The sequence below is a fragment of the Mesoplodon bidens genome, assembly GCF_964165515.1.
Source record: "Mesoplodon bidens genome assembly, chromosome: 2".
Taxonomy (NCBI): Eukaryota; Metazoa; Chordata; class Mammalia; order Artiodactyla; family Ziphiidae; genus Mesoplodon; species Mesoplodon bidens.
The window spans coordinates 179,964,006-180,085,217 of NC_138177.1; the positions used below are offsets into that span (position 1 = coordinate 179,964,006).

Consider the following 121,212-nt stretch of genomic DNA (forward strand, 5'->3'; position numbering starts at 1 on the left):
GGGGGAGGTGGAGGCTGGGGAACAGAGCCTGGACACTTCTCCTGCACGTTGGCTGGACTGTTTCTGTGGCGGGTCCAGCCTTGGCCTGGTCAGTGTTCTCACGAGGGTTTTGGGTGGGAGGAAACCCTGGAAGATTCCTTTCTGAAATCTGCTCTCGGCAGCTCTGCATGAACAAAGTGGAGTTCTTCTGTTCTTTCTCTCTGACCCCCCTCTACTTCCCCTCTTTCGGTAACAGAATGTGTCTTTCCTCAGGAGAACCTGTTTCATTGGTTTAGGTAGGCCGACTCCGTGGTGTGTTTGTGTTCAACAGCCGGCTCTGGGGGGTGGCGTGGGGAAGCCCTGATTTCTAGCATTTGCCAATTTCCATGGTGTAAATACAGGCACACCTCGTTTTATTGATCTTTGCTTTATTGCGCTCCACAGATACTGTGTTTTTTACAAATTGAAGTTTTGTGGCAACCTGGCGTTGTCAGAAGATGGTTAACATTTTGGGGGAATAAAATATTTTGAAATTAAGCTTTGTACTTTTTTTTTTTTACAACTTTATTAGAGTATAATTGCTTCACAATGGTGTATTAGTTTCTGCTTTATAATAAAGTGAATCAGCTATACATATACATATGTTCCCATATCTCTTCCCTCTTGCGTCTCCCTCCCTCCCACCCTCCCTATCCCAACCCTCCAGTTGGTCACAAACCACGGAGCTGATCTCCCTGTGCTATGTGGCTGCTTCCCACTAGCTATCTGCCTTACGTTTGGTAGTGTATATATGTCCATGCCTCTCTCTGTACATTGTTTTTAAAGACATAATTCTATTGCACACGTAATAGACTACATAATTATGTAGTCTATAATAGACTACATAATTATATAAATATTATGTGTAAACATAATTTTTATATGCACTGGGGAACCGAAAAATCATGTGACACGCTTAAGTGTGATATTTGCTTTATTGCAGTGGTCTGGAACTGAACCCGCAATATCTCTGAGGTCTGCCTGTGCTCCCACCATGGCCAGTTTCAAGCTACAAACGTGTCATCACTGAACCTGCACGGCACATCAGTGGTGCTGATTCTGCCCCATCCGGGGATGGGCACATGACCCAGAGGTGCTGTATCAGAGTTCTTAGGGCTATCAGAGAAGACCACTTCTTTCCCTTGGCACTGATAAAGAGATAGTATGTTATTCTGGGGCTTTCAGCAGCCATCTTGTCAGCCACGGGGAGAGGATTTCTTAGAGACAAAGCAAGTGAGCAAAGGGACACTCATGACGTCACTTGAACTCCTGAATCCAGTCATACCTGAAGGTGATTTATTCCTGAATGTTCCAGTTACACAAATCAGCATTCCCCTTTCTTGGCCTAGGTAGTGTGAGTTGAGCTCCTGCCATCTGCCAGTAAAAATGCCGTGAATAATACAAATGGGCCACCCATAGCCAATTACATAGATTTGGTTTTTATCTTGATTGTGGTGGTAGTTTCACAGGCATATTCACCTGCTAAAACTCATTGAATTGTACACTTTAAGTGGGTACAGCTTATTGTAAGTAAATTATATCTCAATTAAGATGTTAAAAATTTTTTAAAAATTGGGGTGCGTGTATGTGGTGGGTGGGAGTGGTTTTCTCATACCTAATTCTGCCGGGCAAAGGCTCACATAGGAAAAGAAGGTGAAACTAGAAGGACGGTTCTATCTCTCACAGCAACCGGTTCCCGCTTCCACCTGTACTGTGATGTCTATCCGCCCACCCGTTTACCACCTGGGACCTCTTGGAGAAGCAAAGGATGAAGGAAGGACGGAAGGAAACAGGCCTCTTGGAAGCAGGAGAAGCAGAGCGGAAGTCGGGTGTTATCTCCCCCGCGAGCCCTGGAAACCAGCAGGGTTACCGCGATGCTTCATCCAGTGACGACAGCCTTATAGAACAGCAATGCTGGCAAAAGCAAATGGGCAGCTAGCAGAGCTTGGCCTGCTGTTCCTTTGAGGGCGAGTAGAAACAAACCCGGTATGGACTCATTTTCCCTTTCTATCTCTGGGGTGTGGGAGAGGCTGGGCTCCAGGTTGCAAAGATGGGGAAAGCCTGGGTCAGGCCTCGTGCTCAAATTCCACCGTTTGGTCCTGGCTTGGGGCTCTGAGGCTGCTGTCCCCACCTGGGTGTCTGGGACAATGCCTCATTTCCTATACTCCGAGCTGAGAAATAATATCAATGACAGCAGCTACTTCTACTTCTTTCCGAGGAGACATCGGAGTGCCCACCCTGTGCCTGGCTTTAGAAGCACGAGCTGATTTCACTTTCCAAATCCTAGAGGTACGTTCTCTGACAGTCGCCATTTTACAGATGAGGAAGCTGATGCTCGGAGAGGTTAAGTAACTTGCTGGGGTCACACAGCTAAGAAGAGGCGTTGCTGGGCCTCAGACTCATGTCTGTCTGGTCCCAAACCTGGCTTCCATGCTGTACAGAGTGCAAAGCAGAGTGAACCACATTTGTGTTTCTCACCTGGTGGCACCGAATTCATGATAAGCAGCCCCACACGAGGTGAACCATCCTGGGCAGATGAATTTCAAATGCCTGCCACCAATGTGAGTGTGCCCTGGGCACCATGGCCAGGGTAGAGTTTTCCCAGCTGAGGTACGGATCCCCACCTGCAGCCCACAGGAAGGTCCTGGAGAGATTGCTGGGGGCAGAGCCGGGCCTCCCAGCTGCCATGGGCCAGAGCAGCCTGGGATGGGCTCACGGCTCTGCAGGAGGGGCTGGGTGCTTGCGCTGTCCCTGGCTGTGGGCATCTCTCCAAGTGTAGCAGGAGCGCTATTCCAGGACAGGCACAGGAGGCCTCAGCCCAGTCTGCGCCAACATGCGCCTCTCGGATGACCGCCTGGCCCCAGAGAGAGGGAAGGCAGATCCAACGAGAGTTCCCCAGCCATCTGGGGCTCCCGGCAGGATGGACGCAGGTGTGGCCCTTGAGCCCGGTTCACACTGGTCACGTCCGGTTCTGGTCTCCTGACGCTCCCATTGGAATCACCTCGTTCCCCACCGCAGCCCTCGTCTGCGGAGAGACTGCTCCAAGGAGAGGACTCTCTTGGGCTGAAATTTGGGCCGGGTTCCAGGGAGCTGGCTTGGTCTGATTAGGTGGTGAGGATGGTCAGCCGTCAGAGGGGACGGGGAGGAGGTCATGGGAAGAGGCTGCAGGTGTGGAGGAAGCCGGGGGGAGAGGGAGGCGGGGATGGGTGTGAAGTGGCGAAGCGGTTCGGGGTGGGGTGTGGACAGAGAGGACAGGGAAAGATGGAGCAGAAAGGGGCTCTGAGGCCAGAAAAGGGGGAGGGGGCAGCGTGCACCCCAGGGCTGGAGGGAAGAAAAGCACCACGGTGATCAGAGCAAAGAGGGAGGGCCGAGGGGAGTTATAAAATAGTTATAAAATGCTTATTGATCAAGGCCCTTGGGCGGGAGGGGCCGAGGGGTCCCCAGATCGAGGGCGGAGCTGCCCCAGTTTGGGGATGAGTGCTGTCTGGGTGTGTCCGGCTGGTAGGAAGCTGGGGCAGGGCCCGGGCTGCTGGGTTTGGGCTTCAGCGTGGGACACAGAGAGCAGCGGCAGGGCGCTCAGCCCCGGGGCCCTGGCGCCGGCCTGGTACCTAACGTGTGAGGTCTTCTAATGGTGGTGATATTTAACTCTGCCACTTACAGTCCAAGCCGTGTGACTCGCATAGCTCTCACCATGCCCAGCCCTTAGCACACGTTACGTCCTTTAGCTGCCCAAGCCTCCTGCAGGCAGGGAAACAGGCTCCGAGCCCAGTCTCTTCCCAAGTGGTGGGACCGGGGTTGGGACCTGGGTCCTTCCTCTGGGCGTGTCCCCCTGTGTCCATGGAGGGGGCAGGAGCCGAGGCGGGGGCTGCAGCTGCTGGGGGCAGTGGACACCAGCCAGCTGGTCCCGCTGACCAGGACCCTTCTCTCGTGGAGCAGCAGGGCCAGGTGTTCTGAGCCACGGGGAGGGTGGAGAGGCTGTGTGAAGGTGGAAGTGAGTGTGTGTGTGTCAGTGTGAGCCTGCTCTCTGTTCCGGGGCTGGGCCAGCCAGGAGACAGGACCTCCCACGGAGCCTGGCTGGGACAGGAAGTCGCTCACCCTCAGCATATGCAGCAGCCCTCCTGGGCCAGGACAGGATGCTGTGGTCTCCACAGAACAACGGGAACCAGGGAGGGACCTGAGGGAGGCAGTGGCTGCGAGGGTGGGGTGGGAGATAGGCCTGGAGTGGGGTGGGGGAGACCAGGGGCTGGGATGCTTGCAAGGTGAAGAAACTTCGGAAATGCTCCAAGACACTGAAGAGGGGGGGCGGGGCTTTGTCTCACGTCCCCGGGGATGTACTGGGGGATAAGTTCCATACGTGCCCACCTGGAACTGACTTGCCCCTATGTCAGCCTGGCCTCTCACTGCTTTCTTACCTCTTGGGTTCCTCTGCATGGGCCCTAACTAACTGCCAAGCCGGGGCCCGCGGGCCCCAGCCCTGGGAGTGTGCTTTCCTTGACTGTCAGCAGGAACCCTACCCACCTTGGAAGATGTGGCTGGTGCATCAAGTGTGAGAAGCCTTCCCACTCGTGGCCCAAGGGGTTTCTCCCTCGTGGCCCAAGCTGCTCATTCTTAAGATCTGAGCTCCCCAACTCTGCTGGGGAGTCTTTCAGTCCTCTTCACCCCCCACAGCATCCTGTCAAATGTGGCAGGGCTGGACTCACAGCCGACACCACTGCTAATGATAAAAACCACATGTGTTGGGCGGATGGGGTCGGGGAGGGGGCATGGGGGAGGCAGGAGAGATCCCACCCCTGCCCTGTCCCCAGAGGAGCCTCATTCCTATTTTTCTTTCAACACCCTTTGTTAGGATTAAAGGCTGGGGAGTTGGGAGGGAGACTAACTGGGTTCAAGTTCACCCTGTTGCTTCATGTGTGGCCACCTTTCACACTGTAATCCCACATCTGGAAATGTGAGAATCTGAAGACAATAACCTCCAAAAAATGAAAGACTTTTCCAGATGAAGATGTTCACAGCAGTGTTATTTATAACCGCGAAGAACTGGAAACTACCTGTATATGCTAACATGGGAGAATGGCTACAGGAGTAATGGTATTATCTACTGCATAAATATTAGATAGACGTTTTAAAAGATGCTTTGATGATTTTGTGGTCACATGAAAAAGGTTTGTAATAATGTAAGGTGATCACGGCTATGTGAAACAAACAACAGCCTTACATCAGACATGTCTGCATAGGAGAAATAGTGAAAGAAAACACAGTGAGGTGTTAACGGTTGACTGTGCCGTGGGTGATTTCTGATTTCTCCTTTCCACTTTTCTATAACAAGCATGAATACTTATATCAAGATTAATTTTATTAAAAAATCTTTTTTCTTATCTTGAGAGTCTTTTTTAAAATTTATACAACAGCACCAAAAAGAAGAAAACAAGCATGTTAACATTTTACGTATTTCCTTCCAGTCCTTTCTCCATGCATATTTCCACGTCTATAAATAGACACTCGGTTGACTAGAAAAGAAAAATCCCAAGGAATTTTGGAGGCTTTCTCTCTGGGCTTGGAGGTCCCAGTTCCTTGGAAGTTTCCTGTGGCTATGGGAAGAGTTAGGACATTGGCTCAGGCTCCAGGGACGAGAGCTGTTCCCTGCATGGAGTCTCGGGCTAGGGTGAGGCCACCACCGCCAACCTGAGAGCTGCCCCCCGGGAACCAGCTTGCTGACGGGCTGCCCCCAGGCCCACCTTCTCCATTCTGGCCCCTAGGTCCTGGTCCTGGTCCCTCCACTGCCTTTCTAAGGATCTCTAAGCAACCGATTTGCTAATTAATCCTGACCTTTGCAAAGTCTGAAGTTTCTAGCCAGTGGGAGACTTTCCCTTTCAAATGGTTTTGGCAGTTGTTGGCCACAGGCTGGGGGTTTCCATCTCAGTTCCATGGGTTGGCCAATCAGGCAGGTTTGGCCCTGGGGGTTCCGTGGGTCCCGGGCCTGCTGGGCCTTGCCCGGCCTCGCCCTGCTCAGTTGGGGACGTTTGCTCCAGGGCTCTGCCAAGGCCACCTCCCTGGTCCCCTGGTAATCTGCTAGCAGGATTCAGGTGACTGTTGACTGATTCACCCCCTTGATCTCAGGGATAGTTGCTGCCTGCACTCTTCCTTGGAGATGCCGTGCACTCTGGGGAGGGGGGCAGGAGGGAGGCAGGGGATGCAGAAGCCCTGCTCCGTGCAGCCTGCCCTCGGCATAGGACTCGGACTCCCTACCCTCGCCCCATCCCATCCTGTGGCCACGTCTGCCCCATGAATAAGATCCCGTGATTCAGAACTTCTCTCTTCCCCCCAACATCCCTCCCCGTACCCCTCCTCCTCCTTCTGCTCCCCATCCCCACTCCCAGCCTCTCACTTGCTCTATGATAACCACAGCTGGGTTTCTGTCTTGGTCAGAGGTGAACATGAATCAAGAGTTACTGGGTTCTGCCCTGAGCTGACTTTCTTTTTCAGCAGACGGTTTCCACTTAGAAGGCAAAACAGGTCAGGCCAGCCAAGCCCTGCTTGCTGGGTCAGGGTGAGGACAGGGTGGGGAGGCTGGGCTCGGGACCAGGGACCAGGGACCAGAGCAGGCATGGGAGGGAGGGACGCAGCACCCAAGCACTGCCTTCTGCACTGCCCTCCAGAGCCTGGCACACAGAGGAACTTCAGAGTACTTTTGTAGAATAGATGCTCTTCCCCAAGGCCCAAGGGGATGTGGCACAGGGCATGGCCATGTTTTTATTTTTCAGTGATGGAGATTATTTTGGTTCCATTCTCTAACAGCCTACATCCATCAGAAAACATCTGCTAATCACCTACTGGATGCAGAATATATGGTTTGTTTTCAAAGGAAACCTCTGTCATCCCACTGCTCACCTCTAGCCCAGACTTGGAGCGACGCTGTCTCTTACGTCTTAGGCCCTTCAGGGGATGGAGTGATGCTCTGTAGACCTGGCCTCCTGTCCAGGCCTGGTGTGTTGGAATTTAAGTAAAACTCCTTAGCGACTTCCCTTTAATCTATTAGACGTTTATTTTAGGTTGAGATTGTATTTCTAACATCCTTGTGGGTGGTACGAGGGGGCCTCAGACACCAAGGTGCCCCAGAATCAGTAGCAGAACCCACAAGGTGGCCGCTCACCCAGGACAAGGTGGTGACCCAGAAGGCAGAGGAAGGAGGCCTGAACCACCCTACGTGCTGTGATCAGACTCTTCTGGTTTCAGGGACAGAAAGGTCCCCAGAGACAGGGGGGTCCACTGGAAGGATGACTGCACAGCTAAAGGTGGGAGGAGCCTCAACAAGCCCACCCCAACCAGGGGGCACTGCTGTTTCTGCACGACCAGCACCCCTCCCATCCCCTGATAGCAGCAGCCCACTATCACGCTGTTCCCAGCATTTCCAAGACCCGCCCTCCTCTCCTCAGGGGTGGGCCCATGACTCAGAGCCTGCCAATCAGGGTACCCATTCACACCTCTGACTGCAGTGATTGGCTTAGGCATAAGCACGTGCCCCAAGCTGGCCAATGAGAGCCCTCCCAGGGATTTTCTGCTGGGCAGGAGCTCTCCTTCCTGCTCGTGAGGGCAGGTGAATTGGAAAAACGGCAAGTTTTAGGTTTCAGGTGCCCCCCTGCCCCCCCAATCTGCTCCTAGAGAGACTTTATCTTAGAGAAGGATGGAGACCTGATGACATCATTTGACCTCATAGATCTTGATGTACCTGAAGCTGAAGCTGGCCCATCGTGAAGTTTTCAGATCAGAGCTCATAGGTTTTTCCCCCTTTAAGCTAGAATGAATTGGGTTTCTGGTACTATTAAGTAAGAGAGAAGACCACAGGGATTACTGTTGCTGCTCCACTCTGCTGGATATGGCTTGGGTCCTCAGGAGGAACCGATGCAAGTTGATTTTTTTAACAACTGGACCTGGTACACAAAGTCTTGACCCAGATTCTTTCTGTGTCCTCATGGCACCCCCAGCCCATAACACACACACTGCACAAGCTTCCCTTTGGCTGACCTCAGTGTGGTAGGCAGAATAAGGGTCCTCCAAAGATGTCCACATCCCAGTCCCCAGAACCCATGACTATGTGCCCTCACATGGCAAAAGGAATTCGGCAGATGTGACTATAGTTAAGGACCTCGGGATGGGGAGAGTATCCTGAATTATTCCGGTGGCCCCTGTAATCTCAAGGATCCTTATCAGAGGGAAGCAGGACAGTCAGAGAAGGAGAGGTGACAACAGGAAGAGAGGCTGGAGCGAATTGAGGAAGAGGCCATGAGCCAAGAAATGCAGGTGGCCTCTAGAAGCTGGGAAAGGCCAGGCAACGGATTCTCCCCTAGAGCCTCCACAAGGAACATAACCCTGACACTTTGCTTTTAGCCTTGGGTATGGTCTACTGGGTAAGCCATAACAAAATATCATAGTCTAGGTGGCTTAAACAGCAGAAATCTGTTCTCTCACAGTTCTGGTGCCTGGAAGTCCAAGATCAAGGAGCCGGAAAATTTGATTTTTGGTGAGGGCTCTTTTCCCGGCTTGGAGATGACTGACTTCTCACTGTGCCCTCACCTGACCTTTTCTCTGTGCATACAGAGAAAAATTGAGAGAGCTCTCTGGTATCTCTTCCTTTTCTTATAAGGACACCAGTCCTGGGAATTCCCTGGCGGTCCAGTGGTTAGGACTCTGCCCTTTCACTGCCAAGGGCCAGGGTTCAATCCCTTCTCGGGGAACTAAGATGCTGCAAGCCGTGCAGCGTGGCCAAGAAAAAGGACATCAGTCCTATGGGATTAGGCCCCCACCCTTATGACCTCATTTAACCTTAATTATCTCCTTAAAGACCCTCTCTCCAAATACAGTCACATTGGGGGTTAGGGCTTCAATATATGAATTTGGGAGGAGGAACACAATTTAGTCTATAACATTCAGCAAGACTGATTTTAGACTTCAGACCTCCAGAACTACAAGAGAGTAAACTTATGTTGTTTTAAGTGCCTACGTTGGTGGTAATTTGTTACAGCAGCAGTAGGAAACTAATACACTCAGCCAGCAATGCTCTGTCTGTCTGTCTCTCTCTCTCACCTTCATGTCTTCCCATATGCTGTGCCTTCTGCCTGGCACTCTTAGCTGGCTGGCTTCTTCCAATGCTTCCTGATTCCGCTCAGGGGTCCGCAAAGTGTTCCTTGGCTCCGTATAATTATCTGTTTATGTATCCGTCCCCCAGCCAGGCTGAAAACTCCCATCTCTCATTCCTCCATTCAGCAGGTATATATTGAACACCTACTATGGGTTCTGCAAAACCCAACATTCTTGTCCCCGTGGAGCTTTTGTTCCAGCAGGGGACAGTGGGCAGGGTCACTTCCCCTCTCAGCTGTGTATCCCCAGCATCTGGCAGTGCCAGGCACCCAGTGGACTCCATAGCTCTTAGATTAATCAGAGACACAGTGGGTGAGTCTGAAAGAAGTCCACTGTTCCAGGCCTCTCTCTCCCACAAATCCCTATGGCTGCCATTCTGGAAAAAGCCCAGACTTCAAGACTCCAGGATGGCAGATATGTCGGAGGGTGTTTTGCTGGCCCCTCCCAATGCCGGGGTCCTCCCACTCTTGCCAAGCCTTCCTGCTGCTCAGCCAGCAACCAAGGCCAACTCTGGGGCCCAGGGCACATGTAGCCCATTCACCAGTCTGCGCCCTCAAAGTGTCCACTCTGAGCTGGGTTCTCCTTGCTCCTCCTTTCCCAAGCCCGACGGTTCTCAACATGGGGATGGTTCTTCCCTCCTCTCCTGGCAATGTCTGGAGACACTTTTGGCTGTAGTCATAACTCTGGGTGTGGAGGGGTACTAGGGCATCTGGTGGGTAGAGGCCAGGGATACCTCTCAACATCCTCTGATGCACAGGACAGCTCCCTTCAATACAACAAAGAAATGACCAGCCCCAAATGTCAGTAGTCCTGAGCTTGAGGAACCCTGAGGCCTGACTCCGTGCTTTTGAACTGTTCAATATTTTTGGCTGAAGAGCTTCAGCATTTGGGTTATGAGACTTGACCCCTCTTTTTATTTTATTTTATTTATTTTATTTTTTTGTGGTACGCGGGCCTGTCACTGCTGTGGCCTCTCCCGTTGTGGAGCACAGGCTCCAGACACGCAGGCCCAGTGGCCGTGGCTCACGGGCCCAACCGCTCCACGGCATGTGGGATCCTCCCAGACCGGGACACGAACCCATGTCCCCTGCATCGGCAGGCGGACTCTCAACCACTGCGCCACCAGGGAAGCCCCTGACCCCTCTTTTTAGAAATAGATGGGCAAAGCTCTCCTGTACTGTGTTATGGAAAGGAAAAATCTGCCACCATGTTATCTTCTTTTGAAAGTCTCCTGTTGTTAACTTTGTTCTAGTGGATTCTACGTGCTGGGGCTGTGACGTCTGCAGGCTACACCAGACTGAGAGGAGTGTGTTCATGGATTCCTGACACAATAGCAACTCCCCAGACACACCTGTTGTTCAGTCCCTGCTCACGTCAGCCCCACTGAGCCATGGCATCAGACGGTCCTGGACACAAGCCCTTGTCCTGTGGCCTCTGAGCCCCAGCTTCCTGATTTGTGAAGCAGGGAGACTAAATCCTACCCTTTCAGAGTTGTAGGGGGATGAAGTGTGCATTCACTGGATTGCTGGAGCCAGCTTGGACTGGCTCATAAGGGTGGAATCGTCGGTTTTCAGGAATTGCATGAGCCAGAGGTTAAATATGGCCATCATGAACGATTCAGTTTTACAAACTTACAATTCAATAAATTATGTTAAAAACAAAGCAAATACTCAAAACTCATCACTTCCTCATTATTTTACTACATTTTACTATTGTCTGTGCTCTGACGGTTATTTACATCTGTTGCATCTGCATGGTGGAAACATTGTACAACAGCGGCTGCTATGTGTCTCTTCTCAACTCCATGGTCAGTGACACTGCCTTGGTGGCTTGGAATCAGCCTTGGTGGAAGCTTTACACCAGGGAAGCGGGTAAACTCTATTAGTCAGGGCTTGCTTTGTTGTTTTGTTGATTTTCTAGGTTTAAGGAAGTGATGGGAAAAATGGTAATAATGCAGGTTAAACTTGAAAGTGAGTTGTGTCTCGGGTCACTGTATCGTGAAGAGCACAAACAATTAAGGACGCATTCTTCCTGTGTTCAAACACTGTGATGCAATTCAGCAAAAAAGTGAAGTTCCGATGTATATCTTCACTGTTTCACTCTTCCTCATGCATTAATATAAGTGGAAATATTAATCAACCTCCATGTCAGAACAGCACTCTCTGTTCAATGACGTGAATGATTTCTTTTGCTGAGGTGGATGGTAATCAAGCACTTATTTGTAGTAAAATTTATACTAAACTTATGTACATATATTTATGGGCACACCTCCCCCCAGAGAGCCGGTTGTTAAGCATTTATCAGCACAGCACAGAACGTGAGCGTGGATGTCAAAATTCTTAACGCAGAGACAGCGTTCCATCCGCAGTGTCAGTTCAGCTGATGGCCCTGCAGCCGGAGCCCCGTGGGAAGGTGACCTGCATCTGAGCTGAGGTGGGGACTGGTTCTTGTAGCCATGGCCTGCAGGGTCCACTCTCCCTGCCCATCAAGACGCCTTGGCTGGGCATCCTTGTGGCTTCCTGGCACACACACAGGCTGTGTCCTGGGCGCCGGTGAGGTGTCTGAGAACCCAAGGTGAGGGCCTCCTGGTTTGGACGGGTCCAGTGCCCACCCATCCTGGGAAATGGCCCAGAGACCCCAGGTGAACCTGGGCTGAGCTCGTGGGAAGGGCAGGATGTGGGCCTAGGTGACCTTTGGGGATGGGGGGTGACCTCGAGGGGCACACTCAGGGTGAGTGCGGCCTAGCAGGCAAAATATTGGGCACCAGGCCCTTTGCACTGAGTCATTCATTTATTCAAACACCATTCAAAAAACATCCTGTCTGTGCCGGCTCTGGGCTGAGTGCTGTCATCCAGCTCATTTATCTTTCTTTCTCTTGGGGAGACAGTGTTCCAGGCAGAAGGAACAGGCCCCGGCAGCCCTAGAGCATGGCTGGAATTGGTGGAGGATGGGGGAGTGGCGTCACGCGCAGGGCTAGATGGGGAGGAAGGGTCACAGTGACCGCTGTAAACACTAAGCTCTTAGCCAGGCTTACATGTCACTCTTGTGCTAGTAAAGCTCACAAGCGAATGTTGGTTGAACTAAGCCATCGGGAGAAGGGAAGCTGACACCTGAACTCCTAGGCGGCAGGAAGGAAAGGTTCTCAAATGTCTGAGAAGCTGCGTGAGCCTCATTCTGGGAGGGTAAGCCGGGCAGGAGGTTCAAAGCCTGCAAGGACCCCCGCCTGAGCAAGCACAAGCTAAAAGCACATCCCTGGTGGCAGGACCAGTCCACCCGGGAGGATGATTGGTGCAGTGGGTCCTCGACTAAGATCACGCACCTCCTGCCTGGCAGGACTGGCCCCGGGGGACTGGTGAAGGCCTGAAGGTGGGAGGAGGGATAAATTGGGAATATGGGATTAACAGATGCACTAACAGATGCACACTACCATATATAAAATAGGTAAACGCCAAGGCTTAGCTGTATAGCACAGGGAACTATATTCAATACCTTGTAATAAACTATAATGGAAAAGAATTGAAAAAAGAATATAGATATATACACATATATGTATAACTGAATCACTTTGCTGTACACCTGAAACTAACATAACATTGTAAATCAACTAGACTTCAATGATAAATAAACAAATGAATAGCAGGCCCAAAGGTGAATCTTCCCAGGAGATTTCATCCAAACCCCCTTCCCTTGCCCCCTCCTGCTGGGAACTGCCACGTTGCTCTGCAGTCCTGTCCCTAAGAGCGCCAGATTTAGCAAGTGAAAAGAAGACTTCCAGGTAAATTAGAATTTCAGATAAACGACAAATAACTTTTTAGTCTAAGTACATCCCTCGCAATGTTTGGCGACTCTGTGCCACCCGCACCTACCTGAACAGGCCCCTGGGTCGTCTTCTCCAGCCATCCCTCTGGGTGGGGTTCCAGACTCAAAGAGGAGCCCAGGAGCGGGGGGGACGCAGAAGTGATGTGTCAGGCTGGACTGCTGGGGGCAGACCTGCACCTGAACCGGGCTCTGGTCTCAAACTTCTTAACTCCCACCTGCCAAAGGGTGGGCTGGCAGCTAGCTTCTCTGAGCCCATGTTGTCCCATCTGTCAAATCAGAATACTAATACTACACAATAGGTGGTCATGAAGGTTACAGGGGATGGAGGGCGCTGAGCACAGTGCCCGGCATATACTGAGTTCTCAATAAATAGTATCCATGACCATATACTGACCCCTTATTATCTATATTACGTTAATCATTTACCACAATAAAAAATGATTATTGCGGGCTTCCCTGGTGGTGCGGTGGTTGAGAGTCCGCTTGCCGATGCAGGGGACACGGGTTCGTGCCCCGGTCTGGGAAGATCCCACATGCCGTGGAGCGGCTGGGCCCGTGAGCCATGGCCGCTGAGCCTGTGCATCCGGACCCTGTGCTACGCAATGGGAGAGGCCACAGCAGTGAGAGGCCCGCGTACCGCAAAAAATAAAATAAAATAAAATAAAATAAAAGATTATTACTATAGATTGGCCTCTTGTTTTGCCTACTGTTCTATTGCCAGCATCTAGAATGATGCCTGGAACACGGTAGGTGCTCAGTAATTACGTGCTGAGTGACTATATAGTGGGGGAAAGGTCTTTGCCTCCAGGGAGCTGGGAAGGGCCCAGGCACCCAGCCTGATCCCTGAGGCTGGCCCAGCCCGCCCCCACCTGACCAAGCCACCCGGCATTGCCCTGGTGATAAATAAACAAGACACGTGGGAATGCAGAAAATCCAGGCTGAAATGCGTGGCTTCGTTTCCACTGAGTTCTGGGAAATCAGACCCGTGACAGGAGGTGGGTGGCCTCTGGGTGCATCTCAGAATCCTGGCTCCCGTCGAGGGCCTTGTGGGGATGAGGGATGGCACGGTCTCAGCCCAACCCACCCCTCCCGGCAGATGAAGAGGAACCTGGGAAAACAGATGTGGGATGGGCAGCCACACAGACGTCCCCCTGTCCGTCCTCACCAGGCCCCACTCTGCAGTGTCCAGCCTGCCTGGCTGGGGTTGCCAAAGGACACAGCATCCCACGGCCCACGCCTGAGGTCAGAGTTCTGGTTTCCCGGGTATTTGGCCCGAGGCACTTTCAAATTCCTGGGACGCTAACAGAGATGCCCTACAAGCCCCACACTTGGCGGGTCTGAACCGAGCTCTGACCTTCTCCCACTCCGAATCTGCTTCTCCCCGGGGTCTCCGCCTCGGACAGTGGCCCCTCCATCGTCCTGGATCTCAAGCCGGAAACCAGGTCTCTCGATATTTTCACACCCTCCCTCCCCACATACAAGCCAAGCCCTGTCGATTCTACGTCCCAGATATAGCCCCTGCTTCTCTCCACACCCACCACCAGCGCCCCGTCCTTCCATCCTGCTGCATCCTGCCTGCCACGTCCTAAGATTCCCAGCCTCCAAGCTGTGCTCCGTGCAGCCACCCCTGAGTGCTGGCCTCTGCCAGGCTGCCCTCTGTCCTGGACACCTTCTCTCTGCTTTTCTCAGCTAATTCCTGCTCAGCCTGCAGGTGCCTGCCTCCTCAAAAAACACCGAAATATTCAAGCCGATCACAGGCACCGTTACCCTCACTCCTGAATATTTAAGCAAGTGTCTTCTAAGATCAAGATCAGTCTCCTGCATGACCCAAATTCCATTTTCATGCCCGGGAATTTAACTTTGATGCAGGAATATTATCTAATATACGATCCATGATTTAATTCTCCGATAGCCCCTAAAATTAGCGACTGGCCTTAGTTTGTTCAATCCGGGATCCAAGCAAGAATTACACGTGGTGTCTGGTCGCAGGTCCTTTTCATCTTGCTGATCCCTCTGGCAGCACCCGCCAGAGGTCACCCACCAAAGCCCTAATCCTCCCTATGGAGCGGCTTCTTTAATCCTCTGCTTTGCACGCACTCTGAGGGCAAGGCAGAGCCTGTCTTGGGTTTGGTTGTGTTCCCCGGAGTTCCTGGCATATAGAAAGCAAAGCAGGGAATCAGTATCTCTTGAAGTTGAATCTGGAGACGACAGTTAATTCTGTGTGCTCACAACTATCCTTTCCTTTCATGATAAAATCTGTACCCTGTAAAGGGAGGGCAGTTGAGGAAATACTGAGAATTCAAACTCTCAGTCTAAACCATGGGAACTGTGAACCTTGAAAACAGCAAGGGCAGCTTGTCTCTGCCCGGTGGGTGGTGTCCATCTGAGACATGATATTGTCCTTTTGGAGCACAGAGGGAGGCATGGGACACCCAGGCAAGGGTGTGGGGGGAAGGGCAGGGTCAAAGTTGAGCGTCTTTCTGGGTCTTTCTGAGTCTGGGCCTCGCAGTGTCACCCATCCCTCTGCACCCAGGTTCATGAAGTCCCAGAAGGTCTGGACAGTTCCGGGTACGTGAAAATGCAAAGCTGGGACCCGGCACACGTTTCCTGGATTATCAGCTCGCTGGGCCATTCATTCTCCAAGGCCCTCTCACTAGCAAGAAGAAGAGTGACATGCTGGCTGGAATAACAATGGCCTGGACTTGATCTTTGGAGGGGCAGGAAGGCCCTAACGGCCCTGCGAGATGGAGAGGTCATTCAGAGTCACCCATATTTATTGACACAGCCATGACTGTTCCTGGGACAGCTGTGAATCAGAGGAACTGCCGGGAATAGCACTCAAAGTCCAGACTCACACTGTCTGACCAGCTGCCTGCCGGCGTCTCCCCTACCCCCACCCCCAGCAGCGGGGCAGGAACCTCGCTTGGGGCCCATCCTGCCCAGGCTCGGGCACTCTGGGTGTGGGAACCTGGGCGGGGGGCACAGCAGGGGTACCTGCTTCTAGCCGACTGCATCGTGCTGAAGACAAACCTCATTCTTTCTTTTGTTCAACACATTTATATTGAGCTCCTACTATGTGCCAGGCAAAGTTCTAAGCACTGGATTTAGCTCTTCAGCGTACCTTTCTCGGACACCTACTGTGTGCTGGGCATTGTCTGGATACTGGCTTCCAGCTCTTTGTCCTTCATTTTCTTGAACACCTACTGTAATGTGTGTGCCAGGCATGGTAGTAGAATGCTTGCTCAGGGCAACCCAAGGCAATAAAGTAAATCCCAGAAGCAGGCCCTGCCCCCATCCCTTTGAGTCCTGGCACTGGTGCCCTGAGCAAGTGAGAGCAGTTTTCCCTCAGCCCAACAGGGATCTCTGCTCCCCAAGGTCAGCCCTCAAGGGGGCAGCAAGAGTGGGAGTACCAGCTCCAGCCCAGGGTGTCCAGGCCTGGGCAGCAGGCTGGCCTCGGCTCTCGCCAGCTCCCGGGGTGCCGCCCCCCTGACCCCAGCCTGCATCAGAGTGCCCCCCGTTGCTGGGAGACACCGGTACAAACCAGTGCTGGCCGTTCTGCAAACCTGGCGCCGCCCCCGGCCCCCAGGGCTCCTGCAAGGAGCCCAATCCCCTAATTAGAACTGGCGGGCTCGGCCCAGGCCCTAGCTGACTTCAGTGGCCGTAAAACTTGCAAACTCTTTCCTGTGGGCTCCCCCGGGATGCGGCCGGCAGGAGCCTGGGAGGCGAGTCACTTCCCCTGGCCGCCGGCCGGGCAGGTGCAGCTGCAGCCTCCTGGACGGCAGAGGCTCCAGGGCGGGGGCCTGCGCACTGGCTCACGCCTCCTAGAGCCTGAACTCTGGGCGCTGGGAAGGGAGGGATGGCTGAACAAATGAACCCCGGGCCCCCTCAGCCCTGCAGAGCCCTGTCTCTAGCATCCTCACCCCTTCCTGCTGACCCAGTCTGCCCGTCGTGCAGGGTCCAGCTCTGGGTCACTTCTCAGGTGGTTCGCTGGAGGCTTCTCTGGGCTTCTGTGCACCTGTGCAGACATACTGTGATGCCGTACTTTACCTGTCTCCAGGGAATTCCTCTAAGCTAGGGACTGGTTTTGTGTATTTCCACATCTCAAAACCAACCACAGGGCTTGGCACAGAGCAGAATTCAGGGACATTTGTTGGCTGCTTGAATTGGAGGCTTAGCTGCTGGTCCCCAAACCCCTCTTGGGTCCTGGCAGGAAGGAGCCCACCCCCGTCCTCCGGGGGCCAGAGATCTCAAAGCCAAACTCCTCCTCCCTGCGAAGCCCCAGAGGCTCACGTGGTCTGGGCCATCGGTGCCTCCAGCCAGGTGGGCCGGTCTGATTCCAGCTCATAAGCCAACTGCTAGCCAAGCCTGGGCCAAGGTTCTCACTTGGAGAAGATCCTCATGGTTGGGCTGGCTGAGGACCCAACTCGGAACCTCTGACTAATCCCAGCTGCCCGACCTCTAGTCCTGGGTGCAAGGCAGCAGCTGGCACTAAACATCTCCCCCAGGTTCTCCTCAGCCCTGCCTGTGCGACAGGTGGCTGGGACGGGCTGGCCTCGACACCTTGAGGTCTTGTGGTTCCCCTTGGCACCCCAAAGCCCACGTCAGTTTGCAGAGAGCCATGGCCCCCATGGTCCCAGCCCCGAGAACTGCATGCAGCGGTTTCCAGCAGGCCCAGCCTGGCTGCATGTTTTCTGGAAAGATGGCTGCCCTTTTCACCCCAAAGCTCTGGGGGTGTTTGTCCACACCAGAGGCAGTGGGATCCCCTAGTGGGAGGCCAGAGGGAAGGGCTGTCAGCCGAGACAGGGACTTCAAAGGGCTCGTCCGGGCTCCCGGCTTGGGCCCCCAGCTGCAGGATGGGCTGAGCTGCCAGTCCGGCAGCTGGCAAAACAGGGCTCTGCTTGCTCGAAGTGCCAAATTGCAAACAAGGATGGTGCCCAGAGGCAGCCTGAGGATCAGAGTGACAGCGGGATCCTCCCAGGGAGTGGGGCTTGAGGGTGGCTCCGCTTACAGGCCCAGGCAGGGGCTCCGCCAGCATCTCCCTGGGGCGGGGCGGGGCAGGGCCGGGGGGAGCCCAGGCTGCTCCTCGGTCACCTCCTCCAAGGGCACACGAGCCAGCTCTTGCTGATTATTTACTTTCTAATTTGTGAGTGACCCTCCTGGGGCAAAGTGGACACTGGAAACTCTGTCATGATATTAAGGAGGAGAGGACACTGGCATTTATTGCCCCCCAACTGCCTGCCTGGCTTGGTGTTGGATGCTTTGGGGGCGGAATGAAGAAGGAGCAGCCCACGGGGGTGGCAGAGAGCGGCGGGATGTGAGTCCAGGCTGTGGGATGCCCTGGGATACTGGGGATGGGGAGGCTTGTCCCCTGTCCTTCTGGGTGGGGCCCGCCAGTGACTCCAGAGAATGAGGTCTTCGGTGGGCCACGTCCCTGGAAAGGAGGGAGGGGTGAATCGGCTGAAGCTACAGCTGGACCCTCCTCCCAGCCTTTTTCCAGCTTCACTCGCTGGCTGACGGCCCCCTCCCCCCTGCCCCCAGCCACCTGCCTCCTGGTCTCAAATGGTCCCGTGTGACTCAAGAGGGTGGAGAAGCAGCCTGGAAGCATCTCAGCATCCTCTCCCATCCCCTCCCTGGCTGTCGGCCAGAATTCCCCACCTTTCCTATGGGACCCGGATGACCTGCCTGGCGCTTGGGTCCTGCAGGACACATGGGATGTGAACCCTGCTTCATTCCACTCAGGAAAAGCCTGGCTTGTCCAAGGGTGTGGCCGGCTGGCCTTGGCCAGAGGCCCTGTGCCAGCTGAGCAGCCGCCGCGGTGCCCGGGCTTGTCCACCCTAAACAAGCGCGCTGCTTGGCCTCACTGATTTCACTGAAGAGTCCTTTTAAATCTCTCCAGCTGCTGGTTGCTGAGGGCTGAACAGGGGATTCTGGACTCTGGAGTCCAGTCCAGGGGATAAGCCTGCTGGGTCTGGGAGAGCTCCAGCCCCCAGCCCCACATTACCTATTCCTTCCCAGGAAAGAAACCTCAAGGCCCAGCCTGAGCCTGGGGACTTAAGCTGTGGAGGCCTCAGTCCCCTGGAGTCCAGCTTGACAGGACCGGGCGTGGGTGGTGCTGGGCTTTTACAGAGTGGCCCCGAGGGTGGCAGAAGGCAGCAGGGCAGCAGCCAAGGCCGGGATGCTCTCTTGGGAGCCCTTTCCTTTCCTTCCCCTTCCTGGGGTTAGCTGAGACCAGGACCCTTCAGCAGGGCCCAGCCCCTTGCCCACAAACACCACTGCTGGGGCCCAATGGCTGAGCAGAGGCCGCCAGGATCCTGCTGAGTGTGCAGTTCCGTCCTGGACCTGCCAGCTCAGGGAAGGGTGACCATTTCGGAACCGATCCCCTTCTCCTCTTGTAAATCAGTCGCTTTTTCTTCTTTTTAAAAATCTCTTTATTGAGTCTGGAATTCTGACCCGAGTCCACGTAGGTGGGTCTGAGAAAGTATAGGGAGCAGCTGGGTTCCCTCCCTCCTTCCAGTGGGCCCTTCCCCTGGCTTTACCTTCCTGTGACTTCCTGGGGAGCGGGGGACAGTGATGCACCAGGCACCGTGTCCTCTTGGCTTTCAGCATCATTGGGCCTCTCTTCCTCCACCCCTGGGCTGTTTTTTGAGAGGGTTCTCTGTCTGCCACTGGACTGAGTGCTGGGCCCCGTTTGCATAGGTCAAAAGTCGGGGCAGGATCTAACAGGCAGGATGGTTCTCTGAGGCAAGACTGAATAATTTGTCACTAGTAGGAGTTAGGGCTTGAACATTAAGATGGATATGAGGCTAATCCTCGCAGGGGATGTGGTAGAATAAGAGCTGCCCAGAGATGTCTGCTTCCGAATCCCCAGAACTGTGACTATGAGACCTTCCTGGCAAAAGAGATTTACAGATGTGATTAAGTTAAGGATCTTGAGATGGGAGATTAACCTGGATTATCCAGGTGGGCCCCCTGTGATCACAAGGGTCCTAACAAGGGAGAGGCAGGAGGGCCAGAAAGAGAGAGAGACAGTTATGGACTGAATGCTTGTGTCTCCCCAAAATCCACATGTTGAAGGCCTAACAACCCCCAACAACTCCAGTGTGGCTATATTTGGAGATGCGGCACCTAAGGAACTAACTGAGATTAAATGAGGTCATAATGGTGGGGCCCTGATCAGGTAGGATTAGTGTCTTTATGAGACACAGGAGAGGTTGTGCTCTCTCCCCCTGCCTCCCCCTCCCCCATGCTTCCTCTCCCCTCTCCCTCCCTCTGTCTCTCCCCCTCTCCCCTTCTCCTTCTCCTTTTGTTTTGAAGTCTTTTTTCTATAAGCTTTTTCTAAAGTTTTATTTATTTAATTAATTTATTTTTGGCTGTGTTGGATCTTTGTTGCTGCGTGTGGGCTTTCTCTAGTTGCAGCGAGAGCGGGGGCTACTCTTCATTGCATTGCACGGGCTTCTCATTGCAGTGACTTCTCTTGTTGCAGAGCACAGGCTTCAGGTGTGCAGGCTTCAGTAGCTGTGGCACGAGAGGTCAGTGGTTGTGGCTCATGGGCTCTAGAGCGCAGGCTCAGCAGTTGTGGTGCACAGGCTTAGCTGCTCCACGGCATGTGGGATCTTCCCGGACCAGGGCTCGAACCCGTGCCCCCTGCGTTGGCAGGCGGATTCTTAACCACTGTGCCACCAGGGAAGCCTCTCCTTCTTCTCCTTCTCCTTCTCCTCTTCCTCCTCCTTTTTCTTCTTTTCTCTTCCCTCCCCACCCACCCCCCCCGCCGTCGTGTGCATACACTAAGGAAAGCCCACATGACGACAAAGTGAGAAGGTGACTGTCTACAAGCCAGGAGTAAAGTTCTCACTAGGAATTAAATTGGCCAGCACCTTGGTCTTGGACTTCAAAGCCTTCAGAACTGTGAGACATAAATTTCTATTGTTTAAGTTATTCAGTCAGTGCTATTTTATATGGCAGCCTGAACAGAGAGAGAGACAGAGAAAGAGAAGGAGAGAGAGAGAGAGGAGATGGAGGAAGAGGCCATGAACCAAGGAATGCAGGTGCCTCTAGAAATTGGAAAAGGCAAATAAACGGGTTCTTCCCTAGAGCCCCAGAAGTCAGCCCTGCTGACACCTTGATTTTAGGACTTCTGGCCTCCAGACTGTAAGATAATAAATACATTTGTGTTGCTTTAGGTCATTTTGTGACAGTTTGTTATAACAGCATGGAAAACTAACACAGGGGCCATCGAGGTCTGCCCTGCTCTGTCCGGCCTTCCTTCCCCTTTCCCTGGTGGCAGCTTCTGGACCTTCTTCTGGGAACCTCCTGTCCCTGCTGTCACTCCCTCCCTGTGCTGGGTGGAACTGACCCCAGCCCCCAGCCCCTGAGTGGAGCAAGTGACCAGAAAATGAAAACATCACAACATCACATCTCCCCAGCCCCAGGGCAGGTGACCTGAATCAAAAAGGCTTTGTCAGGCTTCCCTGGCGGCGCCGTGGTTGAGAGTCCGCCTGCCGATGCAGGGGACACGCGTTCGTGCCCCGGTCCGGGAAGATCCCACACGCCGCGGAGCGGCTGGGCCCGTGAGCCATGGCCGCTGAGCCTGCGTGTCCAGAGCCTGTGCTCCGCAACGGGAGAGGCCACAGTGGTGAGAGGCCTGCGTACCGCAAAAACAACAACAACAACAACAACAACAAAAAAGGCTCTGTCCTGGGACTTTTGCAGAAACCGTGGAGGAGAGTCACTGAGGATGAATGGGAGCTGGGAGGGCTGGCGGCCATCAGCCCCTGCCGGGGGAGGGGCCCCCTTGAGATGGAGCCCACGCAAGAAATCAGGGACCCAGAACTGAGAGGGGGTCCAGGTGCCTCCTGACCTCCTGGTCAAGCCCCGAGCACCCCGATCCTGAACTTGCTGACACATGAACCACTAGACCCCCGACTGGCTTAACCCAGTTTGAGGTGGGATTCTGTCACTTGCAATAACGATGTCACCCCCTGCCATTTGTATCGAGGTCCGTTTTCTCAGGAAAGAAAGGGATGGAGTCACAGCCACAGCGCGGGAAGTCCTCCCCAACCTCATCCTGCCTCATTCCTACGGCGGCCACTGCAGTGCTTGTCGTGGGTAATCAGGAAGTATTGCCCTATTCCTTGGACCATTTGACTCGGGAGCTTCTGCGATAACCTGAGTGCTCCCTGCTTGGATGTGCCCACCCATCACCGCGTTGCCTGGAAGGAAACAGAGAACTATCCCTCCCCAGGTGACCCCCACCTCAGTCCTCCTAGACCCCCTCCTGGCGAGGGAGGCCCTCTTTGCTGATGTTTTAATCCACGATGATCTGGAACCGAGGGCTTGGGCTTGGGACACGGGAAAGAAAGCACGTGGTGTCTCGCTGGCAAATCTCGTGGATGCCCAGGTTATAATAGGCAGAGAGTGATGTGCACAGATACCAACATTACCGTCCTCAGCACAGACACGGGTGGCAGGACTCCCCACGCCCTCGGGCAGGCCAGGGTCCACCGAGGTCCCCGGGGCTTTGGTTTCCACCTCCTTGGGGATAGAAGAACCACAGCTCTCCCTTTGGGATCGGGGTGGGATGTCCCGTAATACTGTTATCTAGTATCTTCCACTTGCCCCTCCAGATCCTGGCCTCAGCATTCCTGCCTCAGAGGCTGCCTGTATGAACCACAGCGGGTCTGTGCCCTCCACCTTCTGGCTGGGGAGCCCCACCGCAGGCTAGAGGGAGGGAGGAGGCTGAGACAAGGTGTTCATTCTCCCGGGCCCCTCCTTTCAAGGCCTGTGTTAGTTTCCTGGAGTGGTCACTATGGGCACCACAGACTGGGTGGCTGAAAACATCAGACATTTATTCTCTCGCAGTTCAGGAGGTCATTATGTTTGAAATCAAGGTGTCCTCCAGGCCACGGTCTCTCAGGGCTCTAGGGGACAATTCATCCTGGCCTCTCCCAGCTTCTGGTGGCTCCAGCTCTTCCTTGGCTGTAGCAGCATCACCCAATCTCTTCCTCCATCTCCACACGGCCTCCCCTCTGTGTGTCCTCTCCTCTTCTCATTAGGACGCCAGGGAGAGATTTAGGATCACCCGAGATCCAGGGTGATCTCATCTCGGGATCCTTAACAGATTACAGCCACAAAGATCCTACTTCCAAATCAGGTCACATTCTGAGGTTTGGGGAGACATGAGTTTTGGGGGGCAAGCCCTCTTAGACTGGCTGTGTCCCCTGCCCGAAGGTCACTGCCCGTTAAGGTGTCCTGCCCTGCACGCCTCTCTCTCATCATTGTCCTCTTGGACCTCGGGTGGTAATGGCTCTCCTGGTGCCAACCCTTGTTCCCACGTTCCCCTTTTCTCCCTTGAGGTTCCCCAGCTTGTGAATAAGCCCTCCCTGAAGGATCCAGAGGAGCCATCTGCTTCTCGCTGGGATGCCGATGACGGGCACTCCTGCCCCTACAATTAGTATCATCCCCACTTGAAAGAAGAAACAGGCTCCATGAGGCTAAATTAGTTGCCCAAAGCCACGTGGCTGAGGTGCGGGGCTGTAGGACTTCTCTGGGCTTCACAGTCACGGACAGTACCCTCCTTCTCTCAGGGTCCCAGAAAAAGCCAGTTCTGCCTCCAAGAGGGGTCCTTCAGGGTGTGGAGATGCAGGGAGAGTGGGGTCTGACCACCTGGACTGCTCCAGGCTCGTGTCGCTGAAGGTGATAGAAGCCCAGCTCTCACAGGCTTCGGCAGGAAGAGAATTGAGTGGCTCATGTGCCTTAGAAGCCCTGGGGGTGGCCTGGCCTGAGGCGCCTCTGGATTCAGGTGTGCAGAGGATGGCCCGGAATAGGTGTGTTTCCCTCCCCTCTCTCAGCTCTGCGTCCCCCTCTGCTGGCTCCATCCTCCAGCAGCTCTGCCCGGGGAGGGCCCAGGTGGCTCTCATCCTCCCAGCTTCAGCCTCTCAGCAGAGAGTTGCTTTCCCACCAGAGCCTGCAGGAGTCCCAGGGAAGACAGTGGTGGATTGGATCACATGCCGGGCAGGCACCTCCCCCGGCCGAGGGGAAGTCAGGGTACCACGGAGACTTCTGGAAAGGTCAGGTGCAGCGTCCTCCAGCTTGGTGAGGTAGGTGGGCGGAGGTTTTATCAGTCACCTGCAGCAGTGGGGGCGGGGCGGGCAGACGTGGGCCTGGGGCTTCTTCCTCCTTCGTGCCGGGGTCCTGCCTGGCCAGAGATCCAGGAAGCAGGAGGTGGGCAGTCTGTCAGGGGCGGGGGTAGGTGCCAGCTCCTGGGTGCTGGGTGCAGGTGGACAGGACTTCAACACCATAAACCCTCCCGAGGGACAGGGCTGCTACTTCACAGTCTGCCCTTGCAGCTCCAGACACTGCGGGTCCCTAGAGCTCCCCAGCTGCGCCGCACAAAGGCTCTGATGTAGTGAGAGAACAGGCCGGACCCCTGTCTGCCACATCCTCGCTGCGTGACCTGGGGCTGGCCCCTCTGCCCTCTGGGCCTCAGTTTCCTTCGCTGTAAAAAGGAGGCCCGCTGCCTTTGTTGGGACAACTAAGTAGGACACTTTGGAGGAGAAAAGTTTGCCGGGGGCCTCAGCAGACATTCACAAGCACCCCGTCCCTGTCCGAGCCTGAGATCCCGACCTCTGAGTTCCATCTCCAGGCCTGGGATGGGCTGGTGTCTGCAGCTGAGGTCTGTGTTTCCGGTCCCCTCCGTGTCCTTCTCTTCACCGTGTGCCCAGCCAGGCCCATAGAGGTTGGGCTGCTGGTCCTCTGCTGTCCCTGCCACCCCGGCGTCTTCAATAAGTGCTTGTTGGGAGGCTGACGTGTGGGAGTGGGGCAGGGACGGCTCTGTTTTCTCCGGGTCGGACATTGAAGAAACACGTCTTATTCCGACCCGGTGCCAGGCGGCGGGGGGCACGGGGAGGCGTAGGGGCCGGGCAGCCTGGAATCAGAGCCGCCTCTGTCTGAACTTAGGCGCCCCCCCCCACCCTCCCGGCTGTGAGTCTCTCTTTGGGCCAGCCTTTCCCCGCCCTGGGCCTCAGTTTCTTCCTCTGTAAAACAAGGACAGGCAGCCAAGCTCCTGGAAGTGCGGCAGCTCGTAAGTGAGGCAGAACGTTCCAGTGCCCTGCAGGGGCCGGGTCCCTGAGCCGCAGGCTTCGCGGCTGGCTCATCAAACAGCCTGGCGTGGTTGGCCTGGACTTTGCTCCCATCACTTGCCTCCCCGCTGTGCACTGTCAGACTGCTCCTTCCTGGCCCTTGACTCGCAGATTTTCAATCACTTTCAATTTTACAAAGCGGAGGCCTCCGCATGCTAATTCTTTGGTCTCCTCCTTTGCTCTCTTCCTTCTGCTTCCCCGGCATCAACAGGTTGGAGGCATGAGAATCATCCAACGGGGGGGACGAGTGGCCCCTTCTTTGTTTCCCTCCCCAGAATTTCCCCGGACCTCCTCCCTTGCAGCCAGGGAAGGAAGATGCCTGGGGGGGCTGGCCCCCCAGTAAGGGGAGGGCCTCTGGCCCTGGTGGTCGGAGTCTGTCTGTATGACTGGAGGCGGGTGTAATCTGGGGCAACAGGAAGCGTCTCACTCACTCTCCCCTTAGAACGTGGTGTTACTACCGAATGCTCGGGCCAGAAATCCCCTTGTTTTGTGTGCGCTGTCTGTTGGTGTGAGGGGAAAGAGAAGGCGAGGAGAGAAAAAGCTCTCAGGAGTGTGCAGTCTCCTTCCCGAAGAGAAAAAGGCCTCTGCCAGGACTGCCCCTTTGTCTGAGGCAATCCTGGCAGAGACCTGTCTGCAGCCAGAGGGGCTAGTGGGAGGGTCCCTCCTCATGGCGGAGCTGCTCGGCATGGTTTGGGGAATTGCCCACTGAACATTCTGGCCTAAAGATGCCCTTTAGTTCCAATAGGCCAGAGAGCCCCCGCAGAAGTCACCACTGCACCCGCCCGGCTATTTCTCTGGGGAGCTGGGGAATGGCCCAGGTGCACGAGTCTCATGGCACTGACCCCTTCCGTTCTACCTGTGGCCCCCATTTTCCTCTGACTTGGATTCCAGAGGTCCTGCCCGGTATGGATGGAGCCTCCCAACAAGCGCTCATCGAAGACGCTGGAGTGGCAGGGACAACAGAGGACCAGCAGCCCAGCCTCTACGGGCCTGGCTAGGCACACAGTAAACAGCTCACAACTCCCTGAGGCCAGGGTCCATCTCAAAGCATCTGCCTTTTGGTTCTGTGTAAATCTTTCTTCTGCTTACCCAATGACCCCCGGGACTCCTCTAGCCCACACCAGAGGCCACACTGACCATGGAGCAGCTAGATTTTCTGTTACAGAGACTCAGTCTGGGGCAAGAGAGAGGAAGTGGCACAGGGCTGCCGTGTACAGATGTTCAGGTTGTGTATTGCACAAGGACACCTGGCCTGTGAGGACAGTTGTCAGTGTAGATATAAACTGACCTATATGAGACCACGTGGGCAAGTGTGAGAATCCAGGCCTGTGCTTGTGGGGAGCCCCACACTGGCCTGGACACCCTCAGAGAGGTGCCTGCACACTCCTGGCACACACACACACACACACACATGTACAGCTGTGCCATCCCCCACTGAGCTTGGGGGGTGCCCCAAATTTCCTCCACCTGCCTGCTGCTCCCAGGGCTCCCCGAGGGCAGACCTGAGTCAGAGTTTGAGGGACAAGCAGAGACCAAATAAGCGAACGAATGAATGAAGGAGGGGGCAAGTGACAGTTGGGGCAAATGATGACAAAAGGAGCGGGCAAGCGGCTGAAAATCCTGACCTTGTGCCTTGACTTCCTGGACTGAGCAGAGCTCTGGACCCTGGTCGGCTTCGGGGTCTGGGCTGGGTGGAGGGAACGTCTCTTCTCTTGGTTTAACCCCAAGTCTGTAGCCTCTCCCAGCCCAGACCTGGGCCCAGGGACCAGTGTGTGGACCATTGACCTTGGAGTCCGAAGTTAAAGCCTCCAATGGCCACCTGGGTGTCCATTGCTCCAGCAGCTGCCACAGGCCACGTGGAGAAGGGAGTACCGGGGTCCCAGTGGGCCCCTCCAGGGGTGCCTGGCCTCCTTCCTCCCCCGACAGGCAGTGTGGACTCCTCGGCCCCCCAGGTGCAGGGCTGGGGCTTGGAGGTGGGGCAGAGGCAGGCAGGGCGACGGGGAGCTGTATCCCAGCCAGCCCGCAGGGAGTCTGCTCTCCCCTCCCCAGGCTCTGGCGAGAGGCTGGAAGACAGAGCTATTTTTATTTATGACAGTGTCAGTGGGCTGGCCTCCGTCTAGACAGCTGGTGTTATCATTCGAGGCCATCCTGGAATGCGCAACCCCATTTATTGAGAACAGAAGACAGTGTGCAGATTAAACAGCTCATAAAAATAAGCTGGGAACAGCACTGGGCCAGGAGGACCAAGGTAACCCAGCTAGGTCAATGGTCCTCATTTGTTTTGGACATGGGGATGCTTTCAGAGAAAACAAGGCGTGATGTGGCCCTGGGGAAGCCAGCAGCTCCGCTGGTGCCCCTCGGCAGAGATCCATGGGGGGCTGGGCGGGGGGAAGCTGCAGAATCTCCCCCTCAGGGGCAGGTGTAGACAAAGGACTGCCACCTGGCCAGGACAGGCCTCTGGAGAAGCTGGGACTCTATCTGCAGAAACCTTTGCCTCCCCAGGGCTGCCAAGCACCCAGCTGCTGTCTTTTGAGGCTCCCACCCTCAGCGCAGAGGCCTTTGCTGGTCATCCCAGTTATCTGGGCTTCAAGAGAGAGCCAGGCTCTGGGTGACTGATCAAGGAGACACGTGTCCGGGGCATACCTCCTATGTTCATTCATTCATTCACTTATCCATTCATTTGTTCATTCATTCAGTCAATTCACTAATATGTACTGAGCATTTCCCACAGGCCAGGCAGCAGTTCAGGTCTTGTCTTCAAGATGCTTCCAGAGGGACATCAGGGGAAACAGACGTGAAAACACAGGTTCGTGTCCTGGAGAAATGTTGGAGTGATCTGACCTTACTGCTCCCTTAGTTAAAGGACTGCCTGGTACCCATGAGGCAGAGGCGGGCACACCAGCCCAGGCTTCCTCACCACCAGCCTCATCTCTCCTCAGTCCTCGCCCCCTGCCTGCCTCTCTGCAACCTTCAGCCCAATGCTGGCGTCCCACCCTCCCCAGGGCCCCCCTTCCCCTCCTCGGAGCCCGTCCAGGGGCTGCTCACTCTCCTCTGGATGGTGTTTCCCCAGGTCCCACCTGGGGCACCCATCCCAGACGTGCCCACCTCGAAGCCCTGGCAGCCCCCACCCCAGGCAAGGGTTCTCACTGCCACCTCTGTGGGCTGTAAAGGCTCACTGTTCCCCTCGCCGTCTGACATCCTGGGAGGTGGGGCCTGGGAGCTGAGCACATGTGCGTGTGAGCCCGACAGGCTGGGGCCTGAACCTCCTAGTCCTGTGTGGACGGTGCAGCCAGCTGCCCTGTGCCTCAGTGTCCTCATCTGTAAAATGGGGATGACTTGGACCCTCCACCTCGGGGAGAGGACTGCGTGGATAAGAGAGCGCTGGCACGTCATGGGGGCATCCCAGTGTTAGCACTGCTATTGCTCTGTGTTGTCACTTGATCCAATTTCTACCTTCGGGGCCTACACAGAGTTGCAAGCTGGGTGTTCGCTGATGGCACGAACCAAGTGACAGGGGGAGGATTGCTGGGAAGTCTCCCTCTCTGTGAGCAGCTCCGGGATCAATTTCTAAGCTCCAAACACAGAAATGTCAGTTCTGGGAAAAGGGAAGGAAGAGAAGGCAGCAAGAGTGGACTTGACCCAGGCCTCCCCAAGGGGCAAGGCAGCTGCTGTCCAGGCTGCTGTGTGGACACAGCGGGGCAGAGCTGGAGGGGCCAACTGGGGCAGGAGAGAGCTCCCGTGGGGTTAAGCACGGCAGCACCAGCTCTGCCCCCAAATCCTGGCACCCCTCTGAGCCTCGGTTTCTGCTTCTGAGGAATGGGGACGCTAGTGGCTCCCCTGCAGGCTTGCCAGGGACGGAGCACCTGGGGCTTGGGATCGCAGGATGCTGCTTGGACACCTGGGTCCCAGCTTCTCCTATGAACAGAAGGCCAGGGCGTGACAGCCCATGACAGATAGACCCTTCAGGCAGACTGGCCCTCCCACCCTGACCCCCGTCCAGTGCCAGCTGAAGGTACAAGTTCCTTCTTTGTCATTGTCTTAAAGGCTGCCCTGGCTTCTCAGTGTCAAGTCCTCATCCTAATATGGTCCCCTGCCTCATCCCCGGGCCTGGGGCCTTTGTGGTCAGAGAAGACTTGGCTGCCTCTCCTTCACTTTCAGAAAGCCCAGGGGTTTCTCCTGCTGGCCCTCTGGGCCTTTAAAAGCTGAGCCCTGCATCCTAGTCTCTTGTTCACTCCATGTGTATTTGCTGAACATCTACTATGTGCCAAGTTCAAGTAGGAAGCCAGACAGACACAATGCCTGCCCTCCCATTCCTGTGGCAGGTCAAGTCCACTCCGTGCCCAGGGACCACACTCAGGGCCTAACACAGCATCCTGCACAGAGTAAGGGCTTGGTGGACACCTGCTGAATGAATGGGAGCATGGCTGCAGGGGTGGCAGAAAGCTCTCGACATCTTGAGAGAGGCGGTAGAGCCTGGGGTGACGAGTCCAGGGTTTGGTGTCAGGGAAGCCTGGTTTTGAATTCTGGCCTCACCACTTCAGCTGTGTGACCTTGGGCAACGGAATGAGCCTCTCTGAGCATCTGAGGTCATGGCAGCTCCTGTCACAGAGGGCTGCTGACGGGATCGCACGTGTTAATGCGTGCAAAGAGAGTCTGCTGGCCCAGGGTGAGTTCTCAGGGTTGCGTTTTTGCTTAGACATAGACATCGTGATCACACCTGAGGGTGGCTGCAGAGGCTCAGAGAAGTGGGTCATTTCCCTAGAATCACCAACCAGTAGCAGAGCTGGGGCTGGAGACCAGGTCTCCACTCTAAGTCCTTTTTCTTTTTTTTTTTTTTGCAGTACGCGGGCCTCTCACTGTTGTGGCCTCTCCCGTTGCGGAGCACGGGCTCCGGACGCGCAGGCTCAGTGGCCATGGCTCACGGGCCCAGCCGCTCCGCGGCATGTGGGATCCTCCCGGACCGGGACACAAACCCGTGCCCCCTGCATCGGCAGGTGGACTCTCAACCACTGTGCCACCAGGGAAGCCCTCTAAGTCCTTTTTTGAACCCACGTCCCTCAGGAGAGGCAGACCCCAGCTCCTCCTGGACTCCCGCTCAGGAACGACTCTAGGGGGAAGGCAGCCTCAATTCACCTGGGGATGCTGGGCCCTGTTCCCCTGAACACACCCCAAGGTACAGCAGCAGCATGGCCGGGGGCTGACCCACTGACAGCCCCGGTGCCTGAGGGAACGGTCACCGTGCTCAGAATAGGTCTGGGAGCACAGGACCCCCTTCCCGGGACATCTGCACCGCGCTGAGTGGGCTCCACGCAGCCACCGGGATGCTCCCAGACAAACCAGACACCAAAGGGCGGGGCTCAAGGAGCCACACAGATAGGCCTGGGCTCTTCTCAGGAGTATAGCCTCTGGTGGGTTTTGAGACTGGAGCACCCGGGGGAATTCAGAGCCAGAGCCTAGACCAGGAGCTGCCGAAAGCTGGAAGAACTTCTGTATGCAAGCAGAATAAAAGACCCTGGATTCCTGAAGTTCTGGGTTTAAGGTTCCTTCAAGGGGCTGCCCGTGGGAGGCAGAGAGGCTGTGAGCTTAGACAGCATTATTATTATTAGCAGTAGTAGTATTGCTGTTTCTACCCAGCCCTTAAATGGCACTCACTATGTGCCAGAAACTGAATCCTGTACCTTACAAAGAGCCACTCAATGAGGCAGGTCCTATCACCATCCCTATTTTACAGAGGAACCTACACAAATGAACTCACTCCCCTTCCCCCCAGAAAACTCCTATTCATCCTTCAAAACCCCGCTAGGGCATCCTTGGCCTGATCTCCTGGTAGAGTCCATTGCTTCTCACTCTGCCTCACTTGGATGCAGAGGCCCATCTCCCAAGTTTTTCTGAGTCTGAATCCCTGGTGTCCCCACGTGTCTGGCACAGACAAGGGGTCAAGACGGGCTTGCCTAATGGGCTAACAAAGGCTGTGGCACCTCTTCTCCTCATTCCCACAGGGCTTCCTGCGGGAAGAGGTTGCTTTTCTCCCTCCTAGGTGGCCAGGATGACTTCAAGGGCCTGTCCTCCAGAGATGAGTCTGGGCAGGCTGCTGCTTCAGCTCATCCCCAGCTCACCCTTCCAGGAAGCTACGGGTGGGGTATACTCAGAGGGGATCTCCAGCTTCCAGGGATGGCTGCAGGGTGCACGAGGAGAAGCCATAGGACCAGAAGGATGGGTGCTTTCTGGGAGGTGCAGGCTTATCTAAGATGCTTATTTTTCCCACTTTCTTGTAAACAGATATTACAACAATCAGACCTCGGGCATGCTTGGGCTTTGCAACTTCTCCAGGCTTTGCCCCACACCCAGGCCTCGTTTGATTTTTGCAACACCATGAGCTTGGCTAGAAGGTATCATTATTCCCACTTTACAGGAGAGGAAATTGAGGCTCCATAGGAGTGTCCAAGAGACACGGGGTTGGCAACTGATATTCTGAACCTAAATCCCAAACCCCAGCCCTTCTGCCCCCTTGCCTGGGTCTCTCTGTGCGTCTGTAGACTGTCGTGGGCTTCACCCTGCGGTGGGCAGGCCTGGGGACTTCCTAAATTCTGCCACCATTTCTGGACTGGGCACACGGGCTCTTGGGAGAGGGCACCCTGGTCCCCAACTCTCTCTGGTTCTCTGGAAGATTCAGAAGTTCAAAGCGAGCAGGGTTGCAAATGGGTGGTGCAGAGGTGGGTGCCTGAGGGCTGGCGGGCAGGCTGGGGAGTCTCCCCTTGTACCCCAGGAAGGCAGGCCGGCATCCCATCACCCACCCACCCCCGCCCCGCCCCTCCCAGCACAGCCCTCAGAGGCGTTTCATTCGAGGAGGGCGAGCCAGACACGGGCGCGCAAGCAGAGGATGTTTTCTTGCCCAGTGGACAAAACATTTCTGGCGCGTTCAGGAGGGGACTGAACACTCTGTCCACTTTGGCGGCCTTCAGGATTCCTGGACGGACACAAGTGTGCTTTCACATGCAACAAGATTAATTGCACAGCCCCCTCCCTCCCGCCTCCTCCGCGCCCCACCTCTCATCCCCTCCCTTGTCCCTGGTCGCCTGCTCTGCTGCAGAGCAGACTTCTGAGAAATCATTCCCAGTGGCCTCAGGAAGTGAACACGTGGATCACGTGACTCTCACCACAGGTCTCCTTGGTGGGGAGAGGGGATCAGAAACATCCTCTAACCCTGAGTCCTGTGGACCCCAACAGTCTCATGCTGGGACTTCTTGGCCTGCTCGATGGGGTTGGCCTCTGGCCTGACACGGTGGCCTCCAGCCAAAGGTTGGTCTTACTGGTGCCTCCCTGGAACTTCCCTGGTTCACTGGGATTTCCAGAGGTTTGGGAACCTTCCAGAACCACTCCCCTAAAATGAACTGTGGTCTCAGCCCCGGTCCCCTGTGGCCTTCTGTGCTCCATTGGAAGAGGCTGGCATCAGGTGGCCAAAGCGGGACCAGGACGGAAAAGAGGGAAGAAAGGGTTGAGGTCTGTGTCCACGCCTCCCAGGGGACAGCCCTGGCACTAGGGCCTGCTCCAACGGGCGCTCACCGCAGAGCTGTCCTTGGGGGTCTCGAGGTTGGTTTTAGACCCTGCCTATACCAGGGGAACATTCCACAAGTTTCGGGTGCCTGCAAGATGCCCTGAAGTCAGGGCCACGCTGCCACCCCAGGTGGGTTGAATGCTTTGGAAATCGGACTCCCACTCTCGCTGCACTCAAGGAAGAGCAGGCCTGGGCTGCGCGGGAGGAAGTGGCAAAGCCTCTGAACAAAGGCCCATGGGCCAGTGGCAGGGCCCCCGAACCCCCTGGGGCAAGATGAACTCCAGAGGGAGGCAGGCTGCTAACCAGTAAGCAAGTTGTAAAAACCCAGCTCAGACACAACATCTGGCAGCTGCTTCAAATAGTTCTCTGTCTGAAGTTGGAGTTGCTCACAGCCCTCCAGTAAATCAAGCCATGTGCAAAGAGGAGCCCTGGGCCGACCTGAGACACCCTGCTTGGCCCGGTCCCAGCCTCGCCCCCGTCTCTCTTGCTCTTTAAATAGCCCGGGGTTCACATTCCATTTCCTTGTACGATCAGCACAAGCGGGGCCTGGCTGGAGAGGCTGCAGGGATGCGAGCTGCCTCCCCCCACCCACCCTGCGTCCCAGAGAAAGATGGAGGAGAGCGGGCAGTGAGACCCCACGGGGAACTTGGCACTTGGACCTCCCATCCCTGGCTCGGTTTCCGAGGACCCCTGAGCAATGTCCACACCTTTCCAGACCTTGCGAGACCCGCTCACTATAGCCGGTCAGAGGGAGACCCGGAGAGAGGGGCCACATCCTCTGTCTGTGGTCACGCTTCAAGTTCTCTCCACATCCGCTGTGGTTTCCACACACAGCCTGGGCACCTACCTCATAGAAGACATCCATCAATTCCAGAGCAGATCTGCTCTCGTGGGACTGGCCATCAGAGGCTGGGACACAGGAGGGCCATGGTACCGTAGCTAGTAACTCTGGGAATTCTCGCATTTTTGGAAGCACCCATCACAGGTCTGGCACTGGGCTGTTTCCTACCTTCATCATTTCATAAATCCTCATGGTCATCCTATGAGTGGGTATTATTATGAACTCTGTTCTAGAGATGTGTGTAGACGGTTGAATGGTAGAAACAGGTCTGTGTCCCAACCCTGGAACCTGTGCATGTGACTTTCTTTGGGAAAAGGGTCTTAGATGCCATCGAGTTAAGGATCTGAAGATGATTTCATCCTGGATAATCCAGGTGGGCTCTAAATCCAGGGACAATTGTCCTTATAAGATAGATACAGAGACACAGAGGGGAGAAGGGCATGTGACAATGGGGACAGAGATTGGGGGATGCAGCCCCAAGCCAGGGAAAGCCTGAAGCCACCAGAAGCTGGGAGAGGCAGGAAGGCTTCTCCCCTAGAGCCTTCAGAGGGAACACGGCTCTGACCACACCTTGATTTTAGACTTCTGGCTTCCAGAACTGTAAAAGAATCAATGTGTGTTGTTTTAAACCACCCGATGTCTGGTAACTCACTGTGGCAGGCTCTAAAAACTAATACAATGTGGAGATTGGGGGTCAGAGAGAGTGGGCAGGACCACACAGCTCTTAACTGCTGGGTAGTCTGGCGCCCTGACTGTGAGACTGGTTTTTAGAAAAGTGACCTCATCTCCATCCAGAAGGACAGAAGCTCCCAGGCTCAGGCAATTTCCCTGCAAGATGCCCTCCCGGGAAAGTCTCGTTTCCGACAGCAGCTTCAGGAGATTTTGTAGCACAGATAAGAGTCTCTGGGCGCCCCAGGCGGTGTGCGAATAATCACATCGGCTGCTTTTACTGACCACTTACTATGGGCAGGGCAGTGCTCTAAGTTTTTTACAGACGCACTTTAAAATGGTGAATTTGATGTTATGTGTATTTCACCTCAATTTCTAAAAAGAGCCAGCTGGAAAGCGGAGAGGCAGGGATGCCTGGTACCAGGTTCCCTGATGGGCCCTGCCCTGAGCACACGGTGTCTCAGTGGACCCCCCCGGAGGAAAGTACTGTTCTCACTTCACAGATGGGGAGAACAAGGCTACTGGGGTTCTTGTTCCCTTCCGGGCAGTAAGGAGGGTAACTGGGCACGAATCCCGGGCTGTCCTGGCTCCAGAGTTCAGGCCCTTCCCCCGTCAACACGCGAACCAGCAGGAAGGTGAGGTTCTTTGCTTTTTGGCTGAAGTTCCCTCTACCTGTACTCATCAGCAGCCCAACGGTGGCTTTGCTTAACTGAAATCATTGGGAAGGTACTTCATAAACGGGCTCTGGTTGAAAAATTTTCAAAAGATGGGGCCTGGGGGTGCAGGTGGGAGGGGGAATGGAACGTCTGCTCCCGATGCCATGAAGAGACAGGGGTGGGCTGGGGGTTCGCCGGCCTGGGTGGCGCTGAGCTTGTGGGAAGGAGCCGAGAGCATCTCCAGAGTGTCCAGCCCTGATGGAAGGCACGAGGGCAATGGCGCCTCTCAGCTCCTGGTTCAGCTTTCCAGGGGCTGATTTCCCTGGGGAAACCGAGGCTCAGGGGAAGAGCCCGGGCCTGAGGTTTCCCCGCCCCGACTCCAGTGCTTCCCCTCGGACCCACTCCGTTCACTCCTCTAAGACAAGGGCCTCTGCGCCTGGGTGAGCTCTCTGGGGCTGTTGCTCACGCTCTGAAACAGTGGGTGGAGCTGATTCCCATGGAACCTTCCACACCAGCGCTCGCTAAGCTTCTCTGGGTCACAGCCCCTTGCAGGTCTCTGAAGGAAGTGAGGACCAGCAGGGGGTTCTGTATGGGTCCAACTCTGCAGGAAACTCTGGGGCCCCAGGGGACAACGTCTCAAAATCAGCTACAGGGTGTTTCAAGATGCAGATTCCCAGGCTCCACCTACTGCATCAAAGTTTCTGAGATTTTGCTTTCTCCCCAAGGTCACCTGGTGATTCAGATGCAGGAGGTACTTGAACTTCAAGTTAAGGTCCCCAGACTAGGTCTTCTTACTCCTGTGCTTCTCTAAAACACATTCTTAGGGGCGGCTGGAAGGTCCACCCTCAGAAGAGCCAGGGAAGGGATTCGTGAGGCCTTTGCCTTTTCTGCTTACAAAGTAGACCCAAACAGGCTGCCGCTGGGCTGGGTGGGAAGACAGACCCGGGGCAAGGTCAGTGCCACCTTCCATCTAGCCAGCTGCCCTCGGCCTGGGCTTTTTTGGCAGGAACATCCCCTCTGCCCTTGGCCTGGGCTTTTCTGGCAGGAACATCCCCTCTGCCCAGGAATAGCATTATCAGACCAGCAGCTGTTCTCTGGCCCAGGAAGAAAAGTTCCAGAGAAGTGTTAGCTTTCTCTTTTAGAAAGAAAGAAAGAGAGAGAAAGAAGAAAGAAAGAAAGAAAAGAGAGAGAGAGAGAGAGAGAGAAAGAAAAAGAAAGAAAGAAAGAAAGAAAGAAAGAAAGAAAGAAAGAAAGAAGAAAGAAAGAAGAAAGAAAGAAGAAAGAAAGAAAGAAAGAAAGAAAAGAAAAAGTCAGAGCCCCATGGAGGGCTCGGAGGGCCGAAGCTGGGACGGGATTCTGCTGAGTACACCAGGAGGATGCTCGGGCAGTCCTGCCCGGCGTCAGCTGAACCCCAAGAAACCCTCGGAGTGTCCTGAGCGGCTTCCTCCAAGCTTGCTAGGCCAGGACATCATTTGTTGATTCTAGAGCCCAATCCCTAGCTCATGATTTCCTCCCTGGTTGCCATGGCCCCGTGCAGAAAACACAGCAAACTCCTGGCCCCAGGCAGCTCATTTATTTCAAATATTCCTTGCAGCTGGCCTCCAACCATGTTTGGGTGTCTGGACTGGAGCATGAACTAATTGCTCTGTCTTCGGCCCCCTCCCCAGCTCCCCCTGCATACTTTATGGTTCAGTAAAGCCACATTCCTCATCTCGCCGCCGCTGAGGAGGAGCAGCAGGGAGGGCGGGTGGGAAGCAGTGCGCAGGAGATGGACGGCAGGAGGGGGCTCCTGCCATCTACGGCAAAGCCGAGAGCCTGCTACCTGCTCGAAGGCAGGGTATTAATTACAACCACATGGGCCAGTCTGCACGATGGTTTTATTAAGACCACTCCCTTCAACACAAAACCCTGCTCCCCTAGAAGTCTCCCGGCAGCACAAAGGCCCTTATTTTCCCTGTGCTTCTACTGCCGGCCCCTGCCCTGCCCCCCGCCTCACCCTTCTCCTCCCCCTGCCACCCCCTTGTCGGCAAGCTGGAGTTCCAACCCAGACATGAACTCCAACCTAAAAATAATTTCAGCCCCCCCCTTTTCCTCCAACTGCATCTGGGGAAGGCATCTAGGGGTCCCTTTTCTCAATACGCATCTTGATCTTTGGAGACTTTACCTGGGAAGAAAGAGTATTTGTCAGGAGGTTGGTTGAGGGATGTTTGGTTCATTCTCAGAGACCAATTCCAATCCGGGAGCTGCCATTTTCCAGAAGTGCAGGAGCTAGGACGGCATTTGTTCGCATGCTTGCTCAGAGGCCCCGCCCTGTTCTAAAGCTTTATTTCGCTCTTGCTACCCTCCTCCAAGGTGGGCACTACGGTGACTGCCATTTTGCAGAGGCTCATCCCAGATCACACAGCTCGTGAGGGTCAGAGCAACACTGGGACCCAGGCCTGACTCAGGAGGCCACGTGCCCCTCGCGGGTCCAGCCATACACCGAAACAATTTCCCGTTACCCCGCAACTTTTCCAGAGGCAGAACTGACACAGTCGCCAACAGTGGTCTCCAAACTCTCTTAGACAAGGTCACTTGGGGAGCTGGAGAAAACTGCACATTCCTGGGCCCGGCCCCAGAAATGTTGATTCAGTCCATCTCAGGCAGGGCACTGAGACGAGCATCTTAACAAACACCTCCCAGCTGGTGCTGATGCAGGTGGCCTGAGGAAAGCTGGCCAGGAGGCTCTCGGCGAAAGGGACGCGGGACCTTGGTGCCAGGGGTCTTGGGCCCTCAGACCAGGGTACTTTTCCCAGCACCACCAGATCCTGACATGCCTTTAGAATTTAAAGTGCCCACAGGGAGCTGAATGCACTCGTTAATTCTTTGGAAACCAGTCGCTCTTGACTCTTCACTGTATCACTTGCCAATCCTCTGAGCCGGAATTTCCTGTCTTCTCTGCTGGGGTGTGGAGCGGGGGGACTCTGCCCACAGCAGCTGGCAGAAGGGGTTCACTCAGCATCCCTGTGCACTTGGCTCTGGGGACACAGAGACGAAGGAAGGACCAGCTCCTTCCACTGAGTGCCCGGCGCTTGGGCTCCGAGCCCACATCTGGGCTCCAAAAAGCCCAGTCAACTCAACGACAAGCTGGAGGCGCTTGCTGATGTGCAGAATCCTTTCTACTAGGTCAGCAGTTCCCTTACTCTGAGCTGCAGGCTCACAAACTTCTGAAAAAGGATGGGGATGGTCTAGGATCACCCCTCTGGAATTCTCCTTCTCCTCCATCTGGGGCTCCAGCTGGCATCCCACCCTCTGCTAAGGGGTCGGGGTTGCGGGGGAAGCACCCAATTATCTGTTGAAAACCATGGACCCGCCCTTTTCCCTTCCCCCAAAGTACAAAGAGGGACTCCAAAGCGGCTGTGTATTTTAATAAACTTTCCTTTATTAGGTTACTGACTATTATCAACCATCATAAAATAGAACGGGAGTTTCAAAACTGTACAGGCCACAAGGCTCTGGGCTGAGAGGAAAGAAGGGTGGGGTCGAGGTTCAGGGAGCTGGGGGGCGGGAGGTGCAGAGACACGGCAAGGACCCCGGTGATTTGTCCAGCGTCTGTGGGAGACGGCTGGGTCAAGGTGATAAGGCTGGGATCTGTATAAGTGAGACCCTCTCATGTGTAACATTCATCAGAACATGACCCACCCCGAAACAGGAGTGAGGGAAATCTTTAAAAGTCTTACAGGTTAGGTTCCCCCCACCCGCTGGGGGACATAAAACCTCCAAATAATAAAGGGGTAATTTACATTCCTCACCCAGTCTTGGCACCAATTTTGTGCTTTAAAAAATATACTCCACTGGAAGACTTTTTTTTTTAAAGGTACCCTACAGCAGCTGTTTAAAACATAATTCTTACAGACAAATATATATGCATATATATTAAACATTTTAAACAAATAAAGTCATCCACTGTACCTGTACAGAAATGAACAGAAGGCAGAATCTAAGAGAGGCGACTTCAAGACATAAGAAACGGTGACTGTGGCGGCAGGGGCCGGGGTCTGCTACATGGGGGAGTTGTGCATGGGAGAGTGCATCCCTCTCCTGCTGGCTGCCCGCCCTGACCCCCTGCCCCACCTCATGGCTCTGGGGCACCATGATGAACCCGGACAGGGGCACCAAGCGGAGACCTGCACTGGCTTCTAGGACACACAACTCCGCTCTGGTCTCCCCCACCCCGCCCTGCTCCCGGCCTCTCAGGGGATGGAGACTCACTCATCCTCCCGTCTCGGTTCGGTGGTCCTCAGGGAAGCTAGAGCTTCTGAGGATGCACGTGGCAAGTCTCAGGTAGGAAAGCAAAAACAAAACCCAACCCACACCAAAAAACCCCACAGAAGACTAAAGAAATAAAACCACGCGCAAAGACGGATGAGCCCTAGCGATGGGTGGCTGCCTGGAGAGATACGGGCCGCTGCCACTGCCCGTGCAGACGGGTCCCCCAAGGCACTCATATTGCACGTGAGGCTGATGCCCCCTCAGGGGCCCATTCGGGCACTCGGAGCAGAGCCCCCTGGAAACTGTAGGTCAAGGGACCCAGACAAAAACACCCCTGTGCCCACGTGGGGACACACGACAGACACGACCCAGCAAAAAGGCCAGGTGAGGCACACACATCCCAGGGAGGGGCAGGTGGAAGAAAAGCAACAGAACACTCCAGAGAGAGGTGACCCGAACAAGGTGTCCTTTCTAAATGGAATAAATAAATGGCTTTTGTTATTGTTAAAAGAATAAATACAGGGTACGGGGGCACCGAAAGCCAGGACTAACGCTGGGTGCTCACGTGCCTGGGGAAGGTCCAGGTTTGGTTTCTGCCTCGGTGGCAACGGTGAGCTTCTGACGTCCTGAGCTTCGTCTGGCGCGGCTGCCCCGCTAGGCGGGCACCGGCCCTCATCTAAGCACCTCTTAGCACCCCCGGGATCTGCTCTCGGCGCCGTGGGACCCGGCAGGTGCGGGAGCACCCCGGCCACCCCGAGAGCAGATTGGAGCTCAGTGCAGGCGTTTATCCTCTGTGTCCTCTTCCCAGGAGGGGCTGTGATGCGGCATGCGGGGAACTTCAGCCAGTGTCCGGAAGGGGGACAGAGGGGCCCGTGTCCAGAGCAGTCTGTGTCCGGCGGGGCAGCCGGGGAGGCTGCGGAGGAAGAGCAGGACTTCCATGCCACAGACGCCGGTCCAGGGCGCGGGGCGCGGCGGTGGCTCAGTGAATTGGCACCGGGGTGGATGGGGGCGGTCGTGCTGGCGGTCCCGGGTGGAGCATCACTGGTAGTGGAGGTAGGCCTTGAGGGAGGCGGGCAGTGGCAGCGCATGGATCTCGCCCAGGCGCTCCTTCCCCAGGGCCAGGCGCACCGAGCGGCGGCAGAGATCCATGAGCGGCAGGGGTTCCGCTGCGGAGACCAAGGAGACAGAGGACGCTGGGTTAGCACAGCTCTAGGTGGTTCTAGAACAAACAACACCTTGACAACAGCGACAGCCATCATTGATACTGGTTTTAACGCCCAGATGAGATGACTCCAGATTCACTCATTTTACACTTTACATGAATTATTCGTTGCTAGCACAGAGAACTCACTGGACCAGGCCCCTTTGTAAGCCCTCATTCAATCCTCACAGTGGTTTATTATGAATGATTTGATAATCACAGGGAGATATACCATGACCATCATCCCCATTTTACTGATGAGGAAACTGAGGGACAGAATCCAAATAACTTGCCCAGGGCCACACCGCTGGTAGGACACGGAGCAAGCATTCCAAGCCAGGCCGTCCCTGCTCTAACCCATCACACTGGAGGCCCCCTCAGTGCACGTCCATCCGGGGCACACAGGATGGACTCTCCCCTGCACGTACCCCCAGCACCAGACCCCACGCGGACCTTTAGAAGGGGAATCATGTTGTGTTAACCCAGTTGCTCACGGGGACTGTTCTCCAGTCCCTCTTACAGCTGAGGGCGCTCAGGCGCAGAGGAGACCGAATTGCCAGGGCTACAGGCTGGGATCCAAATCCCGGCAGTCTGGGCCCAGCTCATGGCAGAGCTGCCTCAGGAATCTGGATTCGAGAAGGGCTTCTAGCTGCAGCCTGCAAGGGCACCTCTGTCCTTGTGTCCCGGAGGGCCTGGGGCCTAGCTTCCTGCAAGAGAGGCTCCGTGCAGCCCGCGTCTCAGATAAATTCTCAGCTCCAGAAGGAACCGGAAAGTCATGTCCTCCAAGGCCCTGGAGGCTGCTGGGAGCATGGTGGGCCCTGCTCACCCCGGACCTCTTGGAGCTGACTCCTCCTAGCTCTCGTACAGGTGAGCACACCAGAACAGCCTGGGGTCCCCCCACGGCGTCCTGGACAGGCAAAGAGGTGAAATGAGGGCATCTGTGGCCTCATCCACGGTCTCCCCCAACTCCTTCGTGAACAAAATAAAGGTCAGACCAAAAAACTGAGAAACCCCCACCATTTCCCTTGAGATCCCATTCCACCAATAAAAAGTGGACGAAAGTTCTGTAATATTCACCAGTGTGTCCCAGAATATTAAAAATAGCATTTAAAAATTCAGTTATTGGGAATTCCCTGGCGGTCCAGTGGTTAGGACTTGGTGCTTTCACCGCCGAGGGCTTGGGTTCAACCCCTGGTCAGGGAACTAAGATCCTGCAAGCCACATGGCTCAGCCATAAATAAATAAATTAAATTAAATTAAAAAATTAAAATTCGGTGATTGAAGGCCAAATCCTAAGGCTGGGGGCGCTGGGGGAAATGGGGAGCGACAGAGTAGGGGTTCCCTTTGGGGTGATGAAAGCATTCTAAGATGGCCCGCAGCAATGGCTGCACAGCTGTGAGCATGCGGGAGACCACTGCATCATGCGCTTTAATGGGTGAAATGTATGGCATGTGAATTATATCGCAATAAAGCTGCCATTAAAAAAATAATAATAATAATACATCTTAGGCTTGATAGTGCATTTACTAAATTCCAGGCTTTAAAAGAAGACAAACAATGGCTCTTCATCTCCCATGGGCAGTCACAGGAGACGGGATGAAAGCAGTAAATGTTTTTCTCGGAAAGCTTTGAAACGGGGCCTTCCCTGCAGGCAGGAGGATGAACTAAATGACCTTCCATCTTTGTGGGTCAAGGATTCCACAGACCCTGGTGGGTAGGGCTGGGATCCTCCCACCTGCCAGCCCGCAGAGACTTGGGTCTCCTTCACTGGACCTCGACCTGCTTCGGTGGCCCCAGATCTGGCCCCTCACTTTCACCCTGCACAGCAGCCTGACCTCGAGCAGATGGCTCCCTCCACCCAGGCCTCAGTTTCCCCAGCTGGAAGATGAAGGATGTGGACCAAAGGCTCCCTGGAGTCCTACGGGCTGAGCTCCTGAAAGCCAGCGACGCCTCACAGCAGCTCTCGGCTGGACCTGTGGTTGAGGAGTGAGTGGTCCTCTGAGCAATCGAGGGGGAAGTTCAGCTCCTCTCCTCTGCTCAGAAGCTCTCCTCCATCCTCCTCCGGCACCCCCGCCCACAAGGATGTGGCTCAGCCCCCACTGGGAGGCAGAGGGGTTTCCCCTGGCGGCCGAAGGCACTTGAGAAAGTTCCAAGAGTCACTGCCTGTGGCCCGAGGGCCCTGCTGGGCTGGGCGGGGGAGGGCCGAGAGGGAGGTCCCGTCACCACCTCTTGGCTAAATGGGTTTCGGGTCAACTTACCAACACCCTCAGGAAGAAACGTTTCTAAACAGCAGGTCAGTCCCACCCCACCGCCACTGATCCTGCGGGAGGCAAAACAGCGATGGCCAGGGTCATGGTCTGATCGCAGAGACCATGCGTGAGGCTACAGAAACGGACATGGGCACGGTGCCAGGGAAAACGTCTGTCCCACAGATTTTGGTTGGTCACTCACAGGACCCAGAAGGCCTCCCCGACGATCTCAGTCCTTTCGCCTGGGGGGCTGCAGGTTCTGCATCCGGCTCCATCCACGTGGCCGGTGCTTTTGCGGAGGCGCGAGGGGCCTCTGGCTGCCACGCCCGCCTCTGGGAAGCCCAGGTGCCCGCTCCTGTGCGTGGTTTATATGAATGAGAAGGGGTGGTGCTCAGGGACCAGAAAGCGAGGCGGGCGCTATTCCTGGGAGCAGAAGGTCGAGCAACTGGACGAGGCCACGCGCCCACGTCCATATCTCCAGGAGAAGCGGCCACCTGGTGGCCTGTTTGAACACGCACGGCCGGGGCCACCTCCCAGTTCTCCGAGAGATTGCAACCCAGCTGGAGCCCCAGAGCCCGGTGCTGGGTCCAGTTCACAGGCTGTGAATGAACTTGGGGTCTGTGAGGTCAAGGATGAACGTCTCAGGTCAGGAAGTGCCCGGTTCACTGACGTTCCCGCCCGCCGCCTTCACAGCTGCCGGGACTGGCCCTACGCTCCCTCCTGCAAGCAGCTTGCCGTGAAAACGCTCCAGAAATGTGTTCTAGAAAGTCGTGGGTGGAGGATGACCATCCCGGGACCTGTGTGTATTTTCCCTCTACCTCAAGGCGTTTTTACAAAAAAGAAGCAAAAGAAAACACCAAACCCTTGTCTTTGCCAACTGGGGAAGGATGCCTGACACCCGGTCAGGTAACGTGGGCACGCTTGGTTCTCTGGCCCCAGTTCTGAGAACCTGCTGTCCTCATGTGACCTTCCCCCCGCAGAAGGAAGCCCCTGCAGGGCAGGGTGATCAGTCCCCCCCGACGAGGAGCTCGCCCAGAGCCCAGCTGGAATGGGGGAAGGAAGGAGCCAGCGACAGGTGCGGGCATCCCAGGAGGCTGGGAGGACACCAGGAGGAGGTCACCAAGGCAAAAAGCAGGAGAAGAGGTGGGCCTTCCCTGAACCCGCAATCATGACAAACCACACCAAATGTATCTGGGAGCCAAAAAAAGGGAGAATTTGAAAATGCTGAACTGCAGGGCAATGCTTCCTTAGTGGGAGGCACCCTTAAAAGCAGGAGGGAGCAGGGAGGGAGGACCCACGGGTCAGGGACTCTCCCTTGTGTGACGGCCAGTCTGTTGCTTGCAAACAGGCCTTTTCCCTCTTGCATCTCCAGGGAGCGTGGTGGGCAGACCTAGGGGCCAAGCTGGGCCCTGTCCCCCGCCTACAATGACCATCACTGCCCCTTCACCCCAGAAAAGAGCAAGATGACACGGCAACCCCTCTGGTTGCAGCCTTAGCCCTGGAAGTCTTGAGCCCCTAGAAAGAGTCAGAACAAGTAGCCTGTGATCAGAGGTGGTTGGACAGTGGTGGAGGTCACATAGGGACACGCTGCCTTTGCTCTGGCCTCGGCCAGCTCAGCCCATGGCCCCAGCACTGAGGCAGAGACTCTGAGGGGGAGGGTACACCTGGCGTCCCGGGAAAGGCGGGCTGGGAGGACAAAATGCCCAGCGCAGCACCCTGGGTGGAGGGGAGGGGGCCGGGCACAGGCCTCTGGTGACTCCGGCTGACCTGCTCTGCAAACAGCTGCTTCCTGCTGAGGTCAGGACCTGGCGGCTGGGGTGGGGTGGGGCTGGGTGGGGAAGGAGGGAGCAGACTTTCCAGACAACCCAGGGAGCACTAACAGGTCAGAATCACCTCCAAGACTGTGAGAGCGAAGCCCGGCCCAGGCCTGACACCAAGAAGATGTATCTGGCCAGACCTTCTGGCTGTCACTGCCTGCTCCCCCGGGTGGACCCTGACATTCCTCCTTCCTCAGCTGCAGTGGAAAGCCAAGCAAACCCTCCTGGGCAGAGGACTTGGGTGTCCTTGACTTCACTTCACAGACACTCCACCATCTGAGCGCTGGGCTCTGTCTGCCACTGTCTGTCTCCCCTGCAGGTGGTAGCACAGGGAGGGGGACGTGCTGTGGGTGAAGTAGCACTGCCCCTCCCCCCACCAAATTCAGGACCATCTGGAACCTCAGAATGTGATCTTATTTGAAACAGGGTCCTTGCAGAAGTAATTGGTTAAGCAGAGGTCATACTGGAGCAGGATGGGCCCTGTCCTTATAAGAAGAGGACAGATACAAAGGAGGTCACGGGATGACAGAGGCAGAGGCTGAGCGATGCGTCTACAAGCCAAGGCGTGCTGGCGTGGGATGGACCCTCCTCCGAGCCCTCAGAAGGAAGCGACCCTGCCCACGCCTTGGTTTCAGACACCTGAACTGGCACAGAACACATGTTTCTTGCTTTAAGCTCCCCAGCTGGCGGTCATCTGTTCCTGGGGCCCCAGGAAATGACCACACCACCCTCCTCTTGTCTCTACACCAGCCCCTCCCTCAGGCTTTTGAACCCACCCCATCCTGACGACCCTCGTCAAGGTCACCAGTGATCATCTCATTGCCAAAGCTGATGGACAAGTCTCAGCCATGAGTGTACTTGATCTGGCATCACTGTGTCCTTCTTGAAGTATCCTTTCCTCACTGGGTGCTCAGGACACTACTCTCCCCTCCAGCCCCACGGCTATTCCACCTCTCCTTCCCCATCATCCACCCGGTGACGTGCCCCAGGGCTCGGCCACGGCCCCCTCCTCCTTCCTTTCCTTGGTGACCTCATCCAGGGGTTGCAGGTTTCAGCTCCATCCCCACTGACCAATGTCCTGGACCCTGTCTCCAGACCCGTAGAGCCTCCAGGATGTGTCACTTCCCCGTATCCACAAGGAAGTGACACATCCACGGCACCCACCCTGGCCCTCACCCCCATCACCTCTCCCCGGACAACCGTCACGGCTCCTCCCTGACCTCCCAGCGGCCACTCTTGCCCCTACTGTCCATTTCTACACAGGAGCCAGAGTGACCCTTCTAGGACTGAGATCTAACATCCTGAGTGGCCGGGGATCCTGCCCCACCCTCACGGGGTTTCCCATCCGGATCCTCCAAAGTCAGCCAGCAGTGCAGACTGGGGCTCTTTCATGTTTGACCAGGAGTGGGGAGGCGAGAAGCCAAGGGGGCCCCGGCACTGCCTGGCATTATGGTGGGGAGAGAGGGGCGTCCTCATCGGTAACCAAGACTGTCGAGGGGGCCCAAGCCTCTGGGCACTTCCGGTTCCCCCCCGCCCCTGGGTCCAGCTCAGGGGTAGCCTCTCGTAGAGCATGCCCATGCTACTCCTCTCCCCCTCAACCCCCTTTTAAGTTTCCCAAACAAGAAAAATTGCGAAAGCATCTGACCTCCCATCTTATGCAGAGCTGACAGGGCATCTACTGATCACGCCCGTCTGGGCCTCCAGGACTGTTTCCTCAGAACTGCTGCTGAGCCCTGTCCTGACTCGGCAGGGGAACAGTTCTGCTTGCTCATGCCCTGACTTGCCATGGGGGGAACAGGCCCCAGCCCTCTCCCAGCCACTCCGGGCTCTGTGTTCTGCCTTGGAGCTGGGCATGTAAACAGTAAAGCCGTGTGAACCCCCCAGCACTGATGGACTTGTTTCCAGAGGGGACAGGGTTGCCCTGTTCTTGCAGAGGCCAATAGTCTCAGAGGCCTGGCAACAAGGCAGCGGAGCCAACAATTCACCCATCTGGTGGCACACAATGGGCATTAAACTCCCTGGGGCCGTGGTCATTTTCTGTTGGGAAGAGGGAGACAGAGGTGCAGGCAGGGTCCCCTGAGACCCTAGGCCCTGGGGCTTCCAATCCCTGCCCATCCCCACACAGGGCAGATGTGGCTGTGGACCTTCTACCCTGTTACCTGGAGAGACAAGACTCACAGCACTCGCCCTGCTGGTTCCCTAGACCAGGTCTGAGGCTACTTCCTCAGAGAGGTTACCTGCTGGATGCACACCTAGCCGCCCCTGCCAGGAGTCCCAGGACCTAGGGTGCTGGCTGCACAGGTGAGGCGATGCCCCGCCTGGCTGCGGGCTCACTGTCACGGCCCAGCCAAAGCCTGAGAGGGGTAGCAAGGGAAAGAGGGGTGGCGGAGGCCTCCAAAGACAAACATTTTAAGAGTTTGCTCTGACTGATGGCTCTGGATGTTTCCTCTGGTATCTTCCAAAGACTAAAGTGGGGAAGAGGAAGAGTGGGGGAACCTGAAGGTTTGGAGGCTGCAAGACCAGAGGAAGCATCTGTGCTCCTGACCCTCGGCCGCCCCCATGGCTCACCTGGCCTGCAGGTGGGGTTAGATCTCAGGTGCCAGGCCATATCCGCCCCTTAAAGAGGTCGGTGCATGGATGGACAAAGCTTTCCAGCCCACTCCCTTTCCAAGGTGAGATCTGCAGACGGTAGAAGGGACTCATGAAGGAGTGAGGGTTGAGCATGGGTATGGACAGTTCTGGAACGCTGGGGCCTCCTGCCGCCATGGGCTCCCAGCCACAAAGCCACAGAGCCCTCCGCTTCCCAAACCAGGGCAGTGCTGCCACAGGTAGGCTATTTTCACACGTGGTCTGAGAAAGGCCACTCCCTTTTCCAAAGGGACAGGTGGAAATTGCCGCTGATTCAGCCTGTTTCTAATCCATGTTCTCCTCTCCAAAGGCCTCCTGACATCATAACTAAACAAACCCCCTGCAGAGGACTGTGTCCCAAAGGAGCCCACTCAAGGCTCCAGCACCAGCAAAGACCCTAAACCTGTCTAATGAATGAGAGGCCATTGGCTTTCATTTACGTGAGAGGCCCTAGTGCCCCCAAAGCTGCAAAACCCAGCTCAATAATATGCTGGTTACTGTGCTACAATGTGGTCAACTGCAGATCAAACCTGGAGGCAGGTCAACCAGAAACAAACCATGTTTATCAAAGACCATCCATCCATCCATCCACCCATCCATCCATCCATCCACCCTTCTATCCATCCACCCACCCATCCATTCACTCCTTTAGTCAGCCATCCACCCATCCATCCATCCATCCACCCATCCATCCATCCATCCACCCATCCATCCATCCATCCATCCACCCATCCATCCATCCATCCATCCACCCATCCATCCATCCATCCATCCATCCATCCATCCATCCATCCATCCATCCATTCACTCCTTTAGTCATCCATCCACTCACCCATCCATCTATCCACCCATCCACCCACCTATCCATCCATCCATCCATCCACCCACCCACGTATCCACCCATCCATCCATTCATCCACAAGGTGCTGCCATGTAATCTGCAGACTCTGGCTAGAAATCCTCACTTAACCAGAGGTAGGCAAGAGACTCCTCCGAGGATCTGAATGCTGGGATGTCTACTTAAAGACATTTAAATTTCAACAACTGTAAACTTCTAGCTGGGCCCAGCGAGGACCAAAGGGGACACAGGGAGTCCAGGGACACTGCCACCTTGGACAGAGCAGAGGACACTTACGGTCAAGTCCATTCAAGTAGCGCATGCGGATCTCACAGTGGCCCCAGACGGCACTCACTACGGGATAAAGTTTTTTGCCCTTGAGTCCCCGAAAAGCTACTCCCATGTACTGTCCATCCACAATGAAGCTCAGGGTCCCGTCGTCCATATCCAAGGCCACCAGGAAGGAGTCAGGGACAATGAATGTCTCGTCCGGCTCCAGAAAGGCTGGGTACGTTTTGCTCGGCTGGTTTTTGCCGTCATGGTAGAGCCGGTTGCGCCCCAAGTCCCAGCCCCAGGACTCGTGGTTATTCCCCACGAGTGTCGTGTACCCCACGGAGTGCAAGGGGGCGTCTGCCGTCGCCACCCCCACCACGGCGTGGGTGCCGCGCTGCCTCATGGCCCACGTGATCTGCCACACGTGCAGCCCGCGTGTGTACCCGACTTTGCCCCTGATGGCGTCCGTGCTCTGGGCCACCGGATGCCGGTGAAAGATCAGCTTGTCGTCCTCCTTCACAAAGACGTTGAGCGAGCGGTCATTGTTGTTCCAGGAGTGGAGCAGCTGGACATCGTAGGACACGGGGGGCATGTCCAGCAGCAGGTCCAGGCGGGTGGGCTTGCAGTAGTCCAGACCCTGGAGCTCCTGCTTCAAGGGCCGGTACGTGGGGTCCCTCATGTCCACCGTCTTGATACCTCCAGTGACCTTCTGACCCATGTCGGCCTCCCGTTTCACCTGGTCACCAACGTCCAAGGCAAACTCATCAATCACGGGGTCTCTTCTCCAGTTTTCCAATCAGGCCTGGACGGCACTCCTAAGGGAGTTTGCTAGGCGGCCTCTGCCCGGTGTGGAGCATCTGGTACTGCCTAGTGGATGGAAGGAGAAACAGGAGGCCAAGTGAGCAGGAGGTATGGAGAGAAGGGGAGAAATTAACTCGGTTCGTATCACGCCGGCACGTCCCAGCAGTCTGCCTTCTGGGCTCCTATCACACTGGATTCCGGGCAGGCCAGAGCCTCGGCACACAGTGAAATTCCCTTCTGTCCCCGCAGCTAGGTTGGCATAAAGCAGGGAGGCCGTCCACCTGACGGCCTTGGGGCGGGCACTACTCGTAACTGTGTCTGGTGCCCAGCCCAAGGCTCACCAAATACCTCATCACGGTTTCTCAGGGCAGAAGGCCAAGGTGGCCCGATGCCGAAATCAGCCCAGCGCAGTGGGCATTTCTCCTGGTCGAAGCAAGGGGACGCTTACTCCCTGCGCCCGCTGTTTGGAAGGAAGGTGAATCCCCGAGGGGCAGCAGAAGCTGTTTGAGATGCCACCTCCCAGTCCCTCTCTCTTCCAGCACAGCCGCCTCCGAAGACGTACCGCCGGTTCACATTAGGGAAGGGAACCCCAGTGCACATAGAGCTCCCGATCAGCGGTCCCTGAGGCCACAGCAACCCCCCAGCGGGCCCTGAGTCGGGTGGGCACAGAGGCTCTCAGCCCCGGTAGCTCTGGACCAACTCGTCGATGGCCACCCCTTCCTGCCCACACTCTTCAACTTCTCCTTGGGTCCCCACAGCCCATCTGGGGAGGAAGTCCGACTCCAAGATGCCTCACTCCCGCCCTGGCTCCACCATCCCTTGGCTCCTTTAAGGGAAGTCGGAGCCTTGGGTTGGAGGAGAGATCTCAGTGCATCCGTCCGTCATCCTCTGTCTCGGCAGCACCAGGCAGAGGGGCTGAAACGTGCGATGGACAGGACTCCGGCCATCCCTGCCACTCCTGTCCCCAGTGTCCGCCTTGGAGAAGGGACAATCACGAGCTACTTGGGTTTCCCGAGCCTCACTAAAGAGAGAAGGTGGTTCCCACCATCAGAACCCCACTCCCGCCCCCGGCCCGCAGAAGGGACTCTTGGCTGCCTGGTTTGGGGGGGATGGGCTCCCAGGACTGACCAGACAAGGGAGCAGGCAGGCTCCTGGCTACATAAACACGACCAAACGAGGACACAGAGGAGCTGGGCGAGAGGCCATCGGTGCCTGGCTGCTGGAGAAGCATCCCAGGGCCACTTGTTCCAAGGAGCACGATGGTGCCTGGGACAAGGAGAACACAAAGCAGCCCAGTGTAGGGGCTGCAGCGGGCGTGTTGCTGTCCCACCGTGGCAGAAGACAGAGCGCCTGCTGGGGGACGAGGGCAGGGACCGGCTGCAGGAAATCTGGGAACCTGGGACCGCTGGCCTCCCTGTCGGGCGCCCAGGCACCAGCAGGGCCAGGAGGAGGGATGGGACCTGTGCGGGGCCGGACGCCAGTCTGGTCTCTGGCTGCCCTGGAGATGCCTTCCTCTCAGCTGGGAAGAGACCCCATGAGACGCCGTCCTCAGGGTGGCCAGGGACCCTGGAGACTGGCTCTCGGCAGACACCCGAGTGGGAGCCCTTGGCCCGGACCTCTTACCTCCGTGGGCAGATCACCCTTCTCGCCCTCCCCTTTGTGGTGTGGAACAAGAGGCTCCCTCATGGGCACTGCTTCAGAGAGGGGCTGGGATCCCTCGTGTCAAATGTCTGCAAAGCTGTACAGAACTGAGGGGTCCCTCGGCGGCCGGGAGACCATCCTGGTTCTGGAAAGTTCTGTGGATATGGTGACCTCACGACCTAGAACTCCCAGGACAATCCCAAGTTCAAGCTTTCAGTCCCATCAACTCTCAAGAGCCATTGAAACCTCCAGGACTCCCCCCAGGGCCCTGCTGAGCGAGCACCCATGGCTCTGAGGCCTGGGTGCCCAGGATCTCAGGATGCGGAGAGCCTGGGTTTGGTGTGGAAACGCGGTCCTGGTAACTGCAGAGACTGGCTGGTTGGCCTTCCCTGACCCCCCTCTTCCACGCCTCCCCAACAGCATCTTTCTGAGCCGGGGGAAAGCTGGTCCAAGGCAGATCTCAAAGTCAGAAGCACCCACACCCATCTCTGTCTGGATACCCCCTCTGGCTGGTGCCCAGCAACCTCTCTGTGCAGGACCCCGTGGGGACACAGGTCAGCTCTCTGGGAGGACCAGGAGGGAATTAATATCTGAAGAGAGTTCATTTCACCGCTTCCTGGAGTGAAGCAGTCTGTCGCCGTCCTGTCGGCTGGCTCTGGCCTCACAGCAGGAAGGACCTCTCTCCCAGAATCTCATGGCACTAAAGACCCACTCTACCCACGACCCATGGGAACAGGTGGGAAGAGTCACGGGGAGGCTGGGGGTCGGGGGAGGGGAGACCCGGGGCAGGTGGGCTGTGTGCGAAGGGAAGGTGGTGGGGAAAAGTCCTGCTAACACATTAGTTTAAAATACTTGGAGAGAAATGGGTGGGAACGGAGAAGGGCCACAACAAGGAGGTTGGGGACAAGTCAGAGGTTGTGGGGTGGAGGGTTGACAGGGTGTGGGACGAGAAGGGAAGAGAGCGAGAGAGGGGCTCATGGGCCAGTAAACCTGGGCCTGTGCACACATATAACTCCTACTTCAGCTGGACCAGGATCAGGAAACTCTCTCTGTCAAGGGCTGGCTAGTAAATGTTTTAGGCTTTGTGGGCCCAACAGTCTCTGTGTAACTACTCAACTCTGCCTGTAGCATGAGAGCAGCCACAGACAATGCATAAATAAGTGAGCCTGGCTGAGTTCCAATAAAACTTTATTTACAAGAACAGACCAGCAGGTAGTCGGCCAACCCCTGAGCCACACTAAGGGCCCTGCACAGGGATCACTGCAGTAGGAAAGCACAAGACGGAGGCGAAAAGGAATCTCGTGGCAGCAAGGTCAGTCCAGCCTCAGAACGAGGGGTCAGAAAAGACAATGTAACCTCACAGTGACTTGTCGGCTGTGTGTCCAGGTCAGCTCCACCAGCGCTTCCCTTTCTGAGATTCTACCTCCTGGCTGCCAAGCAGGTTTACTTACATGGCCCTTGTGTTCAGCTCCTACCCTCCTGGTCCCCCATATTGGGAACCATCCAAGCGAGGGAGACCTTCTGGCCCCTGGACCATGTGACCTTGAGCACAGGGGTGTCCCTGGGAGGAAGAGGCTGGGGAGAGGGCATGGAGAGGGCAGGCAAAGACGCCTGCAGCATCTCGGGACCACTCCCACACAAGGGCACCCCGGGGCCTAGCCAGGGACGTGAGCCACCCCTTCTGCTGTTCCTGGGCCGTCCTGCCATCTGAGTCACCTCCTAGGTGGTCAATCACTGTGGCAACCCTAGGGCCACTCCTGACTCACCTGTCACCTGCCCAACCCCACCCTGTGTCCAGGCCAACACCTCCTGCTGTCCACACAGAGCCGCCTACTTGCCACGCAAGGCCACTGAAGCCATCCAGCTGCCCTCCGCTTTCCGTCTACTTCTAAATGTGGCCGCAGAGATCCACTAGCCCTCTTTTTGGGGACTGTAGCCTGGCAGGGCGCTCCCTTCCAGGCTCCGCCCCAACCTCACCACCTGACTCTGCATCATTCCTCCAACAGTCCTGCTCCCCCAGCTTCCAATCCTCGGCCTTCTCTGCCTAGGATTCGTCCTTAGCTTTTCTGAGCCTCAGTTTGCTCCTCTGTAAGATGGGTGTCCCACGCTTACCTAAGACTCAGCTGAGACAATGTTCCAGAGAGGACCTAGAAAACTGGCATTTTCACTTTTTTGTTTTTATTTTTAGACCGTGCTCCGTACACTGAACGAAGATCACTGTTAGCCATCTTCTTGGTCACCATACCTGGTCCTACAGATGGACGCTGTCTTTGGGCCAGACCCAAGTGCTTGGAATGCTGAGCTAGAGCAGATCAAGTTTAAGGACCATTCTAAGCCGGGGCCAGCAAATAAGGGGCCAGATGGTAAATATTCTAGGCTTTCTAGACAATATGTAAGTGAATGGGCATGGCTATGTTCCAATAAAACTTTATTTATAAAAACAGACAGTGGGACTGGATTTGGCCCAGGGGCCATAGCTTACTGATCCCTGTTCTAAACCCAAGCAAAACTGCTGACACTCTCGTTAAAATACCTAGACATGAAGGTTGGGGTGGGGGCAGGGGGGAGGGGAAGTGGGTTACATCATCCAAAAGTGCCGAGTGATGGAGATGCTGTTTTGGCCTGTGCTGATCCTGTTAATGCCGGGCCAAGGCGGGAGTCCCTGGTGGGCACCAAACTTCAGGTAGGAAGTGGGAGAAGCAGTACAGGCCCCGGCTCCGGGACCAGCCCCCTTTTCTGCGTCTGAGACACAAATGTGGATGTCCAGGCTTTGCAGGGCCTAGAGTTGCTACAGGAGTGTCAGGGCCTGGTTTGGCTCAGCAGGTCCTTGGTGAGTCCCCAGGAGGTGGGAGGACCCAGCCCTCATCCCCACCCGGGAGAAGCAAAGCCACAGAGGGGGCGGAGGGGGTGGCCGTGTATTGCCCTGCGGGGCTGGAAGAGAGAAGTGGGGGACAGAGGTGGCCTTGTTGCTGTCACCACTCCCCACCAGTCACACGCAGACACACATACACACACGTGTGTGTGTGCACACTCAGAGCTCCAGCAGCTGTGGTGGCATCAGGGCTAAAGAGCAGGAGGGAGGAGAGGAGGTCCAGGCAGTGCCGTGGACGGCGGACCCCACTCCCCTTCAGTGCCCTGACGGCAGTGCTCTTTCCCAGAAAGCATCGCACATTAGCTACGTGTTCCTAAGAGCACATCCACCCGTTCCTCCTCACGGCTGCCTCAAGCCAACCCTCAGACAACAAAGTCCTGCCCCCCAACCTCTGATCGCCCCAATAAGACACTGGTCTCACTGTCCTCAGTCCCTGAGGCTGCAGGGACAGGGTGCTGCAAACAAGGTTCCAGCGCCTGGTGCTTCCCAAAGACCAAGGGCATAGCCAGAAAGGGGTGAGAAGAGACACCGGCATGCCCCGGGCTCGGCGGGACAGGGGACTCTCGCGCCTGGCGGGCGGGTCATTATCCGCGTCAAATACAGCAGGATGAGTATCTCAACCAGGACTGAGAATACGTGTGTACAAATGAGTAACACACACACACACACACACACACACACACACACACACACACACCCCCTACAAGCTTGGCAAGGCTTCTCGGATTTTGCATTTACTTTCAATAGAGTGAATGAGATCAAAAGCTCTGGGACAGGGCTTCCCTGGTGGCGCAGTGGTTGAGAGTCCGCCTGCCGATGCAGGGGACACGGGTTCGTGCCCCGGTCCGGGAGGATCCCACATGCCGTGGAGCGGCTGGGCCCGTGAGCCATGGCCTCTGAGCCTGTGCGTCCGGAGCCTGTGCTCCGCAACGGGAGAGGCCACAACACTGAGAGGCCCGCGTACCGCAAAAAAAAAAAAAAAAGCTCTGGGACAGAGCGGGAGGGACGTCTGCAAAGCCCTATGGCTTGACTTGGTTGGACACTTTCCACCTACCGAGGACCCCCTTCTCGCCCAATGCCACACACATCGTCCTCACTGGGTCAAAGGTCAGTTCATGGTTCACTTTGAAAAGGGATGCCACCTGGACCCTCTAACAGGCAGAAGCCTTCCATGCAGCGTTCCCAAGAATCCACCAGAGCCACCCATCCATAGAGGAATTCTAAGTGGATGAACCTCTCCCGTTGCTGCCACCAGCAGCCAGTTAAGTGCTCTCTGCTCAGGGTCCAGGGACCAGTGCTCCTACCCCGAAGCCCTGCTTCAGAGAGGGTTTGCTGGGGACCACAGCTCTCCACAGGAAGGAAGACCAAAGCCTCACAAACCACCTTCCCTCCAGTTTCTTGGGCTCCTCCAGGTGGCCTGTGCCCACGGAGGGAGGGACAACAGATCCAGAATTAGTGGACGTGCAGGGAAGGAAGCCCAGGACTGGACAGTGATCCCCAGAGGGTGGGGAGGCGTAAGAAACACCCCCGAGGCGTACCGCTTGCGGGTCTGAACGGTGGGCTGGGTGAAGGGCACCCGGCCTTTAATGACCTAAGGCAGTGATTCTCTCTGAAGGGGGAGGCAAGGGCATGCTCCTATCCGTGTCTCCTGGGCACACGTGGTGGAGAACGCCTGTTGGATACACCCATGGCTTTCACTATGCAAGTCACAGAGAAAAGTGATGCTGGCAGAGTTCTATGGGTGACGGGGGACCAGCAAGCCTCGTGGGATGCACAGGGTTAACAAAGGTTAAGGGGACCTGGAAAGGATGTTGGGAAAAGGCCGTTTGTGCACAGGTGTGGGCGTGGATCCCAGACAGACCCCAACTGGGACATGCTTCTCGGCGTGCAGGTGCCATGTGGCAGTCCCCATCCAGGTGTAAAATACGCCGCGATCACCCACCGACCAGCTTTCCAGGGGTCTAGTCTACAAAACCCTACAGCCCTGCCCAGGGACATGTGGGCAAAGATGCTCACTGCACCAGGAACTCCAGCAGCCTTGGAGAGAGGGAGGTAGCCCCTCAGATGTGCTGATTTAACACAAAATGCAACATGACGCTGTTAGATTTTAAAAAGCAAATCGGAGAACACCATGCAGAGCACGATCCCATGTCTGTAAGAACAGAATTTTTAAAAGATGCTATCTGTGCGCGTTTGTCCGTAGGCATAGAGAAAGGTTTGGAAGGATAAACACCAAACCTTCCACAACGGTTAGTCCTGGAGGGGGGCGGGTGGGAGGCGGGAGGAAAGATGCGTTCACTTTAAGGACTTTTTGAAAGGAAAAAAAAATTTAATGCATGTATTCCCTTTTGCAATGAAAATAATGTTTAAGCAAAGAAAAAAAGAATAAAAGGCTGCAAAATACTGACTGAACGCACTACAGTCACAAGCACAAGTTGTCCTCAGAGCAATTGTTCCTACAGGCTCTCCACGTGTGTCACTTCTTATAAAGCAAGCACAGGATAAATGTTTAATTTACCCAGGAAGATACACATGGAGATAGTAGGGCATTTAAAATAAAAGGACAAGAATTCCCAGCTACAGTTCTGGAGCCATCCCCAAAGGGGACAGTATTTCTATAATGAGTTCTCCTAAGACTTCCAATTACACTGTTTCCACATCACAAATTTTAATTTTCCCAGCAAAAATGGGGTAGCTATCTGTCTCCGTGGGCCCCAAGCAAGAAAAGAACTGCTCCGTGCTCAGACTGGAAACCCAGCCCTGGCAGCTGTATGTGGTTCTGGGCCCCGCCAAGGCCAGGTGGGGAGGTGAGGAAGGAGGACCTCGGCAGGGGTGGGGCGGGGGGAGCAGAGGCTGGAGGGGGCAAGAATGCCAACCCTGGCTCAGCTGGGACCGCTCACTCAGCACCTGCCCGTAACTCCGACGCTGTCCCTTCAATTAAAGCTACAGCTCCGCAGTTCCGCCGTCCAAAAAAGCACGTTCGGATCAATTGGTCCTGGAACTACTAAAAGTTATCCTTTTGTTTTGTTGTTAAAAAAAAAAAAAGTTTGTTGAACGAGCCATACCCTCTGTTGGAGACACGTCCAAGGTGACCGGTGACAAATGGATGGAACAGGGGTGGGGGGCAGGGGACACACAGAGGCAGCCACTGAGGAGCGGCAGACGTACACTCACCCCCTTTCAGCTCAGTTCCCCCTCAGTGCGTCTGACTGACCCCAGAACAGTAAAACCATTGTTTCGACCCAAGATGGGGAAAGAATAAAATTCAGGATGTGGAACAAGGTGACCTATTTATAAAGCCTCCTTTCACCTGCAGATCAAATAAGCTCCCTCCCTCCGCCTCCCCACCTCACACATCGCTGGTTGCAGCCCAGGATTTTGCAAGAGAAGCAGGCCTAAGCGATCGGTTATTAGATCAGGATGCAACTTCTGCAGCCTGCATATTAGCGTTTTGTGCTTCATCAGCCGGGGCTCCGGAACACATTTTGGTGGTGGGAGCGCCCAGGGTGGGTGTGCTCCATGCAGCCTGGCCATGGAGCCCCGGCCAAGGTGCCACCAACCAGAGGACAAGAGCCATGTGGTTACCCTAACTCTAACCCTACCCCATCTCACCTGCACCCTTGAGGAGGGATGCCCGGGAAGACCCAGGAAAGCTGTCTTCTTGCTCAAGCAGGGATGTAAAAGTCAGTGTCTGGCTCTAGAATCAACCAAAAGTATTGGACCTTTCTGGAAAGTTCTGACGAGTGATTCTGGAGAGAAAATCCCACATGGGCCGGAGCTCTAGCCTCTGACTTCAAAAGACCAAAAAATGCACCTGCTGTAAACACCTACGGAAGGACCCAGATTACTCATGGCACTTTCAGAAAGGGCTCGAATCAGTTGAGCCTTGTCCCTGGGAAATAGCATCAACATTCATTCAGAGACTAAAAATTAAAAAAAAAAAGTCACGGCTGCAGCCAAGTCAAGGTTATAACGGCAACGGCCTGTGCTTTGTTCAGATGAGAAGCTCTGCTCTTTGGAGGGAACTGAGGGACACACAATGACACACAGCGACCTTCCTGAAGTTTTCTGAGACGGCAGCAGATGTGCCTTTGAGCGGCAGTGGGAAGGAAGTCTAGATGGTGGCCCCCAACCTTGCTCAGGCTGGGTGGTCCATCAAACTGGGCCTGCCTGGTCCACGCACGAGCTGGGGGGCCCCGTGGAAAGGGGGCAGGAAGGCAGCACGGAGGACAGTGCCACAGCCACCTCCGAGGGAGAGCCCATGGGTGCCCAAGGGGAAAGGCTGGGGGATGCAGGTGCTTCCTCACCCCACCTGGCTGGTGGCAGAAGCCTACAATCCCCGGGTGGCCTGGTGGCCCCAGTGAGCTCACTCCGGTCCCGAGAAAAGTGGGGCTCACCTTCCCCGAGGTGGGCACCTGGAGAAGGCTCTACAGGGAAACAAGGGTCCTCTCTGGAGGCCCTGGCCTCCCGTAGGATGCTCGCTTGCCCGCTCACTCCACCGGCCGCTGGCCTCCATTAGGGTCCCTGGAACAAAGTCTGGCCACGCCCAGGTTTTAGGGCCCGGAGGCCTGAGTGGGAGCAGGTGACACTCTGGCCTCTTTCAGCGGGATGTGCCAACTGGGAAAGGTCACTCTGAGAGTGATCATGTGGGTCACCCCACATCCCTTCAGGAAGAATGAGCAGGAGGGAGGCCAGGGAGAGATGTAAGGCCGCGAGAGGAATCAGCTCACAGAGAGGCAGAGGGGCCCGGGTCCCCTTATCTCTCCCGGCAGACCCCGGTGATGCTCTCAAACCACGCGGGGGTGTAAAAGGAGGGGCAAGGGCAGCATGCAGGGTAGCTAAAGCACTCAACACAGCATCGGGCGTACACAGTAGGTGCTTAATACATGCTGCTCCCTGCCCCCTCCTGCCTCCTTTTTTTTTTTTTTTTTTTTGGCGGTACGCGGGCCTCTCACTGTTGTGGCCTCTCCCGTTGTGGAGCACAGGCTCCCGATGCGCAGGCTCAGCGGCCATGGCTCACGGGCCTAGCCGCTCCGCGGTATGTGGGATCTTCCCGGACCGGGGCACGAACCCATGTCCCCTGCATCGGCAGGCAGACTCTCAACCACTGCGCCACCAGGGAAGCCCTCCTGCCTCCTTTTAACATGAGGAGATAAATAAAAGGACAGAATCTTGAATGCCAAGTGCAAGAGAGCACTCAGCCAGGGAATACCAAGACAGGTGCGAATTCAGGCCTCCCAGGGTGGCCCAAGGAGCCCAGTCCCATCGTGTGAGACCACCGTTCCAGCAAAGCCACCTGTCGTTGTACAACCTCTAAAACCCCATTAAATAATGTAAACCCTTTAGGTCAAGAGCAGGGGCAGAAGTCCCATAAAATGTCTACAGTGGGGAGAGGCCGTAGGGATGCTCTCTTGCAAACAGGTTCACAGGAGTGGTTCTCAAAGTGGGGTCCCCGGATCAGCAGATCAGCATCACCCGTTAGAGACGCAAAGGCTTGGGCCCCACCCCTGACTTCCTGAATCAGGGACGCTGAGGATGGGGTCCAGCACTCTGCCTACTAATGAGCCCTCCAGGGGATTAGGACACTGCTGGTTTGAAGGAATTATAGCTCAACATTTTGGAATCTCAAATCCACATTAAGTGAGAACTGACAGGCGTGGATTGATGACAATTTAAAAAAAATTCTTGTTCTATCTTGATTTGACATATTCCAAATGTTATACATGCTCATAAGAAATCTCAAAGAAATGCATACAGTATAAATTAAAGCATCCCCCTCCCAATCAAGCGCAGATACAGGGGCCGTCCACTTAGAGCAAAGGATCACACCACACACACTTTTTCCAAGCCATAATATATATCAGCTCCTACATCAATTTTATGCGTTAGTAGCTGCATAATATTCCATTATCACAATTTTGGTAACTTTCCCTTATAGAAGGACATCTGGGTTGTCTGACTGTAATGATGGTCGTGTGTGGGAGGTTAAGAATTTCTCCCTAACAAGCTGGCCTTAGAGCCGTTTCTTTTTTCTTTTCTTTTCTTTTTCTTTTTTTTTTTGGCCACACCGTGTGGCTTGCAGGATCTTAGTTCCCCGACTAGGGATTGAACCCATGCCCCCTGCAACGGAAGCATGGTCCCAACCACCGGACCACCAGGGAAGTCCCGTGTTTCTTTTCATTTTCACGGCCACCTCTCCTCTCATCACCCTCAAAATCTTGGGCCCTCAGAACCCCCCATCCCCCACTGTCCATTCCTTGAAGAAAAAAATCAAACGTGAAAGTAACCTACCAAAAGGCTTCCCGATCTTGGAAATGACCGTGGGGTCTGAAGGCGCTCAGGAGTTTCTGCACAACTAGTTGGGCTGAAGGTTTGTCAACTGGACCTCGAATGGACCGCAGCCAATGAACTTGGGCAGGATTCTAAAAGGAATGGGGCAGTCCGTCTCCTAGTGCAACCTAATCACCGTACCCTGGGTGGGATTTCACGGAACTCAACAGGATGCCAAGGGAGAGGTAAATCCCTGGGCCTCACAGGCCAGTTGGTGAAAAAAAGGACTTAAATATCCTTTAAAGCCACAATAGCCTGCAGGAACTTCCTCTTTTGGGTTGCTGGTCTTCCTCCTCCAATCCTGTCAACCTGGAAAGTCCTGAACACCTGGGCTGATAACTCGACAAGGTGGGGAGGAGGGGGCTCAGCAAGCCCACAGGTGGCGGATAAATTCACCCTGAACCTCCAGGCAAGAGGAAGGGGCCGGGTGCTAGATTCCCACGGCACTAGCTGGTCACGTGGGGGTGATGCAAGGAGGCAGGAAGGGAGCTCCCCAGCCACATCTATGGAGATGGACACAGCCATCCAAGACGCTAGCTGAAAGGATCACTCTTTGAGAGACACAGAAAAAGGTTTGCTGTCTTAGGTAAAAGGAAGGACACAGCTGTATCTGCCCTAAGAGTAAAATCTAGAAAAAATTATACAGGCACATGCAGGAAAAGAGATGAAAAGGAAGGTGCAAACATGGTGTTTCTCTGTTTAGAGTGATGAGCTTATGAGTTTCCCTTTCTTTCACATTTCCTTACTGTTGTCCTATTGTTGTTACAAAACCATAAATGGATGAATCCAAATGTCCATCCATGCATGATTGGATAAACCAATTGTGGGATATATATTCAATGGAATATCATTCAGCCATAAACAAGAATAAAGGACTGACACCTGCCATAACATGGATGAACCTCAAACCCTTTATGCTGGTGAAAGAAGGCAGATATAAAAGGTCACCTAGTGATGCTCCCAGTTTTATGAAATAGCCAGAAAACGTAAATCTGTAGAGACAGAAAGCAGATTGGTGGTTGCCAGGGGAGGGGGAATGGGGAGTGAGGGCTAATGGGTCGGGGTCTCTTGTGCAGGGGATGAAAACATTTTAGAACTGGATGGAGGTGGTGGCTGCATGACATCGTGAATGTACTATATGCCATAGAACCGTCCTCTTTAAAAAGGTCACTGTTATGTGAATTTCGCAACAAATAAAAAAACATAAATGGATGAAAACCATGCACTTCTCCAAAATCCAAACGGCAGGAGGCAAGTGTGGAAAGGGGCTGCAGAGCAGAGAGGAGCTCAGCGCTTGCAGAGGCCTGGCAGGCAGAGCCAGGCCTGTCAGCCAGGGTTACACATGGGTACACAGCTAACGATATTCATATGTGGGGAGCGTGGAGCCTTCTAGAGCTGAGTTCTCTGCTCCCCGCCCCACCCCCCTTGTCTTTCCTCCGAAAGAAAAAGCACAGAGCTGTGGTTTGGCAACCCCGCTGCCTTCAGACGGCACCTGTAGATCGAGTTTCTCTGGAGGAATCCGGAATGCGGGCCTGCATCCTCATCCCTGCACCCAAAACGTGGTGCAGGCAGGGACTGACCAACACATGCACAGCTGCCGCTGGTCTGAGAATGAGGATGCACAAGAGCTGAGGTCATGGGGGACCCCCCGTCCACACACCCCCGACTCTGGGTACAAGGCAGGGCTAGGATTCCCAGGTCCCAGCTTTTTCACAGAGCAGGTCAACACCCCGAGGCCAAACTGGCAAAGGCCGCGCACTCTGTGTTATCAGGAAAGCATCCCAGCCACTCAGCCCCTGCTCACTCCCTGTCAGTGCCCGTCTGCCAGCTAAGACGCCACACCACGGGGTTCTGGCTCAGGCCAGCCGGGCCCCAGGCTAACGCACAGTGTGACCGGACCTGCTGCCATTTGCAAACCTGCTCTAATGGGTGGAGTTTCTGTGTTCTCGTGAGGGTCGTCGCTCAAGACCTGGAGAGACCCCAGCTTCTCATGCCAGGTGCTACCATCTCCCACAGACCCCTTCTGGCCAGACTTGCTCGTGGAAAACACGGAAAGTGGGCCCCAAAGGGCCATGCTCAAGGCCTATGTGTATACAGTAGGTGCTCATAAACACCTGAGTTGTTTACTTACCCGTCCCACAAGCACCTGCTAAACCCCAATCGGGGGGCGTGGGCTTCCCGAGATCCTTTCTTTGTTCCTTAGTCCCCGAGAACCTCGATGAAGTGGATGATTCAAAACTGTGGGCCACAGATGGTCGGTGTCTGGGAAAGTAGGAGAATGTTCCACCTACGCTCCCAGAAAGTATCTTCCCCAGGTGGAAACCAGCAAAAACTGACAAAACCTACAAGATAGACACCTGGTCTGTAAATGTTCAGCTGATGAGTGTTTGGAAAACAGCCAAGTCCAAATAAGGTGATTTAGGGCTGGAATGCATTCCAAAAATATTTATTAGGCACCTACTATATACCTTATGCACATACATACTCTATAGGTAGAAATCATTGCCCCCATGGAGCTTACAGTCTAGTGGGGGAGACATACAGCCATGGTAACAATCACTTGAACAATCAATGCAAGCTTCAGGGCAGAGATTTTTATCTGTGTGTTCATGGTGGGAGCCCCCATGCCTAGAATGCTGCCTGGAACAAAGCAGGTGCTCAAGAAACAAGCGTTGACTGAATGAATATCTAACATAAGGCCAGGTAATATGTGTTAAAGAAAAATGAAGCAGAGTAGTGAGGACAGAGCAAGGGATGGGAGAAGGTGGTGAGGGAAGGCTTCTCTGATACAGTGATACATGGACAGAGACCTGGGGGAAGGGGAGGAGAAAAGCATGTGACTATTCAAAGGGAAGTGTGTTCTGGGCAGAGGGAACAGCACGTGCAAAGGCCCTGAGGTCTGAGCATGTGTGGCATGGCGGGGGAGAAACAGAGATGCGGTATGGCCAGAGCAGAGAGAGGAAGAGGCTGAGGAGACAGTGCAAGGTGTGCAGAGGGCAGGCACACCAGGCCTTGAGGGCCACAAAGAAGGGCTTTGGATTTTGTCTTCAGTGTGACAAGAAACCGGCAGAGGGCTTTGTGCAGGCAGAGGGCGCAGTGCTTCCCTTCTAACAGAATCCCTCTTAGCTGCTGTGTTGAGAAGAGGCTGTTGACAGCTGGAGACCAGCTAGGGAGTCAATGCAAGGATGCAGCTTGGACCAGGGGGTGGTGGAAGTGGTAGGATCCAGAACGTTACCCGAACTAGCTATAGTCCCATAGGTGAGACCATACCTTGCCTAAGCAAAGGACTGCTTAAGCTTAAAAGGTGGCGGTGAGTGAGGACGCAGACACAGAGCCTGGGAAGATGGCGGCCTGATCCATGGACCAAGGACTCCAGCTCTTGTTCCATCTACTCCTGTGACAACAGGGATATCGGGCTACAAAGCTTGAGGCGCAAATCCTGGGGGCCTCTTGCCTGTTTCCCTGAGCTCTGGTTCAGTGCCTCCCATTTGCCCCTTTCAGAGGCAAACGCAAATCTTCAGTATACCGAGTGTTCCACCTCAGGTTTATACATCAGTCTCTTGTGAGTTTGGTAGATATCTCTAAACTGTATCAATATTGGATACACTGGGGGAAGAAGTCCAGTTCTTGAACCTGCAAAATGTAGATGGGCCATTATGTCCCCAAGGGCCCAGTCCATCCCTTTGGGATCCTCATCTGAGTAGCCCTGAGGCCCCTACCCAAGACTTCTCGGAACTGAAACACGGTGGATCAAGGAGAAGATGGAGAAGACTGCAGTCTGGGGCTGGGCTGCCTAGGCTTAACCTTCAGCTCCACAAGCTGGGCGACCTTGGGCAAGTGCTCCAACCTCTCTGAGCCTCAGCTTCCTCATCCACTGAAATGGAGACAATGACTGGTCAACCCTACTGGTTTGCTTTAAGGATTAAGTGAGGATCCCATGAAAAGCTTAGCACTTAATAAAGAGCCAACACTGGCCATGTATTTGTAGTTTAGTGGTCTGAGAAGAAGGAAGGGAGGGAGCGAGGGCTTCTTGAGAAGGCGTCTCTGGTAGCTCCCCAATGGTAGAATGTAGCCATGCAAATCCTGACACCCATTCCCCACTGCAAACTCAGCAGTCTCTCAGAGAACAGCCGCCTCGGGGTGTCCGTGACCCAGCTCTGTGGCTGCCTCTCGCATCTCAGGCTCACTAATGGCGACACAGAGGTCTCCACGGGAAGCCCGAGGCTGGCAGTGGTTCTGTCTGCCTCTGCAGAACTCTCCCGATGCCTCCCCCTCATTCCCCGCTGTGCCTGCTCCGGGAAGGGGGCGACGGGCGTGGCAGCCGCGGCGGTGGGGTGCCATGCCTCCGTGCTCTCTGGGGCCGGGCAGCCAGGACAGACACATCTGGAGAAGTTTCTTGGGAAAGCAACTTGGATCTGGGTTGAGCCTGGTCCACTTATCACATTTGAGAACACAAAAGAAAGAAAGGGGAAGTGGAAAAAGGGAAATTGGTCCAATATCCATTTAATGGGCTAGTCTGGGGTGACAATCAGGGCAGAGGGAGGAAGAAGCCAGACGGAGGCACTTGCCTGTCTGGCAAACTTGTCAGCCCCACTTTGGAACCAAGCAAGCCCAGGATGGGCCATTCGAGCTGGACCAGCCCCCGCCCCCCCGCCCCGGTACCTAGCAGGAGCCGTGCACCCGCCTCGGCCGGGCTGCTCTGCGACTCCATACAGACCGCGCTCAGAAAGGTATTTCCTCTGCAAGCTGGACTTTCCATAAAATCACGGCAGCAGCGCATCACCTTCACAGGCGACATGGGGAGCAGAGGACGTGTCCCCCACCCCTCAGTGTCAAGGAAGGCCAGCCTCGTCACAGCCGCGGGGGGGCACAGACCACAGACCCAGGTGTGGGGAGCCCTCCCCACCCCCAGGTGGGCAGCCAGGCAGTGCGGTCCCATAACTGCAGGAAGACCCCGGTCCCCTCCCGCCCAGCACACGGAGTGCTTCTAACGCTGTCCCAAGTTTCCGTTCCCATATCAAAAGCGCCTCTTTTCTGCTGAGGCGGCAAGACCTGCCAACAAAACAAGCCGCTGGGACCCGCGTTTCTGTAACACAACGCCTTCCCTTGAAACGCACTTCAATGAATCACTGAGGTTAAACAGTATCGACAGCTGGGCTGGTGGAAGGAATCCGTGTGAAAGTCGGACAGAGGCGCTCAGGCCCCGCCCCCTGCGCCGTGTCCCAGCCCCCCGCCCAGATAGCCCCGCCCTTGATTGACAGCACCCTCCCTCCAGGCCCCCAAACGGAAAAGCAGACGCGCCTGAGATCCTGCATGCGGAGCAGTACGAGTCCCTCCTTGGGAAGTGATCCCTTTAGGAGCGAGGGAGCCAGTCACCCCATGTGCCCTGCATCCGGTCACGCCCTGGGGAGCCCGTGGGCCCGCAGCCGGGGCATCACCTGGGAGCCTGTTGGAAATGCAGACTGCCTCCGAACGGCCCTAACACAGGTGCTCCGTGTGCCCAGGTGGATGGGGGACGTGCTGTGGGCCCTCCCCAAGGCAGAGGCCAGGAGGAAACACATCAGCAAGAAAGATAAATGGAGGCCCGTCCATCCCTCTTCAGGAAGCCAGTCCTGAAACGTAGCTGACTCCCAACACACCAAATCTAGAAGCCGACGAGTTTAACAGAAGTCACGGGCAGAGCCTGTCAGGGCCCCGTCGGGCGCACAAAAACAGGCTGTGGTTCCCTGGCCCAGACGTTCTGGAAGCCCCCGGTCACTCGGGGTCTGGGAAGACCAAGGTGGGGGCAACACCACTTCCGGCCCCCCTCCCCCCACCCAGCTCCTTCTGAGCCCTCCTCAGCTCTCTCTCCAAATATCCCCGATTCCCCCACCAGCCAAGCCAGTCCAGCCGCGTCCAGGAGCCTCACGCTTCCTTGCAGCCACACCTGTTATAACGCTGTTCCTTTCACTTCAAACACCCCCCCGCCCCGGGCCAGAATCCCGGCCATCCAGGATCGATCCCTCTCGACCATGGAGCCCTCCCTCGCTGGCCTCCACGACCTGGGCTGTTTCACAGCAGGTCTCCATTTCCCTGCAAAGTCTCCCCCAAAACGAGCTCAGGATCCTGGGTTCTGCCAGAATCTAGAATGAAGGTCACCCCCGGGCCCAAGCATTATCCCGGCTGAGGTCTACAACCCTGCCCTCGACCCAGCCCCACATGGCCTGCCAGCAAGTAGCCTCACAGTCTCCCAGACACCTACCGGAGGATCGGAGTTCTGGAATGTTTCGGGCCAGTGCCCAGGCGGTGTCAGTGGGGAACCGCAGGAGGGAAGCCCTTGGTCCTCAGGCCAGGGAGAAGGAAGCGGAGTGCAGGTGGCCCACTGGTGCCCCGGGAGCAGGGTGTCTCCCTGCCAGTGGCCGGGCCCTGCAGGTCCCCAGGCCTCCCTCACCCGGGCTGGATCAGCCCTGGCCTGAGTGAGCTCCGCCGTCACCAAGGGGAAGCGGCCCTTGGTTACCGCTGGCCAGGAGAACACAGAAGGCAAAACAAACACTGGACTCCCTCCTCACTGCTGGGAACAATTACAAGGTAACCGGCCAGTTTTTAAAAGCCCTCCAGAAGGGAGGCTGGTTTGTAACCCGTTCCCTTCCCGCTGCTGCCGCTGCATCCTCGCCGAGACCCAGGGACTCTCCCTCCACCCCACTCAGGGGACGCCCAGCAAGGCAAGGCTGGAGGCACAGAGGAAGCGGGGCAAACAGTCACGGGCAGGCGGTGCGCCCTTCCAGTGCCCAAGGCGTGTTCCAGAACAGCAGGTGGGCCCAGCCTGGCAGGTGTGGACCCCAGCCGGCACGCAGGGGCAGATTCATGACAGCACTCACCACTTCCCCCTTTCCAGATCCCCTCCCAGCAACCACCAGCTGTCTTGTTCCCAAGCAAGTTGTCATGAAACGAACAGAAATTCACCAGCGAAGAATCAAGTGCCCGCTTACCAGGCTCTAGCTGGGGCTGGTGGGCCATCCACCAGGACTGCCCCCGGGCCATGGCCACTGGCCAAGGGCTGTCCCCGGGGAGGGGGCTTCAGGTACACCCTGGGCTCTGATCCCCAACTGACGCCTGTCAGCAGACCTGAGGCCCCCCAGCCAATCACACACCTCCTCCTGGGAACAGAGGACGCCCCCTGCGCCCAGGGCCTTGTCTGCGTCCAGACCCAGAAGCCGAAACCATGGGGAGGCCCCAGTGGAAACGGGGGAGGGGGAGAGCTGAGTGACACCCCAGCCCCATCCCCAGGTCTCCCCCAGGTGCGGGGCACACGCAGGAAGAGGTTTTCTGCCCCCCACCACGGACCTGCATCTGAGCCTCAAGGTGCTCCAGGTACCGGTTTCAAGCCTCCCTCTCTTCCCTGCTCCCTCACTGGGAAGGTGGGGCACCTTTTGGGGGGCCAGACTGCTGACCTTGGATGGGGAATGTGGCAGCAAGTCCAAACCCCCGACAAACACGACCCGTCTCACCCTCTTGAATTCCCTCACCCCACCCCACAGGGCACACTGCTCAGTTTTCCCATCCTGCTGAAGTCACACTGGTCTCCGTGAGAAGAGTCCATCCTGGCTTCACTGGCCTCCCAGGGGACAGACAGAGACAGACAGACAGACAGAGACAGAGAGAGACAGACAGACAGAGACAGAGAAGCAGAGAGAGACAGAGACAGAGGTAGAGATACAGAGGGACATGGATATAGAGAGACAGAGACACACACAAAGAGACAGAGAGAGAAAGAGATACAGAGAAAGACAAAGACACAGAAAGACGAGACAGAGAGACCCACACACAGAGACAGAAAGGCAGAGAGAGACAGAGACAGAGAGACACAGAGAAAGCAGTGGACAGGAAGCCAGGGAATGGGAAGCAGGAGGGTGGAGACCCTGCAGCCGCAACAAACTCGGGCTCCGCGCCGCGGCTGGCCCAGCGGCCCCATCAGGAGGGCGGGGCTGAGGCTCTGAGTGGGAGCTGCCTCCCGTGGTGCCGGGGGGCGGGCAGGCAGGGATGGTGGGGAGCTGGGGGCAGGGCAGGAGGTTGGGATGCACCTCTGCCCACCCTCCAGCCTCACCCTGCTCCCCCGTCCCCCCAAGAGAGGGTCTCCTGTCCGCAAACCAGGAAGGTCCTGAAGTTAAAACAAGTCAACGACCTCCCTGGCGGGGCAGGCCAGCGGCTCCAGGGTGAGAACCTGGGCCCCTGTGGGTGCGAGGACCTGCCTGGGCTGTGCTCTGGAACGGGGAGGGGAACCAACAGTGGCCACAGCGGCAGTGGCAGGCACCTTGAGGGGCCCCCCTTTATAAAAAAAATCAACCCAGTACCTTTGGTGGTGAAGGCCTGGCTCACCTGAGTATCAAGTCCCCCCGCCCACCCAGCCAAGCCCCTGCCCGTCTCAGAGGGACCTGGGGGCCAGCACCGGCCGCCCCCGCCCCAGATGCATAGAGCCATTGTTCAGGGGGCGCTGGGCAGCGGGGGTTATACCAGGCTTAGAGTCTCAGACCCGGCTCCGGCGCGCTGGGAACTGAAGTGGGGCATTTCTAGGACAACTGGACAGAAGCTACCAGAAAGGCCCCCTCCACCTCTCACTTGAGTTGATGGAGAAGTTCCTTCCAGACCTTCAGGTGTTGACGTTGACCTTGGAGGGGGAAAGGGAGGAGCCAAGAATCACTGGACTAAGACGCCAGAGCCTCCTTGGTGTGCCCCCGCCACGTCCCTGCCTCCTCTGGGGACGTGGGCTAAGGCAACCGTTGCTGCTTTACCCACCAGGAGCCCAGCTAAGGAAGAAGCTCCCTAGTGCTATTTTATGTTTGAACATCCATAAACTGGCTTTCTCTCTCTTTTTATTTTTGGCCGCGCCTCGCGGCACGCGGGATCTTAGTTCCCAGACCAGGGATCGAACCCGTGCCCCCTGCAGTGGAAGCGCGGCGTCTGAACCACTGGACCACCAGCGAAGTCCCCCACAAACCGACTTTCTCCTCGTAGTCTTTCTCCTCACACGGTGAAGGAACATTTAAACCATCAGGAAAAAGTACAAAGAGTCTTGACACAGCCTCGCTCTTCTCTAACCACTAATGACCCGTTCGGCAAATTCGACAGCCTATCCCGCGAGGCAGAGCCTGGGGCGGGGCGCGCACGGAGACTGAGGCCAGCAAGCCGCCCGATGCCCACAGCCTCACAGGAGAGATGACGTCTTCAGAGAGCTACAGCAGAAGCAGGATGCACCACCTGGGGGGCTGCTGAGACGGGTGGTGGTGGAGGAAGGGTGGAGGAGGGGTGGGACCCTCAGGGAAGTCCCCTTTGAGGGGTCCTGACCAAGGCTGGGGTTTCAGTAACAGAGATGAGCTGAGGGAAGAAGCAGGCAGACCTCTCCACCCCCTGGTGAGAGAACCCCGCCCCCCATCAGAGGCGGGCAGCTGTGTCTTTGGGATCCGAAGGGTAAGTCACGTGATGAGAATGCCATCTGGAAAATGTGAGCAGTAACTGGAGAGAGGAACACGGTGTGGACGGCAAGGGCCTTGAACGTCATGACAGGGATTCAGGACTCAGGCACTGGGGCCGGTGGGGAGGCGACAGATCAGAAAGCCTGCTCCTAAAGTTCACCCAACACCCCGCCCCGCTCCGCCGCCGGGTTTCCGGATGGAACCAGAAAGCACTCAAAACGGAGAGATGACGTCCTCTCCTTCCACAGAGCAGCTACCCTTGCACGGCTTAACAAAAAGCGCAGTGAGGGGCAGCAGTTCCATAAGTACTTTGGGGGAGGCAGGCTAAGAACCCGCAAGAAAGAACTAGAACATTTCTTTCAGGTAAACAGAAAATGTGAAGTGCGTTAACAGCCCAAGAAATACCGCTTCAAACCAACATCATGAGAAAGCATCACTAATTTCTCACCTGCGGGAATGAGAGAGAGGGACTTCCCTGGCGGTCCAGTAGTTAAGACTCCAGGCTTCCACTGCCAGGGGCATGGGTTTGATCCCTGGCTGGGGAACTAAGATCCCGCATGCCGCGAGGCGCGCCCCCCCACCAAAAAAGAATGAGAAAGATAATAAATACCTATTCTGCAAAGATAATGAATATACTCAAAGAGGCCGAAAAGTCCCCAGCACATAGTAGGTCCTCAGACAATACCGGATGCTTACACGGCCCTCACGACACGTGAGGCACTTTTGGGCACTTTGCCTTTCATATGTATTAATGGGTTAGGCGGCGGCTGTGATTATTACCGCCACATGACGTTCCGGTGAGCAAACCTTAACTCTAAAGGTCGTCTTCCAACCACTGACCATGGAACTGGATAACCACAACCTGCTTTTAAAGCACAAAGATATCTTAAAGATCACCCAATAAAAATGTTTCATTTTATAAAATGGTGCAGCTGCTGTGGCAGGTAGTAAGGCAAACCCTCAAAAAGTTAAACATAGAATGACCATTCCCATATGATCCAGGAATTCCACTTCTGGGTACAGAACCAAAAGATTTGGGAGCAGGGTCCCGAACAGATATTTATATACCTGTGTTCACAGCAGCATTATTCACAATAGCCAAAAAGAGGAAGGAGCCCAAGTGTCCACCGACAGATGAATGGATCAGCAGTGTGGAGTGTACACACACACTGGAATGTCATTCAGCCTTAAAAAGGAAGGTAATTGCGACACACACTGCAACGTGGATGCACCCCGAGGCTAAGTGAAATAAGCCAATCACAAAAAGACAAATGCCGTGTGATTCCACTCATACGGGGCACTGAGAGTAGTCAAGTTCATAGACAGAAAGTGGAAGGCTGGGTGCCACGGGGGAAGGGAATGGGGAGTTAGTATTTAATGGGGACAGAGTTTCACTTTGGGAAGATGGAGAAGTTCTGGAAATGGATGGTGGTGATGGCTGCACAACAATGTACTCAATGCCACTGGACTCTACTCTCAAAAATGGTTAAAATTGTAAATTTTATGTATATTCTACCACAATAAAAAATGCTTCATTTTCCCACGATGAAGAGTGGCCCCCGCTTGCCACAACTAGAGAAAGCCCTCACACAGAAATGAAGACCCAACACAGCAAAAATAAATACATAAATTAATAAACTCCTACCCCCAACATCTTCTTAAAAAAAAAAAAACCCAAAATCTTAAAAAAAAAAAGCTTCATTTTATATGAAAATAAGGAAAATAAACCTCAGGCATAGAAAGTGATGAACGGGGGGGTCCCTCTATCCTGATGCTACGGGAACAAACGCTGAACAAAGCTAAGGCATTTGGCAGCCATCCCTGGTCCCACCCCGTGTGCATCTTTAAGCCAATGGCCAAGGCGGTTCAGACAAGGAGCTGTTTTCCCAGGAGTCACGCTGGAGAGGAAAATTGGCAGAGAGAGAATGTCACCATTTACTTGGCTAATGCGCTCCTTAGACCTCCTGGCCAACCTCCCTTCTTTTCACTTGGAATAAGAAAAAGAAGGACGTGAATACTCGCAGGCGTGCTCACATGCTGTTTCTCACTGCAGGTGCTTCACAGACCCGACCAGGAGACAGAACTGGCAGGAAATGGAGGTGGACTTCAAAAGGAAGATAAATTTATGAAAGGCCAAGCCCAAAATGGCTAAGAAGCTGGGACAGGTTGCTGTCCAGGAAATGACTCATGTCTCCCCTGCTCCCTCGGGGCTGCTTTGGGAACAGACACTGAACAGCGTAGATCAAGGTTCTTGAGGTTCTCGAGAGGAAGACGGCTTCTGGTGGATTCCCCTGCGGACCCTGAGCCTGTCAAGCCCGTCTTGGACACCTGTAGTGGCAGGTGCCTAGCATGGCCCCCAAGGGCAGCTCAATCCACAGTCGTGGGTGAAGAGCATTGAAACCAAGCTGGAATGCCACAGAGCCCGGTGACGACGGGGCACTCTCCTGCAGCCAGCCACACTTCCTGTGGCCTCGGTCACCCTCCCTGCACTCAGGCGGCAGAACCCAGCAGGCTTGACTTCAGGCCCCAGCCACTTTAGGGAACGTGCTCTTCCAAGTTATGACCTGCTAATCAATAAATTGAACGGCCTAAAAAAAGCATCTTCTCTACCTCGCAACTACCTTTGAAAACCCTGACTATGACCTTGACCTTGAAACACTGCTTTCCGTGATGGTTCGCTCCCCGTTCTGCAAGGCTCCCATCCAGCTCCTTGGCCAGTTCTTCCTCCTCCCCTTAAACACAGATGCTCCTGAGGGGCCCTCTTTCCACGGGCTCCTCTGCTCTTGTGGCTCCAGGGAGCATCTCTCCTTGAACTTGACACATCACCCTTATGGCATCTGCATCACTGAATGGCATCACTCTTACGGCAACCCTGCCCCTCACTCCCCCTCAGCTCTTCTCCAGACTCAAACACAGCCCCCTCCCAGCCTCTGCATCTCTGCCGGGGTCTGTCCTCGTTCTCCTGCTCGGTCACCCAGATTCAAACCCCTCATCTTCCTGGATTTCTTCTCTTCTTGGCTTCCCACATCATCACCAGTTGGTATAAATTCCCCTGTAATTGCCCAAATCTGTCCCCACTCTCACAGTTCAGGTCATCATCACACGCAAAGTTATTGCAAGAGTCTCCAAATTGGTCTCCCTGCCCACAGCACCTCTCTGACCCCGACCGATCTTCCTAAAACACTCTCATTTAGGTATTGGTCTTTTTTTTCATTTTGAAAATTTGTAATTCAAACATGTACAAAAGAGACACACATTTTCAGCACCTAAAATGAACCGCTGTCAACAGTTGGTCACATTTGCTTCTGGTCCTTTTATTGCACATTAGTCAAATGGTCAGAGGACTTGAAGAGGCAACTCAGAGGAAAAAAGTAAATGCAAATGGCAGATAAACTTGTACCAAAAGACGCCCAATCTGTCTAGTAAACGGGGAAACAAAAAATTAAGTACTAATGAGCTATCGATCGCCTTGTGCCCCCCCAGATTACTACACAGTCAGTAGACAGATGGCGCCTACTGCTGGCAGGCAGGGGAGGAAGTGTGCACCCACGTGGCTGGTGGAATCTGAAATCTTGCAGCTTTGGGGAAACAAACTGGGGACTGACCCAGCAATTCCACTCCTGGGGCTTGGGTCACAGAATAAAAGCACCTGGGGACTTCCCTGGTGGCGCAGTGGTTAAGAATCCGCCTGCCAATGAAGGGGACGCGGGTTCGAGCCCTGGTCCAGGAAGATCCCACATGCCGTGGAGCACCTAAGCCTGCACGCTGCAACTACTGAGCCCATGTACCGCAACTACTGAGCCCATGTGCCACAACTACTGAGCCCATGTGCTGCAACTGCTGAAGCCCGCGCACCTAGAGCCTGTGCCCTGCAACAAGAGAAGCCACCGCAATGAGAAGCCCGTGCACCGCAACGAAGAGTAGCCCCCGCTCACCGCAATTAGAGAAAGCCCATGCACAGCAACGAAGACCCAAGGCAGCCAAAAATAAATTAATTAATTAAAAAAAAGAATAAAAGGATATCTGTACATGAGTTTATTACAGAGGCACTGCCATTTTCTGCCAGTCCAAATTAAGTGTTTCCATCATATCTGACTCATCAGGCGGACAACTCTGGTGCATCTGCACCATGAACCATTCATCACACAGCAATGAAAAATCAAGGTAGAACCACACTGGAGCCTAGGGGCATTTCCACATGCATTCAGTGAGAAGAGCAGGGTAGAATATGAAAGAAAGGCAAGCCCATTTTAATCAAATAGCGGTATCCCCAGACATACCTACACATATATGCCTGGGAAGGCAGGAAGATATGGAGCTACTCGGGGTGTCTTACCCCTCAATAAAAGGTTGAGGTTAAAAAGAACTAGAAAAGAACAGATGTTGGCGAGGGTGTGGAGAAACTGGAACCCTTGTGCACTGTTGGTGGGAATGTAAGATGGTGCGGCCACTGTGGAAAACAGTACGGCAGTTCCTCAAAAATCTAAAAATAGAATGACCATATTTCATTTCTGGGTAAAGACCCAAAAGAATTGAAAGCAGGGTCTCAAACAGGTACTTGTACCCCTGTGTTCACAGCAGCATTAATGTCCACCAACTGATGACCGGATAAGCAAATTGTGTAAATCCATTTGAACCTTAAATATTAATTGACCTTAAAAGGAAGGAAATCCTGTCATAGGCTACAACATGGATGAACCCTGAGAACATTATGCTAAGTGAAATAAGCCAGTCACAAGAAGACAAATACTGTGTGATTCCACTTATACGAGGTACCAAGAGTACCTCAAATTCATAGAAACAGGAAGTAGAATGGTGGATGCCAAAGGCGGGGGGAGGGAGAAATGGAGTTGCTGTTTCATGGGGACAGAGTTCCAATTTTGCAAGATGAAAAGAGTTAGGGAGCTGGATGGTGGTGATAATTGCACAACATCATGAATGTACTCAACACTAGTGTACACTTAAAAATGGTTAAGATGTTGTTATCTTCTAACTCGAAAAGACACATGCACCCCAATGTTCACAGCAGCACTCTTCACAATAGCCAGGACATGGAAGCAACCTAAATGTCCATTGACAGATGAATGGATAAAGAAGATGTGAGATACACACACACACACACACACACACACAATGGAATATTACTCAGCCATAAAAAAAGAATGAAATAATGCCATTTGCAGCAACATGGATGGATCTAGAGATTATCATACTAAGTGAAGTAAGTCAGACAAATATCATATGATATCACATATGTGGAATCTTAAAAAACGATACAAATGAACTTATTTACAAAACAGAAACAGATTCACAGACATAGAAAACAAACATGGTTACTAAAGGGGAAAGGTGGGGAGGAGGGATAAATTAGGAGGTTGGGATTAACATATACACACGACTATATATAAAATAGATAAGCAAACAAGGACCTACTGTATAACACATGGAACTATAGTCAACATCTTGTAATAACCTATAATGGAAAAGAATCTAAGAAAGAATATATATATTTTTAATATATATATATTATATATATTATATATATTATATATATATAATATATATTATATATATATAATATATATATATCTGAATCACTTTGCTGTACACCTGAAACTAACACAATGTAAATCAACTATCCTTCAATTTAAATAAAAAAGAAAAAAAAAAGATGGACTGAATGTGTCCCCCCAAAACTCATATATTGAAATGCTAACCCCAAAGTGATGGTTTTCGGAGGTGGGTCTTTGAGAGGTAATTAGATCATGAGGGTGGAGCCCTCACAAATATAATTAGTGCCGTTATAGAAGAAACACGAGAGAGATGATCTCTTTTCTGCTGCCACGTGACTACACAATAAGACAGCTGTCTGCAAACCAGGAAGAGGGCTCTCATCAGACACCAGCTCTACCACCTCCCTGACCTTGGACTTCCCAGCCTCCAGAACTGTAAGAAATGTCAACTGTTTAAGCAGCCTTGTCTAGAGTATTCTTTTTTTTCAGCCCAAGATCACGAAGACGAACTTCTGAGACAAGCACCAAAGACTGTTCCCGCACTGACCTCCACCTGCTTTGTCACAGAACGGCTTTCCCAAACGGTTCACGTGCTCCTGCAGCTGCTCCTGTCCCCCGTTTGGCTCACACACATGTCTGTGCTACTCCACGCCATCCACCCGCTTGGAAGACCATCACTACAGAACCAGACAAACCCTCCAGAGCCTTCTGCACGTTCTCCATCACCTTAAACACCTAACTGAGCAACCACAGGGCGCAGTCCCTCACCTTTCCGTGAGCTCATGTTAGACTTTGAAACAAACCCTCCCCATGTGCCCGGTGCCCTAACGCAGACACCTAGCGACTGATTAAAAACTTTGGTGAGAAAGGGCACCCCGTGTACCCCCAAACAGTGGCCTGAGACCCACACAGCCCATCAGGTTTCTCCTTTTCTCTGCACAGATGTGTGGCTGCCTGCTCCTGGGCTACTCTGAACCAGCTGTCCACCATCCAGGGCAGTTCTCCTCCCTGGACTCTAAGGCAGCAGGCCCAGAAAAAACCCTAAAAGCTCCAGAGCATCAACATTTCGAGAAGAAAATGTCTGTAGATGACACCAGCTGCAGAATGTTCTCCACACGCCTCCCACCGCACACGTCCGCACTCAAGCCCACCATCCTCCAAGGCCGAGATCTTGGAGGTCTCCTGGACTCCGCCCTGACTTCTGGTTGGCTGTCAGGCTCACCTTCCAAGACAATCTCCACCCCACTGCCTTCTGCACCCTCTCACCTGTCCCTTCCACCACCCCCATCGCCTTTCCAGAACACTCCCCACCCACAGGGTCATTCCCCTCCTGGTCTGGCATGAAGTCAACTGACCGCGGGGCACACACCCTCCATCCATTCGGGATCTCACCTTTGCCTTCCTCTCCACCTGTATGCCCCCCTCGCCATGGGAACCCCTCAGCTGGGGCCACCCGACCCTAATGCAGAACTGAACCACCTCTGGTACCCCGTCCTGCTTCTCACCCTCAGAACTCTTCCAGCAACCTGCCTGGGACGCCTCCCCCACCGCCCCGTGCCCCCCGCCGAGAACTCTCCTGCACTCCATCAGAGCTTGGGCAAATCTTTCTACCATTTACCAACAACTCCAGGAAATGCAGGCTCCACACGGGCTGGCTTAAGATAGAACAGTGGTTCTTAACAGGGGTGATTTTACCCCCAGGGGATATGTGGCCAGGCCTGGGGACATTTTTGGTGGTCACAAGTGGGGTGACATCCAGTGGGTGGAGGCCTGGGATGCTGCAAAAAAATTATCCTGCCCGTAAGGTCAACAGTGCAAGGTTGAGAAAGCCAGAGACAGAGTGGGCTTCGGATGAAAGGATGCAGTGCATCCCTGGGACAAAACCGCCTTCATGTGGCCAGAAGCACAAGCCCGGACACCCGTATCTGTGACTCTGAGTCAGGGCAAGGCCACGCCTGGAGGGAGGTGGCTGAGTAGGGACTCAGTGCACATCCCAACACTGTCACCAGCCTCCTCTGTCATCCTGAGCCAGACATTCGGCCTCTCGCATTCGGGCATGAGGTTTCCATATCTATAAAACAAAGAGTCGAAGGAGATCCGCTCTTCCCCAAAGTGGTCTGGACAGATCCTTAAACACCTGAAAAACTGTTTCTGAGTTTGGGGAAATATTATACCCCCTCCTAGAGACTCCCAGGGCCCATCTGCATCTTAAAGGCTCTGAGAAGTCCTGCAGGCGTGGAGCTTGGTAGATTTCAACTCTAGTGGGTCCCACCCTGGAAGAGAAGGGGACATTCTTCCCACACATTTTCCCGCCACACCCCAGGGACAGCAGTTTGGAGGGCCTCTGAATCTCTCTTGGTTCTGCTGCTTCTCGATTCTACAACGAGCAGGGCCCCGCCTCCTCCCATAGCCATGTTTCTCTGGCTCTGAAGGAGGCGTGGAAGCGTGCTGCCAAGCTGCATGTTCTACAGGGTGATACAAGGGGCTGCTTCCTGCTCTGCCAACTCTCTGTGGGGCCACCCCTGCCCCCAAGACCCCCGAGGGTAGTGGACCAAGGTCAGGGGCTTGCTTTTTTGGTGGGTCATCTTGGCTGGTTCTGAGCGTCGCTGGGCCTCTCCTCTTAATCTAGCCCAGGGTTTGGCAAACAATGATGCCATGGGCCAATCTGGCCCACGGCCTGTTTTTGTAAATAAAGTTTTATTGACACACAGCCACTCCCTTTGGTTTACAGGTTGGTTGCCTCTGGCATTCCTTCTCGCCCACTATACCAGCAGAGTCAAGTAGTTGCAACAGGCCTAAATATTTACTATCTGGCCCTTAGAGTTTGCGAACCCTTGATCTAGACCTTAAGAAATGGTGTTGACCATGGTGTCTACAGGGGCCAAACTTCCCCCCCGCAAACTCCTCTAAGAGCCTCTTCTACCATCCCCAGGCCCCCGTGTCCACGTGTACCTGGATGACACACAGTGACCAAAGCACAGGAAAGAAGAGCCAGGATCCTGCCGTCTGCCCACCCCACGCCCACGCCATCCGTCCCCTGCACCTACACATCCTCCGCCACAGCCTCCCCTGGACCCCAGTGATGCCCCTCCCTTCACAAACCAGAGCTCATTTACAGCAGAATATATCAGCCTTTTCTTGGTTATGCACCCCATTTGCAAACTTTTAAGCACGTATCCTCTGAAAGACAATATATTGTGCATGCATTATTCTCACATGCTTCTATATCGATAGATGACATGCATTATGAAACACACACCCAAAAAGACAGAAATTAAACAGGAGGAAATAAAAGTATAAATAAAGCTACAAATTTCTACCCACACCCTGGCAGACCATCTTAGAAGCAGCCACTCTGGAGGCGGCTGGCTCACGGTGTCACCCGGCGCCCCCAGGTGCTCAGCACTCAGACAAGGGGCCTATGCTCATCCCCAACCAGCGGCAGCAGAGAAGGATAAGGACTCATCCTGACACCCAGCCCTGAGCGTCTGCCCCAGAAGACCCGGGGGGGGGGCGGGGGGGAGGCCTGGGATCTCAGGACCCAGGAGCCTCGCCCACCTGGCTGCAGCAGGAAGGGAAGGATTAAGGACCCCCCAGAGAAGGCGCCAGCTGCTCCCAAGGCAGTGAACACCACAGCGCATCCAGGGGGATTTTTATGTTTTGACTCAGAGGCAATAAGTCTTTCAAATTAAACCAACGCAGACTAAACTGCAGTAATGAGGAAAGCCCCTTCCAAACCGTCGGCGGGGGGTTACCACTGCCAGGCGAGTGGGAGGGAAGACGGCAGGGCTGGGGAGCCGGGGGCAGGGGAGCAAGGGTGACCTTGCCCAGCGGCTCCTTTCTGGAAGGTGGGCACCGCAGCTGCAAGAGAGCAGGTGGGCACGGCAGCTTTGGGGGTCCTCAGACTCACCCCCCCAGTTCCTGGGCTGGGGCCCCCGCCCCTCACTCCCACCCTTCCAGGCCAGCCAGCCCACCAGGAAAACACTGGGCCAGAGGCAGGCAGTGACCCTAGAGGAGGGAGGTCCCATCTCACCTTCTTAGCCACTGCTCAGGGGGCCACTTGGGCCACCATTCAGACCCCACCCACTGACTTTCTGCCGGCACGTCGGGCGGCTCCGAGGGGTGATGCTTCCTTACCCAAGAAATCTCATGAGCACCAAAGGCCCCCCCCACAGGCAACCACAGGCAGGCAGAGCAAATTCAGCCCCACAGGGAATATTCTGCTGGACCGCTCCAATGCCAGCCGGCAGCTCAGCCGTGCTCCTGGTGACCGACGGGACACAGGAGGTGCGGGGGGATGGGGTGGGGCGGGCGGGTTACTATGACCTCACGGACCTCAGACTCCTTGTAGCATCTTCTCTGCTCCTGGGAGGAGCCAGGGCGAGCGAGCAGATCCGGATACCTCTTCCCTCGAGTTTTTATGGAGAAAAAAAATTCAACCGCAGGGAGTTTTGTGCCAGCCCAGGAAGCAGGGCCACCCAAGTGAAAAGGCGCACCGGGCAGCCAGCTGCTTTTAGAAACACACCCTGCTCATCGGCCACAAACATTAGCCGGCAGCTAAAAGAGGGAAGTGAACAAAACAGCTCTCCGGATAAGACAAGGGCTGAGAGGATGCTGGGGGCAAAGCTAATGATAGGATCCAACTCCGCCACCCAAATGTGTCCAGACAGCCTCATACGGAGAGGGCCGAGGGGGTGAGCGTGCCAGGCTGTTACAGGAGGAAGCGGGAGGGGGAGGGGGCTCCCCCCACCCCATGCCCGGGGCCCGGCTCTGTGCTGGGCCCGCCTGAGGTCCTGGCCCCAGGCCCCCTCCCAGCCGGCCTCTAGCCCAGCCCCTCCCAGGCTTCACTAGGGGTCTTCCCAAATGCTCATCTGATTGCACTGCTTCCCTGATTAAAACCATCTGGAGGGCATCCACGAGACATACAGGTCACCTAGGCAAGTGTACCAAGTGCCTGCTATGTACCAGGCACGGGGCCACCTCAAGGATAACAGTCAAACTCTCACATATGAAGGTGTTTTATGACCTGGTTCTGACTGCCTTCCTGGCCTCATCCCGGCCCCCTTCCCGAACACCCACCAGAAGAAAATATGCACGCTGTCCCTGACAAGGTGGGGTGGGCAGCTGAGCTGTCTGCCCAGCACCGGGCTTCTCTTGTTCTGGTGATGCAGCTCGATTCTGTCTTGGACTCCCTGACCCCAATCCTGGCCCCGGGCTCTAGGGGTGGGTACACAGCCTCGGTCTGCTGCATGGGGACATCACCCACCCTTGTGACACTGAGTATGCAGGCCAGTCAGAGCCAGTCCTGAAACTTTTGCTTAAATGACCTTCTGAGAATGAGGCCTGGAAGAAAGAAAACAGATGCTTAAACAGAGACAGAGGTAATTACTGATGCCAGGGTTTGAGCTTCTGGATCCAGCTGTGCCTGAAACCTCTTGACTTTTTAGCCGCTTACAGTTCAGCAAACCACTTGCCTTTCGCTTAGGTTGTGTGGATTGAGTTTTTTTTATCTCTTGCAACTGGAAAGTTCTAACCGACCCAACAAGCCAAGCTTTTTAAAGACTCCACTTTTTTGCTCATGCTGTTTCTTCCACCTGGAACGTCCAGGCTTTCTTATCAGGCTTTTCCCCATGTGTACTTTGAGCTTGGACTCAGATTCCCTCTGGAAAGCCTTCCCAACCTCTCCCCAGTGTCATTTCGATGCCTCTATGCCGTGTCTTAGGCTGTTGTACCCATGGCTCTTTCCATCTGTTCACGTGTTCCTCAAATATGTGCTGGACAGCCAAGCCCTGGCCCTCAGTCTGCTCGGTCCAGGTGGAGAGATGCTGTGACTACTCATTTTCTCACCTGTCCCACCGTCCCTGCAGGCAAGGGCAGGCTGCTCTCACCGGGCACACAGCAGGATGACGTCTGCAGGAGGAGGGAGCAACCCTGCCTCTCGGTGGTGCACTTTATCCCCGGCCACACTGTGTGTGTTGAAGGGGCAGAAATCCAAGCCCGTCCAGGAGCAAACCCCGGACCATCCATCTATCCAGAACCCGGCCACCCTCACCACCTCTGCCCTGACTGCCCTGTGGTTTTGCTCGGGGCAGGGGGGTGCGGTGTGTGGGAGAAGCAGGTGCCTCACAGCCCTGCCTCCTGCACCTCCTTGTTCCTCCCCCGACCCTCCCACGCTGTGTCCTGCCTCACTGGCCTTCTGGCTGTTCCTGCCACACGCCAAGCTCCTACCTCAGGGCCTTTGCACTTCCCAAGCCCTCTCTGCCTGGTACACTGAGCCTGGGTACCCAGATGGCTATTCCCTCACTTCCATCAGGCCTCTGCTCAGCTTGCCTCATCACAGAGACCTTTTCCAGCCACCCCACTTTATTTTTTTTTGTATTTATTTTTTATTTTTTGCTGTACGTGGGCCTCTCGCTGTTGTGGCCTCTCCCGTTGTGGAGCACAGGCTCCGGACGCGCAGGCTCAGCGGCCATGGCTCACGGGCCCAGCCACTCCGCGGCATGTGGGATCTTCCCGGATCAGGGCACGAACCCGTGTCCCCTGCATCGGCAGGCGGACTCTCAACCACTGCGCCACCAGGGAAGCCCCAGCCACCCCACTTTAAATGGCTACCATTCTTTGCCCCCAGAACTCCTGCCTCCACACTTTCCAATGACATCCACTTGGTTGTCTGCTTAGGACCTGTCCCCCTATAAGAACACCTGCCTCATGTTTGTTCACTGCTGTGTCCCAGGGCCTGGAGCAGCGCCTGGCACACAGTAGGTGCTCAGGGAATACCTGTCGAATGAGAGTGGCTCTTTCCGTTCTGAGAAGCCACTTGCCCTCACCACCATGCTCCGCAGAAGCAGGGTTTAGGGTCCCCTCCTACACCACTTTCCTAAAGGGGGTGGTCAGGCATCCATATATCCTCCCCCGACCTGCTCTGGAACCTTCCTCCAACTGACCTGCAGACCCTTTATTCCTTGAGAACTCAGTCCCCAAACCTGGCAAGAGCTCATTCCTTCACAGCCCAAACAATCCTTAGTGTGCCTGGCCGGCTGGCACCCAGAGACAGGGGCAGTCTCGGTCCCTGCCCTCCTCCCGCACTGGCTCCTCTTTGCTGGAAAACCCGGGAGCAGAAGCAGCTCCACCAGCTATACATCCCGGGCCCCGGGGCTCCAGCTTCCAGTGTCCACATAAGCCCTCCATTCAGGGGACAGCAGCCAGCGGGGCATGGGGCGGGCTCCCAGACGGGTCTCCCGCGGCCCCCCACTGCCCGCTGGCACAGACCGGCTCACGAGATGCCTCCCATCACAGCCCCGCCCCTGCCGCCCTCACCCACTCGGTTTTCCGAGAAAGAATGTGTCTGCTCTGGCCCCGACGATGCCGGCTCCCCCCCGAGACAACGGAGAACGGACTTGTCCCAAACACGACTGTCTGGACACTGTCTGGCCCCGTGTCGGCTCTAAGAGGTCAGGGGTCACAGGAGTTATCGTCCCAGAGAGTTGTGGCTCCGAGGCGGTCACGCCCGTTCCCAGGGAGTGTCTGGGCGCCTCTCCACCGCCAGGAACCACACACAAAGTTCCCTTTATGGGAACAAGGCGGGCCCGGGCACTGGCAGTTTCGGCCTCAGGGAAACTCAGGTTTGGGTTTTCTCCGAGGGCACAACTGGGCCTTTGTCTTGACTTTGCCCATCCCCACCCGGGGTTGGCCTCCTTGCTGGGTACACAGAGCATCCAGGACTCAAGCCCTTCCAAGCTGACCCTTCCGAGGCTGGGCACCAAGACACACCCCCAAAGACAGCACAAGGGATGTTCCGCACCAAAACCTCACCGAGGGCCTACTATGCACTGAGCCACGGAACCGCAGTGGAACCTGCTACAGAGGAGGGTGGCAGATGTGACAAAGCGAATTAGGCCAATTCACTGATGCTAGGAATTGCTGAGAGCCCCACTACGTGCTGGTGCTGTACCTGCAAAGCGCCGTCCACCTGGAGCCCATTTCAACTGCCTCCGACACACCGACTAGTTAAGAAAAGCAGGAATGTGTGATTGTCCAGCAGGGATTCAGCCCCCTCCTTTGGTGCACGAAAAAGATACGGTCTAAAAAACCTAGGGAAAAGGAAATGGAGAAAAACCTAGGGCCTGTGACCGAATGGGACAACCAGGATGCCCCGAGGAAGAATTCGGGGGCCGAGGGGAGCTGGCCTACATCAAGCCTGCGTGTGAACCCCTCTCTGGGGTCTGTATCCCGGCTCTCCTTCTTGCAGGAAAAGTTCCCCCGAACTTCCCACTGGCCACAGGGAGGAAGAATCCGAGAGGAGGGAGGCAAGAGGTCCACAGTCCCACGGTTCCGAGGTCCCACAGTTCTGAGGTCTGGCGCTCGGCCGCTGCCGTCTGCGAGCACTGCAGCAGAAAGGTATTGCTCATTGCCATGGGAGCCCAGCAGCAGGATGTCGATGGTGTGGACATCAGCAATTGTCTTGCTGAGGCCCAGGGTGCCTTAAGGACCTGCAAAGGCCACTTCCCCAGAATCTGTCCAATCTGCCTGGTGCCCCAAGACCCAGGGGCGGCCAGGTGTGAGAAAGAAACCACCTCCTTGGAGGGAGATGGGCCTGGTGTTCTCCCTTCTCTGCTCTGTGCACATCTGGGTTCCATGAAGCCTAAAAATTAAGCCCAAGTTAAGCCCTCTGTGGCAGACAGGGTTCCAGGCCCGGGGGAGGGGCAATGCTGCCCAGCACTGACTCTGGGCACCAGGCAATGTCGAAGCATGGACCTTCGGGGTCAGCCTTGCGCCCGGGCCCCACAGCAAGCCTCTTCCAAGACCCACCATGATCTCTGCCAGCAGGCCCTGAGGGATGGCTCCCCAGGCCAGCCAGGGGGGGAAACAGAAAAACCCCAGCGATTCTGCGGAAGGAGCATCCCCTCGGCTTCAGCCCAGCAGGAATCAGTCTGTTCCATCTAGACAGTCAAAGCTGCCAGCCCAGCTAGGGCACTTGAGGGAGCGGAAAAGGTCGGATGCTCAGACCGAGGGTCGGGAGTGTGGATTTCCTCTTTCTGATATGGCCAAGGGAAGGAGGGCCAGTGGCAGACGCATCCGGCAGGCGCTGCTGCAGGGGCGACAAAGTCCTCGAAGGCCAGAGAGGGGAGGGGCAGCCACCCTGCCCCTGCACACGCACTGCCCCTCCACAGACAGCATCAGAGAATGACGGCCAGACACTGTCACCATGGGGAAGGTCACATGTGGGTCAGTGCCGGCAGCACGGGAAGGGAGTGACCTATTTCCAAGGCCCATTCAGGAACCTCCCTGCAAACCCAGACGTCTGATGCAGCCAGACAACAAAGGACAGGGGGCTGGGGGGGGAGGGCTGGAGGTGTCTGATGGTCCAACGCGGCACGTCCCGCCATCACGGGGGCCCCCCACCGCTGCAGCTCGGCCTCCTGCTGACCATCGGAGTGGCCGGACCGGATGTACACCCCCGCCTGCATTAGCTCTCCTGACCCTCTGGATTATTCTGCCACTTTTTATGCTCCGTGGAACCAGAGGTGGTCCTGGCCTCTCCAGAATTTGGCCCAGGACCTCAGAAGCACATCTCTCCCCAGCAGTTAGGCCACTTCGCACAAGGCTTTGAGAAACACGCGTCACCCTGGGTCTCATTCATAGAAACCCCTTCTCAATCAACTTCCAGTCAGGACTCTGAAGTCCCACTTTGCCAAGAGGTCAAATCACGATACAAACTGGGGAAGAATAACAAACGAGAATCTGTCGACAGCGTGTGGAAGTGAGAGACAGGCACGGGCTTTGGAGCTGACAAGCTGGAGTTCAAATCCCAGCTCTGACCTGAGATGTCCTGGGCCTCAGTTTCCCCAACTGTAAAACAAGGACAATAACCATCTGTCTCACAGGGACGGTTTGAGGGTTGGACGATGCTGGGACACAAGCATCCCAGTGCCTGGTACACACCGAGCGCTCGCTAACGACAAGCGACAGAGATGGGGCCAAGACCAAGAAGAAGGAGCCCAGGCACCAGGGACTGAGCCCCAAGGGTCTGGGTCGTTAATAAAGAGCCACTCGTGACCCTCACAGGTGGGAGCTCAGGAAGAGCAGGTACTGAACGCCCCCGCCCGATGCTACTCCTAGGTGTGAGTTACCTGGGGTGGCCTTGGCCCACCTGTGAAACAGACTCAGCATGGCTGCTCCCCCAGAGGGTGAGAGGCTGTAGTGAATACATGAACAGCGAGGGCCCAGAACTTGGTCAGCAGTGCCCACTGGCAGTGGTCTTGCTGCTGTTGCCACATCCCCAGCCCCACTCTGCCCGGAGACTGTCCCCCAAGGTACCCACTGCAGCTGAACAAACCTCTCCCATGAACTCGGCAATGCCCCTGGCCAGGACAATGCCCCCAATCCTGTCTCTCACGACTCAGCATGATTCACACCGTAACATCGCTGAAACCAGACTGCTGTTGAAGTCCACGGCTCGTTACAGGGACAATCAGAAGCTCACTACCGAATGGTGAACCTTCCTCTCGATGGGTCATGGATGTGATGAAATACAGCATCAACGAGCGGCCCGTGTCTGTCTCCCTCACTGGTTCAGGAGCTTCTGGAACAGCTCTCTTACCTAGTTTTGGCTGAATAGTCAGTGTTCACTAAAGGTCTGAGAACCGACCCGCTGAGACACCTCTGTCTCGGGTAGCAAGGTGATGCCTAACAGGTCAGGGCGAGTTTAAATCAAGTGCAGGGCCTGCTCCCCCCTGAGAAAGGGCCCAGGTACTTGGAGGCCATTCTGTGCCATCCAGGATATTTGGAATTCCACCACACACACATGCTTTCCTTGTCAAGACTTCTGGCTTCACCCTCCATGTACCACTAACCCAGAAACTCGACACTCTAAAGAATCGGCTAAGCCCAAGGAATGCAAATGTTTAAGGTCCACCGCCTGTGATGCCTCTGCAGACTAAACTGAGGAGGTTTAAGAGCTTTTTTCAGCTGTGTGTGTGTGTGTGTGTGTGTGTGTGTGTGTGTGTGTGTGTGTGTGTAGAAGAAGGTTCAAAAGAAAATAGGACTATTTCCAGTACCTGTAATTACACTGCTACCAGTCCCACTGCCTTGGCCTGGGGAGGGGGTCAGAGACTCAGGAATTGAGACGTGAACAAAGCAGAGGAGAAGCAAGATGACTATTTTGGAAGGTGAGGACGGTCTTCCACTGGAGCCTGACCCCTTCCGGTCATGCCGATCTTTCATGAGCAGAGCTTCCTGTAATTCCGTTCCACGAAAACCAGCCACGGTGGGAGGTGTGGCTTCAAAAACACCAGTGATATAAATGAAAATTCCCCACAAGGAAACAAGAGACACGGAGCCCACCATCCAGGGCACCGTCAAAAGGAAGGACGTGATCAGTGGGAGTGGGGGGCAGCCACACAGGGGTGCAGTCAGCCCCTACAGCCGGGATAAAGTGACGGCTGAAAACGCATCAGCTGATTCAGCCCCATCGTGTTCCACGCACTGTCTTAGGCGCCGGGCTGCCTAACTAGGTAGATGGAGCCCCCGCCCTCGTGGAGACAGACAGTCCACAGAATCTGAGCTAATATGAGCTGATTAGATCAAGGATGCTAACTTTCCCACAGTCAGTGAAGAGGCTGGCTAGCTCATTCATTCATTCATTCCTCCAACAAGTTCCCACTGAGGCCCCACCAGGTTCCAGCCAGTGCGCTAGGCAGACACCAGGACCTGACCATAATAACCAAGATCTAGCCCTGGAGGGTGTTTCAGGGGCTCCCACCACATCCCCCAAGACTCCCACGGCCCCTCCTGGATTCCTTACAAACCCCAAGGCCCAGCTCTGTATCACCAGTTCCCAGGGTGCCGTGGGGTGAATCCACCTGGCTGGGGGAGGGAGGGAGGGAGGGAGGAGGTGTTATGGGTCGACCCTGAAGATAGAGATGCACCCAACATACAGAGGGCAGTCCTGGCCGGAGAGACAGTAATGGTTAATTATCACCCTCCAATCTATCTTATTGCTGCCATAACCTCCCTGCCTAGAACAATGGCCAGGATATAGTGGGTGCTCAGTAAATATTTATAGAAGGAGGTTTCTGCCATGTAAATTTAAGAGGGAGGCAAAGAGAAACCAAAGGTGGGGGGGTACCCAGAAACAGTGAGAAACAGACACCAACCTGGACATCTGGAAGCCTTGGCAGAGAACTCTGGCCCTGTCCTGAGCAGGTAAGCCTGGCTGTCCAAAAGAAGTCACCTGACCCAATGGGCTTGAAGTATGGATTCCTCTCCACCCTTCTGAGAGTCCTACCTCCGACTCCAGGACCAAGCAGGCAGGTGGCCAGCCCAGGGCCAGGCCCAGCCAGGGTCCTCCCAGGAGGTCTGGGGGTGGATGCTTGGGGACAGGAAAGGCGGGGAGGGCAGCAGCTCAGGTGGCCAAGGGACCAGTGGGTGTGGACTCAGGAGGTCGCTCCAGCTGGGCTGTCCTGTCTCTGCCCACCAGGCTGGACAGTGCTTTGAAGCCCCGCCCTTCGAGAAGTGGCCCTACCCACATCACCCCTGACCCAAACCACACCAGACACGCCTGGGCCTGGGGGGAGCCTGCACGTCGAAGGCCCAGAAACTCCATCACCCGCTGCCGCTGAAATGCAGCTGTGCTCTGCTCCTCCCCAGCCCCAGCGACCCCCTCTCTCTGATCCGGGTAGACACCTGAGGGCTTCTCCCCACTCACAGTCAGCCTCGCAGGCCAGGACTTCACCAAGCTCCAAACCCCGGGCGCCCCCCACCTCCTCCCCAACTTCAGAGGGGGACAGTGTCAGCCCGGGGGCCCGAGGGGGGAGGGGGCTGCAATGTCCTCGTCCTTCCAGGCGGCCTCCTTTCCTGCAGTCCAAGGCCCCAGATGAGGAGTAGCCACTGGGGGTGAAGCCCTGCCCTGAGGGAGGTGCGGCGTGTCCCACGGGCAAGGTGAACGGCACCTGGCCGTGGTGGCCCCGTCCGTCTCTCTCGCCAGCCTGCCGGGTCCACACTCTGCCTGCAGCCCACGTGCCGCTGCTGCTTGGTGTCCTCCCTGCGCTGTCCGCTCAGCTCCCACCTCCCAGGACGCGCTGCAGCCCACACCGCCGGGGGGCGGGGTCAGACCCTCCCACCCACCCAGATGCTCCAGGGCAGGCCCGGGGCACCAGGAAGTCCCAGAAGAGCCTGGGCGCAAAAACCCAACAACGGTTGGTCCCTCCTTGGAGCTGGTCCCTGTACCAGTCATGCTGTGTTATGATTATAGCTCACATGACTGTCCCCACCACGGACGGAAAATCCTCAGGGGTCCCTGCTGTGTCCAGAGTCTGGCAGAGACACTGACCTGGGCAAGCCGCCCGAATTGCCAGACGACCAAAGATCAATTCTCTGAATGAAGGAAACACCGGCCCCCGAGGCACCAGCCACAGGTAATTAAGTCCTTCCTTTTGTCCTTGTGGTGATCCTCATGCCCATTCTTACACACATGGAAACTGAGGCTCAAAGAGGCTGAGTCACCTATCCAGGATGAAAGCGAGAATCAAAACTCATGGTCTTCCCAGGCTGCTGGAAGCCTGACAGTAGAGGCGGGGGTGGCCTCGCGGACAAAGAGGAACATGGCCGGAGGGCCTCGCGTCCTACCTCCTGTCCCACCGCTGCCTGGAGATGCATTGCCTCAGGCAGGGCCTACACAGCTGGGGAGGGAGCACGAAGAGGCAGGGGCCAGAGGGAATGGACTGCACGGGCAGCGCAGACCCAGGGGGGCCAGACTGGGGGAGGCACGCACGGCCACCCCCCTGACCAAGGACCCAGGGGCATCAAGGGCCTCTGGGTTCCCATGTCCATCTTCACCCCTCACCGCATCAACCCGACTCCCGGGCCCCGCCCTCACCAGGCCACAGGAAGCGCCGGTCCCCCCACCACCGCCCAACATACACACACACAGCATCTTCCCGGAAAGGAAGAGGGAGAGCAGAGGCTTCCTGTGGTCCCCACCTGGCTGTCAGGGGTGCGACCGTCCACGGCATCCCCTGGCTCCCCGCTGGCCCCCCGGGGGACGCTTGGTCAGACCCTCCCACCTGCCCCGGAGGCTCCAGGACAGGCCCGGGGCACCGGGAAGTCCCAGAAGAGCCTGGGCGCAAAAACCCAGCAACAGTTGGGACTCCCCTCAGGCCTTCGCCTGTGTCCCCGCTTCCTGTCTGTGCGACCAGGGCAGGACGGAGCCCGGCACACGGACAGAGGCCGGAAGGTCAATGGAGAATAAAAAGCACCCACCCAAGAAGCCCGCGGATCTGTGAGGGCTCAAAAAAACATCAGCCCCCTTTTGCCACAGGAAATCAGCTACGCGCGGCTTCTAAACCGTCTTTTCCCACACGGTGGCCTGAAAATCTCTACCCCACACCTGTGCATGTGCACACGCTCGCGCAAACACACACACACACACACACACACACTCTTCACCCCTTCACCTCTTGACTTGCGAAGGCAATGAGTTTGTATTCTGTCTTCCACCCTGGATCCTGGACAAATTACTCAGCTTCTTTGAGCCTCAGTTCCCACATCTATAAAAACACCTAAACTGAAATACCAGACACAAAATACCAGACACCTAAAGTAAAAACCCTGGAGTCCTGTTGATTTTGATGATGGTATTTATTAAGCGCTTACTGCACACTGGGGACCATCTAAGCTCCTGAGCATATGCACATCCCCTGCCACCAGTGAAAGACCACTTCCCTTCTTCCCTTCCTTCTCTCTCTCTAGTTCTTACACATCTGAAGGGCCAGCTTGAGTGTCACCTCCTCCAGGAAGCCTTCCTGGATTCACCTTCTGACCTCATCAGAATCCTCCAGAACTCCACTCACCTCTCATTGCTTTTATTACCTGATGCTTAACATGATATTGTTTGACAGTTATCAGTATATTTGCCCTTTTTCCCTTCCAGAAAGCACACAAAGCAAGCTCTCAAAGGCCAGAATTAAGGATTGTAAATTCCAAGGCATGTTCCCTCCTCGGAGCAGGAAAGCCCATGGGTGGTAAGGCCCCACCCCACCTCAGGCCTTGGAGCCCAGTTATAGAAAGGAGAGCACCTGGCAGTTCACCCATGTCAACCCATTCCATCCATGGGGTCCTCTGACACCCCCCTTTCACAGATGGGAAACTGAGGCCCAGGCCAGAGAGGCAGGAAATACCACAGCAGGACTCTGGCCACCTCTATCTGACTCGGAAGCCAGGTTCATAACTGCTCCAGCCCCTGCATCCAGACTAGATGCGGCTTCTGGGGCGGCATCCTCCAGAGAAGAAACCGTGGGCCAGAGACACCAGCCAACAGAGCACCTGCGTTTGTGCTCCGAGGCACAGGGACACGTGTGGGCTCTGAGATCCCCAAACACTCCCAGACCTGTTGGGAAACAGCGACTTCTCTGAGGCCCTAGATGCCCCCTCCATTGATCAGCCCCTTTGCTACAGCCCATGCCCTCTCACCATCTGGCATGGCAGGAGCCCCAGGACCCAACCTCAATGCCAAGTCTGCTCTGCTTGGCCAGTGCCCACGCCAAACCAGCATGCAGACATTACACGGTGGAGCCTGTGTGGGCAGACACACACAGACACACACAGACACACACACACACAACGCCCTTGCCCCTGGGGGCTGCCTCTCACCCCTTCCCCAGCAGAATCTACCGTGACTGGGCACACCACCATCTCCAACTCACCTGAAGCAGGTGGACCGGCCATCTGGGCAGTGTCTCTTTCCCAGGCCCAGGCCCTTGGGAGATGCAGCCAAGCCCCAGGGCAGGCGAGGACGGCTGTCTCACCTGGCACCTTCCCCAGGTGCCCCTCCCTGACCCTGCGGGACAGGGCTGAACGGGGAAGAGCCTGCAGGACCCGGTGGCCGCTGCACCTCCCTGACCTCCCGCACCTGGTCCCCACTGGTAAATGACTAAGCGATTTCCACCTCGGAGCCCGCCTGGCAAGAGGCCCTGCTGGCTGCGGATCGGCACCAGGATGCCCGGAGCCACACGCAGTAAACCCATAATTGGCGAGTCCTCTTCTTGGGAAAGAAAACCCCCTCCATGTTTTGTTTTGTTTTGTTTTCCCCTTAAATGAAACAAATCCACCCACGTAGTTACTGGAAACTCAAGCATGTGAAACTGAACCGTTTGTAAAGAGAATTAGTCAGCAACCTTGTGAGCAGACCAGCAGTCCCTCTGTGGGTGGAACTGCCTGTGCTCTCCAGGTTCCTGTCCAGAAGGGAAGCAGGACAGCATCGACCTCCATGCCAGGTTCTCCAAAGTCCAGGTGATGCCCTGGGGGTGGGTCAGCATGAGAATGCCTCGCCATTCGAGGGTGAGTCCACTGGCACCGGGTGGAGGGTGAAATGCACTTCTCACTACTGTACACACGGGCAATGGTGATAAGCCCAGGCTCAGGGTCAGGCTCACTTCCAAATCCCACCCCCTCCAGTGAGTTGAACCGCCGGGGCTCAGTTTCCTCATCTGTAAAATGAGGATTACAGAACGTGCCAGGTGCATCGTCAGATCACCAGAGACAATCTAGGGGAAGTTCTTTGTGCCTGGCGCTAGAGAGGCGGCCACAAATGCTGACTCTTGAGAAGGTGCCTTTCGTTGGGGAGCTAAGGAGGGCGCTGATGTGACGGTCTTCAGGTCCTGTACCTCGGAGCTCTGTCCCTCTTGGTGCAGTGGAATTTGCTGAGCTGGTTTCCAGCCCTGCTGCTTTATCCAGGCTGTGGCACAGCCAAGTGGGAAGTGGGACAGGTCAGGTGCCAGCAGGTACAGGTCTAGTCCCAGCGCCCTAAGCCCCAAGCTGGGGACTTCCCTGGTGGGGCAGTGGTTAAGAATCCACCTGCCAGTGCAGGGGACACAGGTTCAAGTCCTGGTCCGGGAAGATCCCACCTGCCATGGAGCAACTAAGCCCGTGCGCCACAACTACTGAGCCTGCGCTCTAGAGCCCGCGAGCCACAACTACTGAGCCTGCACTCTAGAGCCCACAAGCCACAACTACCGAGCCCACGTGCTGCAACTACTGAAGCCCATGTGCCTAGAGCCTGTGCTCTGCAGCAAGAGAAGCCACTGCAATGAGAAGCCCACGCACTGCAACAAAGAGTAGCCCCCGCTCACCGCAGCTAGAGAGAGCCCACGCTCAGCAACGAAGACCCAACGCAGCCAAAAATAAGTAAATAAATAAGCCCCAAGCTGTGTGACTCCACTGGGTTCCTTGGCCCTGCCCCTCTCATCTGTACAGAAAGGGCACAAACATTCTATTCTGTGTTGTTTCTTTAAGAACAAACAAAAAACCCACTAAGTTATTTGCCTACTTAAAAAAAAAAAATCTGGATTCCTGGCTTCTCTTAGGGGAGAAAGAAGTGGGCGCTATAGTGCCCTGGACTCCACATCTCTGGGTAGGAGAGGCCCCCGCTTCTACAGGACACACGCATGCTCTTTGCCACAGTCCTCATTCCGCCCTATAGCCTTCCACTGGCTGCTTCATTTGCACCTCCTTCCTGGTCCCTGGGGCCATCCGAGTTTGTGACCCAGTTTAAAACCCTAATTTTATTTAGGAGCACAACCTCACCCACTGTCACTGGAAATAGCCACAGGAAGTGTCCCTTGGGAAGGTAATTAAAGTCTGATGCTTAAGGCTGATTTTTCTCAGAGAAAAACATGACAATGTAAGAAGACTTATGCCCCACTGTGGCCAGGGGAAACCCAGGAAGGGGGCCGTAGTCTGCTGAAATTCCTTACGGGATTTACTAGAAAAAGAGCAGAAGCATGTGTCCAGGGTCCTGTCCTTCACTGCCTGAACTTCCCTCCCTCTCCTTTGGCTTCTGAAGCCAAAGAGGGCTCACTCTTCGGTTCTCGCCCCTCTGGATGTGCAGAAGTTGGGCAGTGGGTCAAGACGCTGACAAGGACCCTTTAGGAGGGTTCCCGGACAGCTGCTCACAGGACAGGGAGCCCCCAGCTTTCCGAGCTGTGTGGCTATTTCGTTTATTTAAGGGGGCAGGAGAGAGAGGATTCAGCAGACACGGCTGAGCCTACTCACAGCTCAGCAGAGATACTGAAACTGTCTAGTGAACGTCTGAGGATATTTTCAAGTTGTCTGGGTCCCTCCTGAAGGGAGAAGTCAAGACTCAGGATCTCCTGTTTCCCTGCCTCACCAAGGACACTTGGCAAATTCAGCCTCCACTGCCAAGGGCCGGCCATGGCGACACGGCAGGGCGAGGCTGGACCGGCCTCAACCCCGCTTTGCAGCATCACGTGAACCCGTTCTCCCCTCCTTGTCTTGGCTCTCGTGCCTCCTCCACCTGGGGCACCGTTCATGGGCCCTTTCCTTTGCTTGGCTAAGGCTTCTCTCCTCCAGAAAGGTTTCTCCCCCACCGTCCCCCCGGAGCACCCCAGGCACACCCGCAGCGCAGAACCGCCGCTGTGCGGTCTCCCAGTGACTGCTGCTTCCTGACCCACTCCCCAGCCCCGCCAGATCCTGAGCCTCCCCACGCCCCGAGGCCATGTGGGGCAGTGATTCAGAGCAGAGCACGGACTGGGTCTGAGAGCAGCTCGACGTCTTAGCTCTGTGTGATCCCAGGCAAATGATTTGATGTTTTTTGTGTGCTTCAGTTTTCCCATCTGTAAAATGGGCATAATAACCCCCACTCAACGGGGTTCTTGGGAGCAGTATAAGTTAATGCATGGAAAGTGCCGAGAACGATGCCTGGAACATAGCAGATGCTCAGTAAACATTAAGCAAACTGGTCTAAACACAGGAGGAAAGAGTGGCCCATGTGCGCACGTCTGCTGGGGATATGCGCAGCCTCAAGTCCGGTTTGAGCAACAGGCACTCACTGTCCCTGGTCACCTCACCTTGGCATCCTCCACACAGCCCAGAACTCCACCTGAGCAGCCTTCAATAGGTTCTTTCCAAAACCACACTGCTTCCGTGAGATGACAAGACGTGAGGTCGTCCAGTCCTCAAAACTCAGCTCATGAGCTGCTTGCCCAAGAAACCTCCATGATCATACCTGCCTACATCGCTACCAGCACTTACGGACTCAGGAAAACTGCAATCCCCCTACCTCGGTTCCCGCCTGCAGAGAAATGAATCCTGCATTAGCTCCTACGGTTTACACTCTGAGCCTCGAAGAAGACAGCCTCCCACGGCTACAATATCCAGAAAGGTTGGGTACTGCCTGCTTTGTCTTATAAAAAATTCAGGGGAAGCAGTTACACCAACACAACATTTGGTCCTCAAGAGGCTCCCCGTGGCCGAAGAAGGGAAAGCCAGCCCCACTTTTCTACTTTGTCTGAACGCAGCTATTTTATCTGGCTAGGATTGAAGTGTGGTTCAATCCAAGGAGAAAAGTCCCCATAGAGGCTCCAAACCCACCTTCCTGGGAAGAAAACAGAGATCCCATCCTCAAACCCATAACATGGTGGATAAAACCACATCTGTGCCCAACACGCGGTAACTCGGGCAGAACCATCTTGGGCGCCGCAGCTCACCCTGGTCCCGACCTTTATCTATTCCTACAGGTTTACTGACGCATGTTGCAGGGAGGGCAGAGGCAGGAGTGGGTGGGAGAAGACCACCCCTAATCTGCCTCCGGGAGAGTGGCCCCCAAAATTATTTTTAGCAGCTCCAATGATTTTCCCCCCAAATTAAGCCTTGTACCAAACTCCACCCCGCTCAAGAAAAAAGAAAAGAAAAAAGTTGAAGTTCTCTGTTCACATGGCCTGTCTTCCTGCTCTGTGTGGCATCCCTGAGGCTCTGCGGGAAATCGGGGGCTGGGGAGGTGATGTCCACACAGGCATGGGACAGAGCCCTGCACAGCCTTCCGAGCAGGGGGTCCCGGGACGCCCAGTGCCCTTGTCAGAGCCACCGAGGAAACAAGAGCACAGTTTTAACCCCCCAAAGCACGAGAGCCCCATCTGACCCTCCCGGGGCTTCGTTGTCATCCCTCGGCCCAATCTGTCCAGAAAGGAGGATGTTTTCTGCGCGCAGCTGAGCCGAATGATTGGGTGGTGCCCACTGCCAGTGTGGTGCAGAAGGGGGGCTCCAGACACTGGCCTCTGCTCTTACCTGTGTTCAGATTTTTCCATTAGGACTGCCCTGGTGGCGCAGTGGTTAAGAATCCACCTGCCAACGCAGGGGACATGGGTTCAAGCCCTGGTCCGGGAAGATCCCACATGCCGCAAAGCAACTAAGCCCGTGCGCCACAACTACTGAGCCTGCGCTCTAGAGCCCACGAGCCACAACTACTGAGCCCGCGTGCTGCAACTCCTGAGCCCACGTGCCACAACTACTGAGCCCACGTGCCACAACTACCGAGCCCACGTGCTGCAACTCCTGAAGCCCGCGCGCCTAGAGCCCGTGCTCCGCAGCAAGAGAAGCCACCACAATGAGAAGCCTGCGCACCACAACTAAGAGTAGCCCTCGCGCACTGCAACTAGGGAAAGCCCGCGCGTGGCAACGAAGACCCAACGCAACCAGAATTAAATAAATAAATAAATTTATTTAAAAATGTTTTTTCCATTAAAATATACATGTAAACACTGACTGCAAAGCAAAACCTCAGCACAGTGAGACACCCTGGGGGTGAGGAGGGGGAGACACCCCAGTCATGGCTCGGGACTCGGCTCAGACACAGCTTCTGGGTCGGCGCTGTCTGGACACCTTCCAGTGCGGGCACTGTGGCAGCCGAGACAGAGGGGGCATTCAGGGAACACTGGTGAATGAGGAAGGAATTTAAAAACCCTTATCCTAAGCTGTCTAGACACCCCTGAGAGTGACACAATGGTGAGGAAGATGGGCTTTCTGGGGCCTTGGAGGGCACAAGGCAGGGGGTGCGGGCAAAGAGACAAAGATATAAAATATACAAAACGGCTCAAAATTGGCCCAATACGCTGGAACTGCAAGGAATGGGCGGGGTGGGGGAAAGCTCTATCTTTTGAAACTCACACTTCTCCAAAGATGAGGAAGATATTTTTAAAGGGACCCTGACATTTATATATAATTTATACGTAATTAGAACAGATTTCACATTGGTGTTGCCCCTAAGGATGATCCTGCCAAGCTTCACAAAGGCAGGGCAACCGGTCTCATTATAGCTTCTTAAAAGCTCCAAAGTGAGCCACTCTGACAAGCAAAACCCCTCCCTCCTTCAGAAATCCACAGAGGTGCCCCCAGCGCTTGGCAGGGCCCCTCCCCTCTGAAAATCTGCCTTCCTCTGAATCCTCGGTTTAATCTCGGGGTTGCATGAGGCTCCCTGGCCTCAACCCAACAGGCAGATCCACCCTCGAGGCCCATTTCCCGTGTGGCCTTCCCACCATGGGTGTGGGAGCTCACGGGGTCTCCCCATCAGCCCCCATTCCCGAGGGAAGGTGCAGGGCCATAGAGGAGCAGCACCGCCCCAGCCAGAAACCCCAACCTCAGTCAGACCTGCAGCCAGATCGCCAAGCAGATGGCTGATGATCTGCCGGTGGGCGCCCAGTGCATCTGGGCAAAAGGACCAGGGCACTGAACCGATGCTCCTAAGAGGCCCTGGTCAGAGCGCGGACCCCACAGCCAATGGAGACGAAGTGTCTTGTTTATGCACGCTTCACAGGAGCAATGTTTGGGGCAAATGGGGGCGGGGATGCAAGGTCACCCCGTACCCACTGACAACCCCTGGACCTGGCATTCAGGGCTCCCTCCCACACAGCAGCCTTCCCGTGATCCTCCTCGTGACAGCCAGTCCGTCCTCCTCGGGGTCACTCTGTGAAAACCCCCATCCTAGAGCAAAATCTTCTGGACAGCCACAGGAGGCCCCCTGCGCCCACTCAGCACACCTGGCAACAAGCTAGTGTTTCCTGCACACACCTGTCATCTCTACCTGCTCGACCCCAGACTCCTGAGAGGCCGGGGTTGCATCCCACACCTCCAGCATGACGTCTGGCAAAGATTAAGCGCCCAATAGACGACGCGGTGTGTCCAGTTGTCAGAGCAGGAAGCACACAGCTGCGGATCAGGCCAACCTTCTATCATCCACGGGGCCGTGTCACCTCCGGCGGCACAGAAAACGTCTCTGACACTCACTTTTCTCATCTGTAAATGGGGAGGTCATACCTGCTCACAGGTTGTTTGAAGGATGAGAAATCCGTCTATAGCAGAAAGTACAGTGGCTGGCACATGGGAGGCATTCGATATAAACTAAGACCATTTCTGGTAGAGCCATACACAGAGCAGACGGGAGTCAAGATACCCTCAACTAGGTGTTGGCCCAAGAATGGGAGGGAAAGGCGGGAAAATGTTGTCAGAGGGCTCCTACAACTACAGGGCCAGTGTGCTCCCGGACAGTGACAGCGCAAGTCTCCCTCCCCCCGCCCCCACCTGGCCTCTGTGCCTGTCTACAAAGTGTCTCCTCACCCACGGTCATGGCACCATGGCCGAGGACCTAGGCAAGGGTGGACATAGAGCAAATGGCCCCACCGTTCATGGACACTGGTCAGGGCATCACTGCCCCAAAGCAGGGCAGGAACCTCTCAGTCACACCGCAGAGGAGACAGAGACAGTCAGGTCTCAGAAAACTGGGAGGAAAGGGGAAGAGGAAGTGCCTGGCTCAAGCCGAAGGTCTGCTCCCAGACGGGCCAGCAGGATTTGAAAGTGGCACCAAATGGCAACGCTGTCAGAGACCAATCCTGGAAACAGCTTCCACCCAGGGGCGGCTGGGGGAGAAGGAGCGCCACGACCCCCAGCCTCTGAGCTGGTCCACAAAGACACATGCGGCATCGCTGCCTGAGATGGGGCGGGGGTGGGGAGGGGGAGGTGCACAAAGTGAGCCTGAGACCAGGTCACTCCCTGAAGGCCACGTCACGGGTTTGGGAATTCACCCTAAGAGCAAAGGATGCTGTTGATGGGCTTTAAGAAGGAAGTTGACATTGTCAGGTGCTCACTTTTAAAAGATCACTGGACGGGCTTCCCTGGTGGTGCAATGGTTAAGCATCCACCTGCCAATGCAGGGGACACGGGTTCGATCCCTGGTCCAGGAAGATCCCACGTGCCACGGAGCAGCTAAGCCCGTGCGCCACAACTACTGAGCCTGGGTGCCGCAACTACTGAGCCCGCATGCCGCAACGACTGAAGCCCACGCGCCTAGAGCCCGTGCTCCGCAACAAGAGAAGCCACCACAATGAGAAGCCCGTGCACCACAACGAAGAGTAGCCCCTGCTCACCACAGCTACAGAAAGCCCGCGTGCAGCAACGAAGACCCAATGCAGCCAAATAAATAAATTAAAATAAATAAATAACTGGTTTTTAAAAATGGAAAAAATGAGGAACCATGAAAAAGTTCACTGGATGCAAGAGGGCAGTGGCTGGGTCTTTGGTGGTTATGGATACAGGGGGAAAGGCAGGTATCTGCAGTTTCTTGCTTTTTCCAGGTGAATGTTTTAAGACAAGCTCTCATTTCCACCTTCAAGTAGCCCCCACGTGAGCCAGGAGGGGGAATCCAGCTTCCTTCTAGGGAACACTTCAACGTGCTGTGCCCAACATAATTAGCCAGAAGCCAGACACAAAAGGTCCCAGAGTGGATGATTTCAATTATAGGAAATGTACGGAATCGGCAAATCCATAGAGACAGAACGCAGACTGGTGCTTGCCAGGGACTGGGGGAGGGGCACGGGAAGTGACTGCTTAATGGGTACAAGGTTTCTGTTTGGAGTGAGAAAAACGTTCTGGAACTAGATGGAGGTGGGTGCACAGCATGGTGAATGTACTAAATGCCACTGAACTGCTCACTTTAAAATGGTTAAATTTTATGTTATGTGGACTTCACCTCAATTAAAAAAAAAAACCCATAGGGGCTTCTCTGTGGGCGCAGTGGTTAAGAATCCGCCTGCCAATGCAGGCGACATGGGTCCAGGAAGATCCCACATGCCGTGGAGCAACTAAGCCGGTGCACCACAACTGCTGAGCCTGCGCTCTAGAGCCCGCGAGCCACAACTACTGAGCCCGTGAGCCACAACTACAGAAGCCCGCATGCCTAGAGCCCGTGCTCCGCAACAAGAGAAGCCACCGCAATGAGAAGCCTGCCCACCGCAATGAAGAGTAGCCCCCGCTCGCTGCAACTAAAGCCCACGCACAGCAACAAAGACCCAACACAGCCAAAAATAAATAAATAAATTTAAAAAACAAAACAAATAACCCCCATAGTCAGCCAATATCACAGAGCACATCAGCATATGGAGACCTCCTGGAATCTGGAGCCACCAATCCCATTTCTGCTGGGGGGGGTGTCACCATTTCCCCATAAACCTGGAGCCACGTCTGACTCTCATCAGCCCCCTACACCCTATGTATCAGGCCACAGGAGACACCTGACCCTCTGGCCTGTCTCTCAGCTCACTCGTGTCTGCTGCTTTACTTCTTTGTGGCAGAGTTTGGTGATGAAGGGTGTAGACCCAGGAGAGCCAAGCTGCAGGGTCCAGCTCCCAGCTCCTGGGCAGCCCTGAACTCATCTCAGTTTCCTCATCTGTAAAGTGGGGCAGCACCTACCTGCCCTACAGGCCTCACTGACATTATGAGGACTGGGCGACTTCACACACACACAGCCCCTGGGAGCACGCCCACAAGCCAGCCTCCAGTAGGTGGCTGTTGTGACCGTGCTCAGAGCCCAGCCTATGCCTGCATTTATGCTGCCCATTCTCCACCTGATCTCGTGTGTGTGGCTCTACTTCCTACATTAGTGACTCCATCCCGTCCAAAGTGTCCAGCTTGGTGCTCAAGTGCCCCTAAGCCCATCCTGCCCATCCACCTACCCTCACACCGCCCACACTCCCTCCCACCTCCACCTCCACCTCCCGCATCTGGGCTACAGGGTAGGAGGCATCCTGCAGGAAAACGGGTTCTCTTACGACACACACACCAGTTCTGCTGTGCCCAGAGTCCTCTCCACGGTCAAAGTTTGCCTATTTACAGTGAAGACCTAATGAGCAAACTGCAGCAGGAAGCAGCATTTGCCATGAGAGTCAGCCATCCCGCTGCAGGGACCCAAGGCCAAGAAGGTGAGACAGCCAACAGGAACCAGGCATTGCCCTGAGGCGCTCAGCCAGTGCCCTGAGGAGTTCAAGTCAGAGCACACCCTCCAGGTGCCTCCCCTGGGTCCCAGCCCCTGGATGGGAGCATCCCCCAATGTCCTCCCCCTCCCCATGGGAGCAGCCCCCAATGTCCTCCCCCTTGCCCCTCCCCATGGGAGCAGCCCCCATGTCCTCCCCCTCCCCATGGGAGCATCCCCCAATGTCCTCCCCCTCCACATAAGAGCATCCCTCTATGTCCTCCCCCTCCCCATAAGAGCATCCCCCAATGTGCTGGCCCCTCTCCCCAAGGCCCATCTCCTGGTGTTCTCCAGCCTCTCTGCCCGCATTCAGCCCCACTCCAGCCACACACTGGTCCATGCTCACCTTCCACACCTGCCGTCCTTCCACCTGAAATACCCACGTGCCTCCCAGCCACCTTCTCCCTGTCAGTATCTCCCTACGTCCTGGCGTCAGGTCATCATGGGAGACAGGCCTACATCTCCCACTAGACAGACAGGTCTCTGAAAGCGAGATTCCCCCCCTCCATCCTTTGTATCCTCAGCCCCAGCAGACTGGCTGCATACTGTAGGTGCTCAGAAAATGTCTGAATGAAAGAATGAACACCAGGGGTCCGATAACAGCTCACGAGAAGAGACCTGTTTTGGAGCTCCTGACCTTCCACAGAGCCGTGGGGGAAATTCTGGTCTGTGAATTGAAAACTTGGCAGTCAGGCCCCATGACGAGAGTCCAGGAGGGGTCAACAGGATACAGATGCAGGTGACTGAAGCTGGGAGGGGCAAGCGGGACCTGAGTGAGGAGGTGGGCGGCCTGAGAGAGATGTGAGGAGGGGGCGTGCGTGCGGGTGGAAGAGGTCTGTGAGGGAGGCATGGCAGGAAGCGCCAGGAGGGGCACAGCAGTGGCCGGGGTAGGGGAAGAGCTCTCTCTACGCAGGGAAGAGGGGCAACGGCACCAACGCAGCAGGGATGGCACGTGGACGTGAACTGAAAGGTCCTCGCAAGCGCGGGCAGTTAGGATGGTGACCTCCAGGGGCTGCTGGGAAGACCTAGAAGTGCCAGGGAAGTGAGGAAGTGGGAGCCAGGTGTGTGTTGCCCTGGGAACGAGAGGCTGGATGGCGGCTGCAGGGGCCGCTTCTCCCACCCTGACAGCACCTCTGGGGACTCGCGGCCAAGTGAAGCCTGAGCCCTGGGGCCCCTCCCGGCTGCAACCCTGGCTCCCTGGTCCCTGCAAGTCCCCACAAGGGGCCTCAGTTTACCTCTGACCAGCTGGAGGGGGCAGCAGGCTGTGAGGCTGGGCCAGTCACATCGTGGCAGCTCTAGAGCCCCCAAGCCCACCATCAGAGCCCCTCCTTCCTCATCCCCACAGGGACCCCAAAGGTCCACGACGAGGCCCCTCCCTGGAGCCTGTAACTCGCAGGGAGAGCAATGAAAAACCAGAGACCAAGTGTCCACTGCAGATGAATGGAGAAGCAAAGTGTGGTCCATCCATACAGTGGAATGTTATTCAGCCATAAAAAAGCAGGAGATTCTGACACGGGCTACAGCACAGGTGAGCCTTGAAGACATCGTGCTAAGGGAAATAAGCCAGTCACAGAAGGGCAATCCTGTATGATCCCAGTGACATGTCAGATCTAAAGTAGTCAAGTTCACAGAGACAGAAGGTAGAAGGGTGATCGCCAGGGGCTGGAGAGAGACGGGGAGATGGGGAGGTAGTGTTATCGGGGACAGAGTTGTAGTTTTACAAGATGAAAAGAGCTCTGGAGGTGGAGCTGGTGCTCACTGCAGAGCAAAGTGAATGTGCTTAATCCCACTGAACTACACACTTAAAAATGGTTAAGATGTAATTTTTTTTTTTTTTTTTTTTTTTTTTTTTGCGGTACGCGGGCCTCTCACTGTTGTGGCCTCTCCCGCTGTGGAGCACAGGCTCTGGACGCGCAGGCTCAGCGGCCATGGCTCACGGGCCCAGCCGCTCCAGGGCATGTGGGATCTTCCCGGACCGGGGCACGAACCCGTGTCCCCTGCATCGGCAGGCGGACTCTCAACCACTGCGCCACCAGAGAAGCCCTTAAGATGTAATTTTGATGTCATGTGTATTTTACCATGATTAAGAAAAGAGAGAGAAAAGCATCAAAGCCCTAAGCCAAGAGAAAGCTCCCCAGATGGCCTTTGGGCACCCTGACGCCCACTGTGGAGACCCCAACACACACCCTCTTTGTCAGAGGTGGACCCTCCCAGGACATGGCAGGCCCAGACAGGAGCACCAGGCCGAGGGCTCTAGTGCCAGGGTCTCTTCCCTGGTTCTAGGTGGAAATGCCAGGAACGAGGGTTCCATGCCCTCTGCATGCTTCATCTCATGCCAAGTGCTCTCTTGCTGATGGCATTAACCCCCTTTAAAAGAAGGTTCCAAAGTTTCTATCTCCAGCCCAGGCCTCTCTCTCGAGCCCCAGGCCTAGCTGCCATCTGGACACATCGGCTTAGACCATTTCCAACTGGGACAGGTTCAAGGCATGTGTGTGTCCTTAGCCCCCAGCCCTCGCTACCGGGTCACCACCCACTCTGACCCCCCAATAGACACCCACAATTCTTCCCCCTTCTTTAACATCCCACGTCCAACTAGTTACCAAACCTGCCAACTCCACCCTGAAAACGCCACCTCCACCCTGCCCGGCAGGAAAACAGACGCAACGTAACCCAAGGAAACATTTTTAACAGTCAGAGGCCCCGAGAGCAGAGCCGGCAGCTATGTGTGGCCACAAGCAGCCTGTCTGGCGAGGGCTGTTCACAGCTGGAGCAGCTGTTGAGACCCTGTCACTAGGTCGACCCTAGATTCCTACTCAGCGTGGCGCTACGCCCTCAGCCTTGGGCGCATATCGCCCACCGCCTCTTTCATTTCCCCAGAGGCACCCCGAGGGCGGCCAATGCTCCCACACACACCCCACGCACCATCATCCACAGGGGGAGTTCAAGACGGTTCAGCTTGGGTTTACGTTGGGGGCAGCGCTTGGGGACGGACCATTTCCGCATCCCTGACGCCCAGCCCTGCCCTGAAGCCCATGCCTGCCTTGCAAGGGCCCAGCCTCAGTGGAGGGACACGGACAACACACAGCCTTGGTGGCTTCTCCAAGGGAGGCCCAGGGAGCCTGCGTGCTCTGTCTTCTGACCAGCAGACTCATTTATTTGTTATGTTGGACAACGAAGAGAATTTTTAAAACACAAAACAGCAGGAAGCTTCCCAAAGGCTTTGTGGGGGGGTGGGAGCTTTGGTGGCAACAAGGCAGATCCCCTGCCGTGAGCCATCCTCCCCTGGGCACCGCCAGGAAGGACCCTCAGCTCCAAGTACGGAAGAGTACCCTTACCCCGACTTGCCCTCCGAAGTCTACCTCTTGGAGACTTAACGCTTCCCCTAAATGCTTTTTAGAAAGTACTTACAGGTGACTGACATCATGTCTGAGATTTGCTTCCAAATAACCCAGGATGAGTGTGTGCATGTGTGTGTATGTGTGGGCATGGGCATGTGTGCATGTGTGTGCATGTGTATGTGTGGGCATGGGCATGTGTGCATGTGTGTGCATGTGCATGTGTGGGCATGGGCATGTGTGCATGCACATACGTATGTGTGTATGAGTGCTGACACTTGAAGCTGGTGAGGGAACCTTATATTTCTCACAACTTTGGTATATGTTTGAAACTTTCCATAATAATAACAATTTTTCATTAAAAAATTAACAAATGCTTCCTGAAGAAAAGGCTAAGGTGATGGAGGTGGGAGACTACTGGTTAAGGGTCTGGGTGCCAAAATCACGTTGAGGGTTTTCCTCCACCAAACAGTAGCAAAACTCTAACCTTGGCCAAGTCACGTGGCTGTTCCAGCCTCAGTAGAAGGTGGACGAAGGGAAAAGCCACTCACTGCCCTGGGTTCATAGGAAGAGGACGAGGGTTAAGGACTCAGATCAGAGTCTGCCACTAGCGCAGGGGCCATAACACTGTTTCCCTCTGTCATTATTATTACTGTCATCATCATCATCATCATCACCAAACAAGGTCGTACCCACAAAGCATTTACAGCACAGTGCCTGGCACTTTTCAGTCTTAGATTGGGAGGGATGCTATCAGATAACAGGGAAATGGGAGAGCACTTGGCTGAAAGTCCAAAATAAAGGTCCTTTTTTTTTTTTTTTTTTTTTTCCCCGGTACGCGGGCCTCTCACTGCTGTGACCTCTCCCGTTGCGGAGCACAGGCTCTGGACGCGCAGGCTCAACGGCCATGGCTCACGGGCCCAGCCGCTCCACGTCATGTGGGATCTTCCCGGACCGGGGCATGAACCCGTGTCCCCTGCATTGGCAGGCGGACTCTCGACCACTGCGCCACCAGGGAAGCCCTAACGGTCCTTATTTTAAGTCTGGATTTCATGGGTCAGGCTCGTGGGGGAAGGATGAGGTCCACCTCCAGGTGGACCGAGGCGTACCTATACCTGCTCTGTGCTTCTGTCTGATAAAGATGCTCATTTTCAAACTTTTCAGGAACTAGAAGATAAATCGGTCATGAAAAACAGCCACCACCTAGTTCTTGGGAAGAATTGTTGCAAAATTCCCAGACTAAGCTCTTGAACACCGTTAAGAATCACAGGTTTTGCTAAGTGTGAAAGCGTGCGAGCAGGCAAGTCTCTGCTCACCCAGGAGGAGGAGGAAGGTGCGAGAAAGGACAGGCACAGCACGGGGGGAGCACAGCATCCTTCATCCTCAGCGAGCAGTGGGCAGCGCGGGCCTCCACCAGCTGGACACCCACCACGCTCCCTCGACCCATAGGAAGATGATTCCCCAGGGGGTGTCAGAGTTTTACCAGGCAACCCAAGGGAGCCCACTGACGGGTGGTTTCAGCCTTACTGGAGCAGCCCAAGGAACGCAACCTCGCCCAGCTCCAAAGTGACATCACCTGGGACCCCAGGCAGGACCACTTCTCCCTAAGAGGCCTGGAACCCCCAGAACCCACTGATTCTTCCTAGAGCCCCGACCTCCCTGAAGCCAGGCCTGCCCCTGCTCTTGACTGTCAGAGCCACTGTGGTCAACGTGCCACTGCTTTTATTCTCTCTGCTTCCCTGGTGGTAGCCAGACCGGGAAAGAAAAGGAAGTTTGTAAAGTTATTGCATTAGGTCACTCCACACATCCCCATCTATCTCTCTTGCTTTCTCTCTCTCTCCATCTACTGGGTAAAGCACTCCCTGCAGAAAACAAAGCAGTAAGGGAACAAGAGAAGTGTTTAAAATGATCTAATCCAGCCCATCACTTTACAGCTGGGGAGATAAGAAGTGCCTGGCACATGACCTCAGCACTGGTGACAGTAACCCAAGGCAACAGCTTAGGGCTCTGGAGACTTGGTCCACAGCCCCTGGCTGTACAGTATGGGTAAGCCAGCCACCCTCTCTGGGCCTCTGCACGGAAAGGAAGGGTTGGCCCAGATGGATGCCCTATAAGTAACATAGGGCTTCCCTAGCTGCATGACTCCTCAGTGGGGGAGAAGTCTGCCTATACCGCTAACACTTAATCTAGCACGCTTTCCACAGTGGGAGTGGGGGAAGTGCCAGGAAGGGGTGCAGCAGAGAAGGTAGGGGCAGCCCCGCCCCCTTCCTTGCTCTCTGTCCACACACCCAGACCAAGGTTACAGGTCTGCCTCCCCCCAAAATGTTCTGCCCGGGAGAGAATTCTTCCAAGGATACCAACCTTTAGTCAGCAGAGATGGCATTTTTACCATCAACACCTGTCAAAACTCAACTCATGACCAGTTTCTGATGCTACTGGCTGGAGCATTTAATTAAACATTACTCACTCAGGAAGCAGCCCCTGCCAACTCACCTCCAAACCATACAGTTCATTTTCAGAGAAAAAGAGAGGGAGGGAGGAGCCTGAGCTCTCCTCAGCTGGTACCAGCAGAACTGCCCGAGTCCCCTGTTCCCCTGTTCCCGGGTCCAGCGCAGCGCTCTTTTGAGAATCAAGCAGGGAAAGTCAAGGTAAGCAGATCTCAAGAGCCAGCAGTCCCACTGCCAGATTACCATGGATGGCACACACACACACACTCACAGAGACACACTCACCACACACACAGAGGCACTCAGAGGTGCACACCAACTCACACAAGGACACACTCACACATGCACTCAGAGACACACACTAGCCCATATACATTCATACACTTATTCACGCACACACACACACAGACGGGCTCACACAGACACACTTTCACACAGCCCTCCCACACACAGACGTACACTCAGCACACACCATACACTCACACTCACACCTCGCAGTCTCTCCCCGCAGACCAAGCCACCGCGCCGCCAGGGCCGTGAGCATTCCGAGGAGCCTTTGCCTTGAACTTGAACAGGACAGTTACCGCCGACGGCCCCAGGCTGCTCCGGTTTTTCCGTTTTAATCGATTTCCTGACAGAACTCTTCGGCTCTCTTGGTGACCGGGAGAAGCCGCGGCGGCTCCGGGGCGGCGGGGAGGGCGGCACCGCCCGGGGTGTTGCCCGGCGGGCTCCCCGGGGTAAGCGCTGCGGGCAGAGCTGGGGAGCCCCGAGGGAGTTAGTCGGGCTGCGCTGCGACCCCAGATGGCGGGAAAAGCGAAAGTAACTTCGCGGAGCGGGGTCGCGCTGCCCCCCGCCTCTGCCGCAGGGATGGTCCCGGGAACGGAGGCCCCCGGGAATGCCAGCACCTACAAGTCGGCGGGGGCCGCCGCGCGTCCCGAGCCCCTTCCTGGGCCTGCAGCTGCCGAGGCTCAATCCCGGGTGCGACGGTCGCCGGGGCCGCCGGGACTCCCGCCCCGTCTCGTCCCCCCAGGTGGGACCCGGGGCCGCGCGACCTGCCCGCGCCTGAGGCGGCAGCGGCGCTGGGCGGCGCCCCGGCCCCCGCTCCTGGGACCCGCGGCGAGAGAAGGGCTCCCCGCGCACCCCTACCGGGTCCCCAGCCGGGACCCCACCCGGTCCCCACTGCCCGGTCCCGCGCCCGGGTCCTCACTCGGTCCCCCAGTGCGATCCCCGCGCGCACCCGGCCTGGCCCCCTATCCACCCACCCAGTCCCCGTGCCTGGCCCTGCCTACCGTTCCGGGGAGGCCGCCGCCGCCGCCCGCTCTCCGGGGCCGAGGAGGCTCCCGCCGCCGGGAGAGAAGCCGCCGCCTCCCCGCGGCCCCGGCGCCAGCGCCTGGAGCCTGGTTCCTGCGAGCGCGCGGGCTGCCGAGCGCGACTTCTGTGCGAAGAAGGAAAAGCACCCGTAGGCTTTAAAGTGAAAAAAGGAAAGCGCAGGGGGGCGGGGCCGGCCCGCCCCCGCCCCGCCCCGCCCCCCGGCTCCGGCTCGGGCTCGGGCTCCGGCTCCGGCTCCAGCTCCGGCTCCGGCTCGGGCTGCGGCGCTCTGGGCGCTGAGCGCTGCAGCGGGGGCGGCGGCGGGGGCGCGGGGCGGGTGGTGTGTCACGTGCCCGGCGCTCGCTCGGCCGCCCCAGCCGCCGCCCCACCCGGAGGCCATCGGGGCGCGCGGGGCTGCGGCCGAGCTGCCGCGCGGGGCGGCGCCGAAGCTGTGGTCCCTCCGGAGGCGTCTTTGGGAAACGCCGGGCAGCCTCCGCTGGGCAAGAGGCCGGAGTTGCAACACCCGGAGGACCGCGGCGGCGCTGGGCCCGGAGTGGGGGCGGGGGGCTTACTAATAATAATTTTTGTAATCTCTTGGGAGGATCAGTGTTGTTTCAATAACCTCGGGAGCGAGGCCTTGCTTGCCTCATTTCAAATTCCCAGCAGCTTAAAGTTCCGTAATTCTAGGGCACAGGAGAGGAGTTCCTGGGCCGGCAGATAACCCAGGGACTCGCCGCCCTGCCGGAGCCCCGGGACGCATTTCCGTCTCGGTGCCCACAAGGACCCGGGTCTTGGGACTCCCAGACCCTGGGGGCCCGGCACCTTGGCATCCCCAGCTCCTTGATGGCTCTGGGCATACAGCAGGCGGCTTCGCCTGAGTGTTTGTTGAATGAAGGAAGGAAGGAAGGAGAGAATGCCTGGTAGGTACCCACCGCCCCCAACCCCGCCAAGACTTCTCTAGGTCACCAAAGAAATTCCTCCCCCGCCCTCAACAGAGCAGGCAGTTGCACCCTAGAACTGGGAAGATTGTAAGGAAAGAAGGTTTCAAAGACCAAAATCTCTTTACATTCCTCCACCCCTCGTTGTGTGTAGTGTCCCTGGAAGGGAATGGAGAATTAACATTATTAGAGAAGCTGCTGGGAAGAACATGGCTCCACAGTTATTTCATCTCTACTGTAACTAGGAGGGCGGGACTGTTAACACCGATTGCAAAGATGAAGCAGTGAAACTGAGCAGGACCCTGTAGGGGCTCCTCGGCGTAGGGAGCCTTTCTGTGCAGCCTCCATGACCTTCTCTGAGTTCCAAAGGGCAGATTTGAACAGTTGCTAATCCGGGAAGAGAGGGGATGCAGAGTCAAGGGAGGAACACCCAAGAAATAGTCGTACAGCCTTGGGGCAGAGTCCTGGTTCCAGCTAAAGGGACACACAGAGTAATTTTTTTTTTTTTTTTTTTTTTTGCGGTACGCGGGCCTCTCACTGTTGTGGCCTCTCCCGTTGCGGAGCACAGGCTCCGGACGCGCAGGCTCAGCGGCCATGGCTCACGGGCCCAGCCGCTCCACGGCATGTGGGATCTTCCCGGACCGGGGCACGAACCCGTGTCCCTGCATCGGTAGGCAGACTCTCAACCACTGCGCCACTAGGGAAGCCCCAGAGTAATATCTTTAAACCCTTTTTTATGGAATTCAAACCCAACAAATGGAAGATGTCAGCATTCTCCATACCAGAGAAGACCACCTGAGGCCAGACTAAAGGAACCAGAGAAGCTCATCAGGATTACCTGAGGGGCTACCCTGGCGGTCCAATGGTTAAGACTCACTCTTCCACTGCAGGGAGTGTGGATTCGATCCCTGGTCAGGAAACTGAGATCCCACACGCCTTGCGGTGGGGCCAAAAAATTTTAAAATAAATAAATAAAAGATTACCTGAGACCAGATTAAAGGAGTGCAGGTCCTGCACACACCCTGATCTTATCAGCAACCTCACCCTTTGAAGTATTGCTATAAAACTCCTCACCAAATCCTCCCGGGTCGGGACACATATTTTTCGAGGGCAGGAGCCTGCTGTGTCCCCCTCTGCCTGGCAAAGCAATGAAGCTATTCTTTTCTACTTCACCCAAAACTCTGTCTCGGAGATTCAATTCGGCACCAGTGTACAGAGGCTGAGCTTTCGGCATCAGCAGCAGTAACTGGGGAAAGGCCCCGCTGTAGCAGAGCTTGGGGCCCAGCTGGACTCTGTGAGATGCCAGAGTTTGTTGTCTTCTCACCTCACTGGTGCTGAAAGTCAGTTTTGTTTTGTTTTGTTTTGAATTTTAAAAATACTGTAGCAGTCATGGGCAGGGCGGGCCTGTGTTCCGGCCTTGGTTAACACTCTGGGTCTGAGTTGTCTAGTATGTTGAACCTAGGCCTGGCAGGCAGGGAGCCACTGCCAGCACCCCAGGGATGCTTTGCATTTAAAAAGAGCCCCGGACTCCCTTTAGCCGCTTGCGATTTGAGAACTGTTAGTTGTCCCAAGATGAAATGGGACTTGGGAGAACCATGAAAATGAAACCTTGTAATTCAGATTGGGACTTGGACCCACGGTCTTTTAACTGAGATCACACCTGCTCTCAGGACTTAGTGAAGCTCAGGTTCTTGATGTCTCATCACAGAAAGAATTCAGTGAGAGACAAAGTGATAGCTAAGAAGTGGATTTATTTGGAGAGAAACACACTCCACAGACAGAGTGTGGGTCATCTCAGAAGGCGGAGAGCCGCCCCAGGGTATGGGGTTGTCAGTTTTTATAGGGATGGGTAATTTCATAGGCTAATGAGTGGGGGGAGACTTCCAGCTATTTGGGGGAAGGGGTGGGGATTTCCAGAAGTTGGGCCACCGCCCACTTTTTGACCTTTATGGTCAGCCTTGGAACTGTCATGGCGTCTGTGGGTGTGTCGTTTAGCTTGCTGATGTGTTACAGTGAGTGTATGATGAGGCTCAAGGTCTAGTGGAAGTGGACTCATCCACCATCTTGGACCTGGTTGGTTCTAACCAGTTTATACCGTGTCCTATGGCTATGTCATTCTTTTAAAGGTTGTGCCCTGCCCCCTTCCCCCCTGTTTCAAAAACATCCAGGGTGGCAGGAAGTCTTTCCGAGTTCCTGGTGGACCCCCAGAGTAGCCTAATCCCTGCCAAGTACAGCTGCCTCTATGGCCTCTGTGCTTCATTCCTCTTCCGTGTTATGCGGGAAGTGGGCACCTCTCACTAGGAGCTGTCCTGGCTGGGACAGGGGGTGGGGGGAGGCTGGTGCTTCAGCCACATAGCCTGGGACCGTGATGCCGTCAGCCTTCCTGAGGGGAGCTCCTCCAGGCCTCGCCCTTAGCCTGGACGATATTTAAATGTTATTATTGACCTTCCAGGGCAGACCAAGTGTAATTCAAGTGGCAGAGTCCGTCCATTTGGGACCAGAGCCCCACTTCTGATGTGAGGGCCCTGAAACAGACCATTTCCAATCAGAAGTCCGCAGCGCTCCCACCCCACCCTCCTTCAGCATTAATCTGACCTCTCAGCTCAGATCCAGTTGGGTAATTAGCTCCTGCTGACCTAAATTTCCCAGAGCAATCCCTGGGGAGTGAGCCTTCCTCTCCACCAGGGCATGGGCAGGTAAGCCTATCGATGCTGGGAAGCTGGTCATCCAGCAGTGACCTGGAACAGTGTTGAGCAATTGTGGAGACCAGATTGTGTGAAAGGGGTGTATACTCATGCCATCAGCACTGATACTATTGTTAAAAAGATACATAAACTTGTCATATTGTGACATCAGCCGATAAACACCATCCAGGAGTTTGAAGACTGACTCAAGTCTTAAACCAAGTATCTCTGTTCCACAGGGGTGAGTAGGGAGGGGGGGGGGTGGCTGTGGCTCCTGGTGGTGTCATCTCCCCCCAACTCCACCTCCACCTCCACTCAACATTTCATCACTTACATCAGCACTGTTTGCTCACCTCTCTAATCTGTTTCAGGAAAATGATGGGGAGAAATTATTAGATAGCAAACTAGCTATCAGCTGCTTTTTCTGATGATGAAAAGTCTGTCCAGAGATGATGTCTCAGACACACTTTGAGCATTCAGAGCAGAATCCTGCTGCCCTCACAAGCTCCTGCCTCCTGGGGGCTCCCATTGTCTTTGAGTCCCTTTTGTTGATTGGAGTGAATGGACAAGGGAGTTGGGATTAGACAAGCCTAGGGCAAACCCCAGCGCTGCCATTCACTTGGGCAAGTTACTTAATCTTTCTGGGACCCAGTTTTCTCACCTGTAGAATAGCTCTACAAGTTTTCCAGGATTTGGTGGTGGGGGAAAAGTAGCAGTCATTCCACAAATATTCATTGAGTACAACATGTGCAAGGTATTGGGCTAAAATGAAATCCAGAGGGTTTAGAGGAATGTCAAGATAATAGGCACATTTTAGATATTATTGTTGACAATAAGAAAAAGAGGTTTCCTAAAAAAGCATGGGATCCATAACACCAAAGTGTGGCAAGATCCACCAAAACAGAAAGAACGCTGAAGCATATTTTAAAAAATTTAAGCCCATTCTGCATCCCTAACACGACATATACTTAGCTCATGAAGTGAAACTGAAGTAGAATAGACCTTATCTTTCAGAACTTTGATCTTAAAGCATTCATGAATTAGTACACGGATTCTTTTCTTAGACTCTTCTCGGCCTTAAAGGTCTGTGGGTTTCACTCTTGATCACATAATTAGTAGACAGGGACACCTGCTGGCAGAGTGTGATATTGCAGTGTAGCTCTATCAGACATTGCCGGTCATCAGAACAAAGGGATGATGCTGAGCAAAGTTGCAGACGCTTTAAATGAGACACTGGGTGGCAACCAGACTTGAGGAGAGTTCCTATGGCCTTGAGAAGAAATTAATAAAGAGATGACCTTGGACTTGTGACAATAATTACTGTAAAGTTATTCAAAAACACTTTCAGTGACTTAAAAGTGAGCCAGCTGAGACCTCGATGCCTGTCTTCACTCTTCACCGGAGGTTTTCAATAGTCCTTCAGTGTATTTTTCCCCCCGTGGGAACATCTTCAGCATTATAGTAAAACTCCAGTACGAGTGAAGCACCCCTCCAAATATTTATTTTATTTTATTTTTTACTAAATATTGAGGAACTGAATGAATAAATATCGAACAGCACTCCTCTGCAGGCTGGAGAGAAAGTAGTAAACAAAATGGACCAGACTCCTGGCCATTTCCATGTAAGTGAGGGAGACAGACGATAAACAGTAAATGAGATCATTTCAGAGAGTAACAAGTGATAATAAAGAATCATTTTATGGGCTTCCCTGGTGGTGCAGTGATTAAGGATCTGCCTGCCAATGCAGGGGACACGGGTTCGAGCCCTGGTCCAGGAAGATCCCACATGCCACGGAGCAACTAAGCCTGCGTTGCACAGTTGCACCTGTGCCCCAACTACTGAGCCTGCGCTCTAGATCCCGTGAGCCACAACTACTGAGCCCGCGTGCCACAACTACTGAAGCCCGCACACCTAGAGCCCGTGCTCCGCAGCAAGAGAAGCCACCGCAATGAGAAGCCCGCGCACCACAATGAAGAGTAGCCCCCGCTCGCCACAACTAGAGAAAGCCCACATGCAGCAATGAAGACCCAGCGCAGCCAAAAATTAATTAATTAATTATTTTTTTTTAAAAAAAGACTCTATGTAAAGATTCTAGAAAGGTAACCCTTCTGTCCCAAATGACAGATCAGAGACCTCCGATAGTCAGGGACTCATATCTCCTTCCTGTCCCCCACAGCCGTTTGCCGTGTTTGGTAGACACCTTGAAATGACTTCAAACTCACAGGTCTGGCCTCTCTACTCCATCCTCATCACAGGATGCCCCATCTTCCAGCCAGGGGGTCAGCTGCCACATTCATTAAGCAAACATTTAGTGGGATCGTGAGCTCCCATTCTGTGCTGGGAGATTCTAAGGTTAGCATTGGTCCCACAGGGACCAGTTTGGAGAATGAGATGAATCAGCTCCCATTCTGAATCAGCTCCCATTCTGCCTCACTCCTGGAAAATACCTCCAAGGGCTTAAAGCATCAGGCCTACCACCCTTCTGCACAAAGCCCGGAACTTGCCGGCTGGGAACTGGTGAGGCTCATTCTGGGTGGACCACTTCTTCATTGGGGATGTCCTGAATTTTTCTCTCCAGGAGGGATCAGGTTGGAAGAAGAAAGAATTAAGGCATCCAAGCCTATAGCATGATCACAGACGAGGATTCTGAGAGTGGAAGTCTGCCCAGCCGAAGTTCCAGGCTGAGCAGGGAAGCGTCACTTGGCCTCCTGCCTGCCTCTGGGGACGGGGTCTGCGAGGTAACTCCCAGACATGGGAACATGCCATGTGTCATCACAAGGAGGCAGGGGAGAGCAGGGCACTGCTGGGTGTGGCCGGCAGGGCAGCATGTTCTCTGGAGAAGTGCATCCAGGGCTGACTGCCGGCCAGCTGTGGGCTGTGAGACATCAGCGGGGCCAGTGTAATGAGGGGAGAGACCACCGGAGCAGTGAGGAAAGAGAAGAGCGAGTCCACCCCCAGGGTCTCCCTCTGTGGCCACCCCGTGATGAAGTTGGACCGGCATCTCTACGCTCTTCCATGGGATCTTAATGCTGACCTTTGCAGGTTTCTCCCAGAAACACTCTCCTGAAGGTCAGCACTGGGTATGTCAAACTTGCAAAGCATTCAGGACCCTCCTGGAATTCTGCATCCCTTTATTTCCCCATGACTAATCTTGCTCAAGCAAATATTGATTGAAAACTGCAGGCGAGAAATATTTATTGTCCTCCACCCCAGCCACTGGAGACAGTCCTTCCCCACCCTGTGACCTGGAGCTCAGACTTGGTGTGGCCAATGGGAAGTGAGCAGATGTGCAACTCAAACAGACCCTGAAGTGAGCTTGCACCATTGGGCTTTCCTTCTTGGCACCTCTGTGACAACCAGGAGAAGAACTTCCCAGGGGTTTCCGCTTCCCCTTCCTCCCTGGGATAAGTGCATAGAACACAGCTGTGAGCCACATCAGGGAGCCCTAGAGCCCAAAGCAGAGGCACCCAGTCAAGCCTGGTGGGACCAGCTGGCCCCCAGCCACCCTGCAGACATGTGAGTGAGAAGAAATGGTTGTAGCTTGAAGCCACTGTGTTTTGGAGTGGTTTGTTATGCAGCAACAGCTGACTGATACAAGAGCCTATGGTGTACCAAGTTCTGAGATAAATAAGAGTGAAACTAACTCCTGTGACAAGTGTACAGAGGAAGGAGTACATGGGATAGTGTGCAATGGGAAAATAGGATCAGGCCACATAGGATGGGAGCTGGGAGCTGGAGGAGAAGCAAGGGATGACTGTGAGAAGAAGGCAAGGAAGGGAAATCCAGGCAGAGAGGCCTTGGGGCAACACTTCATGGCAGGAGGGAGCATGGCACTTTGAGGGGCTGTAGAAGGAAGGAGCCAGGAGAAGTGTGGTGGGGGGGGAGGGGGGGTCCATACAGGCTGAAGGGACAGGCAGAAGGCAGACTGCCTAGAGCCTTGTGGGCACATTAAGAATTCTGATACACAGTTTGCAAATATCACTTCCACTGCTGAGTGGGAATCAGATGGGAGGAAAACAGTCAAGCAAGACAAAATAACAATAGTTTAGCCATTAAACAAAGTCAAGGACCTTTAGTTGCTCCTCAAGGACTATACATAATATTCTGAGCCATGTCCTTTGAGCTGTTTTGCAGGTAGTGAAGCCCCCACCAGGTGGAAGAAATTAAGTGCATGCTGCCCACAAGCACGTAGACCCCAGACCAGTTGGAACCAGAAGGTTGATGATTCTGACTCCCGATTACCTCACCACCAACCAATCAGAAGAATGTCCACGAGCTGATCACACACCCCACAACCCCCTTCCCTCACCCTGTCTTTAAAAACCTTTCCCTGAAAGCTTTCAGGGAGTTCAGGCCTTTTAAGCACCAGCTGCCTGGACTCCTTGTTTGACGCCTGCAATAAACGTTGTGCTTTCCTTCACCACAACCTGGTGTCAGTAGGCGGGCTTTCCTGCGAGCAGGCAGGCGAGTGAAGCCAGGTTTGGTTTGGTAGCAGTGGGACCCCTGCCCCCTTCACCAGCTCCCAGGGCACTGGTGACCAAGGTTTTTCCCCACAGACAAGAGACTAGAGGGAGCTTTTTTGGGGAAACTAACCTGTCCAAGAGCAAAGACCTGCAGATCCTCACATTTGAGGGTCCTCGACAAACAAGGGCACTCCACGGTCGATGAGCACCACCTGCGCCATCCCATCCCCCCACCCACACATACACTGAGTTTCCATCAACCTTCTAAGCCTCACTTTCAAACAGGAAGGGGAGCCAAGGATGTCAGACATCTGAGCAGAGTCTCTGAGTCGGTCAGCAGAGGTGAGGTTATGATGGGACCCAGCTCCCCACAGCTCAGAGCACTGATTTCTCGTCCACACTCCCTGTTCATCTCACTGTAGGGAAGCTCTGTTCCATGTTGCCCTCACTGAGGGACCCAGACCAGCGGGGACTCCATCATCTGTGGGCTGCTGTAGCAAAGAGAAGGCACGATCACTTCCGTAATGACTCTCTACCCTTATCGATAATTTTAGTTGTTGTTTTTCAATGACCTGAGACTTACAGAAAAGTTGCAGGAACAGTGTAAAGGATTTTTTTTCTTGAACCACTTGAGAGTTCCGGCATGATGCCTCCTCACTCCCAAAACAAGGCTTCTCCCCTGCCTAACCACAAGACATCCATCCAAATCAGGAACCTCACTTTGGGATGTGAGCACAGCTAATCCCCAGACCCTACGAGTTCTGCCAGTTGTCCCAATAATGGCCTTCAGAGCAGAAATCCCAGTTCACAATTACGTGTCACCTTTAGTGGTTGCATCTCTTTGCCTCCCTTCTATCTCTCCTTGAGTCTCATGACCTGGCCCCTTTGGAAGATGACAGGCCAGTTATTTTGTGGATGTCCCTCCATCTGGGTGTGTCAGTTTCCTCACGGCTAAATTCAAGTTGGGCCTTTTTGCCAGGAAGATCACAGAAATGATGCTGGCTTCCTCTCATGGCCTCCCGTCAGGTGGCGCTTGATTTTTATTTGTCCCATTACTGGTGACATTAACTTTGACCATGTAATTAAGGTAGTGTCTGCCAGACTTTTCTATTGTAAAGTTACTCTTTTCCCCTTTGGAATTAACACATATTTTGTGGGTAGGTGCTTTGAGACAACGTAAAGATTCCATTTCTGGTCAAACTTCCATTTTATTTCTCTGTTTATATTGGTATGAACTCATGGATTCCTACTTCAAAGGATTACAATCCATTACTATCATGATTTATTTTAATGCTCAAATTGCGCCTTTTTGGCCAGTGGGACCCCCATCAAGCTGTCTTCTGTAATGTCCTTTTGACAAATCTCCACCATTCTCTGAACATTTCCTTTCCTACGCAGCTAGATGTTCCAGGCTCATTTTATGCTTACCCTGCAACCAGCCATTTCTCCAAGGAGCCGTGATTCCTTTTGCAGGAGAGGGATATTTAGAACCCAGGATCTGGGTGTTCATTCTCACGGGCCCTTGCCCATGCTGGACCCCTGCTCAGGGAGCAACCATGCTGGCTTGGAGCAGGAAGCTGGAAGGCTCCAGAAGTGGAGCTGATGGATGACCATATTGAGAGGAGAGTCACAGTTTTCTCAGGGATTTGAGGGGAAGAACTAGTGATAGGAAATTAAAAGACAAGGCAATAATTAACTACAGGAAAAACATAACAAAATACATACCAGAAAAGAAATTTAATTGTGGTACACAATGTGGCTCAGCTGTAAATGATATTTGGATACTCATTACAATAGATACAATAAATGTTTATTTAATCAAAATGGTGATATAACTAAATTATGAATTTGGAAGGAAAAGAATGTGGATTCTCACCTCTCATAGATGGAAGATAATAATAACAGTAAAAATGATGATGATGTTGATGGTCAACACTTATTGAGAGACTCTTACGTGCCAGGCCCAAAGTACATGTGTTGGTCCCTTTCTTCCTCACATGAGCCCCATGGGTTAGATACTAGTATCCCACATTATAGGTAAGGAAACTGAGGCATGATGAGATAAATAACTTGTTCATGGTTGTTCCTCTAGTAAGCGCAGAGCCTGGATTTGAACCCAGGTAATCTGGCTCAAAAGTCAGCATCTTAACCATTATTCTATGTAGTTTCTTAAATTTTAGACATTTGGATGATGTTATAAGCAAAAAAAGAAATGAAACAATAGTATTAGCAAGCTGTTGAGAAATACAGCTCTAAATATCAGAAGAAACAGCTAAAAATAATCGCAAGTAGCCACCTCTTGGGTGTAGCAACTGGGCCTGGGGAGGAGCGGGACAGGAAATTGCTGGGGATTTTTTGTTTTACTTGACTCCGATATTTTAAAAACTATTTGCATGCATTATTTTTTTTAAAACATCCTTTTTATTTTTTAATTTTTATTGGATTATAGTTGATTTACAGTGTGTTAGTTTCAGGTGTACAGCAAAGTGTATCAGTTATACATATACATATATCCTCTTTTTTTATGTTGGGGGTAGGAGTTTTATTAATTAATTAATTTATTTTTTTCTGTGTTGGGTCTTCGTTTCTGTGCAAGGACTTTCTCTAGTTGTGGCAAGCGGGGGCCACCCTTCATCGCGGTGCACGGGCCTCTCACTATCGCGGCCTCTCTTGTTGCAGAGCACAGGCTCCAGATGCGCAGGCTCAGTAGTTGTGGCTCACGGGCCTAGTTGCTCCGCGGCATGTGGGACCCTCCCAGACCAGGGCGCGAACCCGTGTCCCCTGCATTAGCAGGCAGATTCTCAACCACTGCGCCACCAGGGAAGCCCCGCATGCATTATTTTGATTAAAATACAAATCAAGTCCAAAAAAGGAGCTTCAAACAGTACAAAAGGGATCCCCAGTCCCCTCCCCCAAGGCAACCCTCTGGCCAGCTTCCTGTGTGTCATCCAGACCTGTCTGTGCTCTAACCTGGGGGCTATATACCACACATGGCTCTCTCCCTTTGCTTCTCTCTCGGAGATGGTCCAGCCCAGGCACTAGCATCTCTCCATTGTGTTCCATTGTGGCTCAGGATCAAGACAGGTGTCTCGGCTGGAGGGGGCCCTGGGAGAGCTCTCCCCCACGTGCCTGAGGATCCACATGAAGCCAGCCACCCAGACATGGGAGCAGGGCTGTCAGGTCCAGGCAGAGCTCAGAGCCCCGGTGTCTGACACAGAGGGAGAGCTCCTGCCCGGCCTCCAGGCCCATGGAGGATCTAGGGGAGGTGAGGTCAGTAAGCCAGGTGGCCCGGGGCATCAGAGCCCCCTTTGCATTTTATGGGCCGTCTGGTTGCCTTTGTCCTCTGATTTCTAGGTGCCACAGAGACGCCCGGTGCCTCTCAGGATGGATGGCACTCTGGGACATCGGTCCGCCCTGCCCCAGGAATCTGCCCTCAGGAGTGGGAGGGCCCCTCCGTGTCCCCCACCCTGTCCTTGTTCCATCCCCAATGGCTCAGTGTTGGGGAAGCTGAGTCTGGGTGAGGTCCCCAGGGTGCCCACTCACTACCCAGAAGGAGGAGGACTGGGGTGGAGTGAGTTGAGTTTCCTTTCTATTTAAAGAAAAAAACCCAAGTCAATATTTTTAGGTGCCAGCTAAGAAGTTGCTTCCTCTGAACAGGGTCTTTGTCTGCTGTGTGGCGGGGAGGTGGCTGACCCAGCCTGCAGAGTTGGGACGGGGAGAGGAAGGCAGGGTGGTGTCCGGCTTCCTGGGCTGGTTCAGGACAGATGCTGACATCTGGTTTTAAGTGAAGGGTCTCTTTTTTTCCCCACTCAGCCAGCGGGTTTGTCTGGAGCTCTGAACTTTCAGGAAATTAGTGGCCATTTGAACCCAGGCTCCTTCTGGCCTCTGGATTTCATTCTGATACCAGACCACCCAGGTGGCTGGCACGTACCAAGAGTGAGCTGAGCTGTCTGGAAGCCACATCTGGGAGACACTCTGCTGCAGACGCCTGAAGCCAGGGCCATCTGCGGGATTGTCAACCTGCGTTTCTCTGCGCCCAGCAGGGCCAGTTGCAAGGTTCTCCAATGACTGTAGCTTGTGCACATGTGGAGGTCTCCTCTGTCTCCCGGGGTGGCTGGGAAGGACACAGGGACTACAGCCAAAGGCCCAAGAGAGAAGATCAGTGTCCCCTTAGGGGCTTCCGGCCTCTGGGTGCCCCTGGGGAGGTGAAGGCCTGGGCACATGGGCAAGGCAACTGCTGAGGCGGGGGCTGGGTGCCCCCGCCCCCAGGGCTGGGCTGCTGGATGGACAGATTTGCTGGTAAATCCGCCTCCATAGCCACACCCTGTGAAGGCCCTGTGCTTTCCAAGGGCTTCCAGGTCATAAGTGGGAGTAGGTCCTCCAGGACCGTGGGGAGGCCTGGGAGTTACATCCCGTCAGGCTGCCAGGACCCGAGAGAGAACCATTCTCTGGGGTTCTGGCAGCTCCAACACCCTTGGCTTGTGGATCATGAGACTGAGGCCCAAAGACGTCAAGTGGCTGAGCCTGAGTCCCACAGCAGCCTTTCCTCTCCTGACTCCCAGTGCCTGTGAGACCCCCTGGGGTGGGTAAGCGCCCCTGCCATGCGCTCCCACAGCTCCCAGCCAGGCTGCTGTTGCCTGGGCCTTGTCTCTCTCCCCGACCAGACAGGGAGTCCTGAGGAGGGTCCGCCTAGCCCTGTGCCCCGTTTATCCAACACCACGCACAGTGCCTGGCACACAGTAGGTGCTCAACAAATGTGGGTGGATGACTGTGACACCAGTTGTCGGCAGTTCCTGAAGACGTAATTTGTGACCCCAGCTTGTGGAGCTGTTTCCTGACTCCCTGCCTTACTCCCCGGAACCCTAGAACTGCCATCTTTCCCAGAGCCTTGCTGCTCCAGGCCGAGTTCAGCACCTGAGAGCCTGCTGTGTAAGACAGAGGCCCTGGCACCCAAGAGACCCCAGCTGTCGGAAGAGTGGGCATGGCGGAGGACGCACGACCTGCTGTCGCTGGGGCCCGGGCCTCCGGGCCGTGGGCCTCTCCTGACGAGGGCCACGCTGAGCCCCTGGCTCTGTGCTCCTTCCCACAAAGCCAGGTTCAACTTCCCGGTTAGCAGAGGAGGAGACCGAAGTTCATAGTGGTGAAACTGGGCCATCACTCTGCAACTAAGCAGCAGGGCCAGGATTTGAAGCCAGATGTGACTGACTCCAGGGCCGGACTCTTAACCCCACAGAACGCTGTCTTCTCCCAGGGATCCTAGGGGGGCCCAGGGTGGCAGGACCCGCATCCTTGCTCTCAACATCCCACCGAGGGGCGGAAACTGTGCCACAGGCTAGTCGAGCACCCTCGCTCCTTGAACAGGCCTCAGGCCCGACAGGAAATCGCTCTTGGCAGGAGCACTTCCGGAGCGGGGGCCACTGTGTGGACAGAGCCGGAGTGGGGACCTCGTGGGGGCAGCAAGCGCGGCCTCTCTGCGGATCCACAACACACGGCCGCACAACCTGACGAGCTGGTCCTGAAGCCGGCGCTGACTCCATCGACGAGCACTAACTGGGTGCCGACTGTGTACCAGACAGCAGGGCCCCAGAGACGAGCAGACAGCAGGGCCCCAGAGACGAGCAGTCGGCCGGGCTAGTGGGGATCGTATGTCACCAGACAAATCACAGGTTGCTATGGAAGGGGGGACCCTGCCTGCCTTGTTCACGGCTGTGTCCCCAGCACTTGCCACAGTGATGAGTTATTTGTGGAATGGATGGATGGATGGATGCATGCGTGCATGGACGGATGACTCCAGGGATGGACAGTTTGGCTGATCCCCATCTTGCTGAGCCCTCACACCACAACCAGACCTGACTGGACCCCTCCCCAGTTAGCAGCCCCCTTGACGACCCCACCATCCCAGGAAGTGATGCTCCAGCTTCCCCTACCGACCATCCTAACCCAAGTGGGAATATCTTTGGTATCTTGTGTTTTAAATTGGAAAGGGATAGAAGTTTACTTTCTGCTCCAGCTTTGTTTTAGCATAAAAATGTTTGCCTTCAACTCTTGGAGCACGGATTTTGTCCTAGGATGTGGTGCTTTGTTTGTCCTGTGGCTTCAAGTCCCCCCCAGCTCTGTGTAGTGAAGTTTTTGAGAAGTTTGAGAAGCTGGGACCGACCCGGGTTAACGGCCACACTCCTTGGCTGGCCTTCAAGGCCCTGAGGTCTGGCCTCTGTCGCCTCTGCTGCCCACAATGGCCACTTGGACTGTCCCCC

General features: G+C 55.0%; 1 protein-coding gene across 3 annotated transcripts; it reads right to left on the minus strand.

Annotated features, from left to right (window-relative positions):
* Window positions 1-38,238: 38,238 nt before the first annotated feature.
* SPSB1 (splA/ryanodine receptor domain and SOCS box containing 1) lies at window positions 38,239-106,943 on the minus strand. Of its 3 annotated transcripts, none has more exons than XM_081215188.1 (4): window positions 106,855-106,937; window positions 61,863-62,073; window positions 48,112-48,954; window positions 38,239-40,247 (listed from the first exon to the last, which is right to left on the minus strand). In XM_081215188.1, exons 3-4 carry the CDS (start codon window positions 48,803-48,805, stop codon window positions 40,120-40,122), a joined length of 822 nt encoding a protein of 273 aa, XP_081071314.1. In that variant the 5' UTR covers window positions 48,806-48,954; window positions 61,863-62,073; window positions 106,855-106,937; the 3' UTR covers window positions 38,239-40,119. The 3 variants fall into 3 exon arrangements, with proteins under 3 accessions (XP_081071314.1, XP_081071315.1, XP_081071313.1); XM_081215189.1 differs by lacking the exon at window positions 61,863-62,073 and adding an exon at window positions 50,017-50,154 and having other exon boundaries at window positions 106,855-106,935; XM_081215187.1 differs by lacking the exon at window positions 61,863-62,073 and having other exon boundaries at window positions 106,855-106,943.
* Between the last annotated feature and the right edge of the window lie 14,269 nt (window positions 106,944-121,212).

Coding starts and splice junctions, on each gene's coding strand:
- SPSB1 (XM_081215187.1), bottom strand. CDS start 48,805: ATGGGTCAGAAGGTCACTGGAGGTATCAAGACGGTGGACATGAGGGAC. Junction 40,248..48,111: donor CTACTTGAATGGACTTGACC/GTAAGTGTCCTC, acceptor TGGTCTCCGCAG/CGGAACCCCTGCCGCTCATG.